Genomic DNA, 102,289 nt, shown 5'->3' on the forward strand with positions numbered 1-102,289 from the left:
TTTAAAAAAAAGGCCTGATCAATTTTCCATGTTAAGAGCATACAAAGAAATTAAAGACTTCTTACCCATGTACAGTGCAATATAATGTTCTAAGGAAAAAAAGTTGGTAAAACCCCTGAAAAAGTTTCCTAATACTGCATTTACTGAAGAGATTTGATATTTCTTGTAGACATCTGTCAATTCACCAGCAACTTAAAGGACCCATGACAAATAAATTCAAAAAATAAACAGGCCTTATATATCAGGGGTCTACATTGACAAACAGGTAGAAAAAAGCATCAAGAGCAAGGCAGAAAGTAAAAGAAAAATCAAGAATGATGACATATTTGCCAGGCCTCTAAGAAGATACTACACATCTTTTCAGCTTTTTCATTAAAGCAAACACAAAAGCATGCATTTGTGTCTAGCAAATCGTGACATTTTCCCCAAAAGATTACTTGCTGAGGAGTTTTTACCATCTGTCCAGGTTGTTAGAAGCTTGCTGTTATTTTAGCACAAATTTAACAAAGCATATTCTGCAGAATTAAAAGGAATTATGAGACTACACCAAATGCTATCAGCAGATTTTATACTACATGCCTATTGTGGAATGAATTTTTCTTTGCTTTTAAATACATAGTTGTTTAGAGTATCTGTGAAAAAGTTACCTGAAAAAATGGAATTCCACCATTTGTGTTACAACTTATGTTTATATCCACTAAGGATTTGTAGCCAGCAATGCTTTCACTGGATTCTTGCATCCCTTCCTCCTCTTCCAGTAAGTCCTAAAACAAGAAGTTTTCAGAAAAGTGCTTTGAACGGCTGAAGTGCCTAGATGAATGTATAAAACATGATCAGATCTATAAAAGACATGTCACTTCTATTCCTGTAGAACAGAAATGAACATCTAAACAAATATTGTCTCCCCTTATTTTCCAAGATAATGGTCTTCTCAAAAGCTCAGCATGTGACTACAAGTCAAGTACCCCACACAAAGGTTGCAACCGCTCTGGGGTTCCAAAATGAGATGAAAAAAACTACTGAATACTTGAAATCTTCATTGCAGTGTCTAATTTATCATTCATATACTTACTTGATCTGCATTCTCCCTTATTTCCTTTGTCACACTATTTAACATAGCATCAAGCTTTGCTTGCTTTTCCCTTAATTGCTCCAGTAGAAGTTCCCTGGGTTCTGTTCGCACCAGCATGACTGGATACAAGTAGTCTCTTCTCTGTGGAGTTGTCCCTTTAATGAAGATGGTATACTAATGAAAGACACTGTTAAACACTTAGAGTAATAGCTTTAATAACAAATGCTCAGTTTTACAATAACTCAACGCAGAAGTCACACTTTCTTCAGTCAATCTTTGCATGATTGATTGAAAAAGATATGACTGCCAGCTGTATTATATTCCCATCAATCTTTGCTTATGAACTCTGCAACTCAACACTTGCTTTCTGCAAGTGCATTCCGTCTCATGCCCTATTTCAAATACCTGTTGGAATATCCACTTTAAGTTCCTCTTGCAGGAAACCATTAACCTGAGTCAGTCCATGCTGTGCTTCCTCATTAAGTGCCAGCTTCTGCTCCAGAAGTATCTCCTGATCAACTTTTATCTGATCAAGAAGGCCATTTAGTACCTTCTCATCAGCACTCTTTCGTCCATCAATACGGTCAACGATTTCAGCTACTGCTCTATCACAGTTTTCTTTGTTTTTCTGAAGAAAAAAAGAAACAGAAACACCAAGTTAACAAGAAAGTTAAGGTTATGGCCTCTTTTCTAAGATGTGGTGCATGATTAATAACATGATCTGAAACGAAACAACTGAGACCTCAAATTGAGAAGTTTCAGTGCCAGTTTTACATTCTCATTTTGGGAACTATCTTCAGAAGATAGTCAGTTTCTTAGAAAGTATGATCATTTTAGAAAGATACTCATAAGAATAAAGGTGATGCCATTTGGTTCAGAAGAGAATTCTCAGGCATCTACACATAACCCTGCACAGAGTTAGGATTTTCGAGTGAAAGTGAAAAAAATTATAGAAGCTTTATGCATTTCCAGAGGACAAGGAGGAAAACATGAATTATTAGTCCTTCCCATTGGAAGGGAACTCCTGAAGTGTTCACATGGCATAACAAATATAAATGTGTTTGCAGTGTCAAGACACTCTTAACTCAAAGCTTTTTTTTCTAAAAGTTAGTAAATGTTCTAATAAGTAGTGAAACAGGAAAATCCAACAATAGAACAAGGGTGAGAAGTGAAACTTGTGATGAAAATTAAAGACGGTAGGTGAAAAAATTTTGGGGTAAGAGCTAGTATATGCCTAAAAAGGAATGCTTTCTCCCATATTAGCACAGCTGACAGAAAAAGTCATTTTTATTCTGCAGAAATTAGTCTATGATCTCTGTGGAAGTTTCCTAGGAACACTACTTGTAGATAAGCTTTAGATTTAGCGCTGCGTACTATCAAAAAGATGTAAAAAGCCCAAGGTACAAATAGAAGTTAACCACACAGGATTGATCAAGATTTTTTTTTTTTTTTTAAGTTATTAGCACTTCAAGTTCAAAATCTTACTCAAATTAAGCTTTTAGATTTCACCAAAATGCATCTGTTTAAGTTAATTAACATGAGTCTGCTGTGATCAAAATGCCACCATTTCATACTGATCATAATTGAGAATGTCCTCCTACAAATTCCACTGTTAAGATTTGTTTCTGAATGTTACATTAGACTACAAACAGCTATGCGTACCTGTTGTGAACACAGAAGCTGTTTCTTCTCATCACTGAAGGACAACAGCTGCTGATCAGTAAAGCTGATTATCCGAGCAGCTGCATGTTCACCCCATTTATCAGTATCCTGAGACACATCTTTGAGACTGCTGAGAAGTTGTTGACAATGGTCTGTGGATTCTTCCAGCATCATCTTGTTTTCAGCATTTATTATCCTGAGCTCTTCAGAGAAGTTATCCATAGATGCAATAAATTTGCTGTGATTTGAAGTTGCACTGCTGACTAGGTCTGTGGTTTTCCTACAAATTTTTAATAATTCAGAAATATTGAAAGATTGAAAGGCAGATTTTAGCCTATTCTATGCATAGAAACAGTTGAGACCAGAAAGAATGAAGTTGTGCAGTTCTATCAATATAATTATGATATTATTGCTCCATTCTGTAAATTTGGAGATGGCAGCACTCAGACTACTAGGTTTGTTCAATCCCCTTAAATCTTTGGGGTGATGTTAGTTATTCATTCTGAAACTGAATAAAGCACGCAAAAAATAATTATGCTCTTACACTTCAAGTTAAGCCTTCTTAGTATAAAGTGTAGCAGTACTGAAGGCCATTCATCACAACACATTGCTCCCCCAAAACACAGTCTCTTATACACAGTATGCTTGGGAGACAAATCTGAGAAAAAGCTCTGTAGGGCTACCATTACTCTAGAGAAAGGTGAATATGATTTATATTCTGTGGCTGAACTCAGCTCTAACAAACGTTTTGCCCAGAATTTATGAACATATAAATATGAAGAACATCTAGTTTTGTAATCTTCTTCACACATAGTTTCATCTTGCATCGCTATACACCATAAGTAATGTGCTCCTTACAGGTGAACGTCTTCTTGCACAGCAGTGATGGTGGTCTTCATACTTTGATTTTTTGCCAGTACATCACTTAAGTTCTTCTGAGTCTCCTGAGCAAACAGGTCAAGCTGGCTTTGCAGTGAGGACACTAGTTCTGCTGTACTCTATTTAAAAAAAACATTGTACATCTCATTAGTATTCTGCACTTTCTTATTAAAGGCATTTACGTACTCTTAAGAAAAAACAAATACTAGAGCTTTATTATAAAATAATAGGGTAGACAGACACGGCCTGTGGAGATTTATGTAAAGGTATATAAACCAGATGTGCTCATAGCAACTGTAAACTTTTGCTAGCTTCTTATGTAAGCTTCTTAAAATAGCACAAAAAAGCTGAAAATAATTATGATCACCAAGCTACTGTGCTAGCATTGTAGCAATAAAACACTGTATTTGCTTCAGAAGCAAAGACTTTAAAATAAAGCAACAATTGGCCTTCAGATTTCTTACTCTAACAATACCTTCATATGTGCCAATCTTGTCGTTTCCACTTCTTCTTTTAAATTCTCACAATCATTCTGAAGCTGAGCAAGAACACTGGTCATTTCTTCTCGTAACTTTTTCAAAGTGAGAGAAAGATCTTCAAAGAAGGTATCCACTTCTTTTTTATGACATTCCATCTTTGAAAACAGAGTTTTATTCAAAGTTAAATACTTATCATTAGATAAGAAATTAGATACTTTTCCCTGACATAACATGGGGGAAATGGGGACACACCACCTGCCTTACACAGAAACAAGGCATTAATAAACTACATCCACTACAGTGGATATAAAAGACAGCAAGTAACACTTGGAGCTATCTGAAGTTACAGAATGGCACTTAATGTGTTCTTTTCCAAATTCAGCATCAAAAGAAGACAAAAAAGGAAGACAGACAACATAGTTGATTAAACTACGGCCCTAGCTGCTGTTTAAGTTTCAAAACCAGTAACGAGCCTCTAGATGAGGGGAGTTGATTTCAAGTGAGTTGCAACTGACAGAAGAGGAAAGCTAACTCCTTCATGAGACACAAAGTTGTGTGTTTTTTTTTTTTTTTTAAAATAGGAGAAAAAATGAAAGAGGATGCAGTTCTATAAAAAAATACAGTATAAGGTAGACTAGAAATAAAAATTCAAGTATAGGGCATATGCTAAGGGCAGTGCTGTCTACACTGTTCACCAGACACAATACTACATTCTCTAGGAATCAAAATAACTAGAGAAAAAGTTGAGTATGACAGCAGAAGGAATTTTAAGTGACAGAATTTGTCTCAATCAGCTCTTTCAGACCTCTGTGATACAGAAGAGACTACTGTAAGAATATTATCAAGTATTTGTTACAGGTAGCTTTGAGAATCTATATTGTATCCTTCTTTTGTGGCATTTAGGTGAGCAGCTGTGCTAGGTAGCAAGTGAATAAACCATACGCAAAAGTGGAGAAGTCTGAATTAAAGAGCTAGAAGGTAGAAAAAAGGACTTAAAAAATCATAGGACAAAGCAGGAGTAAAGGAGAAAAAGCCAGAGAGAGTGGAAACACCTATACACTGCAGAAAAGTCAAATTATTATCTGTAAGTTAAAAGAAATAGCATAAGATAAGAGACAAAAAGCGTGTTACCTTGTCAGCCACAGCAGAATATTTCTTCACATTAGTCTGAAACTGACAACTTAGGCCAAGGACAAATTCTACCATTGGTGTTAAGCTATTTAATGCTTTTCCTAATCCAGATGTATGCTCCTCCTAGGAAAAGAAATAAAAAAAACAAACAGAAGTAGAATAGAATGAGACTGACCTACATTACTAAGAAGCAATCCATATTCATGCAAATAGCCATGGTCCATGGTTAATGTTTGCTGGATAGTATGGGAATGGCTTGCGATGGCATGGGAATGGAAGTGAAAAGGGATATAATCACAGACAACTGCTGAATCAGACTGGTAGAGCATCAGCGAAAAAGAATGTTTACAGCACCTCTTCTGGTTGAGGACAGTTTCATATACTTCAAATATGAAAAGAGGATGAAAATTTACTTACAATTAATCTCAGGAGCTCAGCTTTACAATTAAGTGACAGATTCTCATGTTGTAATATTTTTCCAGACATGGAAGAAACTTCAGTAGACACTAATTCTTTAACAGAGGCAAGAGATGCTGATACAACTGATGCTAGAATATTAGCTGCTGAAGAACTGGTAGACAAGATGTCACCTACAAAAGAAATCCAAAAATGTTACAAAACTTAAAGATTCATTTTAAGAACAAACTATTGCTCATCACTGTATTGCCTCTTACAACATAGGAAGGCAGTATTTTTTCTTAGTTCATAAAACAAAGAAAATAAAGTTGAGGTGTATGGTTGAATGTAACTACTATTTTTAGTTGATCGCCCCAGATATATTGTTATAGGTGCATCTGCAATCATTACATTGGTTAAAATAAAGCTTCATCCATTTACTAAAAATATCAGTTTTAAGAAAAACTTTGGTACTACTTACCAATAAAATTTGTATAAGATGTCAACATCTGTTGCTGCTTCAAACTGTTCTCATTAATTGAATTTTGTATTTTGTTGAACAAATCAGTCATTTGTCCTGCAAATGTATTTTGAACAATAGCATTGTGCTGATCAACAGCCTTCTTACGGTCCAATTTTGCGTGGAGACCAGATACATCTTTTGTAGTTTCTTCAACAGTACTAAGCAACTAAGAAATTTTAAAGTTAGTCAACCTTTAAACCAGAAGTCAGGCATAAATTATAAGAAAAAATGTAGTTTAAGTTCAAGGAGAAGCAGTATCCCTAGAAAGATAGGTATTTCCCTTAACACCAAGTTACAAACATTCTTAGTCTGATGTTAGGATTTGTAGTCTTGAAACACAGGAAAAATTTACCTTCTAGAGGTAAACTTACTCTGACTTTGAAATTAAAGCATTAAAATAGGACATCCTCTCAGTCTTTGAGTATTTAAAATATCATTCATCATAGTGGAGTGACCAAAAAATTCCTGACCACTCCAACTTATTCTGAAAGACTTGACAGTAAATATATATTTGTAATGATACTGGAAGTAAGTGATTTCCAGTATTAGTTCTGTGATAAATGATTTAGAATTTGAAAGCATGGTGAATTCTTAGTTTTGTAGTTAGTGTAAATTACTGCACCCATTTGTCTCACACTGACGCTCCACAACCCACATGCAAATGTAAGCATCCCAACCTTATAAGAATCTGAGTTGAAAGAACTTTTCATGTTCACTGAAGTTAGAGGAATAGTTACTTCACACTTAAAAGAGCAGGACTCTCTATCAAGTCTGTTTTGAGAATTCAGACCAGTTCCCAAACACTTCAAAAATACACCCTAAAATATCGAGGTGACAGGGAAACAGCTTTAGTTATTCACTCAGCGAGTGTAAATTATTACACACATCCCTGTAATGCATCTTGCTATTTTTCCACCCCAGCCATAAATAATTTATTCTATTTTAAGGTCAGGCACAAGCTTCTAGTAAGGTAAACTACATGTACTTATTCTGCAGAACTCCTCACAATAGATACCACAAAGTACTGAAACTCTCATGACAAACTAGACTAAAGGAAAGGTAGTTTTTGTCATTTTTGTCACTCTCACATCATGCTTTAGCAACAATGATTTCATTGAACAGATCCCGAAATTCTTAAACATCAGAAGCTACTCTTGCAATTAGGTACCAGGAAAGTGACAACCTTGCTAGCTGTGCCATGAAGTTTTTGTTCAGTGTCTTCCAAAACTGAAACCACATATTCTTCTTCAGCCAGATGAACCTTGGTTTCTTGCAGATCTCTTTGTGTTTCTTCAAGTTCCTTCTCCTTGATTTGCAGGTCTGTTTTACACTGTTCAAGTTCATTTTTATTAACTGTGAACAGTTCCATGCTCTACAGTGGAAGACAAACATAAGTAGAGCAACAATGTGTTTTAAGAGCAGTCCCTCATGTGTCTCAGATAATGCCATGATACTAGAATGCATGTTGCAATCTACAAAAGGCTCAAAGGTCTTAGACCTGACTAGAGACCTGTAGAGCCTCTGAATTCACTGAAAATATCAGAAACCAACACCATTTTCACTATGATAAGCCTTTGCTTCCCCTCTCAAGCTACAAGACCAGGCACATCACAGTGAAGAAATCCCACTAAAACGTAATCAGATAGAATGGGTAGAGTCAGTAAAGTTGATCAAAAGATAAAGTCTAGTTACACAGATTAGTTATGTGTCCAGCAAATTAATATTTGTATTTCTTTAGAAAAGGAAGCTTCCGTTTTCTGCATATTCTTTATTCATTAATTGAAGCTCATCACCTTCTCTACCCCATCATGCTTTGCTCCTACACCGGTAACTGTCAACTGAGATACCATATTACAAGCAAATTGTAGCTGAAAATCCAGCAAATAAAATTAGGTTTTAAACATTAAAACAGCTTTAAAAATAAATGTGTTGTGTTTTGCAACATCATATATAGTATTTCAAACTTCTAGGATTAGAAAGCTTCCACTCAGCTAATTATAAAGGACCTTTAAGAACAAAACCTCTTCAAATTGTTGTTTGCTCAATCTTTTTTCCTCTTTCCCCAAGGATCCCCTCTCCCCCCCCCTTTTTTTTTTCTCTGGCAGATATAAGCCACAGTTGAGAAATGGCACTTACTCTTTTCAATTCTTCCTCCATGACACTGATTTTGTCAATATACTCTGCAATTTGTTCTTCCTGAACAGTCAGCTTCCCATTAAGGGCTCTGAAGTAAAGATTAATAATAACAGAGTTGATTCCAAGATTACCTATTATTCTCATGCTACACATTTAGCCATTTCAAGAAGTATTGTTCACTTCTGTATTAAGTGAAAATTCTGGTTTTAATACAGAAGGGATTTAAGACGATTTTCTATTATTCGAAATTTTCTGTATAAACAAGCCCTCTTACAAAGTGAAGCAAGCTTTATCAAGGTTGCTCTCCTGTATCAGCTTCTATCTTGAAAAAAATGCATGCTGGCTCTGCATATAGTAAGTTCCACAAATAAAAATGCTCAGTACAAACCTACTTTTTGAGGCTTCTGTCTATGTAATAATTAATTTCTAAAGGAGACATTGACTGGTCAGTTAAGTTCTTCTATCTTCAGCTTTCTATGACTGAAAATAGACCTGAAAATATTTTCTGTATAAGGATCAGTACCAATATTTGAGATTTGTTGTTAGACATTTTATAGATATCCTGAAGACATACTCAAAGTTTTCAAGGGAAATATACACTCCATTTTTTTCTCGTGTAGCAGCCAGGTCTCGTTTCAGACGCTCGATCTCCTCAGTATATTCCTGCATGAAGAAATAAGCATATTTAAACCTGAACGTTCATACCTTGTTTTCAAAAATTTAGCTTAACAGGTACCTCAGAAAGATGGAGTTTAAAGGAAGTTTTGCATAAACACAGGATAACGTTCTAAAACCTAGTGCTTCTTCATTTGCGTGTCCAAATACGTTCAGCGTAGCACTATTTAAAATCATACGACTGCATACATGTCGAGCATCAAAGCTTCCAATTTCAATCATACTTAGTTGTATTTCACAGGTTATAATTGAAATTGCAGCTTCTTTAATACCAGTTAGCTTCTTCATGTCGCCTTTCATTCAAGCTTACTAACAAGTTCACTTCAATTCATGCATTTGCTAGAAGGAAGCAGCTAATACAGCAAGTCCAGAAAAAAAAAGTCATCCAGTGTATTTTGGGATCTCCACTATCTTGTAAATAGCTAGTCCACACACTGAGTCATAGCTAGGGTCAATTGCCTTCTTTCTCCAGTTTTAGTCTTAGCAACAGTTTCAGTAACTGCAAAATGACTAATAAATATTGTACTACTAAAGCAGCTTAATTTGAAAGCATTAGGTCAGTGATTAAAATGACCTCAGAAAAGCACTGTTACTAACTAGTCAGCTTTTCCATGACTTCATAATTCCTACATAGCAGAAATTGTGTCAATACAATCAAATACTAAATTTGTGAAGTTATACATCTAGCTTACCTTAATGAGGGCTTTTTTGGTCAGCTTCTGGTTAACTTCCGGCTTGTTCATTATGTTCTTTGCTCTGTGAGCATATTCCAGCGTACTCAGTGTTTCCTGTGATAAATAGATACAACATTAGGTCAAGCTGAAGATAATCATTTTTTGTATCCTTGGAAAAATATATCTATTAAAGGAACGGATATTCAGACTTAAATTTACCTCAAGATTTATGGATGCAGGAGAAACAGTGGCAATTATTGATGTTTTTGTTCGTCCTCCAAGAGAGTCTTGAAGGATTCTTGTAAGTTTAGATTCCCTGTATGGAATATGTGGGGCTCTTTCTACTAAAGCAGTAATGACTCTTCCTAGTGTCAGGAGAGACTGGTTGATATTTCCAGCTTCACGAGCTCTTTTGTCAACTGCCCCAGATCGACCAATGTTTTCACTTCCTGCAAGATCAACCTGAAAGATAAGAGAAAGGACATGCTTCTATCTCAAATAACTATGAAGAATGTTTGCTCCACAGTGTTGCAGAACAAGACATATGAATTAATTTATGCATATATGTTCAGGAGACATAGGGAGTGAAAAAACAGACAGCTCATATCACTTGAAGATGATGATTTTTGTCCTTATGAAAAAAATATGATTCTCAAGATGATGAAATTAGATTTAATTCGTTACTTCAGGAGTATCACCAAGGAAATTTAGTTCAAATACTCACCAAGTTTAGCTTCCCAATTTTGACAAGTTCTTCTCCATCTACTGTGGTTTCTTTCATATGGATGGTAATCGAAAACACAGAGTGGGAGCGGCTATAAAAGAATTGCATTTCAGACAGACATCTCATTAAAGGCCAATGATCTGTTTGCTACAAGATACTACTTCAGGTTAGCTATCAGTGCTCTTTTTAGGAAATAAATTTGGCCAATTAATTACAACTTACACTTTTTCAATATGCCAAATAATTCTACTATGTATATTTTTGTGTACAGGGGGAATTCCAGGACTTCCATTCCAACTAGACAATATCATCACAAGATATACTCATAACAAAGCATGCAACCTCTAAATAAGAGGGCAAGCTTCTATAATCATGTGTCTTTCAGAGAGCAACAGCTTGCCAATTTTAAGGTGGGAGGCTTCCATATTTTATAACCTTTCATACATGCACTAGAATACATCGTCCCATAGTTCCAAGTTCCAGCTATGGCTTTGGCTTTCTAATCCACATGGAGCAATGTAAACTGTAATACACAACCTCAAGGTTTGGTAAAGTCTACTGCAACTTGTACAGCTTTTGTTTCTTCAGTAAGATCCTGTTTAATAAAGCATCAACAAAAAAAAAAAATCTGAAACAGACAAGATTAATACCTAGAATATGCATTCATGTAAGTAGCTGCAGTTGTTCTCTTTGCTGCACCCCTTTCCAGGATTTGATAGACTTCGTTTTTGTTGTGTACAGTTACTTCTTCCAAGCCTTTAATAATTACACCTCTCTGTCAGAAAAGAACGTGTGATTATTATACATCTTCCAGCAGCCCCTGAAGCCATGTCACAGATTTTGGAAGACAGTACTCACCTTGTTTCGAGGGTCATCAAACATCTGCAGTCTTTCTCCAACATCGGGAGTAGGATTCAGAAGATCAAAAAGCTCCTCATTGTATATTTCCAAAAGAGAGACTTTCACTGAAAATTCCGTGCCATTCTCTGTGAGTTTTTCAAATATTTGATGCAACGTACGGGGTATTATACCTGCTAGCGGATCCTACAGATTGAAAATGCAAAGGAATTCAATGTGTAGATGTACTACAAGAGATAGAGGGGTAGGGAGCGTGCACACCAATTTCAGCTAAGGTCAATTAGGTTTGATAAAAATACATTGAATAAAGATAAATTTCCATAAAATTATTGCTAAATATGCCTGCAGTAATAATGTAAAGTTTGGATTCTCATATAGAGTAATGAGAACATGTATTAATTTGCAAGTGTTTAGAGAAAGTCAGCTTCAGTATTTGAAAGAAATCAACTTTAGGTTTTCTTCAGCTTTCTGCAATATCTAACTTTGGACCACCGTACAGCTTTAAGAGAAACCTCAGGAGTGAAAACATACCTCTTCCCAAGTATACTCCTCGTTGGGTGACCGCTCTCCTTCCATTGTGAAGGTCTTACCAGTACCAGTTTGGCCATAGCTGTGAGAATGAAAAATTAAAATGTAAACAAGAAACTAAAATTAAAATGAAGTTTCCTAATATTGATTAACATACTTACGCAAACACTGTGCAGTTATAGCCCATAATAACTTCATCCAAAATGGGACACACAACACTCCGGTACACATCAATCTGCTTTGCCTGAGCTCCAAAAACCTGTTGGAGCAAAGACAAAACGTCCCATTTACCAGTACAGTAATACATAATGCACCACACAACACAGACATCAGACTGTATTAGAGAAATTTACTGGCTTTTATCTAGAAGTCAAAAACTTGACAAGTAGTTACCATATCAAATGTGTAAGTCTTTCTTGATGTCTTATCTGTGACTCCGCCAGTGCGGACACTAACTTCTTTTCGTGCTTGATCACAGTCTACAACGGCATAGGAGCTTGCTTTACGTTCTGAGGCATTAAAAGGCCTAAAGAAAAAAAACAGTAAACCGAACTAATTAATGCACTTTAACAACATCCTTTCTTTCACTTACACAAACAATACAGACCACAAGTCTCTCATGGATGACATAACTGTCTGAAGCAGCAGCCATACTAACAGAACCTACAACTAGCAGTAGAGTAGACAGCAATACCAGAACCTTTACAATGCTGACACATTTGAGTAGAATCTGAATTGTGAGAATAGTAACAAGACAGAAAAGAAACACCTGATTTTTGGGATAAAAAGTCTATGCACCTCTTTATTTAGCCTTTGAAGTAAGAATTTTAAATAAGCTTAAGAGAAATACAATAAAAGGTTAGAAACATGACGGTGATCATTTTCTTTAAACTCTAATTTAATTCAAACATGGCATACAATTTTCCTTGAAGGGGCATTAGCAATAATTCCTCCCCCAAAACACAGGAACAACCACAGGCTGAAAGCTGACAGCATGAAGTGCTATTTTGTAATTCATTTAGCAGCGTTACTGCACTGAATTCGCATTACCCATGAAGGAGTATTCAACCTGAAAACAGAACTTCCACAACTTTTGCAAACTTTAAATTATTTTGACAGGAGAGGCACTTCAGATGCTATTACACTACAAATAAAAAAAAAAAAAAAAAAAGAAAGTGTGCCACAAGGATATGACAGCTCAGTTTCCTGACTCTTGTGGCTAACGTTTCTTCCTCACCATAGCACAGAGGAAGAAGAGTTAACTCTGTACACACCACTACAGGCTTCAGTGCAAGACTGAGAGCAGCAGCGAAGGCAGTCAGGTCATTGTGGGGACAGCCAATAAGCACAGAGACCTTTTTCACAGGGACAAGCTCTAGCTTTGGTTTTGCAACTTTCAAAATAGTAGGAGGCCAAACAATAAATATAGTCTGCTCTGCAAAGATATAACAGAGAACCAGTCAAATGCAGGAGCCTTGTTGTATGGGCCACAACCATGAAATTAGAAGCAATTCAGTAAAACCTGAGCATACATGCGGTTCGGTACCAAGTGGCACTAGACAAGCAGCAGCTTGGTATGCCATGATGACATCTGATCACAGGTTCATCTCATCAGATAATCCATTCAAAATATATCCTAATACATGCATTTTAAACATCCAAATTCACATTTTATCAAAACACAGTGAACGTGTTGCTTGAAAAGGTTTTTGATAAGCTCAGTGAGACACACCAGGCTTTGGAAACAAACCATGTGTCACTAAGATGACACTATCTACCTGTAAAGTAAGTAGAACTTGACAGCTGAAGTAGAAAAGGGAACCACAGGAGAGTTTACTACCTCAAACAGCAAACCTATATTGAAAAGGAAATACACTACAAAATGCAAGAGAAAGGGTGAGCTACAGAGTTTTTAGGGGATAGAGACTAAAACTTGATATAGACCTTAGACTGAAGGTCAGTCACAGCAAAAGCAAAACATCACAATGCCATTCACATAGAGCACTGTATCTAACTGAAGTATGCACTGACACTTTGTGAGGCTTTTCCAGAACAGTTCAGGACTAATTAAAGAAGAAAAAAAAAGATTGCTAGCAGTGTTTGAAACACAACTGGTTCACAAACATTACTTGTCTTTTGCAACATCCTTGCTTTACATTAACACTTTCACCAATCCCATAGCACTCGTTTCAGCAGCTCGTTCCTTGCGTTGCAAGAGTAGCAGAGAACCACCCTGCCAGTTCTTAGGTTCATGGCACAGCAGCAAAAGTCGAACTTCCAAGCAGGAAGAGGCACCGACTGCAAGAGGCTTCAGTAACAACAGGCAAACTTGCGTTTGTGGTTCTGGTTCAAAACAAACTTCTGAAAGTATTTCTGAACGCAGGTCCTAACCGTTAGCAGTAGGATATGCTTCACAAGCAGTGCTTTAATAACATTTGAGACCCAGTATGAACGAACAGATCTTTAAGTCACCTTAAAGTTATAAGAACTCAATTTTTAGCGCACCAGATCTGCCACACCCTACCGAAAACTTGTTTTTATCTCCCCAGCCAAGGCAGCCGGCGATCCCCACGCCGGAGGCTGCCTCCCCCAGCCTGGGGTCTGAACTCGGGGCGCCTCCCTAGGCGAGCAGGGGCCGGAGGCTCTCCAGGCGCGCTCCCAGCCGGGAGAAAACACCTCAGGGGTTGGGGGCTGGCACACCCCCAGCCCCGTCAGCGCTGCCCCAGCCCCTCACCTCCCCGCGCCGAACCGCCGCAGCCTACCTGCAGCGCACCACCACCTGGATGTTCTTGCCCTTCTCCTCCTTCTTGCCGCCGCCCTGTAAGCTGAGGGAGGCCATGGCGGGACCGGGACCGGGACCGGGACCAGGCGCGAGCGCGGCGCGGCCGAGGAGCGGAGCGCGGCGCAGCTGCCTCGTGCTCGTGCCTGTGGCTCCGCCAACCGCCCGCCGCCCGCCCCGCAGCCGCTGGCCAGCGCGCGCCCCGCCGCCCAGTTTGAAAGATGCGTCACCCCCCCCGGCCCGGCCAATCGGCGGGGAGCGCGCGGAGCACCATGGGACGCGGTTTCAAACAGCGGGAGAGCCCGCGGTGATGATGCAAGAGGCTGGCGGAAGCGGCGCCTTTCACCGCCCAGGAGCGCGGGGCGTGCTGGGGGCTGTAGTGCGCGGGCGGGCTGGAGGAGGCGTCACGTGACCGAGGGCCCCCGGCCGTCACCTCAGCGCTGTCACCGCAACGCCGCCGGCAGCCCCCGGGCCCTTCAGGCGCCCCCGCGGCGGGGAGATCTCTGCTCCCTGCCCGGCTCGGTGCCCTTGCTGAAGGGACAGCCGCGCCGAGGCTGCGCTGCTCTGGTGGGGTTTGCTCTCCAGAAACCCCAGCACGGCCCGGCTTCGGTGCTGCAGAGCCGCCCCCGGTGCCGGCAGCAGCATCGCCCCGCCCCAACCCCGCAAGTTCCCTCCCCACCCCTTTTTTTTCTTCCTTTTGTAAAACGGGTGCTTTGAAACTTACACCTCCTCCGGGAGTTCTGCAGAGTACCGAAGCGAACCCTAGCCTGCAAGGCTCGCAGGAATTTTTCTGACAGGGACACGAAGCAGCGTCACGCTACGCTCCTCTGCCCTTTACCTCAAAAGTTAGAGCAATGTCAGAGCTAATCAACTTCATAACAAGCAAGAACACAGACGTGTTATTTTTACAGGAAAGGACATGAAGTGTTGGTTCCTGGTCTGCCGTGAGCAGACGTTGATTCAGAGAACATGAACATCCAACAAATTTGTCTGATGTTCCAAATATAGGCTGACGGTGAGACAGAACACAAGCTAGAAAATCTTTAGTGATTAATAACAACTTTCATTAACAACCTTTCTGAGCCAGTATTTGCTCTTTGTTCCACCTCATTCCTTATGGCTTGAATGTCACTGAAAACACTAATATATATTTTCTATAATATACAGCAAATATATTACATGAAAATTACTTTGCAAGGATAGGCATTTTTAAGTTCATAACTGCTGGACGAATTACTGCCCTTCAACACCCATTTTTAATTATTTGGGCTCTAACCTAGAAATAAGGCAATGATTCTGTAGAGAAAGCTTGTAGAAGAACGCCTTTAATTTATAAGCATGGAAAACTACAGAATCTATGTTTCCTACATTTTGAAGCTTAACTTTCCAACCAAAATGAGTTTGGTGGGTGAAACACTAATGAATCTCTCTGAACCCCTCTGACCCTCTGGTGAAACACTAAAATCACAATAATACATTTTGTTTCAGTTAAGAAAAGATTTAACAAGGTGGGAAAACTAATGGAATACAAAGCAATATCCATTGCAAATATATTGAGGCCAGAATTATTCTTACTTGCTTTTTGTATTGCGTGGGTACTAGGAGTAAAAATAATTCATACAGACAAGTGTATAGGAGTTACTGCTAGGCTGAAGAAGTTGAATGCAGGTGTGCAAACATACAGAACTACCTTTTTCTCCCTACTCCGTCACACAGATCATACAAAAGAAGGCAACACTGACAGACAATGTCTTTTGATCTCATTTCTGCCTGTTTGTTCATTTCTGGTATGAAAGGATGACCTACTTTAGTCAGATGTGTGCTCAGAATATAAACATGTCTCTCGTAAACATAAAAGAGATTAGGAGATCATACAAACCTGCATTTAAACAACAGGAATCCAATTATTAGGAGTTGAATCTGGCCCACAGATACCTTTGCCACAGCTGTGGTAGGTCCAAACAACTCTTGCCCGTAATCAAGTTAGCTTAAAAAAATCATACAGTTTAATAACTGTGGTTCTGTTTTATGAAGTCAATTTATAGCTTAGGTCATACATTTTCTTAGACTATGTTGAGCCTAAAGATACTAATACATTATAAACACAAACAGTAACAGGGAGCTGGCATTTCACAGGCAATAAAAACAAGTATGAGAAAAAAAGAAACAAGAATACTTAGTCTAAACAGTGGTTAAGAGAACAACCTTTAAGAATACATGTACATTGTTCTGTGACATTTTTTTCCTTTTTTAGAGAAACAAAAAAAGCATTACAGGAGAATAATTTACATAATAATACACAGATACCAATATACTAATTTCATTAGAGATTACTAATCCCTATTTATTGACCAAAAAGGACATTTTTTCACTAAAGTTTGAAAACAAGAAGTCAATGTTTTATAGTTATATTCATGGACAATGCATGTTTCAACAACAAAATCTGTATTTTCATAGGATTAAAATAATATGACCTAGGTAATTATAGGTATTGAGGCTTGACAAACAGAATTGTTGACACCAAACATGATTAGCTAAGAATTAATAAAGGCTATAGTAATGGAGAGATAATAATTAATACAAATTATAAGCTTGGTTGAGAGTTCAAGGCTTCTTCAAGGCTTAATAACACCTACCCTATTTTGATTATCAACACAGTACACAGTATAGAAGCTGAAGTGAGCTAGAGTAGGGTCTCCACATGCAATTACCAGTGAAGAATTATCAGCAAGTCACACTTATTTTTCTTAGTTTCAGCATCTTCCTCTTATCTAACCAAATCAGAGCCCATTTAAATCAGAGCCCATTAAAAATCAATAGCCCATTTAAATTTGTTTACAGCCTCCAGAGTAAGAACCCCTGGAACAGATTCAACTCTTAAAATGAACATGCAAGCACTAAGATGTTTTTGAAGGTAGAGGAAGAAGCCTCGACTACATGCAACTCATGCTTCATGCTGAGGAAAAGCAGGGAGTATAGCAATATAAATTACATTATTAAGAATACCGTTTGTCCATTACTACTATAAAACAGGTTTTAATTCATCTTCATAACACTCTATGGGCACCCTAGCCCTATGGCCCACCAATAATCTATCTCCCACCTAAACTATCTCCCATATCTGTCAAAAAAAAAAAAAAAAAAGAGGAAAGAGGGAAAAAAAAGCAAAGTTCATATTCTTCTTTCAGTTATGCACATTTAACTCTGCATTCAGTTCAGTATTAAGTTCATACTAATGTAACTAGTGAATCTCAAAACATCTGACAGATATGAAACAAAGGCAAAATTATTCAAGCATTTATTTCAGTTGTTTTTTCTTCTGAAACATAAGCACCGACAGATCAATCATATATGCAAATACAAAACATAGAGGGGAAAAATAAATAATACTTACAACAGAACTAACAGAAAAAGCCCAGAAGCCAAACAAGTTGAGAAACAAAAATGTGTCAAGGTGTCAGATGAATACTATTTTAAATAGGAAAACTGTCCTGAAAATACAAATCAACCTCTGGTATATTAAGAAAGATGTTTATATGTACGTTTATTGCTGAAACTGGTGAAGAGCGGTCACTATTAGGCCTCCGTGCAGTTGCTGGCTTGTTTGTTTTTTCCTGGTATAATTACTCTATCTAGCTATGAGTATGGGGGTTTAGGAAAGTTGTAACAGGGAAAATGGAATCGTACTGGCAGAAAAATATCTGACACTACTAAAGAATGTTTTTTTTTTTTCTCAGTACCTAAACACATGAAAAAATGTCTTACAATAGAAGAAGTTATGCCAGTTAAACAATACTGGTATAATTACAGGGGTTAAATGCTTCTGTTAACAAGCCATTGAGGAAGACAGAAACTAAGTTATTTTTGTAGGAAGAGATGGGAGACTTTTCCTAGTAGTTGGTTACTGACTCTATTTTGTAACACAACTGCAGTTTAACATCTCATGTTTTATACATGACTCCTTTAACATATAAAGGTTCAGTTAGGGAAGTCAGATGCACAGTCAGGAGCAAACATATTCTGGCAGTAACCACTAATTTTTTTTTTTCATATATGCCTTGTCATGAAATTGCCACTATTTATTTTGGAGTGGAAATAACTATAATCTATGCTTTTTTCAGCCTGAGGCCAGATTTCTTCAAAGCCCTTTTATATACAATTACAATTTGAATTTAATCCAGAATTTTAGGTAGGCAGAAAAATATGCTTCCATTAGAAGCATGTCACGACTGTACTTGGTGTTTTACACTTTCTGCTTCTTAGTTTTCAAGAAGAATTGAAAATAGTGGGTTTATTCTAAACAGTTTCAAACCTGCCTATTTTAAGGATTGTTTTTCCTGCACTGTACAGCTATGTCACACATCCTGAAGAGGAGTCTGCCACTACTACTCCATAACGTTTCTTCATGGGATTTTTTCAATAATTTCCACAGTTACTTGTTTTTTACACTTGTTTTTCTCTATGGCAGATGAGAAGGCAAGACTGAATACCACAATTGTCTATGAGCAATTAAAGTTTCATATGGAAAATATTTTTGGTTGCTGGGTTACATTAAGAAAGGAATTTTATTGAAAGTTCTGTTAAGTTTTGGTAATGGTGTTATATTAAAAATACTTTAGAAACACGCAAAAGATGTCCAAAGTAGTGGATGAAGGTAATTGTTGGCTACTATAAACTGAAACAGAGAGGGGCTAATTAAAAGAATATGATCTCTAAATAAACATCAGTGCTGTTGCATAGCCTCTAAGCAAACTTAGAGGGAATAAAGTTGGCATAGGTGCAAAGTGCAGTAGGTGTAAACTTTATGGTGTTTGACACAATATGAAGTGTAACCTTTCATCACCGTAGTTAGAGAGGCAGAAGCCCTTGCTCTAGATGCAAGTATTGCCAGAAGACGACAGTTTTGCAGATGACGTCTAATTTGCTTTCCCAGAATTGCCCCGTGTATATCTTAGGTAAGATCTATAAGGAAAGACAGTACTTTTCAGAGCAGGTAACTCACGTGGAAAAGGCAGGGTACATTAGGGCAGCAAATTCTCTTTCAGGACCTGAAAAAGGAAGAAATTGCCTGCACCCTCTCGTAGCTTTCACCCCTACGTGATAACTGATTCAACACATCTACCACTCCTGTAGCCAATAAAGGTAGTGCATTTCTACTATACATCCAATGTAATAGAGCAACCACCCAGCCTCTTAATCCCCTGGTTTACTTTAGAGAGGGCATAGACAGACCACTAAGAGGCAATCACCTGGCAGTGTGCCTTCTGCTAGACTCAACAGTATTACCCTCTCTGATGCAGTGGCAGTGGTGACCAGATGGAATTAAGACCTCACCATTTATCATATCCTGTTTCCCTCCAGCCTCGTCTCATCTTTTACATACACTAGGAAATGGAAAAATCAGATTACTTCAAACTAGAATCCCACGAGGACAAAGATAGCCTTTATTTTCACAGGAGTTAACATGTTGTGTTAGAACCAGGCTCCCACGCAGTTCTATATCCAACCAGTTAATTTAGGTGAAAACTACCAGCAGCCTTGCTCTAACCAGGATTAGTTAACTTGTGAGACAGTTCTGTGTCTAAACTGAGGCCTGAGCGTGGGTGTGCTTGATGTAGACGCGACTGTTTTAAATCGGGTAGCGCAGGTACCAATAAGAGCGTCTCTATAGCAGCAGAGGCCTCAGTGGAAACCAGCAGCTGAACGTCTACCCCAAATACCCCGACAGATTTTGTTGACCATATGGAGCAGTGTGCTGCCATTTTGAATAGCTAATTTAACCAAAGCCAACAAGTTTGAAGCTACCTTACATACACCTTCAGTCCCATCTTTGGATACGGGAATGGCCTGAGCTATCTCCTCAGGTCACATCTTTCTTTTTGACGACAGGAGTGGGGTTCTCTGAAGTCAACTTCCAGCTGTGAGACGCCAGCTGTAATGAAGGCAGGCAGTGGAAAAGTTGACAGTATCACCCTGGACTAAAACTGGGCACTAAATATAGCCAAGTACTGTTTTCTTCAGTATTTTTAAATCTTGAGAAATAAGACAGAGGAAGACAGACACATCGGAGGAAAGCACGTTATTAGAACTACAAATGTGTGGGTGGTGGGTTTTTTTGTTTGTTTTTGTTTTCCCCAAAAGGAATTAAAGTAGCCGGCCACTACCACGACTTCCCCACAGGCATCTCTACCAACAGATGAAAAAACTGTTTCCCCAAATGCCAAACCCATGGGGTTTTACCGCAGGTTCAACCTAAAGGAGCATTCACACCCCTGAAGCCGTCTCGCAGGCAGCCTGAGGCGGCAGGGACCTGCTGCTGCAGACCTCTCTCGGCAGCCGGCTGGAGGCGAGCGGGCTCCTGCCGAGGAGCTCCCAGGGCGGAATTTCTCTCCCTGAGGGCAGCGAAGCCTCAGCCGGCCGCTCCACCACGAGATCTGCAATCTCAGCCGCTCAGGGCGGCGCGGCGCGGACTCCACTCAAATTACGAGGCGCCTAATTACCTTTTGTCTCCGCTTTCGCCGCCGGGAGCCGGGCGGGCTGCCCCGCGGCAGGGCGGGCAGGCAGCGCCCGCCGTCCCCTCACGACCCGGCCCCGCCGCCCTTCGCCCCGCTGTCCCGGCCGCCTCCACCGGGCGCGGCCCGTGCCGGCCGCCCACCCGCGGCGCCGAGAGTCGCCCCGGCTCCCCGCCCAGCCACCCACCCCCTCCGCCGCCTCCGCCTACCTCCCAGAGGCCCCCCGCCCCCTCCCCAGCCGCAGCCCTCGCCCTGCCGGCAGCAGAGGCGGCCTCGCGCACCCCCAGGTACGGGCCCCGCTAGGCCCGGCACCGCGGCCCCGCCGGGCGAGGAGGGCGGACGGGACCCCGAGGGCGCCGGGGAGGGGTTGGCCGGGCCGGGCGGGCGGGGAGGGGAGGGGAGGCGGGCGGAGAAGATGGCGCCGCCGCCGGCCGCCGCGCTGAGGAGCGGCGTGTGCTGAGCGCGGCCGGGCGGCCGGGCCGGGCTATGCGGCGGCTTCCCGGGCTGAGGCGGGCTCTGCTCGGCTTGGTGCGCCCCTGCGCCGCCCCGGCCTCCCGCTTGGCCTCTCAGAGCCGGCGGCGCAGCTTCCTCGGGTACGGTGTGTGTGTGCGTGCGGCGGGAGGGGGAGCGGGGCACGGGCCGGGTCCCGGCGCTGCGTGAGGGGCCGCGGGGTCTCTCCCGGGTCCCCCCCGTCGTGTGCGGGCCGGGGGCACCTCGTGCGGCCAGGGCAGCCGGCGGGGGGCGGCTTCGACCCCGGCTCTGTGGGGAGAGAGGGGAGCCCGGGCCGCGGAAACAGCGAGGGGAAGGCGGGGGGCGGTGGGGCACGGGAGGCCCGCGTCCTGCCCGCCCTGCCCGGCCGCGGCTGGGCTCGGGTTTCCCGGGGCGCCCTCCGTGCACAACGCGCGGCCGCTCGCTGCCGTCCTGCCGCGGCGCTGCGCTGCCCGGCCTGCCTTCATGCCCCCTTTTGTTTTCCTGACACACAGCCGGAGAGTTCTCACGTTGCTGAGCTCCTCCGCCTTTCTACGGCGTAAATACCCAGATGGGTTAAAAACAAGCGGCTCGCGGAGTTACCAAAGTTGATGGGAGCGGCCTCCGCAGTTCGTGACGGGCCGCCTGCCGCGGGCAGGGAGCGGGCGCCGCTTTGTGCCCTCCGGGGCTGCCAGGCGAAGTTTGGGGGCTGCTTAAATAACTGGGAGCTGTTTAAGTAATTGGGGGCTCCAACCTGGGGGCCGGTGGGCTTGGGGGCTGGTTGAAGTGCGGGGCACCTCAGCACGGCTGTTCCGGGAAGGGAACGGGGGGGAGGGAAGGGGGTGAAGTTGTTTTCCTCCTTCTGTAGCTGCTGGCTCTACTAGCTTAATCGCCAAACCTATATTTAACGCTGCAGAAGTAAGAGATGTCAAAAGTAGCGCGTTTGTTTTTTTTTAATAAGGAAAAGAAGTGAGTTATGATGACTCATGCTGTCAAATGCTCATGTGTCCAAATTCAGACGCACCGTTATTGTTTTTAATTGCGGTGCACACAATGCTGTGAACGCACAGTGTGTGTTTCGCTGTTGTAGAGGCAATCCGCAATCCACGGGCTGAGCCAACGCTTTCCTGAAGCTGTAGTTTCTTCTACTAGGCTGCTGCTCTTTAAGCATATGAATATATGCACTATTGGGACTTAACTGTGTGTATGTGGGTAGGCCTGTTGTGTTTTCATACTGCCTACAACCATGAATTAATCATCCGTTTAATTGTGAATTAGGATCTACATAAATACTGAAATGAGAGGAGGCAGAGTAGGCATGGCACTTACACATTTTTCTTTAAGATGGAGAACATGTAATTGAGAGAGATTCTTAATTCTTACAAGTTACCTGTTTCCATTTCTGGATTTTGTCCGTATTTTGGCCTTTCTCAGCTTTAAATTTTGCTCCTCTTATTTTTTAACCTTCAACTGCACATCAAGTAACAAAGATTATTTCTCTGTTAAACCTTCTTATCTCCTGCTTCTCATCTCACATACAACATTATTCTATTTCAAATTATTATATTTTCAACAGAAAATCAAATGATGCTGATGTTGGGGATTCCCCAAAAGAGTTCCTATTTACATGTTTGAATGCTTTTTTTTTTCTCCTTCCTTTTACCTTTCTGTATTTAGTTGAATGTAAGGCTGTGGCTGAGTCCCTTGGAGGTACCTTCAGGCCTTTATCAAAGCATCAGGGATATAACTCATTTTGCAGACGAATACAAAGGTAGCTCCCTGCCCTGCTAGATCCAGAAAAAGAAAGGGGGAAGGAGAAAAAAGTCTTACCTCTAATATTTCACTGAGCTGGAAGGTGTTAGGCTTGTAGCTAGGGGTCATTGCAGGTTGTTTACTGAAGTCATTTACTAAAAATACTGTCGGAGCTTTTGGGAAGTCACGTTGGTTTGATATTTCTGATGTATTTTATTGTATTAGATGCTTTCATAGTTTTGAGATATCAGTCTTACAAGATAGTTATCAAAAGGACGTAGTAATAAAAATGTCTGGATAGGAATGGATTTAACTGGTATTGTGCCTCTGGTTATGTACTTGCACACATGTGGTCTGTCAGTGAGTATCTTCATGTTCTCAGTTCTTACATTTTATCAACTCATTGATTTATGAGCTAGGGCTGTATATACGCAATAAGGTGATTTTTGATGGAGCTTGTCCAAAAGTTGATTCAGTGTAGCTCTGTGTTTAGAAGATTTGACATTCTGCAACTTGTTTTTAGAATGAGTCAGAATTATAGCTTGCCCAAATGACTGAAATGGAAAAAATTGCTCTAAGTTAAAAGTTTACTCGCGGTGTTAATAGTAGAATTTGAACTGAGTTGTCCAAAATGATAAGAAGTAGAGCAAAAATAGGTAAATAGTCAGGACTTCTGTGGCTGAAACACATTGCTGAGTTCTGTAAACTGCTCACTGTTACGGGTCTGTTGGTTCTCTCAGATCCACTATGAAATAAGAACTTGTATTTGATGGGGGATTAAAGTACTTTTCATGACCAGAAGTCCTAAAGTTCTTTGTGTTTTTGTTGCTAACTTAGATTTTCTCCTATCTTCTTTGTATGTTCTCTGTATGTTTCTATGCATTTCTGTTGTTGTGCACTACACCTGAAGTTTCAGTCTCATCTTGTTTTTTTACATCAGGCCTCACAAGTTTCTCTTCTTGAGTGTTTGAGACAGATGGCAGCATAAAGTGTTAGGTGAGTTGGCTTTACAGAGAGTCTTGGACAATCTGATGTGCTACTTGCTGACAAAATGTATGAAAGACACATCCAAAACCATTCTAGAAGAAAGCACAGAGGTCTCTTGTGTTGTATCCGGTTCTACACATCTCCTGACATGTGCAAGGCTGTGTGCTAGACACCACTGATGCTCTGTTGTGCACCGAGCCCTGCAGCTGTAGGGTGGTGGGAGAAAAACATCAGGGAGGGAGAAAGAGTGAAGGAGAACCCCACTGGCTTCAAAACATTTGATGCATAAAGCAATTAAATGAATTCATGAGAATGCTTCTGAAGAAAATACGCTTTCAAGCAGCATATAAGACTATTCTTATCAGTCTTGTTCATAGCACATGATTTGAGACTGTGATGCAAATACTGATGCAATCTAAAATACTGTGCCAGATTTGGGAAATCATTCTGCAGATCTTGTATCATCACATTGTCTAAAGAACAAAAACAGATGGTTTTGCTTAAATTTAAAATGACCCAATCTTTTAAATAATGAAAGGCTTCAAAACTCTTTTGGAATTTGCCTAATTCTTAGCAATCTTCTTAAAAGTAATAATAATAAAAAAGAAGCAATGAAGAGCTGGGAGAAGGTTCATTCCACTTGTTCTAGTGAACCTGGATAAAACTTGTCTACTCTGGAGAATGTGTTTGGTGATTTTTTGAGACAGTTTTTAGAGAATGAAAGTATTATGAAGTGGTTTAGAATTTTTTAAAAACTTGATATCCTTCGTTGAGATGTCTAAAATTAAATCATATAAAATCCTGCATTTTTGTTTGAAGTTTTTAGCCAGTGCTTTGGAATCTGTGAAATGTTCGAGCAGAGGTATATAATTTTAGGACACTGAGTTAGCTTTATGGTGTCTCACTGGTACATCCCATCCTGTTTGACCAACCCAGGGCAGCTGAAACCACATCATTTTGCCGCTCTGGCCAGATACTTTGCTGGGGCCTTATCTTACAAATACAACTACTGTGGCCCTTGTTCTTGCCAAGTTCACACGTACTATCATCTCATTAATGCTATTGGTAATGCTTGTACAGTCTCCACACATGCATTGACAGTGAAACGTGCATCAGACCAAGTTTTATGGCAGTGATCTAGAAGCTGCAGGAGCTGGACCCTTCTGGGAACAAGAGTGAAGAAGGCGGCATCTGCTCGTCCACGGTCATTAGGAGGGAATTTTCTGACTCTATTCCAGACTTGGCAAAAAGCTGCAGACTGAGGTTCAGAAAATGCTTTCATTGTAGTGAGACTTCAGACTTTACTCAAAATGAACTGCATAACAAAACCTTATAAATATTCATCATCCTTAAACTTGCCTGATTTTGCATGATTAGTTCTTAATAACTTGGTAGCACTGATTAAATCATTGTGGGTAGCTGGAGCTTTTGTTTATGAAGTAACATGCTGAATTCCTGATGAGTTTGTAAGTGTTAAACTTCTCAAAATGTTAACATTTTTATCTACTTATGCAGTCTATCTGCTTGTGTATGCAATCAGATTTATTTAGATCAGCATCACGAATGTGTTGGAATCTTAAAGGCATTCTCTAGCTTCTTGACAAGTAAATTCACAGAAGACTTGTGCTATGGATTATGGATGTTGAATCACATCAACTGTTTTATTCTCAAAATGTATAAAAGAAGGCTTATTGGGTTTGTCTACTTATGAACCTGTAGCCTAAGAGAGTTATGATTCATGTCTTGAGGCATCCTTTATGGTAATGGTCACCTGAGCTGATTTAGTTTGGTGAGATTACTCACTCTCTGCTCCTTTTTTTTTTTTTTTTTTTTTTTTTTTTAGATATTCATGATAGCAGACCTTAGTAAAAACAAGTGTCTGATTTTTTTAAGGGGGAAAAAAAATGAAACTGTACTGGCCACATAGTACAGTTTAAAAAATAAATTTAAATTGTGGCGTAAAAGTGATTCATGAGGTTAAGAGAGCAGGTAGATTACTGGCTGATTTGCTGATAACGTCACTGTTATGCATGTAAGGATGTCACAATGCCATCAAATGCTGCTATTGTGAGTGGTGGTAGAGGCTAAAGGAAAACAGGAGCGGTAAAGGCATGTGGGAGAATGGGGATTCATTTTATTATTGCAAAGCCACCAGCTTGTAACTGAAGAAGTTCATGGAATCCTCCGCAGTGCTTGGTTCAGTAGCAAGAATTCACTGCGAGAGAGGTGAGAAAACTGCCTGTGGTTGCCACTGGCTGGCAGTTCTGCAGCCCTAGGCTCCTGCTGAAGCACACAGCTCTTCTTTTGCTCCAGGTATTGGCAGCTGAAGAAGGCTTCGTGTAAGTTACTAAGAACTGTAAACCAAGATGGATTAGTTAATAATACAGAGAGCATGTATCACTGGTCGATCCCTTACAGGGCAGAGCTGAGTGGTTTTGGGTCAAGAGAGGTTTCGATCTGTAAGTAGTAGGCAAGGAAGTTTGGAATTAAAATAAAAACAAACAAACAAAACAAAAAAAAAATACAAGTGGATATGAGTAAAACACAGTTTGGAACAGGTGCAAAATATGAGATTGAACATTAATGTGGTCTCTGTATAGTTTCAAAGACAGAATTTGAATAACTATTTTATAGTAGTCAGCTTATCAAGTGCATTTAAAAGATATGAAGCACGAACTGGAAACTAGGAAAAATATAGGTTCTGGTGTATGCAAGTGTAAACATACAGTGAGCATGTTGAAATCCCCACAGGCACATACATGAAAGTAATTTGGGTTCAGTTGTATCAAAGCTTCAAGGAAAACTCCAAATTTTAAGACAACAGGCGTACATGAAACTAAGTATCAAAAGCTGCTGAGCTGGTAACTGTTTGCTGCCATTGGGTTACTTTAAGCTGATTAGTGTTTAGTGCCATTCATGTGGCTCAGACCTGTATATCAGCATTTGCCTTAAATACATGCAGCTTGTTACGGCAACAGATCTTGAAAACCACTTTGGAGTTTGTGCTTTGAGGGTCCTATTTTTGTTAGCTAGTTACATTCTTGCATTGAAGGCAGCCCTGAGGAGTTTCTGTTAATTGGTTTTCAAATATGGTCATTTAATTGTTCAAACTTAAGCTTGACTGCGGTGGTTAATTCTTAATTAACTTAAGTTTACTAAAATAACTTAGAGTAGTTCAGCAGAATCCTGTATCACTTAATCCCCATCCCACTCTGTAATAGTCTATTTGCAGGTGGAACCTGGCATCCCTAGAGAGCCTCACTGGTCCCAAGGGACTGCCTGCCTGGAACTCATTACCAAAACGGGGCCTCAAAGAATAGAATATAATTTTACTCAAAGGGTTATAGTGTAAAATGCAGTGTCTGTTTGACTAATATCTTTCCTGTACAAGTGAAGTAGTTTTGACGGTAAGGAAGAATGTTTAATATTTCCTAATCATTGAAACGGGACGCTGCTCTTGATTCAAACATCCCCGTTCTTTTCTCTTTTCTCTTTTCTTTCTATCTCAGTCATCTTGCCACCTGTAGTTTTTGAGACACAGGAGAATTCCCAGTGCCTCAGTAATGCTTTGTATTTGTCCCTACTGCCTCTGCTTTATTGGGTCTTCCTCTGTTGCTTCTCATTTGTTAAAGTAGTATGACAATATTTCTTTGAATGATACTTCTGTTAGGATATTAGCACTGTAATAAACAGAGCATTTAGTTTGTGGATGAATTTCTTTCCCACTAAACATCAGCATCCAGCAGTGACTGTGATGATAGTGAGTAGATACAGCAACTTCAGGACGAGGTCTCAGCGTGACTTTAGGAATTAAGCCACTTATTTAAAAAACAAAAAAAAAGTGTACATGAAATACCTAATTATTTTTTTTCTTTTTGTTTCTCCTATTGTCAAAAAGTGGTTTGAAGTGTTTTAGGGTTTGTAATGTTTCAGAACTCTTGTGCAAAAGAAAGGAACATGTAACTGTTACAAAGCAGTTGCACTTCAGCAGAGAACTTCAAAGCCTCACAGAAAAGCAGTCCTGTGAGGGAGTGGTTAATATTGCAGTTTACAGTTTACTCATTAAGAAAGTATTATTGTAGAAATCATCTATCTTAAATGATTTTTTTTAGCTATTATGTTACAGTAACATAGCACCAGGAGGAATGGTGATTTAGCTGGAAGATACTGGACTTGAACATTGAATTTTTCTTCTTTTGGCACATTGCCTTCCAAGTGTATTTCATACATGTAGTTGGTCTGCTCTTGCCTTTGTGTGAGCAGCAGAATTCAGTTTGCAGGGGAGTAATTCTGGGTTAGTCACGAGAACCCGTCTGAAGCTGAAAAAAATGTTGCATTACAGTTCTCAGAAATAACAATCAAGAAAGAGACATCAGATTAAGTCCTTGGTTTGAAGGCTTAATTACTGATTTTGACCTTCTGAGAAGTGTAGTTTCTGTTGTACTGAAATTTGACTAGCAAGGTGGAGGTAGCCTACAAGGGAGGCAGAAGAAGGGAATGATAACAAAACGAGATGGAGGTGTGCAGCTTCACAAGACAGCAATTGAAATCTCATAAGATTTCACAGGAGCCGTGTAATTTGATGAATCACATTGGAAAGATGAGTCATTTGGACAAACAATGTTCTGTGACTTAATGAGGTGGTAGAGAAATAAGGAGATACCAGATGACAAGGAAATTGTGTAGAATTTTTCCCTCTCCCCTGAAATTTTATAGTATACATGTATGTTATGATAAGCAAGTGGTATATTAAGTGAATATTTTAACTGATAATTGTTAGCAGAGCTGAAATCAGAAGATACAGAAACAACCTGGTGCTCCTACATACGTACATCTGACAACGCAATAGAGTTGTGTGGAAGAGACAGTGAAATGTAATTAAGAACAGTTTAATTAGGCACTTTCATCTCTGAAAAAGAGTACCCATTCTCACTTGATACATTTTGCCTGGTATCTAAGTGTAATAGAGTATTTCTGTTTAGTACCCTGACCCTTGAACAAGGAGGCATTTCTGTGATAAACACGCATTATATACATGCTGCTGATACCGAGAAGCCAAGAAGTTGCCATGCTTGGAGTGTGCTCCATTTTTGAATGATACCTTCAAGTCTTCAGAAGGAGGAAGCCTGTACATATTCCAGGCAGGTTTAGCCTGAGTACATGGTTAGTTAAACTAGTAGATGAATGACATTCAAATAAGAGTGTAGGTGTTTAATTCAGCACCTAAGTTATGGATCAGTTATTACATTTGACCGCACTTCTTAAAGAAATACATGGTGTGAGAAGCGTGCTTTACTGGTGGAAGTGTTTGCTTCTCAAATGCAGTAGCAGCATGTTCAGAAGTGTCATTTTGTATTGTTTATGACTGGTTTGGCAGCATTCAGATTCTTCTTATTTCTTGCTGCTTTCTGTACTCAGTGCTTGTCTTCTTTACTTGGATTATAATTCCTGTTTGTAATTGTGCTTTTTTCACATAGGGGTGTTTTATAACTTCAGTCTATTTGTAAATTACCAAGTAATCTTTTTACTTCTTCCAAATGTTTTCAAAGATCTAATGCCTACCTTACTACTTTTGTTTACAATTACATATTTTTAGTATACATATGTATCTCATTTCCTTAGCATAAATCCTGCTCCATACATACTTTCCCCCAGTAAAGGTAAAATATTGATTTTCTGTTTGTGAAACACTGTTTTCCACCTGTTCTATTGTAGACATTATGTTCAGAGACATTCTTTCCTTAACCTGCAGTTAATAATCAACTATTTATCAGCTACATTATAGCATATTACACCAACACTGATGATTGTGCATCCCTGGTTTCAAGCTGGATGCTGTTTTTACACCACCAGTAAACAGGAGGGGAATAATCCAAAGGGACAGCAGCTGATAGAACTTCTCCCGTTCAAAGAATGTTACTCTGTTGTAGGAAGGTGATTTTACCTGACTCTTTTTTTTTTTTTCCCATTTGCAATTCTAAACCATTAATGCACTGCGTAATTTAGATTTTCTTTTCCAGAGTTGTTATTTGTGTATTGGGTAACATTGAGTGTTCAGTTAATTTGATTGCTAAAGAGTTAGTTATAATGTCATGGTTGAAGACTTGAAACAGTATGTTGACAACTATGCTCCTTCTTGTACCACATCCTATACAGTCTTAAAGCTTGGATGCAGCATTAAAACTTGGATGAAGTTCCTTGAATCATATAACCTTGAAAATTTTAATAAATACTGTGTAATTCCTCATTCTACATACAGTATGGCCAGACCCATACAAAATGTCTCATGCCTCTGCACGTGTTGTGGTGGGGTGCTAAACTTGGGTCTGGTTTTGTTTGTAAGTGCAATTAGTTCAGCAGCTACTAGTTAAACTGATGTAGTAATTTAGTTGGCAGTAGAGCAGCAACATTTCACCACAGAAGATTAAGTTTGGCTGACAGTGTACATTTATAGCAGGCCCCTTTCTAAAACCCTTCCTGTAAAATAGGGTTAGAATTCATTCACTGTTACATACAGGAATATACCACATGATTTTTTTCTGCTTGTGTCAAAGCATTACTCTCTCGTTTACCACTTCAGAGATTTGCTTATTGGTGGGTGGATGGTTTTTCTGTTTGGTTGCTTTAGCATGCAGTCAAGCAGTTCCCCTCGATCTCCCAAAATATACGAGTCTGAATGTCACCTTTTCACTTCACACTTAAAAAACGGAATAGACGGGGATTATCATTTTAGAATCACACTTTGTTTATTAACATTTCAAAATGTGCCATTAAACAGTCCTGTAGTATATCTGTTAAATAGTAGAAGCTGAAACCTGTGAAGCTGTCTCCTCTTTGATCATGGCGATTATGCTCTGTAACTGTGTTTTTATGGTAATATTGTAAATGATGTCACCCTTTTGTGCAAGAGTGTACAAACCCAGTTGTAATATTAATATTTTAATCTAAGACAACTGTAAAGTTACAACTTCCAGAATGCAACTGCCAGTTAAGAATCGTGAAGTACTTTCCTGAAGGGTGAAAATGTACTCGAGATAGCAACATAGGACTCATTTCATTTTTATCACAATTTCAGTTGTATCAATTAAGGGGATGTTACTTCTTTGGTAAGTTACTTTTTAATTACTGCTAGGATGAAACTTATTTAATCCTTCAATTATGTGATCTGCTTTTTTTTTTTTTTGATGTTACTTATTTTGACAGAATTACCTCCGGATCTGAACTACAGTTTTAGACCAGGTCTATGACTTCTGTGTGGATTGAAGTTTCTTGCTGTCTGTATCACCTGCAGCTTATTCTCTTACATAATTTTTCACTTATTGTTTTTATTTAAGCCCTGCTAATAAGTGAAATTTTTTATTTTTTTTAAGGCTTCAGAAGGAGACAAAAAACAAAATGAACAATCCAGCTATTAAGAGAATAACAAATGAAATTATCAAATCACCTGAGGATAAACGAGAATATCGTGGACTGGAACTGGCAAATGGCATTAAAGCGCTTCTCATTAGTGACCCCACCACAGATAAGTCTTCGGCAGCACTAGATGTGCACATAGGTATTTAAAGCATTTTGTGTTCATTATAGACTTTTAGTGTTATTAAAATGCTTTAACTTTTGGTACCTTAATTGCAAATAAAATGGTAGGAGTAGTATCTAGCTGGTAGTCTAGCCTTTTACCGTAATTTAGATTTTAATTCTTTGACATATCTAGTTGAAAATTAAGAGCTAATTAAACTCTTATTATACGGTGTTTACTCAAGTGTAGCTCAGTCTGTAGAAAGACTTCTAATGAGTAAGTTTCATGTTATGAAAGCTCTTCTGTAAGCAGAAAAGGGGCGGATGTGAGTACAATTATTTCAGATGGCTCCATCTGTCACGTCAAACTTTTTTTCCACGTTAAGTTGTTGATGTGTTGAGGTGAGAAGATGCTATAGTGCAGGAGGAGATGGGGAGGCACACCCTAAATGCAGTGATGCTTAAGATGCAAACAAATGCTGCTTATAGAAGTAGAAGACAGTATCTTTGGAGCAGTAGAAGCCTTTTCTTTTATGTGAGGTATCTCTCAAACTGACAGAGTTTCCCACTTGCTTTTGAAGTGTGATGTATGCACACGTTACCAAAGCATTTTTATCCTCTTGCTGTATTTGTGGTTGGGAGCTCTTTCTGTTGTTGATATTAGGACACAGATAGTAATTTTGTAAACTTCTGTCCTGTTTTTTAGTGCCATAAAATCCTTGTCTCGTTCAGAGGATCCCAAATACAGTTTTCTTGGATGCTGTGACAATAATAACCAACTGCAGTGTCCAGTTTGTGCATGTGGAGATGTCTGTTGCCTTCACCTCCGTTCTCCCATTGTACACTGTTGCACACTCCAAAGCAGGCCTTCCAGATGCAAACTTCCACGCTTCTGGCTTCCATTCCTGCACGCACGCTGTTGTTTTCTAAAGTGTCACGCTTCACACCTACGAGCTGGTCTGCAATAGCTGCTTGTGTCCCGGCAATTAATTACAGGTTATCACTCATCCCATAAGCCACAGGAGAAACACCTCCATAATTGTGGTTGTGAATTGCTGCCTTTTAACGCTGTGCAGTTATTAAAATCAAGCTATAGAAGTCAGAACATTGTGATCTGCCAGATCTATACAGATTATGAATCATGGACTTCAGTTTAGATCTTGTGTCTCTGTAAAGCAATGCAAGCTGATCTGGAGAGGTAATTTGAGACACTAATTGGTTCAGTTACTCATTTTAAATTTCCTTTTTATTTTATTATTTTAAGATTGAGTTTAGTTGAATAAAGCTGCCAAATATCTACTTAAAACTAGAGAATTGGTATGATTGACATACAGTAATATAAAGCACATTAAAAGACTTAAAAGTTTTATTACTTTTCCTGAATGGTTGTTTGAATTCTTTCCTCCTGTAGGGTCCTTGTCTGATCCCCCTAACATTGCTGGGCTTAGTCATTTTTGTGAGCATATGCTGTTCCTGGGAACCAAGAAATACCCGAAAGAGAACGAGTATAGTCAATTTCTTAGTGAGCATGCAGGGAGCTCCAACGCCTTTACCAGTGGAGAGCATACCAACTATTACTTTGATGTGTCACACGAACATCTAGAAGGTGCACTGGACAGGTAAACACACTTTTATTTGCAAGCAATCTTTTAATGTAATGCTATAATTGCATAAGAGTTCTTCCTCGTGCTTTGTTTATTATCCTATTAAAGGAGGGGCTGAGAGCACTGCCTTGTATTACAACTGGTATTAGATGATTTTTCCTTCCAAAAGTTTTGCTCAGAATTTTTTTGGCTAACAGTATTTTTAAAGTCCAAGGGTTGTGTTTACACCAAATATTTTTGAAAATGCGGGATACAGAATGAGATCGTGAACATACGCATTGTGCAAATATTCTGCTTATATCATCAAATACAGTGCTTGTCACAGCATTCTTACTTCTTTGATAGCATAAGAAGGATGAACTCCAGAAATAAATTGGGATGCCTTTACTCAAGGGAAATGACTGAAACTTCTGTGGTTTGTGGGAGGGGACAGAAAGTAGAATTGTAGTTGATGAGATAAAGAAAATAGATTTTTTTCCCCTTGGTAAGAAATGTCCTAGGAAACTTTTTTCCTCCCCCCTTGCTTATGCCATAGAATCTCTGTGTTGATGACCAAATTATTCCCATTTACACAAGGAGTGAGCTCTTACTAACATTTGTTCCTTGTTTCCTGGATGTGCAAGATTAAGAACCTCTTGCAATTAAACTTCATCACAGTAGAAGTTTTGTATGCAAGATTTATGATGTAAAGTTGATATTTGTAATACCTTGTATGATGAATATGTTGTAATCCGCATTTATAGATTAAAATGAGAAACAAAATAGTGAATCAGTGTCAAAACTTAAGGAATTTGGAAATTCTCTATTGAGAAGTAATACATAAAGCTATTTTCAGAAGGGATTAAGCTTTCTGTTACCATTTATGTACAGTACTCTTGACTTGAATTGAAAATTTTCTGTTTAGATTTGCCCAGTTTTTCCTGTGCCCTTTGTTTGATGAAAGCTGCAAAGATAGGGAAGTGAATGCTGTTGATTCTGAGCATGAAAAGAATCTGATGAATGATGCCTGGAGGCTGTTTCAGTTGGAGAAGGCTACTGGAAACCCTAATCATCCCTTCAGTAAATTTGGAACAGGTTTGTCAGAATATTATTATTTGTCCACTGGAGTTCTGTGTCCACTGTGTGATGTATGTAGTGTTATTGTTTAGATAAAATTGGTTAAGATCAGACTGAAACAATTCCCCCTCTTTTCCCCCCCATACATGTTTATTGTGGTACATTATTTGCATTTTCTATATGGTAGACCAAACAAAGCTAGACAAAAAAATATTAAACAGTGATACAAAACTTGGAAGGACAGAGGCATCCTTTATGATTTGATAATTACCACAGTGGATGCTGTTTTCCAAAGACTGGATTTCATAATTTGGTACTGTAAGTCTTAGTGCATGGTGAAGTGAATGGACTGTGTTTAAATTATTGTTAGCTGCACTCTCTCTTTTTTGCTAACTAGTATTCCATTAAGACTAGGTGGCAGTGACTAGGTCAAATGAGAAGGATTAGCAAAGTAATGTGACAGTTACTGAAGAAGAATATAAAAGCAAAATCTGAAAGCATAAAATGCAGCAGCAGATGGCTAGGTAAACTAGTCTTGGACAAATCCCAATCCCATTGCTGTAGGGTTTTTTTTTCAGGCTTTATTAATCACAGAGTGCTCAGTAACCATGTAAAATAAACAACCTAAAACCTAAACTTAAAAAGTATTAAAGTAACATATGGTGGTTATAGTTAAAACCACAACTGTTTGGCAGGAGTTGTTACAAAGTTACTTTCTACATTAATTGCAAGTTTATTTTTGAAACTGTCAGACTAATAGGGCCATTAATTCAGACACTGCACTGTTTAATCCTTGATTGTGAATATTTTTTTGTCTGGGTCAGTTTGCTGGGTCAGTCGGTACAAATGTTGGGATCTGTAGGGTGATGGGGGGGCAGGTAATGGACTTTAAAGACTGGCTTCTTCCTCTGTCCCAAGGAAAGAGAAGAACATTTCTGCACCTGATGATGAAGGACAAAGTTGAGGGGCTGGTAGTCAGCTGCTACAAGTGTGTGTGTTTTTCTGTTTTCCAGTGAAGAGAGGCTGTCTGAAACCAGGGGAAATATAAGTATTGCTCAAAGAGGTGAATTTGAAAGCAAGTCTTGAAAATTACAGGCAACCATCTGAAGTACATTCTATAGTCTCAGAGGGGTGGAATCTGGCCTTCCTGAATCAGCAAATAAATTTTTTGCTGTTACTGAAGAGATTATTTCTGCAATTTCTACTAATGTTATCTGCGTGCTACACAGAAATTAAAAAATAGTTTTCTACGGTTTAGGAAGGTTTGAGAGTTGACACACGTGAAATTTTAAAGGTAGAATACCTGAGACATGCTCAAATTCAGTAATAGTAGTCATATTCATCTGTCCTTAATTTGGGCTCTGATTCTGAAATTAAATTACAGTACATTGCTAAATCAGATGTACTGGAAAGCTAAGCTAGAGCCCAGCTTTGATTTTTTTTTTTTTTTTTTGTATTTACTCAGAGTTGTTAGCTGTGATATGTTTTTGTGACAATTTCAGTCGGCATTCTTATCTTTTCCTTTTGACCAGATGAGATGTTACACAGAATGACTCCATTTAGGTCACATTGCTTATTGCTGTGGAGCCTGTTTTGCCAGCAGAAACAAATGCACATTATTCTTCAATTTTCTTGTTCATATGTGCATCTTGTCCTCAAATAACCTTCACCCATCACTGAGTAACTGTCTGTGGCAGTAATTCTTCATCAGTATCCTCAACCGTGTCCAGTACTTCCCCAGCACTTTTGCACCGTCCAGTGTCCATTTTCCTACCTCTACAAGGTGTCTTCTGATTGTTGCCTCCTAATGTACGTCAGTACTCTTAACAGAAGTTACCAAGCTGAAGTTTTAGCTCTTTTATTTTATTTTAATTTGCCCTGTCTATTGATTCTGTTGCTATCTAAAACTTACGCGTTTCTGTTGTCTTTATGCTTAAATCTGTAAGATCTGACAAGCTGATGCAGCTTAAAGATGGGAAGGAACATTGACAAACTATTTAAATCATAATACCCTAAATATTCATTCTAGGTTTTGCTAGGGATCATTGCTTTTACTAACAAATGTGTGAAATTAGAAAATCAAAGTAAAATTTTGATTCAGGCAGCCTCTCTGTATGATGTATTGTTGGCTGTTGCAGTTGTAATTACACTTCTATCTAATCACCAGATATCTGGACAATATACTTGTCTTATTTTTTGTGTAGCTAGTTTTGCCTCACTGGTCTGTTTTAATGCATATCTGTAATAGTAGCATTTGTGCACTAGGCATATTTGAGTACCAGAAACATTTTCCCAGTGTTTTCTCTTACTCTTGCTGTTTTTCCTGTAAATGCAAGGAAATTTTGTTGCTATGTTTCCTTGTTTTAATCTTGTTCCTTATCCTCTGCTTTTTCTGTAAATGATCTGGTTTTGGCTTCAGGGAGTTCCTGATCTCATAGTTAGCAGATAGAGTATTAGAGTTCTGGTCTGGAGATTCTGTTGACCATTTCATGTGCCTGTGTAGTAATGGAGTGGAGTTGATTATAATCAAGCATACTCGTTGTAGACTGATTTTTTTTCTGTTGTTTCCAGTTCTTGCATTTTACTAAATAAGAATTTTGCTCTGCTCGAGTGTGGAGTATTTCTTCACAGTAAATTATTGAAAGCTTGGTGTAAAGATTGCACTGATTAATGGGATAATAACTTAATGGAGAAAGTTTGGTATGTGCTGCAAATATGGCTTATTTAGGGAACAATTGCAGTAGTTCTCTTCCTCTTTAATCCTGTTCCCATACTTCAGGAACAGCTCAGCTGTTTGTGAAGCAGAAGCTGAGCAGTCACAATTTACAAACTGCATTTTGAAATTAGTAACTACTTCACTTTGTCTTAGCGTTCTAGGCTATAATTTGTGGCGTGCAGTGCCACAGATAATTTCATACAGTGATTCCTATGTGTTGTGGTTTAACCCGGCTGGCAACTAAACACCACACAGCCGTTCACTTACCCTCCCCCTCTGGGACCGGGGAGAGAAATGGGAGAATGAAGCCTGTGGGTTGAGATAAAGACAGTTTATTAAGACAGGAAAATAATAATAGTGATAATGGTAATAGTACTACTACTAATAATGTGTACGAAACAAGTGATGCACAGTGCAATTGCTCACCACCTGCTGACTGATGCCCAGCCTAACCCCAAGCAGTCCGCTCCCCCTCCCCCTGGCTAGCCACCCTTATGTATTGTTTAGCATGATGTCAGATGGGATAGAAACTTTGGCCAGTTTGGGTCAGGCGTCCTGGGTCTGTCCCTTCCTAGCTCCTGCTGCACCCCTAGTCTGCCTGCTGGCAGGACGGAGTGAGAAGCTGGAAAGTCCTTGGCTTAGTCTAAGCACTGCTCTGCAACAATTAAAACATCATCATGTTATCAACACTCTTCTCATCCTAATCCAAAACGTAACACCCTACAAAGAGAAAAGCTTTCCTTTTTCTGAATTAAAGTCTAGGCTTACTTGCATTGCTTTGAAATAGCCATTCAAATAAAAAAAATATATATATATAATTTGGAAGGCTGAAACATCCTGGATTCTTGAAGAAGGTGCAGATTGAGAAAGGAAATATTTATTGTTTCTGATGAAAACAGACAATATTGACCCACTTTTCCTGTTATTATGTGTAGTAGTTCTTTTTAAAAAGAGCAGATGCATATACGTATAAATAATTTGTAAATTCACAAACCGTAAGTATATATGTAATCAACAAGCTATATTGTTAACTCTTATTTTATGTTACAGGGAACAAACTCACTCTGGAAACTAGACCAACCAAGGAAGGAATAGATGTAAGACAAGAGTTATTGAAGTTCCATTCTACTTATTATTCATCAAATTTAATGGCTATTTGTGTCTTAGGAAGAGGTGAGAGCTCAGAGTTTTTCTGTTAATTTGTTAAGAATTTAAGTATATTTATGTTCACAGAGAAGAAAACAAAGTGTATGCAAATCTGAAGATCTATAAAGGGGAAAAAAGCAAAGCTTGTACAGGCTGACCAAACATTGTTTCGTTTAGTGAAGTCTCCAAACCAACTTGCAGTGTGTAAACTTAAAAGTTATAAGCTTACAATACTTAGCTGAAAACTTTAAATTCGTTATCAAGTCCTCAGTTGCACTCATTGTGTGTTTCTTATGAAGACTGACACCTCTGTTTTCAGTTTTTGAGGGCTTTTGATATTGTTCTCATATTTAAGACTTGCACATACTTCCACTACAAAAACTAACGTGTTACAAAGGATGAATGTAATGTAACACTGAGATAAGCCTTTACTTCGGTTTACTCCTGAAGTAATGTAACAGACATTCCAATTGCTTAAAACCTTCCTCAGTCAAGATTGTATAAGGGTTTGCCAAAACCTTAATGACAGTGTGTTGAAAACGGCTTCTTGAAAGCATGTTGATAGATGAGTGTTTTACAATAATGCTCGGATGGTGAGGATGAATAGAATACCATTTACTAGCAAAGCGGAAAGCTTTCTTTACAGCCCCCTGTTCACAGGGCGCTGCATTTGAAGCACATTGACAAAGCGTATCTATATCATTTTAATCGTAGTGCATAAGTGATTTCTTTTCTTGTAGATTCTAAGATGGGCAGACATCATGAGGCTTATAGTTCTTAACCAATTCCAACTATCCAACTTTTGTGTGTATATTCCTTGTCAAATCAGTACCAGGCTCCCTAATTCCTATCAAGTTGTTTTATTATTAGAACTCATCTGCTTTAGTATCATATATTGATGAGAATACCATAGAATTTTTTGTTGTTTTACTGTGCAGGCTGCACAGTAAAATGTATTAGAATTTTATTTAAGGAGTAGGGTCAGGTATGTTGTTAGTAGATACTTATGTAATACAACAAGGGTTAGATATATTTTATGTGTGAGAATGCCTTGCTTATTCTCCTAACAGCAATGGAAACTTTATGCAATTAAGCACTGTGATATTAATGAAGACAGCCTATAAATATTTGTAAATAGTTTTTATTTATGTTTGAAGGAGGAATTTCCCTCTACTCCTCTTTTTTTCTTCTGCATATTCTACCTGAGGAAAAAAAAACTACTTTTGTTCTAGAGAGCTTTATGAGCTTAGAAGTATGTATACAAATTTGTTTCCTCATTGAGGAAGCAAGGTTGTTTTCTAAGGAGCTGCTTATTTTCTTTGAAGTATTGATTTATTAATTGAAGATAAGTAGGTATCGATCAGAGTTGATAACAATTGAATTAATTCTCTTCCTCTTCCTGTCCAGGAAGACTGTACAGGCAGTCTTCAGGACAGACAAAATCTGCATTTCAGATACCAATAAAATGCAGAAAATAATTTTGCTTTCAAACGTTTCTTCAGTTTATATATATATATATATATATTTATTTATATATATATATATATATTTAATATATTTATATTATTTATATATATATTATATATATATTATATATGTATATATATATAATATATATATAATGTGTATGTGTATATATACATATATGTTTGGGATTCTTTCTATCCATTTTGTAAAATAAATAAAATTTTGAAAGTAACTTTTTGTTACTTGTTTGAAGCAGGCTTATTGTCAGTCTGCTTGTTTACAAGAGGATATGTAACTATACATTTTCATCGTAATTAAGTAGTTGTCACAGTAAGTGTGAAGTGTTATTTGGGAAAAAGTTGCATCTTTCTTTGCATCTTACTTTCCCTGAAAAGAGACATAGCGTTTCTCACTCTTATTATTTGTTCAAGCAGCAGAATTATGCAAACGCTTTTTTTTTTTTTTTTTTTTTGACGGGGCTGGGGGGGAAACGACAACTTCTGAAATAAGCTTTGTGCAGCCTCATAATTGTCTGTTTTTCCCACCACTTATATATAAGTAAAATGAATATACAATGTACATCTGTGGAAAATGGTGAGAGAATCAGAATATCTCTGCTAATTACCTATAAATATTCAAAATAAAACTGTACTGAAATTGAATCATGAAATTCAATTTAAAACGTCTTAAGATTTTTATTTTTTTTTTAAATCACCCAGCAAAAACAAAACCTAATCAAAATCAAAATTCACTGAATGATCACGGAACAACTTCAGTACAGCAGTTCCCGTGTAGACTCTTAAATTCTTACTTTTTCAGTAAGAATCACCCTGGCAACTGGAAATTAGTCCTAAAGAAAACCTTCACAACAGTTCTGAAACTTAAATGATTGTGTTCTTTGATGCCCATTTTGGGGTGGCTTTTTTGGTTAGCTTCACAGAGACTTGAGTAGGAAAACTTGAATTCAGATTTCTTGTATTTCAATGTAGCTGAACACTGTACTTATTGATTTATAAGGAAGCTATATCTGGTAACTAGAAATATTATTGTGAAGCTGTTTGTTGCTTAAAGAGGAAAATTTTGTTTGATGTTTAGAATTATTATCCTCACGACGTAATTCTGGCATAATTGTTATTGAGGATTTGCCAGAGAGGTGGCAGTAATGCATTGTATGCCTTCCTTAAACTAAGAAGCCAACTTTGGAGGGAAAAATAAGTGTCAAAGTAATTCTTTGAAAATAATATTTTTTTGTCTTCTGTAGCCAAATTAAACAGGGTAACAGGTTGATAGATGGCAGCTGGTTTTCATTTTAGCATAGAAAAATGCAAACTTGAGCCTCAGATGGCTTCTAACGAAGTAAGCCTGTATCTTTCTGCAGTTATTTTAGTGTTACAGGCTAGGGTTAAGCCTGAAAAGGCATTAACAATACCTATTAAATGTAATGTCCAATACTATCTCATACTGTAGATGCAGTCTTCAACACTTTTTTCTGATGGGGATTGAAAAAATATGAATCTTTAACAGAATTAGGTGCAGTTCACAAAATCTTAGTGTACAGTGATCCATCTTGGCTTATGCTGGGTTTTTTCCTCTGCAGCACTCTGTCAGGAGTAACTCATGTAGGAGCAAATTTATGTCAGACAGGAAAGATTCCCCTTTCTAAATCTAACTGGGATTGTTTTGAGGAACAAGGCGACCACTTTTTGAAATCTTTCAAGGGTTGAAGTTGTACTTTGAGACATTCCAGAAACCCCAAATTTTCCTTCAAAGATGTGTGCTAAAAAATCTGAAGGATGAATCTCTTATCTTATTGTTACTGTGAGAAGTGCTCCAAAGTGCATGTTTTAGCAGATGGCTAGTCTGAAGGTAGTATATCAGCTGTATAGATGCACTCAGGTGAATTCATGCACAACAGCAAGTACTTTCCACAAATGGTCTTCCTATCATATTTGGAGAGTATTAGTCAAGGCCTGCAACTAGAATGGATGTAAAGTGCAAATGCTTAAACAGGTCACAGATATGTGCATGAAATTATGAGGCACTGAGCACAGATGATACTGGCTCTCAGTGTGTGTAAAGCATTGGAGGTTAGCTGAGATCAAAGAACATCTTTTGACAAATATGCTTTTCCTCTGGAAAATTAGCAACTGTAATTCCATCTCCCTTGGGCTTTTTGTGAAATGTTTATTTTTGTAATGTTCAACATCTGACATGTCTCTTCTTCAGTTCCACCTTGAATTCATCAGTACACTTCAAGGATATTTTTTCCTGTTAACAGGATTTATTTTAATCATGGTTGAAGCCTGCCTTTAATAACCATGATGCTTATAGCATGTTATTATTTAAAACCTTAGCATTATATATATTTCCTTTTTGAAAATAACAATCATTGTATCATTAAAACTACTTCTCTATATAATCCACATGTTTTCCAGATAATATCCAAAATCCAAATTAGCTAGAAATTTCAGATAATGATTGTTTTTTTCTAATGTTTCTTTATTGTAGAATCCTTGGATGAGCTAACTTCCTTAGTGGTGAAGTTATTTTCAGAAGTAGAGAATAAAAATGTCCCTATACCAGAGTTTCCTGAACATCCTTTCCAAGAAGAACATCTCCGGGTAGGTATAGAGATGTATCTTCTGTCAGGAATGTATACCTTAAGTGATAGTTTCTATATTACAGCGATACATTGTGCACTTCACTACTTTTGTGTCAGTGTTCTCATGAATGATGTAGTTTGTACAGCTTACGATAAAGTTTGTACGTTTCGTTGTTCCTTTAAGCAACTGTGAGATAATTAGTTCTATGTTTAAGCATCATGAATGCCTCAAGTGTTCCCCTATTTATCATTTACCTTTCAATCTGATTTAGATGTTATGTAATAAAATGTGTACGCGTGAAGGGGATATGATACGTGCTCCTGAAACGTATAAATGAGATTGGGTGAGTGTCTGCTTGTTTATGGATCTCCTTTTTTGTTTTCACCTTCAGCAACTTTACAAAGTGGTGCCTATTAAGGACATCAGAAATCTTTATGTCACATTTCCTATACCAGACCTTCAGAAGTACTATAAATCAAATCCTGGCCATTATCTTGGTCATCTGATTGGGCATGAAGGCCCAGGGAGTCTTTTGTCAGAGCTTAAAGCCAAAGGTAAGTCCTTTGAAAATAAAGAATGAAAAATTAGTTAATTGTACAACTCTTGAAAACTTAAATGTTTAATTTATAATTTATCTCTGTAAGTTAAATTTGAAGTTCCCAGCAATATGAGTAATTTGAGTTGTAAATCATTTCCCACTTTATTCTTGTTTCTGTGGTGGGTACAAATAAATAACTAACAAACACCCTAACCATTGATGCTACTATTTTTTGTGTGCTCCTCTTTGTCCACCCCTGCTTAGAGAGACATGCAGTTTTGCTGTACTGATCTTGTCTCTGTTCTGTCACTGAGCTAGATTACTGTCAGCTCTCTTGATGTCTGGAAGAGTACCAGAGTGTACCTTTCACTGTTGTTCATTATATTACTGTGTACCAAATAGAAATAAATTACCTGGTGACCTAGTGATACTGAGTTTGTTCTAGTACCATGAGCACAAAATCAGATAGGTCAGATGTTTATCTTGCCCTGTTGCTATAGATGCTAAGGAAGAGAAGGGGAACATGTAATGTTATTAAAATGCCCAAAAAAAGAAGGGGGGGTGGGGGGGGAGGGGCGGGGGTAATGTTGCTAAAGCATACTAAGAAAGTAGTATAAACCTTTACAGGTTTGTTTATACAAAATATTTTCTTTAATTTTATAGGATGGGTATATACTCTTGTTGGAGGACAGAAAGAAGGTGCTAGAGGTTTCATGTTTTTCATCATTAATGTGGATTTGACAGAGGAAGGACTTTGTAAGTGAAGCATTGTTTCTGCATTCCATGTTAGTCCTGATCTTGATGGGCTTGTGTTTGTATCCAGAGAGAGTAATTGTCCTAATAACTTGACAAACTGTATATTTTAATTCACTTATTCTGGTTTTGGATCCCAGTATGTTAACACATTTCATCTAACACAATAAATGAATTTATTTGAGATAGTATTGAAGTATTTCATTAAATGAGTATTTTAAAGTAAACTACTTTAGAAGAAAAGTTGTTAATACCTTTGTGTGCTACTTATTCATAGGATTTAGATCCGAGTTAAATTATACTGTAAATCAATATCTTACTGTATGACATGTTCAAAGCAGTTCTTGGAATTAGCTGGGGACCTAAGCACTTTTATTCATGTCTATGAATAATCGTATTAACTTTTTCAGTGGGATTGTAAATATACTTAAATACCTCGATGTATCAGAATGTAATTCAAAATACAAAGTTTCTTACTTGTTATCATCAGAATTATTTCTTTGTGTAGGATTAAGCAAGCATTTTTTTTCTTTTCAGTGCATGTTGAAGATATTATTTTGCACATGTTTCAGTATATTCAAAAACTACGTACAGAAGGACCTCAAGAATGGGTTTTCCAAGAGTGCAAGGTACAGTGATTGGTACACGAAATATGCAGTAATAGTGTTTTTACAAATTTTTGAATTATAACTAGGAGCTTTTTCCATGGCCGTGGACATAGTCTTTAACAATTGTATGGTAACCGAGTTTCTTAACTTTAAAGGTGTGTTTTCTGTGGTGTGACTCAAATAATGAGTACATTGAGAATATGTCTTAATGTAAATGTGAAATGCTCTTACAGAGCCATGAGTTGACATTGCATTACAGCATAACGAAGGTACAGGAAGAAGTTTCTTACCCTGTCCTTAAGGATTTGACACTGGAACATTACTGTTTTTCTTAAAGTAGAGGTGTTCTCAAATTATCAGGAAATTCAAATACATAGAATCATAGAATCATTCAGGTCAGAAAAGGCCTCCAACAACTCCAGCTCCCTCAGCCACTCCTCAAAAGACTTGTTTTCTACACCCTTCACCAGCTTCGTTGCCCGTCTTTGGATATATGTGTGAGTTCTGGGACAGATCTCCTATGATGAACGTGACTTACAAGACATTAATTTTTGTTCAGCACAGAGCTTTTTGCTAATAAGGTGTTAATAATAACACTTCATGTTGTGAGATGGTCACATGTTGCTCATGAATTTTGTGCAACTTGAATATTACTGAAACCTCTTGTGTTAGGTATTTGTCTCAGATTGAATGGTACTATAAAATGGATATAACAAAAGTAGCCATTAATTATTCTTAAAACAGTTTTTGATATATGCTTTTCAACCCTTCTTAAATTGTTTCCTAGGATCTAAATGCTGTGGCATTCAGATTTAAAGATAAAGAACGACCACGAGGTTATACATCGAAGCTTGGAGGAATGTTGCATGTAAGTGATACTTTGTTTTATTTTGTTTTGGATAATATGTTTTAGCATTTAAAATTTTGCAGTATGTTTAACCATACACTGAATAAATATGGGTATGTGCAAAGTTCCTTTGCACTTCTTGAACTTAAGAAGTTACTATCATGCTGCATAGCTCTTACCATTGGTGGTTGCTAAATTGCATTTCCTTCACACTACCATTTTTTATTTCTGCACTTGATAGAACGGATTTTACAGTAACTGGAGTTGGCTATTTGATTTGTTTCAGTATTTCTTAATGTATCATGTAGCTTTCAAGCTGGGCATGGAATTACATGTTTTCTACTGAAATAACGTTCTATCATAAGTCCAAGTACTATGTTTCTAAGTGCTTCTCTAATTAACAATATTGGAATAAAACTAGCATTTCTGCTTACTGCAGTAAGATAGCAGATCAGAAATGGTTTAGTCTTCTAATGTGGATTACATATTGGTAGTGAAAGTATCATGTAGCTTACACTTGGTCTTTATACTTCCAAAATCCAGTTCCCTCATTTTGCACTGAAGGAAGATTTTGCCTGTTTTCTTTTCGTTTTGTGGCACTCGTGCAACATCTGTAAATTGCAGCCACTTCCTATTGCACAGCTAATTGTTTTGTTAGATATTTTTTTTGTTTTTTTTTTCTTCTTTGCAGGAATTCCTGTATATGCTCCTACAGTTTTGATTTGTAAAGTCTAAAATAACAGTCTTTTATTTCAGAATTGACTTTCTGTTTACTAACAGACAACTGACAGCATTTAAATGAATATTTAATGGAGCTCCTATTTTGGTTGCTATTTTTGTTTTTGCTCTAAAAAATGCATAAAATTTCTTTGGGAACTGTACTATGTCTGTCTTCTAAAGCGGTCTTTCAGTGGTCTGTATTCGTTGGATCAGTCCTGATTACAATTACTGGCTCCAAAAATTGCATCAGGAAGTTGTCAGCAGGGTATCAATTCAGGATAGTGTTTTTTCCTTTGATATTCTTTGCAGCATAAATGGTAATTTTGACTCTTTCATTAGTTGCTTAAACATTAATAGAAAACTAACTGTTCTGGTTCTCTTTGCTTTCCTCTGAGTCATACTAAGTTTATGCTCTGAAGCTTCTTCAAGCTGGAACTATAGTTTGATGATTTCTTATGAGTACAGAATGTTTTTAATAATTGGAGGAGAACCTACATGTAAATTAGCACTAGCAAATGTAATGTCATAAGTTGTTACATATTTGTCAAAAGGAAAAAAAAAAAAAGACAAACTTCTATTCATCAGAAGTTCCTATGTAAAGCACGTTTCTGGTGGTGTAATGAGTCACCACTAAAGTCTCACTGACAAATTACATTCACTATTTGTCATGTGTAGGCTTGATATTTTAAAGACAGTTGTTCCCTAGTTTGCTATGCCCTTTTTGTTTTGTTCTGTTTTCTTAGTTGTATCATTTTTTAAACTTTCATTTTAATTTGATTGTTGTATGTAGATAAATTTAGGTCATACCACAATGTAACTAAAATAAAACAGATTTTCAAAAAGACAGATTTTCAAAACAGAATGATTGAAGCTAGAAAGGACCTGTGGAGGCCAGTCTTGTTCAACCCTCTGCTCAAACAAACAAACAAAAGTGATAAATTTTGTTATGTTTAATTCCAGTTGGTGAGTAGAGTATGGCTTGTATTTTGTACAGGTAATAATGCCATAGACTTCTGGTCACTAAATCTGTATTACCTTGGTCATTTCAGATTAGAAGTACATAGGTTTCTTTAAATCTCCACTTCAAATTGCATGGTCTGCTTAGCCTTTCATGCAGAATTCAGTTAATTGAGCATTCTTTGGTCTACTACAGATGTTTTGAACAAGACCTTTCCAATCTTGTTCTTGTCTGATACATTTGACAGCATTAACATTTGAATGCTTTATAACACAGGTTTGGTTTATTGTACTTTTTTTTTTTTTTTTTTTTTTTCCTGTTACTCCTTTTCCCTCACCTTAGTCCTTCTCTTTTCCAAAATGCTTAGTATCAGTTACTCTGTTCTGGAAGTCATTCCACTGTAGTCTTGTGTATAATGTATATAATTCAGAAAACCGTCTTAAGGTAATTCTGGTCAAAAAGCTGTATAGCTGTATGGCAAAATGCTAAGGATGCTTGGTGCTTCTTGTTTAGGCTACCTCATATTTTTTTTACTGCAGAAGGTTTTGAAAGTTTTCCTGTATTCCCCACTAATCACTTTCAGAGGAGTGAAAGTTGTTTTTTTTTTTTTCTTATATAATGAAACTCTGAGACAAGGTACATATTAATTTTTTTCAAACGTATTGTAACTTGTTCAGTAACAGTTGGGCACACACATAATTCACTGTAAATAGTTCAGCTACTCTGTAGTCAAATGTACATAACTAGATGAAAAAGAAAAGGCAGCATATTCTATGCATTTGAAATGAAATCTGATTTGATATATTTTTTTTAAAATCGTCTGCTTTTCTAGAAATGGGGCTTAACTTCTGTTGTCTTAAAATTTGATGAAATGTACAGTTTGGGTCCCTTGCAAGTGAAGTGCACAAAAAATAAGGGAAAGGTATGAGTCATTTCAAGGAAAAGCTGTAAGGAAGGTTCAGAGCTGCCTGGCACAGTGAGACAGTGGAAGCATCTCTTTTGGGAGGCAAGAAGTCAGTTGCCTAGGCTCCACTGACACTTCGTCCAAGAAGTTCTTGTTATTGGTGTACTTGTTGTTATTGGAAGTTCTTGGTGATAACAGCAAAAATGTGTAGTTGAATCAATCTGAGGGATTTCACACAAAGAACTGTTTTTCCTATGTTGGATCCTAGCATGTCTGTCTGCTGCTTCTTCCCAAAACACACTATGTGTACACCTGGAAGGTTTTGTAGAAAGTCTTAGAGACTTTCACTTTAAGCCTAAACAAAAAACGTTAGAATAAAAATTGTGTAAATCGGCATTATGCTTTTAAATAATTGAAAGACACTTTCAATTAGTGTTTGAATTATTAGGGAATCCTAAAAAAAAAAAAAAAAAAAAAAAAACACACAAAACAAAGCAAACAAACAAAACAACAACAACAACAAAAAAAACCAACTTGTTCACTTGTTTTGTTATATTTAGTTTTTCCCAAATGCACTCTTAATGATCACTTGGTATTCTGCCTTCAAAGATATCCTCCAGGGGTCAGCATTTGCCGTGTTATTTTTATGTCAGTTCAGAACAGTATTTAAAGATCAGTGACTTTTTATATTGAAGCATACAATATTTCGAAATAAAAGTATAGTAATGTGCAGTATATAAATGCACCTGGTATAGGGAACAATATTATCTGCATAATTAGAGTGCTACTCTGTCTTGTTTCTTTTCGAGAGAGAGACCTGAAGTGATCTATGCACTTCTAATCTGAAAGTATGAAGTTGGTACAGATTTAGTGACCAGAAGTCTCCGCTTTTTCTTTTGCAAAACCATTTTTTTCACGCTTAGTTTTTGTTTAATTCATTTACACGTGTCTGGGCTTTGTCTTTTAGTATTATCCTATAGAAGAAGTATTGGCTGCTGAGTATTTGCTTGAAGAATTCAGGCCTGATTTAATAGAGATGGTACTGGATAAATTGAGACCAGAAAACATTCGGTAAGTTGAACTACAGTAACTTGTATTTTAACACAAATATTATAAGAGAGCAGACGAACTAATGGAAACACAAATTCTTAGGTGGTTCTTGGAGCTCCAAAGTAAATGTTACTATAAAAGAGAGAGTAGTTTTGCATTAATAAGATTTATTTCTGCTCCTCATTGAAAAGAAGTATTCTAAGTGTATGCAACTTTTCCTGCTTATACAAAAATACCCTCTCAATCTTTCCTGTGTGGGATGTCTTCCTCAGACTGAAATAGTTTTTAGGAAAATGAGTATTTGAATAGCTCAACTGCAATAGCTCAACGTAAATTCTTGGGGCATTTCTAATGGAATGCTCTAGTACTCATAATTTTGAGCTAAGTCTGGAAATTAAGAGGAAAGTTTTTATCTGCTGTCTATATGTTCCCTATGAAAAGCTGCCAGACTTGATGCAGATTAGCAGACCCACTTAAAAAAAAAATCGTCTTCAAGTGGATAGAAATAGCTGCATCTGTAGCTGCTAAAATCATAGTATGGTTTGGGTTGGAAGGGACCTTAAAAATCATCTAGTTCTACCTCCCTGCCATGGGTGGGGGTACCTTCAACTAGATGTAGTTGCTCAAAGCTCCATCCAGCCTGGACTTGAACACTTCCAGGGATCAGGCATCCACAATCACAGAATCACAGAATTTCTAGGTTGGAAGAGACCTCAAGATCATAGAGTCCAACCTCTGACCTAACGCTAACAGTCCCCACTAAACCATATCGCTAAGCTCTACATCTAAACGTCTTTTGAAGACTTCCAGGGATAGTGACTCCACCACCTCCCTGGGCAGCCTGTTCCAGTGCCTTGCTATTTTTTCCCATACTTTCTGCAAATGTACATTTTATTTTATTTACTTATTTTCACCTTTTTCCCCATACAACTTCTCTTTAAGTTCCTAAAGAATAGAAATGTTCTGGAATTATATAATAAGAGGCCATTACTATGCTTTACTTTGCCTGACCTACCATGTAGTTGGAAGGTGTGTAATGAATTTATGAGGTGCCATACAATGCAAAGGATTTTTTTTTTAATATCTTAAAATAAGCATATAAAATTAATGTGGGTTACTTTATGTGGGTTTCTTTATGCCTCAGCTTGCTTTCTATGAAAATAATGTCTTCTGGGGTATTTTAAAATATGAAATTAGTCACTGTAACACTGAATGCTGTGGAAATGACATTTTAGTAATTCTGCTCATTTAGAAAAGGAGGTGACTATTGGAAAGAGAATTCAGCTCATGCATTGAGGAAAACAAAAAGACAATATCAAATAACTGCTTCTTGGTTGTCTGTTGTGTAATATTTAAATGTGTGTATCTATGTATGTTTATGATTTAATACAAGCTAATTACTAGAAAGGGAGAGAGCAAATTAAGGTTGCATGGTCAACAATTAAACTAGCACTTTACAGCCTGAATTTTCTTTTTTGCAGTTTATCAGTTCTAATACAGCTTTTGTGTATATCATAACAAATTGCAATATTAAATTTAAGTTGTGTAGAGATACTAAAATATATAGAAACAGAAACAAGGTGTTGATTATGATTCTGTATATCAGTCTTAGTGTATTTGAACATCTGTTTGTCAGACTGCTTTAGAAGCCAGGTATGTTACCAAGATACTGAATTTTTTTGCTCTCTTTCTGAACATATTCTGTATACATTTTTTGGACAGTGTTGTATACAAAAGGACAGTGAGCAAGTATTCGTATATTTTTAGAGCATTTCAACTTTCTGAATTTAGTGTGAGCAACTTAAAATTTGGGGTATGAATCTTCACTGTATTTTTTTTGTATGACAAAATTTCTTCAGTGATTTCATTTAGTTTATGCCGTGTTTTACTTTATTTTCAAAAAAATCTGTATGTTTCAAATAGTTATTGGATAAAGGATAAAATTGGATTATGATCTGTATTTGCAAATGTCATGGAGCCCTGCTGTTTCAAGGGGTATATTGGTAATGATAAAATAACTGGAGCTGCCTATGTCAGTGACAGTAGTTGCCATAGTAATTAATGCCCTTTAAAGAAGGGCCTGTATCCTTGTATGTGGGTGTGCATCTACGTGTAATGTGTGTGGGATACTGAACTGAAGCTGGAATGGTTGGAGAGATCATATTAGGAATGAGCAAAACTTTAAAGGAAATTTTCCTGGTTCTCTTTCCTGTTTTCATGTTTACTGCCTAAGTTCTTGAAAATTAGATACAAAAGCTTACTTGTAATATAAAGATGTATTTTAGTAATTAACAGGGAGAACACACAAATACTTATCTTAAAGCTTACCAAGAAATTCCACTCAAGTTTGAACTTCTCACAGGTTTTAGAATTGTTCACAAGTAATTTTTTTTCTTCTACCTTGCATAAATTGTGTCTTGCAGTATTTAGCTTTTCTTGACTTGAGGTACTGCTTTTTATAATAGACTTATTTGTTATTTGCTTTTCCTAATCTTATTGGAATTCACCTGCACCAAGGGCTTTTCTTGGCATGTTTATATTGGGTAGCTGTATTCACAGTTGAGACCACTGTTAAGTGTCTTTAAAAAAAAAAAAAAAAAAAAAGGAAAAAAAAAAGCTTAACTTTTTGACCATGTTATTTTCTTAACAAATTGTGTTTTTAAGAAGTATGGAAAAATATCCATACTCACAGATGGTAGCAAGTATCCATATGCTCTTCTATTTGATTGAGCCATAACAGGAAATTTTTATATTCTCCTCCTGCCCCCGCGTGCTATTTGTTGCATTTATTAGCTTAATTTCCCCAAGAGAGAAACCTCCTTAAGATATAAGCATCATTTTTGCTTGTTCAAACTGCATCGGGTTTTGCCAGCCATCTGTGAAGATAAGGTATTTGTTGCAATTTTAGCTGAAAAATATATTTTTCGTGTTATTTCCAATACATCTTTTTCCTCATCATCTGCAGTATAAATGCTCTTATTAAAATTTAAGAAGTTAGTGACTCATTAGATTAAGCAACTAAAGAATGTTTTTTACTGGATCTTAAATGGATCCTTTTCCTTTGTTTTCTATATCTGAAGTGAAGCATTAGTAGAATCCTAGATGGAAAATTTCTAAGGACCTGAATTTGACAGATAGTGAACAGTTATTTAGTGTAGTTGTTGATGCTTATCCCTGATGATAAACATGTTACAAGTATAGTATGCTTACTTTTTTTTCTTGCATTGTATTTGATGAAACATTTTTAAAATCACAATTTGTTCACATATTTCCCATCACAAGCCATTGCTTTTTGTAGGAACATTGAACATAACTGAGTAACTGAGAACTACAACCACTTGTATGTACAAGAATGTACATATAGAAGTAAATTGCATTTATATTTCCTTTCTTTTTTTTTCATGAATGGCTCAGAATTCTGTTTGTGCTTGTTTAGTTTAAGTATGTTATAGGAAGGCCATAATGCCTATTTTGCATTTCCAGTGCATTTCAATGCTGTCTTAAACCATGTGGATGTTCATAGTTCCAAAGAGTACAGCGCAGGAGTGAAAAAGAACAATTAGGAGCTTTAAAGATGCATCATGATGTATTTAAATAACTGCACAGCACTGTGTTTCAACGTGTGGTACTGCTTTTTCCCTTTCCCTATTTTGTCCTGCTGTTCATTGCTGTAGGTGCTTGGTTTTGGTTGAGTTGCAGGCAGATGAAATACCTTTTAATTTGTGTCATGTGGTCGTAAGCATTTTTTTTTGAGAGAGCTCAACATGTAACTAATTATTCCAGTGGTAACTTGGGGTATAGGGAAGGCAGGAGGATACCATGAAACAGAACTTCTTAAAAAGCTAATTTCCACAGTTCAATTTTCTGTACGTTGAGCGAATAGAATAATTCTTACCTCTTTAATTCTTCTTTTTAATTCTACGTGTTTAATTCTGTTCCTACAAGAAATGTATGGGTGCCCATATTGTCACTACATTCCCTTCTCCAGGGTACTGATGCTCAAGCAGCAGAATAAGACATTTGTGTGTTACACCACACCTTTGTCTTGCTGTTCAGTCCATATGATGGAATTCTATCAGGATAATCTCTTAGTTTAAGACTTTATCTCTTTTGTTGTTTGTGTTTTAGGATGGGAAGAAAGACCTGGTAGGTTGCTCTGAAATTCTAATAGACTTTGTTTTTCTACAGTCTCTTAGCAACTTCATCTGTACACGGTAGAGTTTTTGCTCACCAGCTGTCCGAGTTAAAATGCAAAACATAGAATATTCCTATGGCTCATTTTTATGAAAACAACAGTCTCTGTAGTAGATGTCATCCTGTTGACTGAGCTAGTGTCTGCTGTATTGCAAGAAAAAATATTCTCTAGGACTGAAATGCTTAGCTCTTTTATTTACGTAGTGTTATATTGTTTCTTTTGTGTAAAAACAAACGACAAAACAATACAATAGATGCAACATGCGAACAGACATGAAACCATTTTATAGGAAGTCATGATGAAAAGGTTAACTGTTTCTGCTGCCATTTACAATGACAGATGAAATACATCTCTGAGATGAACATTCTCATTCTGGTTTAGACATTTTCTAACTTTTGCAGAGAGGCATGGGCTATTGTGTATTTGTATGTGTGTACATGCTCATGCTAATCATGTGGTTACTCAGAGGAAATCATCTGCATTCCTGAAACATGAGGTTTGATTACCTTGTTTAGTGTGTCTGATTTAAAATATTGTCTCAAAATTAGACTCTGGTACAAGTCCTGCTTCCATTTTGAATTTATTGCTAGAGAATGTCTTTGCAATTCCATGTGGCTCTTAGATGTATTTCTCATTTAAATGCATCTACTGCTAGCTGCATGTCTAGTGATCTTTTACCCCACTGTTGTCCTGCTGTTTGAAATGCAAGGCCCAGCTTAAATTACAGTAATTTGAAAATTCTGGTAATAGGGGAATCTTGAACTTAATACGGCAGAATCCTTTTTTCTTCAATTTTATTGGATCGTTTAGTCATTTACATGTATACATTAGATGGAAAAGGAGGTATGAGGACATAGACATTCACAATATTAGTATTCTGTGTATTTAAGCTTTTCTTGTATTGTAAAAATCACCCTAAGGGTATTCTCCAGTAGTGTATTTCTGAAGTAAAATACTATATTTTGAGGCACATCCATATGCCTGTTTTGATTCCTGCCCCTATTTGTTGTACACATGAAAAATATACAACAGAATGTTCTTAGCCTGAAGATACTGTGCTATAAAAGAGCACTTGCATTGTATATATTTTGATGCTTTAATGTGCATTTTAGCCATCTGCACAAGATTTGACAAAGTTTGTTTCTGTTCTATCCAGCATCTAGCAGTCATTAAATGTACGTAGGAGATAATTCTGCTACCTTTTTTAAACAATTTCAGAATTCTTATAAATTCTTTGTTTTCATTTTTTACTTCTTTACATTTATTTTTAAAGCTAGCTCCTTATTTCTATTGAATACTATTTCATGTTGTTGGCTGTTAAAAAAATCCAAGGGATTTTCTTGATATCTGTTCTGAAGACTACTGAATAAATATAAGTTTGTAATTTTCTTTATTCTGGATTTCTCCTCTTGGGTGGATTCTCTGGGTTTCTAACTGAGTGCAATTCTCTAGTATTGACTATAGAATATATTAATCCTCCTGCTTTTTTATCCTCGAAAAAGAATAAATAAACAAAAAGGTGTAAATCTGAAATAAGAATGATACGAGATGAAGAAACATGAATCAGGTTATGAATAGGAAGAGTGCAATTGCAATACTGTAATCTAAAACCCTAGGTCTGGAATAACATTTCTGTAGTCAGTATTTCCATTTCTCTGAATTTTGATATAAGTGGTATGAAAAATTGAATTAGTTGATTCATTCTTTCTGAAGATCTCAAGTACTGCTGCTTGTGTCTTCTGGAACAAGGACAAAGCTTATAAAATCTACATGTATATTGAATACAACAGTTATATATAGCTCTAGGTTGTAACACTTCAGAAAAAATGGTAAAATTAAATTATGCTGATAGCAAGTATATGGATACTTAACTAACCACTAAGATTAACCATGAAATCAGGCTATCTAAATGTACTCTGTAATTATCCAAGGGAAATAAATGCATTATCATAATGGAACAGAAATAGCGCTCTAAATAATTTCTCACTGTTTTCTTAAACATATTCATGCAAAAGTGCTATGTCTCTTTGTTTTCAGAGTTGCAATAGTGTCCAAGTCTTTTGAAGGAAAAACTGACCGAACAGAAGACTGGTATGGAACACAGTACAAGCAAGAAGCAATTTCTGATGAAGTTATTAAGGCATGTTAAAACATTTAATATATTCCCATACCTACAAGTGAAAAGCAGTGGTAAATTTCTAGTCTAATTTCACATTTAGAGGAAGGGAAAACATAAACTTGCTGTACATAGTACAAAAGTATACATTGAGTTCATTTAATATTATGAGGACCAAGGATCTTTGAATTTCAAATTTATTACATAGAACGTTTATTACATAGAACATACACGTTTTAATGGCTTTAAGCTATATAATGTTTAGTAGAGAGAATGTTATTCTCTATATTAAAAACTGTATGCAGCTTTTCTATAAAAGTTCCATAATATGCAGTAGCTACTTTTAAATTTTAAAAAGTCGATATATTTTTGAGTTTCTGTTAAGAATAGGATGGCTCATTAACATTTAAGAAAGGAATGTTTTTACAACTGCTGTATGTATCTGTGTTTCTGAAATGTATTTTTACAACTTATAAAATGAGAACATTAAATGAGTTTCTAAAAATCAAAACAACACCAGCGAAGGTGGGTAAGTCCTTACTGAATCTCATTATTCACTACTTCTTTTAGGAAGAGATGGCTAAATACACTCTAAAGCTATATTGGACCTGCCCAACATGCTTTGGACAGACATCGCATAGGATCACCTCACTTCCTTTAGCTTTTCCATACCTATGTTCTTTGCTGATGTATTTAGTGTAATGCCTTCACTTAGAGTTCTCATTAGCAAAAAAAAAGTGAGGCACAGAACCACTTCCACTCTACTGTCAACTTTAAAAATTTTCTTTTTATCTTTTCTCATTCTCCTTCTGAGCACTTCATCCTCCTAATAGCGTACTTCAATTTGGTCTCAGATGTTTCTCTCTTTTCCTGTTACTTTGCTAGCAATTACACATAAGATAGTGGAACATATTATTGAATCTTCTATTACAGTAGAAAGACAATGAGTATATATAGTAATATGTATAAGTAGAAATTTTATTTTGCATCGTTTTCCCTATTTATCTAGAAATGGCAAAATGCTGACCTGAATGGGAAATTCAAGCTTCCAATGAAGAATGAGTTCATTCCTACTAACTTTGAGATTTTGCCATTGGAAAAAGATGCGACACAGTACCCTGCCCTTGTCAAGGTAAGGTATCTATCTGTTCTGTTTGCTGTTTAACTTTCTGGGAAGTTAGCAGTGTGTTTTTAAAATACAGAATTTAGAATATTCCAGAACGTAATAAACAACAAAAATAAAAAATAGGCCTTAGAGGTATTGCTAGATAATGGAAAGTCCATCCATGCAAACCTTTGGATTGTTACTACTTGGGTTCCTATGAAAACGAATCCACAAACAACTTGAACTCTTTTGACATTTTGAAAGTGTGTTAACAGCTTCTATAAATAGTATTAAACCTGTTTTATCCAGCAGAAGGGTGACTGCCTGTCTTGTAGTTTTTGAACACTATTCGGTAAATCAAGTGTGTAGACAAGGCCTTCTTTTTTTTTTTTTTTTTTAACTATGAGTAAAGAAAGCTTGCAATTGCATGGAGAGAAAGAAAGATGTAAACACATAAACATCACTTTCCGGTCTTCTGGAAGCATCATTTAATGATCTCAGTATTTTTAGCAAATCTTATTATCTGTGTAGTTAAAAATTACTTCACACTACTTACACATATTTGTCTTTTCTAATAATGTTCATCTCTATTCCAGGAGATGGACATTATATTCTCTATTAGCTGGAGTATAAATAGGATAAGTCTTCTGCAATTAGACGTTGTGCTTCAGATTGAATACTAAATTAATTCAGGAACACTTGTTTGCACACTAGATTAATATGTCTAGTTTAGTGCAAAGACATCCTTCAGGAAAAGTATTTATTCTGCACAAGGCACTTTAGGCATATACTTGAAGCAGTTTTATTAACAGAGGAGGACTTTTAGCATGTGTTTAGGTTCATCCTTCACTGAAACACTAAACCTCAGCAGGGACAACTACTACAGCTTTAGTAAGTAACGCTAATTGGTTTGCTACAGAAACTTGATGATCCTTCAGTGTCTCTGTAGCAACTAGGCAATTGATCTACACAAAAGCCTTGCTTTATGGCATCATTACTTTAGAAATGTATCTGCTGTTAGTTTTTCCTTTGCCTTTAAAATATTTTCTGAGGGGAAATGTTTTTAATCTTCTGTACTTGATGAATTATAGCTATTACATATTTTGCCCACATCTTTCATATGTTCTCCCCAGCTCTATGTCTGTGCTGTTTTGCTGTTGTGTGCCCTGGCATTTGACTGACCCCATAGCAAACCATTACAAGAACCAGTTCAGCAGAGATAAGATGTACAAAAAAAGCACATTTTTTTGGTCATTTTATATACATAAGTGAGCTTATTGTGTGGACTGGACCAGTGTTGTGGAGAAAGGGAACTTAAATATGAGCAAGGATGGCCTTGTTTCACTGGCAGCATGTCACTAGGTCAGTTCTGTTCTAATGGTACGTGTTCTTGGAAAAAAGCATCACGAAGGAGAGCAATTAGGGTGTAGGTTTAGGCCTGAGAGCATAATTGTTATCGTATAGTCCTAGGGCTGGAGATTTCCAGCTACTGGGTCAGGTTTCAAGCGCTATGAACTGGCTGTGTGCATTATCATTGTGTTTCTGATACAATATGTATTCTAAACTATGTAGTAGCAATTTAATAGAAAAAAAATGTCAAAATAAATGCTCAGATCCTTTCCTATGCTGGGAGGTTACTCTGAACTTTTGGTGATGGATCTTTTAATTAATTTCCAACTAGTTTAACTGCTCGTTCTAAACATGAATTTTTTAGTGTTAATGCTTTAAAGCAATGTGCTATGAATTTCTTCTAACAAAAGCCTTAAATACACAATTATTTTCTTAGTCTAAAACATGTCTATATGCTGCTGTAATCTCAGTGCTGTCCCTATAGCAACACATCTTTTATGTCCACAATAGCAGGGAATTCTGTGAAGCTAACTTTATTAGTTGTCTTTGACCATTCCTGCTGTAGAGTTGTTCCCATTATGATCATAAGCTGATTTACAAGTTTGCAGCCATTTAACTTTATGTTAAGATGCTGTACGGTGAGAAGAGAGTCTCAATAAGAATAGATCATATATAAATTTATATAGCGAGAATGTGAATTTAAGGGGACAACACTTAACTAAGATTTGAAGTGATTAATATATTTTTTAATAGTTTAATATATCACAGTTAAAAGTTAGGTGACTTAATCTCTTTTCTTGACACAGGACACTGCTATGAGCAAACTGTGGTTCAAGCAAGATGACAAATTTTTTTTGCCAAAAGCTTGTCTCAACTTTGAGTTTTTCAGGTATGGTATGTTAAATATAAAACAGAGATTGCTCTCTGAAAGTTTCTTGATTGTTGGGAATCTGTGTTTCTGTGACAAAACCTTGCACGTATTGCAGCTTTAAAACAGTTGTCCTTGGTGGAATATGCACTAAGAATGAAATAGCAGGAAGGCTCATATAAATTATACAGTAGATGAGTTGCAAGCAGTTGGAGGTACTCCATCTATATATTAACAGGAAAGGTTTACCTAAAAAGGTTTTTAAAATTAATTTACTTTTATTTTCTGTATCTAGTACATCTGATAGTAATATCTACTGCAAATTGCAGTACAACTTTTTTAAAATAGGAGTGTATTTTTTCATTAATAACTAAATGACAACTGTTTTGAAATTATCTTTCTTTACCAGATACTATTCTGATATTCTTTTCCATTCAAATTCTGCTTAATTTGCATAATGCTTGCCAGTATACAGTTCTAACTGTTTAAAATTGTAAGATTTTATTTGACACCAGTATCTCATTTTTTTAGATGAGCATCTTCTGCATTATCTATCAATGAAAGTGTGATTCTTACCTCAGGATGCATGACAGAGTGCTGTAACATTAATTCGGATTTTGCATTATTTTAATCATAGGATGATTTATTTATTTACTTTTTAAAAATTAGCATGAAAATTGTGTCGTCTTAGTGTTCCAGATGCTTTCTTTGGAGTAATAATATTTAACTTCAGAATTTAATTAAAAAAAAAAAAAAGTACTGCTGTCTTCAGTTATTTCTGTGCTGGATTTCAGAAGGTGGAAATAATTTCAGGATCTCTCCTCCTTTGGCCTAATAAAATGTTTAAGTGATACTGCTGGAAATTGCTGTTAGATGGCCTTGGATAGTTGCTCATAGATGGGCAGTTGAGTCCTTGTTCTGAATAAGCACTGAACTTCTTTTCTGGGTGACCTTGGCAGAGCTTTAGATGGAGGTTTTTTTCCGAGTGTGTCAGAACTACTGTTGGCCACTAGTTGGGGAAAATAGGTTGTGTAGGCATTTCTTCTTTCATTTTGCATCTACAGGGCAAATGTTGTAACTGTTTTAACTTTGTCAGTAAAGGGAAGGTCAAAATGGTTCCTTCTTGTCTATTACTCAGAAAACAACAAATACAAAACTTTGAAGCCTTGGTTCTCACCCAATGGATTACCACGGGACTCTGTGTGGCCAGAATACCAAATGGGATTTTATTCTTGGGGACTGACTTTGTTAACAGTTGTTTGCTTGTTTGTTTTTTAATTCCAAATGAGGTGTGAGGAATCTGTAATACAGTTTATGAAAGATTAAAAAATAGTAACGAATAGTTATGTGGAGCACGCAAGGGTATAGGTACGTGCATATACGCCTGATATGGTGACAGTTTTTCCCAGTTAGATTTGTTCTTTGGTCTCAATGAACCATTTAAAAAAGCTAGGAGTACCTCAGCTTTGCTGGCTAATTTTATTTATTAAATTTAATGTTTTGCCTCATTCCTCCTAGGAATGGTCACGGGTGGAAAGATGGCTTGGTTCATAGGGTTGGGGGTGAAAGTTGTTTTGTTTGGTTTTGTTTTTTAATAATTAAAAAAAGAAAAGATATGAATGGATGTGAAGATATTTTGACAATATTGGTTACATCACTTCCAAGAGAAGGGATAATCACATTTGTCTGGTTTTGATACTTTAAAAGGATTCTTAGTGAATTTTGCTGAAACTGGTCTTGCAGGTGGTCATTAGAAGAAAGAGTGACATGTATAGTATTTTAATAGTGAGACAGGATTAAAACACCCAAGGTTCTTATGGCCAAGTGAATTGGTGAATAATGCCATCTTAATAACTTGGTTTTCATAAAATGTTTTTGACTTATTCTAGATCAGAATGACAGTTATGCTGTAGTAGGTCACAAGAATCAGTTCACACAGCAGACTGCTTCAATAGGATAGGAAAAAAATGAGGCAGATTTTTACTACCTGCAGCCCTAATCATCATGGATCATTGGAAGAATTCCTGACCCAGATGTTCTAGCAGCACAACTACTTTGTAGATGAATTAATACAAAGTTGCTGAGAGTGGTTTCTCCCTCAAACATATAAATCCAATAGGAACAGTTTGACTATATGAATCTTTTGAAGTCACCATTTTCAAAAACTGAAAATCCTAAGATTCACTTACCGTAAGGTAAGTGGCATGATCCAAGGCTGGTATAAAGACACACCACAGTACAAATCTCTGACACAGAACTTCAACCTCCTTTGAAGCTGGATGGTTAAGAGCTTCTGCTTTTATATGAATAATGACTTGAGAACTTAAGAAGTATCCTTTTCTAAAAGGATGCAAAATGCCAATGTAATGTGCTATTGCTTTGAAAACTCTATGAAGGTAATTATAAACTCAGCATATTGTTTCTCAAGTTTCAGAGACTGATGTTAAAATAAAGTGCTAATTATATTTAACCTATATAAGGATATATGCTACCTCCTAGTTTAAGAACTATTTCAAGCAATTTGAGAGCCTTTGATTAAAAACACGAGCTCTTAAGGTAACCTACTATCAACACTTCAGTGTTGACTCCAGCTATGTCACTTGCAGATCATGTTTGAAATGAGGAAAAGACCAAGCTAAGATTGTTTCAATACATGAAATTGAATTGAATTGAAATTGAATTGAAGCAATGGAGTTGTTTTGCTTCCTCAAGTCCAGTAAAAAGAATAAAATGTAGACTAGAAATAAGCATTTACTTACCAAGTTGTCATTAATAGAAGACAACTCCCAGAACATTGTTATTGTAATCATTTTTTGTTATTTTTCACTCAATGACTAATGATTTAATAGTCTTCATTAGTTTTGAAATTCCCTGTTGGCCTTTGCCAGCTAATGGGAAAGAATATGAGTTTGGAGGAAGATAGAAGATAACAAAGGATTGACCTACACCTTTCTTTTAGCTCAGTTTTAATTTAAAAAGTTCAATATTAATAGGACTTGCATCACAGGGCTTAGAAAAATTGTTCATTGTGGAAAATTCGTATTGTAGAGGGAAATGCAAATAGCTGAGTCCTGTTTTTCTACTGACCTGTTTGCTTAAGTTATACAAGCCCAAGCCCTGAATAGTTAGCAGAGTGGTAGTAAAACAGCATGTCCTAAGCTGTGATTTCTGTCTAGAAGGCACAGATATATTCCCTAATAGAATTATATTTTTTTGTAATCTCTTCCTATGCTTTTTTCCTTAGTCCCTTAATTTAAAATAAAGAAGTCAAAGCCTCACTTAAAATTATTAGGAACCTTCTTAAAAATACCTTTTCAATGTATACAAAAGTTGTTGGCATGTGTGTGTTGGTGATGAGATCTGTCTTCATTGTACTTCATAAATACTGGTGTACATCATCAAATACCACACTATATGAGCCTAAACATATCTAATAACATGTCTCTGAATTTGATGATTGGTGGCTGCTTAGGGAAAATGAATGAAATTGGCATGTTTTTTTAATTGCAAGCCCAGTCCTGACAGCAATTTGTCTTAGATACTGTACGTTATTTCTGCAAAATTGATAATAAATTTATATGTATTTCAAAAGCTTTAGAAATAATTTTTCAACAAATAACTTGTCTTGAATTTGCAAATTGTTAAATTACAGAACTATTTAACAAATAGCAGTACTGTTGAAACATGGCTCGAGTCTTTGAGTTGCATTTCTTTTTGAGAAATTTGTGACAGTAGCATATGTGATCAGATGCTAATAATACAAAATTAGAGCTTTTATGGTTGTTTCCATTAAAAAGATATTGGAAAGAATTACTGTGCTATGAAAGTGAGTATGTGAAAACTCTTTCCAGAGCTGACTTTGGTATGTACTGCGTGTTTTTCATACCAGAAGTTGCTAATGTCTTGATTTTTATAACTACTTGATTTTCTCATAGAAGTATTAATCAAATTGTTCAATACACGGGTTGTCATTTTAGTCTGTTAAATAATGCTGTTTATCCAGGATGTATTTATTTTATCCTTGGTGAGTTCTGACCTGTGCAGCAAAGTAAATGTAACGTGTCTTGATTTATCAGCACAAGTAAAGGATTATCTCGGAATCTTCAGTGTATTTAGCATCACTCAAACCATAAGCAAGTTAAATAAATCTTTTCATGTACGTTCGTATTTAGCTTCAAGACCTTCATAACGGGATCCGTCAGCATATTTGCAGTAAATATTGCTTCCTTCAGATCACAGTTAAAAGGCCAAAAGAAACTGAGAAATAATTTTAAACTGCATATTTTACTTTCAACACTTTCTTCCAGCCCATTTGCTTACGTGGATCCCTTGCATTGTAACATGGCCTATTTGTACCTTGAACTACTCAAAGACTCCCTCAACGAGTATGCATATGCAGCAGAACTAGCTGGCTTGAACTATGATCTCCAAAATACCATCTATGGGATGTATGTAAGTACCCAAATCAAGGAAGAGCTTAGAGCCTTAAAATTACTTCCAGTCATCAACATTTTTATATTGATTTGATGGAAGGACTTTTATTTAAAAAACAGCTTTTTCCATTGTGGGTCTAAGGCTGTTACTCCTTTTGATCTTGATTATTAACCATCCTTTCTTTAATTTGAATTTTAAGTTGAATTTTGTTCAAAGTCTTCAACAAATCTTTCCATTCATACTAAGCAAATTTTCTTCTTTCTTTTTATGTCATACATGAAATGAATTAGTTGTAAGATTTCTTCCTTCATTTAAAAGAAAGAAAAAAGCAACCTAATTCAAGCTTACAGTTCTATTTCAGTTTGTCGGATACCTACTAAAAACTTTCCGACTGATGGGGTAGAAGACCCTTTTTTACGCTATTAAACAGCACCCTTCAGCTTTCCTATTCAAGGACTACTGATCATGAGGCTGCATATACATACTCTTCAGTCATGTTTCTTCATCCATTACTTTGTCACTGCTTGAGGTATCAAAGCATTTCTTTTGTTTTTCTTTTTGTTAGTCGCTACATTTATGCTGATCCTCTCCATTGCAACATGACATACCTGTTTATCAGGTTATTGAAGGATGATTTAAAAGAGTATACATATGCAGCACGCCTCTCAGGTTTGGTCTATGGCATTGCATCAGGAATGAATGCAATACTTGTAAGTAAGAAAAAAAACACAGGAGGAAATTAAACAGCTTGGGAACTGTTGAGCTTGGAGAAAACATTTGACTTCTGCATTTCTAAATGAGATGGTTAACGTTTTTTCCCTTGCATATATGTCATGAACTAAAGACAAAGCAAAGCAGTGCATTTTAATTAGAACTAAATGACCTCTTTGAGATTGCAGTGTCTTGTGAACACGTGTGCAGTGCAGCTGTTGCATTCTAGTTCACATTTTCACTTGCTTGCATGGTAATCTTGAAAGTATTATTACTAGTTTCTATATGAAAAGATTGAACTTTATGTTGAATGAGCTCTAGCTTAACATATTCTGTCATAATCCTCTAATTCTACTGTAGTAAGCTATGGAAATGGATTGTGCATGTGCTCGTTAGAAGGCATCGCTGGATATATGTCTTTTCCTTCGTGTGTGTTTTTATTGTGTGTTTTATCATGCATTGTAAAGTGACAATATTTCACTGAGAAATACTGATGATATGATGAATGGTTATTTTTTATTTACCTTCATGTATGAGGTTTTAATAATCTCTCGATAGTCCACAAAAGCTTTTAACAGGACTTCATTATATAACAACTTATTTGGAAATTTCCTGTGTTATTTTCAAGTCATCTTACTAAGAGAACATACTATATATTGTCCTTGTATTTTATGTATGAAAAAGTGCTGTCTCTTTATCCTTGGATTTTTCTTATTTATCCAATACACATCCAGTATCTCATTTCCTGAATGAACTACATTCATTTACTCTGGACTAGAATCCATTACCTGCCACTGAGAATGAAAGTTCATTATAAACTTCAAAATTCCACTAATCCTAAAAATAGATCAGTATTCAATAACATTCCTCCCCATCGCCCTGTTTGTAACATGATCTATCCTACAATTCGCCATGTGATACATAGCCTCTGAGCTGCACGTAACAAATTTTTTTACCTACCTACTACCATTCCTAATTGCCATACTACTTCTAACAAGTGCAAATAGCATGTTCCTCCTATTCATCGGCTGAGAAGGAGTGGGGATCATATTCTTTCTCCTCATCGGCTGATGACAAGGCTGAGCAGAAGCTAATACTGCCGCCCTACAGGCCGTAATCTACAACCGAATTGGAGACAGAGGCCTAATCCTGAGTATAGCATGACTAGAATCAACCTCCAGCACCAGAGAGATCCAACAAGCCGTACATGCCCACCAAACTCCTATCCTCCCCCTCATGGGACTAAGCCTCGCAGCCGCAGGAAAATGGCCTACACCCATGACTGCCCACAGCGATAGAAGGCCCCACCCCCCTATCAGCCCTATTACACTCCAGCACCATAGTAGGAGCTGGAATCTTCCTACTCATCCACATACACCCACTACTAGCCACCAACCAAATAGGCCTAACCACATGCCTATGCTTGGGCGCCCTATCAATCCTATTCGCCGTCACATGCGCCCTAACCCAAAATGACATCAAAAAAATCATTGCTTTCTCAACATCCAGCCAGCTTGGACTGATGATAGTCACCATCAGACTAAACCTCCCACAACTAGCGTTCTTACACATCTCAACCCACGCCTTCTTCAAAGCCATGCTATTCCTGTGCTCTGGATCCATTATCCACAGCCTAAACAGAGGACAAGACATCCGAAAAATGGGCGGCCTACAAAAAATGCTCCCAGTCACTACCTCCTGCCTAACCATCGACAACCTAGCACTTATAGGAACCCCATTTCTGGCCAGATTCTACTCAAAAGATCTTATCATCGAAAGCCTAAATACATCCTACCTAAACACTTAGCTCTATCACTAACTCTCTTAGCCACAGCATTCACTGCAACCTACAGCATCCGCATAACCCTTCTAGTCCAAGCCGGACAAACCCGCATCCCCCCAATAATGCCAATAAACGAAAACAACCCACTAATCACTGCCCCCCTAACTCGACTTGCCCTGGGCAGCATTATGGCAGGAATACTAATCACCTCCTTCATCACACCAACCAAAACGCCCCCAATAACTATACCCCTCATCACCAAGACTGCTGCCATCCTAGTAACAATCCTGGGAGTCATCCTAGCCCTTGAACTCTCAAACATAACACACACCCTCACCCACCCCAAACCAAACCACCTCATAAACTTCTCCCCTTATTAGGGTACTTTAACCCCCTGGTCCACCGATTCTGCTCCAAAACCCTACTAGAAAAAGGGCAAAACATCACCCTATACCTAATCAAACTCTCCTGTCTCAAAAAAATGGGGCCAGAGGGTCTCGCCGAACTGCAGGTAGCTGCAAGCAATGTTCATTCACTTAACTGACTGAGGACTTGGTTATCTGTTCTCAGTCTGAAAGCTTGCTGAAGTTTCCATGGTTAGTGGTGTGAGGTGGGGGTAATTCTTCCTCATTTCTAGTCACAGTTCAAAATTTTAGAGTTATTTTAAATATTAGCTGTTTCTTCCAGGAAGTTCATATTCCTCTATTGTAAAGATTATATTTTCATGTAAAATCAGGTTACTCTGTTTTGATATCTGGGCAATTCTAATACTCTTTACTACATTGTAGATTTTTTTTTTATGTTTAATAACTGTATAGTGCTGATACTTTAAGCAAGGATAGTAACTAGCTTTACTAAGAATATTCACCTACATGTTTAAAAAACTGGGTTCTTCTGCTAATCTGTTCTGCTAATCTAGGGTGTCAACCTTTTGCCATAAATCCATTTAATATATCTCCTTCTTTAAATTCATTGTTTAGATATGTTTCAGTAACTGTAGAAGAAAAAACTTCTTCCTAGGGTAAAGCAAAAATTGATCTACATATTGTTTTGTGCCCTAAAATTTAGTTTTATCCTGATAAAGAAACTGCACTAATCCTATTGTTTCACCTACATACCAAGTTTTCAAGATTTTTTTTCCCCCTGAAAGGCCTTTGGATGCTATTTTTCATTGGGCAAAACGTTCTATGCCTATGATGCAATCATATAGCATATGTATTGTTGTTTTATGGTTTGTTTTGTGTTTTAATGATCTAGCTTACTTGATGTATGCGTTCCATAAAATCTGCGTGATCAGATTGGTGTCTCTAAGATTGTAGACTAACTAGCTGGGTGTTTCAGTGCAGCACCATCCTCTATTATAAATTGTGTAGAAGTTGGCAGTACCCCTTTTCTCATACTATTGCTTACTTACACTTGCATAAAATATATTTTTATTCAACAAGATAAGTATGAAACAGTTAAAAGTAAATTGGAGGTAATATTTAAGAGGACTGTGACTTTAGTTCCATTATTAAAATGTGAAACCTAGAGTAAAACCATTTCAGTACTCCAAACATATTGTTTACTGAATGAACTCAATACTTAAAAATGTTAAGAATCTGTGCTCTGAGTACAACTTAGTTAAACTAGTATGAATTTACATTAATTCTCTGCGTTCATTACTCTTGGGTAAATACGCAATATTTTATTCATCAATTGGTTATCTTTCGGTAGAGGAATTTTAATGTAGTATAAATTAATGTTGAGTAACACTGAATTTAGATTGAAAAATTTATTGTTCATTGAATTATGTGAATTATGGTAATTGTTTTGTTCTTACTTCATCTTCTGTACTTAAAGCAAATTATGCACTTTTTCCATAGCTTTCTGTAAAAGGTTATAATGACAAGCAACATATCTTGCTCAAGAAGATCATAGAGAAAATGGCTACTTTTGAGATTGATGAAAAAAGATTTGAAATTATCAAGGAAGCGGTAAGCTATGTGAAAAGTTGAAATTTTAAAGTAATTTAAAATTGACTTGAAGTGAAATCTTGAGAGCTAATTATCCATGCAACTTCAGAGTGACATTCTGCCTCACTGGGGCTGTGAACATTTTTTTTTTTTGTGGCTGAGTTCCCCAGAGTGTCAATATGAAATTCTTTGGTTAAAATAATTGGCCCTGGAATCTTCTCTCAGTTGGTCAGTCTTAATGATTGACTAAGGGATTGCAACTTGCTTTGATGTGAGTAGAAATCAAGAAGGGGAAAAGGAAAAATCTTATATCCTGTCTTACAATTTGGAAAGGCCCTAGTGGGATCTAGGCACATAGGATGAAGGGGGAAAGCAACATTTCTTCTCCCCAGAGGTGAAGGGGACCTCTGTTCCTGGGCCAAGATCATTTGGTGCAGAAGTAACCAGTTGTTTATGTACATAATGAGTTCTACATATCTAATTCTTAAATGTAGTGATTTATCTGTATATATGGAATATAAGTTAGAAAGTTTTACCTAGGTGTGACAAATATAAAGGTAAAACAAAGCAACCCACTAAATGACAACAAACAAAAGCAAAAACAAATGGAAAAAAAAAAAAGCACAAGTCTGTGAGTGATCTGTTTGGGGTAATTTTCATTTGAGATGTTTTCCCCTCTTTGTCTTTACAGTTCGCTTAAGCTTTGCCTCTGTGAAATGACAAAGCATGCATAATACAGTATGCATGCTATGTAATCATACATATCTACGTAATAATTTTATTACATAGACCATTTCTGTATATAAAATAATGACAAAATTAGAAAAAAAAAATCAAATCAGTTGTGGAAATAGCAAGTTTTCCCCACGTATTTACGCCTGCAGATTAGGGAAGTAACTGAGTGCTTCTGTTTGAAACAGAGGGATGCATCCTGAGCAACTTCATGCTGCTTATTTCTTACCCATAGGATCTTAAATGAGTTACTTTTGTCTTGTAGTGGATATGATGTGCTAATTAGCATATCTGTAGATCCAGGAGATTCCAACTTAATGAAACTACTAGTTCGCACTTCCAATTCTTCCTGTAGAGAAAAAAGGGTTTCTTTATTTTGGAAAGGTGCATCTGGACTAGGAAGGGGTTCCTTCTCTCCAAAGAGAGCTCATACTCTCATACTTCCTTTATTCAAGCTAAGAACGCAAAAAATTTCTCAGATGATTCTGTATTTTCCCTAGGCTGAAATAGTTAGAAATTAACTGGGAGAAAAACATATTTTCTATTAGCCAAGTTCTACTTTTCCGTGGACAGTCGTCATAGTATGCATGTTTTCTGGTTACTGCCACTTGATCTATCATACTTTAATTAGGCTCTGTCTACAATCACTTAACGTTCAGCCATTAATTTTATGGAGAAATTTGGTTTCATTCTCATTTAAACAACCTTAATGGTAATTACTTAATCCATAGCCTCGCAAGCCCACGTTACTACTAAGATGATTTGGCTTAACATGGCTTTTGAATTGATCTAGGAGAACGTTCTTGGCATTTGTAACGGACCTTTTTGATGGTACACAAAGTTGAGAGTAGAGGGTTAATATTTCATGTTCAGTTATGGAGGTTTATAATTTGAACTCAATTTTGTTTCAGTACATGAGATCGCTTAACAACTTCAGGGCTGAACAGCCTCACCAGCATGCGATGTATTATCTCAGACTCCTGATGACAGAAGTTGCTTGGACCAAAGATGAATTAAAAGAAGCTCTTGATGGTAATGTTTTGCTAATTTTAAAGTTTATTCTTTTTCATTTTTTTTTAATGGAAAATGTCTTATAACTAATGAAGGTACCTATTTTGAACTCTGCCCACTATTTAAGTGAGCTTCTGCAGTGCCAGACCTGTGCTGACTCTTCTGGGTGTTGATGCCTCTACACTTGTCCTCCAGTTTCTAGAAAGTTGAATAGTTCAGACAAAGGGCTGTACAAAGGTATAGACTCAACTTGATCTGGCCCTGCCATCAATCTAATGCAACTTCCTGCCAGTGCTAGGGAAGCAAGTTGCTGAAAACTTTAATGGCTTTGTGGACGTGAAGCCTGGGTATAGTGACACCAGTGCTTAAACCAAAACTAAATTTTCCAGGACTCCAGCTGACGTTTGCAGACACTTTGAAGTGTATCTGCATTGTACTTTGCAACATGCATACTGTTTTGTGTTTTGCATTGTCCACGGATCCTAAGTTCAGTTTCTGTAGAAAATAAAGATTATAAAGAAGACTGGTTCTTAAGAAAGAGGTGCCCTGTGGTTTGGGGATTTTAAATTAAGAGATTTAATTGATTTTGGTATTTGCTGAAGAACTCTTCCCTATCTCTATCTTACTGTGTTATAACTAAAGGCTGTTACTGGGATAGGTTGCAAAATATTTTGTAATATCTCCTTAGAATACACTGAAACGTTCTTTTCAAGAAGAATATCTGACTTTGGTTTTTATTTGAGGGGGTGGATTCAGAATACACATACTTAATTGTCTGACTGACATGTATCATAGTGTGTTTAAAGTTCTGATGCTGAGCATTGCTTCATCAGATGCCCGAAGCCAGCTGCACAGAGGTGTATGAGTTTTTCCACAGGAGTGCTCCAGGACAAAAATATAAATGTTTAGCTGTATGGTCTCCTGAATGATTGCAGATATCTTAAAGATTAGCAGTTGTGCCAGTGCTGCCAGTCAGCGACAAAACTAATGCTGAGTTTCATGGCAGTAGATTCATCTTAATAACAGCCCCATTTCAAAAACAAATGTTCTGTTCCTTGTGTAAGTTGTCTTTATAAAATTAATTTTATTCTACTTAGCATCAGAATGGTTTAAAACGGAATGCTGGAATGGAATGCTGTCTACTTAGCATTGCTGGAAATCTGCTTGAAATACAAGGAGTTGAAGCATGAATTATTTTCCTCTCATCTTCTCTCAGTGCAACTGTCGTGGTTCCGCTCGAGTGGGCAACCGAGCTCCACCACAGCCGCTCTCTCACTCCCCCTCCTCAAAGAGGAATGGGGAGAAAATATGTGAAAAGGGCTCAAAGGTTGAGATAAGGATGAGAAAATCACGCAGTAATTATTGTAACGGGCAAAACAGACTCAGTATAAGGAGATAGTAAGATTTATTGCTTATTACTAACAAGCTACAGAAGTGAGAAACAAAGGAGAGAAACCAAAAGCACCTTCTCCCCCCATCCACCCTCTTCCACCTCCTCCCCCCGAGTGGCGCGGGGGAATGGGGGTTATGGTCAGTCTACAGCACTTCTTCTCTGCCGCTCCTTCTCGGTCACTCTCGTCCCCTGTGCTGTGGGGTCCCACCCACGGGATGCAGTCCTTGATGAACTGATCCGGCGTGGGCTTCCCACAGGCAGCAGTTGTTCCAGAACTGCTCCAGATATGGGTCCGTACCACGGGGTCCATCCCTCAGGAGCAAACTGCTCCAACCTGGCTCCCCTACGGGCAGCAGCTCCTGCCAGGTCACCTGCTCCTGCGTGGTCTCCTCTCCACGGGCTACAGGTCTGGCCCAGAATCTGCTTGGGCAGGGGTTTTCCACAGGTGGCAGCCTCCGTTGGTGCAGGGCCACCTGCTCCACCATGCTTTCCTCCACGGGCTGCAGCGTGGAACCCTGCTCCACCGTGGTACTCCATGGGCTGCAGGGGGACATCCTGCTTCACCATGGTCCTCACCACAGGCTGCAGGGGACTTCTGCTCCGGTGCCTGGAGCACCTCTCCCCCTCCTTCTGCACTGACCTGGGCGCCTGCAAGGCCGTTCCTCACTCCTCTTGCTCTCCCAGCTGCTATGTGGCGCAGCATTTTTTTCCCTGTCTTAAATATGCTCTCACTGAGGTGCAAAACAACATTGCTTATTGGCTCAGCTCAGGTCAACAATGGGGCCCTCACCAAATATGGGGCAGCTTCTAGATCCTTCTCACAGAAACCATCCCTATGGCCCCCTGTTACCAAAACCTTGCCAGGTAAACCCACTACAGCAGCCCCAATCTTTTGCACTATTAATAAGCAGTTTTAGAAACAAAAATTAAGATGAGGATTACGCAGCAGTAAAAGGACCATTTTCTTTTCCGAAGGTCTTGTAATGTTTAAAATCAAAAAGAAGTAGGAATTCATGTGGAATCAGGGAATTAACAATGAATCTATTGACTTCAGGATGAACACCCCTGTCCATTTAACCATCCCTCATTTATTATTCTGTTGATTCTGTATTTTAAACTATGCTTTATATATGAAAACTGCTTTACAAAGGTAGGCTAACCTAGAATGTGTGTATGTGCTCTGAGAAATATTGCAAAAATGTTTTTCGTGTATATTGTTTGTTGCAAGGATATTGTCAAAACACCATATTTCAGTTGAGTTTTTTTAATTCAAGGTGATAGATGTAAAATGTGTTTATTGAGCATGATAAACTGCATGCTTCTTGTTTAGTTAATATCTAAGGCTTTATCTTGGAACACCATTTGAATGACTGCAACTATTCCCTCTGGAGAGGGAATGTTTGCTCAGAATAATTGGAAAGAAGGCTTAAGAAGCCTTTTTTTCCTTCTCTTTTTGGAATCTGGGTCAGACGATATTTGAATTCTAAGCAAAGCAAGCTATATGATGAGTGTTGCTGTTTAGACCTGGAAACTTTCAAATGTTGCATTTTTAAGTAGAGATTCACTTTTTTTATGATGATGACTTTCTCTTCTTCCAAGAAGTATACCTTACCTAATAATGACTTAGATACTTCCTAATGTAAAAATGTATATCATCGATTTAACTGTGTTAATATCTATTCTAGATGTCACTCTTCCCCGCCTGAAGGCCTTTATATCTCAGTTGTTGTCACGGTTACACATCGAAGCTCTTCTCCATGGCAATATAACAAAACAGGTTGGTGTGATACTTTCTATAATAACACAGTTTTTAGTTAAAAGCAGTGTTAAAAATTGAAGGCTAGTTTAACTTTCTTAGATCTTAATGCAGCTTTTCCAAATGTAATTTCATAATTTGACTTTATTATTATCTTTTTTTATCTTTACTATCACAGTGTCATTTTTTCCACTTTAGATTTATTAGGCTAAGTACTGCCCTTGTGTTGCTCTTGGAAATTTAATAAAAAACAGCTTATGATCTAAATATTTTGAAGTCTCTGTTGCATGTCTTTGCTGTAATGTGATCAAGCTGTGTAAGGAATGATGTGCTACAGATCCTGCTATTCTATTTAAAAGAATCAGGCTAACTAACAAAGCTTTAACAATCCAAGATCCTGCAAAATGATTTGCTTTGGACAAAGCCGAACAGGAATGGTGGTCCATAAAAAAACAATCCTCAACTTTCACTTGTTTCTTTGGGAGTAAAAAACAGAAAATGTTAGTTCTGTCTTCAGTTAAAGTAGTTATAGCATGTACTTGTGTAGGAAATTTAATAAAATATTTGAATATATGTATAAAAACAAAATTCAATACCTTTCTTGTATTTAAAACATGATGTTTTTGCATTCTGTCTTTGGAAAGCTGGTATAGCAGTATTCCTGTCAAAATATTATATTAGCTCTGGGACATTTTACTGGCAGGAGATGTTATAAAACACTGCTCGTGACTGCTGAATGTATAGAGCATGTAGTATAATAAGGAAAGTGGAGGGGGTAGTGAAGCTTGTATTCCTTCTTAATTTCTTATACACCTGTATATGAAAGTCAGTTCTTACGTTTTTTTCTTCCAGGCTGCATTAGGAATTATGCAGATGGTTGAGGACACTCTCATAGAGCACGCTCATACAAAGCCACTCCTTCCCAGTCAGCTAGTGAGATACAGGGAAGTGCAACTTCCTGACAGTAAGTTAAATGTTTTACTTATAAATCTTTAATGCACGTTAAACCAAGATTTTCTGTCTGCTAATGGCATTTTAAGATCAATAGTACTCTGTTTCTTGGAGTTCGTTTCAAAGTCAGATTTACTTCAAATTACTTTAAACTGCAAATTTAGCAAATTGTGGTTTTGTTATGTAAAATTACACATGAATTTATGACTTTTTCCTGTCATACTTGAAAATGAATTTGATGTCATTTTTAATGTATGTGCATAAGTTGGCCTTCATTCCTTATTCACTCTGTATGATTTATGGAGACAGGAACCCTGTCCCGTTCTTTGCTACACGTAGTATACATATTTGAATAAGTGTCACTCTTTGAGCAGTTCTGAGTATTAATTGAATATTCAGTGGAGGATTGTCCAAAAACCTCTTGTTAATTGAGGGGGAAAAAGCGATTACTCAGAAAACTTTTTGTGATATAATTTCTTTTGGTTTCATAGTGCTTTTATGATTTTATTTTTATTGTGCAAAAAATCTTATGTCTTAGAAGTCAGATTCAAAGAATCCTGGGAGTTATAAAGGACTGATGACATTTTGGGCTACACAGCCAGGCCCAATTACTGTAGCTGATCAGCAGCCTCTGGAAACTACTATATGCCAAAGAAGCTATTGGTGTTAAGTGCTATTTTTTTTTATGTTCAGAAATGCTTCTGACAAATTGTCTTTAGAAACTGTATACATGTGATGTCATACAGAATTTACAGAATTCCATTCCAGTTCCAACAGTATTTGCTTGAGGAGAATGGAGACAAGTTTCAATTCACTTGCTGATACGCTTAGGCTACGACATTTTGATATGTTAAAATAATCATTTTTTTGTCTGTTTCATAAAAAGCTTGCTTGATCTGTTAATGGTTGATCACTCATGAAATGGAATTTTAACAAAACGATTAAGACTTTTAAAGTGGAATTTCCACTACCTTTTTAATTCTGGACAATAAGAATGTATGCCTTTGTGAACTTAACTGTTTTAACTTTGTCTTTTAGGAGGGTGGTTTGTATATCAACAGAGAAATGAAGTTCATAACAATTGTGGCATTGAAATATATTACCAGACAGATATGCAGAGCACTTCTGAGAATATGTTTTTGGAGCTCTTTTGTCAGATTATCTCAGAACCATGCTTCAATACTCTGCGCACCAAGGAACAATTAGGTAAGTTTTCTCATAGTGATTATTTGTCTGTATAGACACATACGCACACGTTCACACAATTACATGAGTCATGATGAGGTGTTCTTTCCCTGCTTAGTGAATGCCATTTAAAGGACACATAGTAAATGCAAATCATTTTAACTGCTGATGATTCAAAGGAATGTCACTGTGCACATATTCTTAATTGAGGAGAAGTAAGCCAAATTTTTAAAGTCTGAAATAATCTTTAGTTAAAAAAAAAATCGATGTGCAGAAATGTGTTTTGTTGTTGTGTTGTTTTGTTTTACACCAAATAGAGGTTTAGGAGAATTTTTACCAAGAAGAAATCAGATCAGTTTTGTAAATTTTATGTCTTCTTAGAGAATCAGCAGCAATTTGGTCTTTTCTGCTCATGATCTCACTTCCAGACTTGATTGAGGATTCATGAGCTTTAGTTGAGGAGTCGTAAGCCTTAGCTTAGGAATACTACTGCATTGGTAATGTTAAGCTGCAATACTGATGAAATCCTGAATGCATTGTAAGAATACAGCTATTTACTAGTAAGTACAAATAATCATTACCTGAACCAGTAAGACTGAAAACTGCTAAGTTTATTCCAGTTAGGATAACAAGGGGAGACAAGCATTTTACATAAGTTTGCATGATTGAAATACATGTAAGTAGTACAGTTGCTTTTTTATTATTATCATTATTTTATTTTTCCAAAGATGAGAGGCAGAGGAATGTCTCAGTATGATGACTGAATGGAAAAATAACATCAGTATCATTACAGCATTCTGAATTACCGGGGAGATCAGGCAAGATTAGACTTCTTGTAAGCAGAACCAGACACATCACATTGATCTAGTTAGATACCTGTTGAAAATAGTGCAGGACCCAGGTTGCTTAGCTGGTTTTTGGAATGTGTTGGTGGCAGGTTTCTCACAGAACCTGGAGGTAACTGCTAAAGAGGAGGTGGGGAAAACCAGTGAGGAAAAGCAGTGAGGAAGAACTGTGTGATTATGTCAATACGGCAACCTGTATGGTGTGACTACCAAATAGTAGAGTTCACAAGACTCAGGAGGGAAGATAGCCAAAATGCCAGCAAAATTCAGTAAGCTCAATGGAATTGTTAGTAAGATCTCTGAGAAAGCTAGGGGGAAAAGAATTTCAAGAGTTAGCAGTCTGTTAAACAATAGAAGTAGTAACAAGGACTCATTCAATGAATACTTGAGAAATACAAGAAAGACAAAGGGAAAAGGAGTAAATTTTAAAGAGATCAGGCATGAAGAACTCTACATTTCAAAAGCAAAATGCTGGGAAACTGGAACTAGAAATCTTACAACGGAGAATTTTCAGATGGTAGGTGTGGTACTGGAAAAATCAGAAGGGTAAGTGCTATGCCATTCTTTTTAAAACAAAAGAGAGAAGAGAATGGAAATTGTAGATCAATTAACTTCATTCTAATTCCTGGGGAAGAAAGTCGTATGTTACCAAAGCAGTTATAAACTCATAGGAGACAACTGAGAAACAATTACTAGGCAAACTCATGTCAAAGTAACCTTTTTTTTATATGGTATGTCGCTGGCTGGATGAAAATGGCGATGTCACGGGTCTCATCTTGATAGTATGAAAGGCACGTAACATTCTCAAACAAGCTACAGAGAGAGCCTAAATGTAAATGCTACACATTTGGATGGAAAGTTATGACTGGAGAACAAATAAGAATAGTTCATTAGAAAAATGTCATTCTCTATTCTCATCCAATGCTATTTAGTATTTTCTTCAACTCTCTAGATGATAGAAGACTGAATATACTTCCTAAATCTTCAGATAATACTAAGCTGGGAGAGGCTGCAAGTGTGTGGGAAGACAGAATTAGAATTCAAAATTAGTTTGACATTCTGGAAACATGACTTGAATACAGATAAGATGCTATTTGGTAGGAACGATTTGGCAGGAATAATCAACGGCACAGACACAAGATTGAAGCAATTGGCTAGGTAGCAGTTCTGTAGAAAACAATCACTAGATTACTGTGGGTCAGAAGTAGAACATAAATGAACATTGTCAAGTTGCTGTCTAAAAGAAACACTGGGATATATAAAGGGAAGCTTCCAAGATGAACACGCAATAATATTTCTGTGTTGTTCAAGAATTTTAAAATACTATGTCCAGTTCTGACACAAAGAACAGCATCAAGGAACAATTAGGAAGCCATAAAATGACATTTAAAAGACTGAAATGTGACAGGTTTATTATAAAAAGGGGAAGAAGACGGAAGAAAATCTTAGGTATTTAGATAATCAAAAGCTGCAAAAAATGAAGGGAAAATATTTCCTTTGTATCTAATTGATAAGATAAGAAATAAATCTCTTACATTGCAGCAAAGTGAATTCACATTAGTCTTTATGGAAAAATACTAAGTTCCTGTTGTTGAGTCTGATCAAGTGCTAAAGTACAGCCTGATTTCTGCTTACCTAATCCTAATGACAGTTGCTTTTGTTTTTTCTTGGTCTGCCTCATCTCCTTCTCACCCCTCCCCTGAACTGATAGCTCAGTGAAATAAAGATGTTTTAAAAAGTACAGTGACATATTTTGAAAACCGGTATTCATGATACAGAATTAGATGTAGCATTAAATTGCAACCCTTTCAAATTTGCCATGTTTATCAAACTTAATGCTGGAACAGAGGATTTCTTTAAATTTGTCACTGTTTGTTTTTCCAAGGTTACATTGTGTTCAGTGGTCCGCGTAGGGCAAATGGCATACAAGGACTGCGATTTATTATCCAATCTGAAAAGCCACCACACTATTTAGAAAGCAGAGTGGAAGCATTCTTAAAGACTATGGAGAAATGCATAGAAGATATGTCAGAAGAGGCCTTCCAAAAACACATCCAAGCTTTAGCAATTCGTCGTCTAGACAAACCAAAGAAGCTGTCTGCAGAATGTGCTAAATATTGGGGAGAAATAATTTCTCAGCAGTATAACTTCGACAGAGGTAAGAAAAACTATAATTCCTTTAAAGATGAATGCTATACTCTGGCTACGTTTGTAACTGTTGAATGTGAGCATGTTCATTTGGGAACAGCTTAAACTTTTACATAGCTGGTGTTTAATTTCATACACTTCTTGTGGTTTCAGTCCTATAAATTGCATTTCTTCATTCTGCCCTGAGAAAAGACCTCATTTTTGCAGCCCATGGTCTCTCTGCTGTAGGTGTTGTTACTAATAGAGGATAAACCTGTTCACTGATGTTCCCCACATGACAGGGGGTGGTGAGTGCTTCATTGTCCTTGCGTCCTTTCCTTTAAGGCTCAGTGAGACGTAGAATAGGTCAAACACTGGAAGTGGTTTGGATGTAAGTGTTGGTGTTGTCTAAGCTTAAATCTTGGTCTGTGCAGTTCAGACAGATGTCTTTTTTACATGTGTGCCTAATACTTGACTGAGATGCATTCAAATGCTCTTTGACGTTCCTGACAGCACAGGCATTACCATGAATCCAATTCCTGTTTCCATTGTGCTGTTGTGTTGTGGGAGCGAAATGAAAACAATGGCAGAGGCAACAGCAGGCATCTTAACTAACACATGACCTGTCTCAGCTTAAAGTAGGCCTAAAAGAAATGTGAGTTTTGAAATATTTTTAAGCCACGATGCTTTGAAGATGATAAGCTTGTAGAAGACTGAGATCCAACTTCTACTGATATTACTGAAAATGGACAGTTAGGCTGATAGCCTAAAATTGTGCTCCTTCATACTATTGAAGCTTTATTTTCCCCTTTTCATCTGTGTTGGAAAGATTTAAAATCCAAAATACTGAGGTATGTAAATAAGATTCTGAGTTAGCTTTTATTTCATATCACTAAATAATACCTTTTGAAACAAAACTAACTTGATTTTAACGATAAAGGTAGGCTCTTTTTTTCCCTAAAAGGTAAGGGTAAGAATTTTAAGACTAGTTTTTATTGTGTTCATTATTTACTTCTTAAAAATAGACTTCTTTGAAGAAAGAGAATGTAATACTTAAATATGTTTTAGTTTCTAACAAAAAAAAGGTGTAGATCAGCTTTTCATCACATTTTCATGTCTCAACTCTTAAAGCTGTAATTTTCAATCTCCCATGCATAATGCTAACTACGTAAAAGTCACTGTGTATGCTTTGATTTTGATTTTGCTTTACATGCAGAATATCAGGTTTTTGTAGTAAATACAGTTTTTTTGTAGAGCTACTGAACTGTTTTAATAATGAAGAATTTTGAATTGTCACCTAGCTTGGTCTTGAGAGTATGAGGGCTATTGACAAGATTTCATGCCTGAGTATGAGGAGTGGTGTGAAAATTTTAACACCTGAAGTACTTGTTTCTGATAAGTTTGTGTTTTCTCTGCCTTAAGTCTCTCTGTATTTATCATACTTGTATCGTTCGTCTCTCTCTAGAATTTCTTACTGCTTAGCTGTAGCCATAGCTTTCATAACTAACTCCCACTGAACTTACTATTTCCCTTGAGTTTCATATCTTTAATTCCCTTCTACCCACTAGTAATTCTGTTCCATTAAATTATTCTAATGTGACTAGATTTGTCAAATCAGAAATTTATATTCCAGCCCTAAGAAGTAAAGTGCTTTTTTCAGGTTTTTACATTTTTGTTATTATTACTTCTACTGTTTTACATCACACATCTAAAAATTTACTCTCAAATATCATGTGATTTTTCTGAACTTTTTTGTTGATTTTTGAATTCCCTCCCTGTGGAATTTAATATGAACTATTTTTAGTTGCATATTTGTACTTTTGCACACATTTTTCTTGATCTCCCTTCTAACCCTAAGAAAAGCAAGCATACCTACAATAAAAACATTCATACTTATCAATGATACTACGTTATGAGTTTATTATAATTTAATTTATGTAAAGTGACATAGTTACTGAGACACGGCCCAAATATATGAAAGGTGATTTTTCCTTAATGGGTATGATGTAAGCAGTTAGCGTTCCTTACATTTATGTTAAAATATTTGTCATCTTTCCTAACTGTGTATAAAGGCTTTCTATAATCAATCTGCATTAGAAATATGTAACATTTTTGAAGATGATGGTGGGAAGTACACATATCTTTTTAGCTACTGAGTAGCATACAGTGCAATCAGCATTCTTCGAATGTGCATTTTTTTATTAAGTCCAATCAAATGGACTTACTGAAGTGTAATTTTGTTCCAGGCTTTCAATGACACTTTTAGTGGTACAAGTGTTGGCTTGTAAGTTAAGAATGAAAAGCATATCACTTGCAGTCAATTGCAGCATCTGAATTTGAAAGAAAAATACTTTGAATAAATAGTGTGTTAATAACCAGCTATGATTTGCAGACTTACTCTAATTTTTACTATTGTTGTGCAGATAACATTGAAGTGGCTTATCTAAAGACCCTGACCAAGGATGATATCATACAGTTCTACAAGGTAAGTTAGTCATGTAGTTGAAACGTTATTTGGAAAGAGATGTCTTTGAAAATTGTTTCTCTTTTGTAATCTTTGTTTATCCTTTTCACTAGCCAGGGTTGTTCTTATGATATCTTCTATTTGTATTGGAGTTTCAATCTTATTGCTTAAAACTGATCATTTCTTAAATGGCACAGTGAACCCTAACGTTGTTTTTTACGTAGTGTGGTAGCATGGGTGAAGATACACAACAAATAAACTTAGAGAATGGAATTTCAATGGCTGTTGTGTAGTAAGTAATAACTTGAACAAATATGCACACTTTGTAGAAATCTATGCTTAAAAATAAAAATTGTATACTCTAGTGCTCAATACACGATCATCCAGTATTCCAGAGTAAAAGTAACTGGCTAGATTAGTGAGCTAGTCCAAGTGAGTTTAATAATCAGGTTCATGGTGCTGTACTTCTAGGAAGTTGCTAGGGTTTTAGGTTGTATTTCTGCTACTATGATAGCTAATCTAATAGCTGAATTTCTATTACTTCTTTTTTTGTTTGTTTTGCTTTGTTTTTGTTTGGTTATTTTTTGTTTTGTTTTGTTTTTGAGTCCCTGGGTAGGACGTGAAGTTTGTAAACAGCTTGGTTCTAAAATTATTCAAGGCACTCTGTGCATAACTTTTCATTATATTTTAAGGAACATCTCAAAATTCACCATCATTTGAAAACTTAGAATACACATGGTGTCATTTTATAAATACAATCTCTGAGTGATAGTTTCCACACCTGAAAGAATTGATGTTGTTTACTACAGGTGCTGTTGGCAGTAGATGCTCCCAGAAGACACAAGGTATCAGTACACGTCCTTGCAAGGGAAATGGATTCCTGTAAGTATTGTGCTGAAAATAGTATTTAATCAATTATTGTTTGAGAAAGTCATAGTTAAAGACGACCTTGTTGTATGAAATAGAAACACAACAGGAAAAATCCAGTTCTGGAGAGCATATACCTTGCAGAGAATCATACGTTTTCTTCTATAGATTTTCTTCACAGGGGTTCTTCAAATTTTGTAATTGACATTTGTGGCCAAGTTCTTCAGCCATTCTGAAGTATGTTGATACAAAACAGTATATCATTAAATAGCACTTCTTTACAAAGCAGAATATTTTAATATAAGTATAAAACTCCATGATACTTCTACTGGGAACAAAACAAAAAATCCTAAAACAAAATTAGGATTTACAATTATCAGTAGAATGCTTTCTTTACAAGCAATGGATATCCGCAACTTACTATTCAAGTACCCTCAAAAAAAAAAAAAAAAAAAAAAAAAAAAAAAAAAAAGAGAGAGAGAAACACAGTGGGAACATAAAATGTTATATTTGATATAACTTGAGAATATATAAGTGTAGGTTTTATTTTCAAATAGTCTAGATTAGTTATGCATTGTAGACTGTCATTAAATTTTAGAATTCAAGGAGGAAAAGGTTAGAAGTGTTTCTAGTTAATAAATAAATAAACTGAGAGGAAAAGCTTATGTTGTTTTCTGTGTATTCTTCACCAGTTTATACTTCCAGCATGTAACTGGTTGCAAACCAAAGACATTAAAAGTTTGTCTGTAGAACAGAAGGAAGCAGATGGCTGTGTTCATGTTACGTAACTCCCTCCAGTCTCACAATGATTTTTGTGATACCATGAAATCATATTTCTATAGCTAAGGAAGACTTGCTTCAAAGTATCTTTCCAATTTTCATGGTTAATCATTACTAAATAGAATTGGCTCTAATACTTTGATGGACTAAAGACTCTGAAGTTTTTTAAAAGAAAGTAACTATATTGCCAAAAGGTTTTTTATTTGCTTGGAACAGTACCTTCCCAAGCCAAGGGAAGCATGGGAGCAGCCTAACATCTGGTAACTCTTTCAGTGATTATAGCAAGGTATTCTTGCTTCTGTCCATGTATTCCTCTACTCCTAAAACATTTAAACTGTCAAGTGACCTCTTTTCTGCCATGAAAAAGAAATTGGGATTGTGATGGATTTCCTGCAAGTCCAAATGTGCATTCTTGAAAAAAGCACAACAGCCCAAGAGAGTAATGCACTGGAGGCCAAAAATCTTCCGAAGGAGAACCCTGCATGGAGACAGACACACCGTTTCCCCTGGCAGAGGAAAACAACTGGAAGCATAGTGCAGAGATCTGGGATTTTAGGGGGAAGTATTTCCCCCTAAAATCTCTTCTGGGGAAAGCACTTGAACTATGAGGGTAAAAGTTGGGGTTGAAACTTGAGTATGGGGATAGTGCAAGGGAGGCTTGAGGAATTTAAGACCATGTGTTCGTGGGACAGATAGTTTGGATGCAAGAAGTTCAAGGGGGGGAGTGGAGTTACGGCATGTATGGGGACAGACAAGGAAGACTTCAGGTTGTTAAAGAGGGTTTGGTACACAGAGTAATCCCCAAGCCTCCAGAAGTATGTCTTACTGGAATATTCTGTCGTTGGAATACCAATGTGCTGTTGTTGCATATACAGCTGGCATTTACAGTATTGCATGTACTGCTTGCATTCACAATTTTTACTGAAAAAGAGTTTAAAGTATTCATTGTTCAGTAGATAAGCAGTTTTTATTTCTATATTCTCTGTATTTTTAAGCAAAATGGAAAAAAGGCACTGCCTGAGCACATGTTCTCAAGTCAAGTCATGGATTAATCTGCTTGTATTTCTAAAGGTGGTTGTGGACTATAAAAGCAAAATCTTCAGGAAGTCTTACACTAGAGATACCTGAAAATTATTAACTTGTGCTTTTTATCTATGTAGGTCTTATAACAGAAATCACTTTGCTATTTAAAAGGTACTGGTTGAATTATGTTCCTAAAATAATTTTGATGATGTTAAATAGGCCCTGTTGTTGGAGAGTTTCCATGCCAAAATGATGTGAACCTGGCACCAGCACCACCACTACCACAGGTAAAAAGAAACCACACCAAAAAAATCCCAGGATGTATTTTAAAGTGTAGCATTACAGTTTAAGGTTACAGGGAGGAATTACAAACTTGATATTTATACTGTAGCAAGTTGATGGTTTAGCTCTTCTACACATGCATTGTCATAACTACAGTTATTTTTTTTTTCTGAGAGTCTCTGCTGTTCTTTGCTCATTCTATTCCGTTGAAATGAAAGCTAATAGAAGTAGGTAATTCTACTGAGTATCTACCCGGTGGAATGAAATACAGATTATTATTGTTATTGTTATTATCTGAAAATACTAGGATGTATCAACTACCAGGAGAAGGATGAATATGCATCAAAAAAATTATGTTCTGTTTAAAAAACAAACAAACAAACAAACAAAACCACACACCCAACTATCTGGTCACTTTCTTAAAGGCTGGAATTTTAATTCCAGCATTCCCATTCCACATTCCCATCAGTGTGTACCCTGTGAATGGAACAATTTGACAAATTCTATCCATATAAGTATTACAGGTTTCATGGTGCTGTTTGTGTGAGTAGATGTGATAACACTGGGCCATTACTGGACTCAAATGAATTTGCTTGAAGAAGGATGGTAATGTTTGTCCCAGTAGGTAATTGTCGTTTTGCAATGCAGTAGTAGATCTTATTCAGTGCTTATAAAAGGTGAAATAAGGAAATAATCACCACGGGTGGAAATTTCTATATGAATTAAATGTGGTTATATTCACCATTATGACTGAAATATTAAAAAGTGACTTTATTGCAGCAACTACAAATAATAGCTCATTGAATTGCTATTGTTTTTATGGTCTTAACTGTGACTTTCAACAGAGAGCTGGGATGGTTTTAAGTAGAGGTCATAAATGAAAAGACAAGCTCTGCATTTCCTAAAATACCTGCCATTATTAACAATGCAATTACTGCATTATAGCTATTGTTTTAAATTACCCAGAGTAAATATGAAACCATATATTTCATAAGTAATAACACTTTATTTGGGAAGATCCTGTAATAATGAACCGTGAATCATTAAAATTGCAGAAAAGAGAACAAGAAAGATGTGTATATATATGTAGCTGTAGAAAATGTTGTGAGGAATTTCTCAGTCTTCTGATTAAAGATAATTGAGCAGAATTTTTTTGCATACGCTTCTTTGCAGCCAAGTGTGATTGAAAATATGACAGAGTTCAAGCGCAGTCTGCCACTCTTTCCCCTGGTGAAACCACATATCAATTTCATGGCTGCAAAACTGTGAAGAACCCCAGTGGATGAAGAAATGCAAATGATCAGTACTGACATGGTTTCAGGGGACTTCATGATGAACAAAATTATCAAAGACTATTAGAACAAATGGTTTTGTGCATTATGGAAGTCCCAAATTCCTTCTTGGTTCATTTGACATTAGATGTGTGTTAGGGATAGAGAGTATAGAAAAATCAGTTGTGGTCATGTGTCATTTATATTACAGACAACCTGTTGGAAACCAAAATCAACGGAATCAATAACAATAAAAAAAAATCTTGTAGATGCAGTATATTTTTGAAATAGAATACCCCTTCAAATTTTAATTTTGGTAAAATTAGACTCTGGAGCAAACAATTGCTTGAAATACCCTTATTGTTCCTGAAAAAAAAAACATTTAATAGCCCAATAATAATCTTATTGGGGATTGGAGGGGGGTGAGAAGGAGCTGCTTTTTTTGGGATGGGGTCAACAATTTTTCTTAGAAGTTGAAAGTGTCACATTTTTTTGAAGTGTTGAATGAGACTTTTTAAATTGATCCTTAATGCAACCAACATATTTTCTATTTAATTTTTCTGAAAACTGGTGGAAAAAAAAGGGGGGGGGATTTGACAACACAGTAATAAATGAACGAATTGTCTCAATGAGAATAACTGAAGATATGAGCATGATTTTAATCTTTCTATACAAATTTGGGGACGTTTTATATTCAAAGTTGTGAAATGCTGGAAACACTTTAATAGTGCAACTTTTTTTAACAAAAGTGTTGTCCTAGTCTCGGTACTGTCAACATCCTGTTTAATTCTTTAGTGTTATTCTGAATTGTTTCCATATGGTATATGAAATACTTCGTTGTCATTTTTTTGTTTTCAGTTGCACATAGACTACATGAGTTCTCTGTCAGTATGTTTTGCCTTACTTGTTATACTAGGTCTCAGTCCAGCAAAGTATTACTAATGCAAATAACTTTAAGCATGCATTAATCAGTTCTTGACTCAAGAACAGATGAATATCAAAGATAGGCCCTGTAATGAACCAGATGCCTCGCTTTTATGATACATCTGTGTGAGCCCTTTTTGCCCTTTCAAAAAGGCATTGAAGAGCACGGTGCTGACTTAACTTAAAAACGTAAAACGTTTAACTTAACTTAAAAACATAAAAGTATGGTGTTAGCAGTACTGCTGCACCACAGAGTGTGGTTCAGGTTACATCACAAAATGTTCCTTCCTACTTTAAAGAAGGCTGTGCAAAACCCAGAAGGATCAAGAATTGTGCTGAGATTGTTGTATATATACCCCATAACTTAGTGAAATGTCAAAACAATACATAGTGTCTAATCTTCACCAAGTCTACTGAATTGCAGAGTGGTCTGCCACTTGAGACAGCATATCAGGATAAACTCCCCAAATTGAAAAAGATGAGGTAGCATTTTGCTAAGTTCTCTAACATGTTTAATGCATAAAATTGATTGTAGCTATTCAGACAGGATGGAGTGTGCAAAGCACTGAAGACAGAAAATCTGCTCATATAAACCCTTGCTGTTGGGTGTTACTGAGAGTTGCTTCCTATTAGAAGTACCTAAAACTAAGGCACTGATGTGAAATGTATGTCATGTATGTGTGCATCAGAACCTGGTGTGTTCAGTAGGGGTGTTCTTGTCACCAAGTTAATGTTCGTATTAACACTGGCTCTGGAGGCAGTTAAATGCATGCTTGCCAGGATAAAGGCTTCAAGTTGTGTTTATTTGAGTCTGCATTAACTGAGTAAATGCAGTGTATTTAAGTTGTTTCAAAGGTCAACAGGACATATTTCAACATCCCTTTAATAAATCCGATGATAGTTTGTGATGTAACCTGTTGCCAGGAATGTCTGCTAACAAGGATTTTTTGTAGCCTGAGGGGAAAAAAATCAGACATGGTATCAGCAAAAATAGTACAGGTGTCTTTGTTCACCATGTTTTTCATGGCTCCTTCATGTAAAATGGACTTTTTAACCCTCCTGCATTTTGCTTTTGTTTATAGTTTTCTCTTAGTAAAAATATTTGTATTATATATATTAAAAGTTTTGACAACATATTATTAAAAAATATATATATTTTGGGATTTAGTGGTATTTAAACAGACCGCTCTTACGGTGAATAAAATCAAATTGCTTCTATCGAGTGTAAAAAAAAAATAAAATATATATATTCATGGAAGTACTATGAACTCTAATTTTAACAAATTCTATAAATAAATTGGAATGGCAGTGTATTTATCACAAACAACAAATCATGTTTTTCAGAGGAAAAAACGTAAAATTGTAAAGTTCTGTGACTGGATGTGGAAGCACATGTGGTTTTGCAACAACTTCTAATTGCTTTTAAGTGTTCTCCAGCATTTTACAGTTTCTGAGTTTGATATAGCAGTAAATTTTGATAAACTCAGGCATACTAATGGATTCATTTTAATGGATCCAAAGCTGCAGTGTCTACAAGCAATAAAAAACTACCTAGAATACACTGTAATTCAATTTTAGTGCTTGTTAATTAGTTTATGTAAGAAACCATAAGTTATTATTACATAACTGTAATTTTTGCAAGTGCTATTTTAAGCAGTTGATGTGGAATTGGGTGCATGTGACACAGCCAGTATGACAGAGTTCTAGCGTTATTCTGTTTACAATAAACAATCTGAATTTAATGTTTGGAGTTATTAATTTGTTTCATTTTAATATATTGTTTTCATACTGGTAATGTTACATCTGTCAGTCTTGCATGTGTTTTTTACTACATATTAATAGTGATTTTCTGTGATGCAGTTCTTGGACTGGTTAGGCAGAATAGCCTTGGTGGAGAAGTGTTCCTGTTCACTTCCAAGGAGCTTTGAGGGACTTCCCATGTGTCATCCCACACTGTTTAGGTAGATCACCTATGCTGCTCTCTGAGTGTATTAAAACTTTATATTATAAAGGTAGAAATATTTGCGCAAGACAGGATTTTAATAATCAGATTTGAAATTGTAAATTCAGAGCATTGCTGCAGACACACTTAATTTTGGCTGGTGCAGCTTTACACTAGTGTTGCTTTTGAGAAATTAAACTCTCTGATCATTTTGTTCTATGCACACCACAGGATTGCTTTCAGAAAGCTTAGAAAGAAGTGTGATTGTTAGAGCAGTAAATAATCTGAATTGTGACAGCATAAAAATACAAGTCAGCATGCCCTTCTGCTGTTCTGATGGGGCTCCTTAACCTAACGTCTGATAACTAGCAGGGTAAAGAGGTTTTGTCCTCAGCCTTGGGAAGAGTGAATGGCAATCTCAGCTGAGGAATAAAATGCTTTCAGCCCATCCAAAAAATTACTTAGACCCAAATATTAGGATTCTCCACTCTTATTGTCAGGAATTTGTACGAATCTTGAATCATGGGCTCTTTTATCTTTTCAAAAACTAAAAAACAACAAAAGAACTGTCCAGATATACCTAGACCATCACTTTTAGCCATAATAAATCATTTTTTCAGACTGTTGTTTTAAGTGGGTGGGTATGAAGAGCCCCTATTGATAATGTGTTCATTATATCATTCAAGAGTGTAACCATAATGTATGGAGAAACCATTGCATACCTTCTTAATTTCATTTATTATTTTCTAGCTTTTGTTTTAACACAAGATCAGAATTCTAGCCCATCTTCTCCCTACTGTATAACTGGTTAGTATGCTTTTGCTGTATCTCCACTGTAAAGTAAAAAATCTTTATCTTCTATGCCTTTCTTCATATGTGTTTCCATGTTTTTTCAATATTTGACCATTGAACTGATATTGTTGACTAAAATGATGCTTGGATCCTTTCCTTGAGCTGATGGCTAATTTGATATTCAAATTCAACTCTGAAATACTTTATTTCTAATTTTTTTTTCTTCTGATTTTCATTTTTGTTAATATTATTGCTGCAAGCTACACAATACAGGCCACCTCTGAACTATTTTAAAGGGAGAAGAGCTCAGAGACTCGGGCACCTTTCTTACCTTTCATATAATTTAAAAAGAAGCCTCGCATACGTAGATTGTGCTGAAGCATTTCAGAGTCTACTTACTATTCAAAAAATGTAAGTTGTAGTGTAGTGCTGTTGGTGGAATATAATGTCAATAGGATCTGAAACCCAAATTGTGAATCAATAGAAGCAAGAGTGTTTAAGGCCAAAGACCCAGTGGAATGGGAATGGTTATAATTAAACCGACTTAATTGAGCTCAAGCATCTAAACAGAATTTAAGGTTTAAAATACTTATAGCTGCTTAAATTAATATTTTTAAGCCACCTTAATGCCGTTAACTGTTTCTACAATTGAAACATTATGGGATGTAGGCACCACCGTGCTGCACATTTGCTGCTGTTAACTTTCAGGACGCCCTCTTTTATGATGCAATGCAAAATTCTGAATTGGATTTTTGGACTGTTGATGCAATGCATGGGGAGAGAGATGCACGCCTCTAGGTGGACCCCAGGTTACTGCTGCCTTGAGCAAGGACCTGACCGGACTAGTTAGGGGGAAACTCCTGTGGGAGGGATCCAAGTTGCCATGCTCACCACCTTACTGTGTGTTAGACATGCCTCCTTCTCCTTCAGATTTCCATTGCAGCTTTTCACTGCCTGCTCGGCTTCTCTTTGAAGAAGGGGAGCAAAGAACTGTACTTTTCTAGTGGCCACCACTGTATGTAATGTAGTACATTACAGATAAGTAAACTTTTTACTGGAGCAGCAGCTGGAACTCAGGACTTCCACCCCTCCCCTTTACCTGCACGCAGAAGTGGGCATCCCATGGTACCTGTGGGCTCATGCATGCACATGTTCTCACTCTACAAAGAACTGTTTCAACAGAAGGGAATAAGGGGGTTCCCAGCCTGCACTAGCCTCCTGGGAGGTGAGAAAAATTGACGTTTCTAAGGCTGAGTCATCTCAGGGCATGTACAAAAATGGTATTCTGGGAAATCTGAGACAGAAAATTTGGGTGTGCGCAGTTGTTAGTGACACCTGAATGTGGGCACTGAAGATGGAAATGTTGGATGTGATGCCTTTTAGTGGACACAGCTCATAAGTGTGTTGTATAGCTATTAAAGTGATGCATTTGACAAGATAGTGTTGGAGCTGATTTTAAACGTCAGAAACATATGAGCAGTAGTGCTCAAAAATGGCTCACTTGGTATTTCCAGACTTTCCAAATTGCTCTAGAATGTAGTAATTCTAGCAGGACAGGTTTTGACCCAAAGGTTGAGCACCAGGATTTGACAGGTTTTGATTTGTGCATGTGTGTAAAAGCAAGGGAGGTTCATGGTAGGTTAGTGCCTGTCAGTGCCCTGGAGCCAGTAAGCTGTCAAATAGTTCAGTGTTTTCCCATCTCTTATCATTTTGTCATTCCAGTAACTTTAAGCCTGCTCGTATTTGTGTTCCTAGCGTTCTGCAGTACTGGAAAGAAGGCATTTCTTATGAATGCTTACTGTGAAAGTTCTGTGTTTCAGCTGAAATATCACCATCATTCACTGATACCTATCTGGTAAGGGTGAAACTTCAGGAATCTGAAAACATCACTGTAGATGATTCCCCAGTTCACAGATTTGATTGATATTTCCAGATGAAATTGTCTGCAGCATTAAATATATTTTAGAAACACAGGAATCTGTACTTATAACTGGATCTAGCATCTCCACAAGCTGAGTGTGTAGTTCCTTGTGTCATCTCCAAAGGCAGAGAGATCTGCTGTTCATCGTGCTTTGTCAGGTCTCTGACCAGGGTGAGTTGATCAGGTTATTCCCATTGTCATATCAGCCAAAAGCATCATCAGTGTCCCTTTAGCACTGGCATCCACTGGTTGTGGGCTGCATGCATATTCTAGGCTATTTTTCATTATTAGAATGCATCTTCTATTCATGGCAAGCTTTTATCCATAAGATAAAAAGACAAAGCTGGCATCTGCAGGATGTCTCCGCCTGGAGAGCCACGCTGGCCTGCTATTGAAGCTCAGCGAAGTGGGAGATTTAACCAAGTCAAACTAGTTCAGAAATAAATTGAAAACAGGTGCTACTCAACCACAACAGGAGACTGATCTGCTGTTGTATGCACAACGTGATTTTAGTACTGTGAGCAATCTAATAAAAATGTACCTTATATGCAGCCTTTTCCTGGAAGTAGGCATAACTGAGTGGAATACTTTGTATACTTGGTGTAACTTGAAGAATGCATATACAAAGATTGCTTGTAGTTTTGATTTTCTACTTGAATTTAAATGTCAATAATCATTAGTTTAAAGATGTTTATGAATGTTAAAATATGGAAGATTGTATTAAGCTCAGTGTATACAAAATGTAAGAGTGAGCTTGGGTGCTTTCCCGCACTGTGAGCCACTTAATAAAAATAATGTTGAAATGGAAGATATCGCATATAAGTTGAAAGCAGCTAGTTGCATGCCATTTTGCTTTTCGTGTCTAATAGTCATGTCTATCTGTTATGTCACTGTGTGTAATTATAAATTCATGTAAAAAGGAGTTGTGCTCTGTCTGTGAACTACCAATGCACAAGTGTGGCACTGTATAGCTAATAATTTTTATTTGGCTTTTTAAATGTTGAGTTGAATAATTAAGAGTCAATGCAGGACCTTTTTTCAGGACAACTTGCAGTGTCTGAACAGCCTAAGTTTCTTTGAGCTTTGAAAGCAACAGAGTAATAGGTAGCAGAATCTCTGATTAAATTTATTAACTCTACATTGTCTACCAAACAGACAAAACAAACAAAAAACAAAAAAAGGGAGGGGAGGGCAGTTCAGTTAACTTGGAGATTAGAGATTAAACCCGAAATATATACTCAAGCTGACCTGACAACTGAGGTAAATGTGATGCCCTGTAGCATGTTTAAGAGTCCTAAATTATAAAATATATATGTGTATATATATATATATATATATTACAATGGTTTTGGCATAAACTCTGACTAGCCATTTGAAGTAGTCTTAAATACTGTTTGGAAAGCTTAACTGTCCTGGAATTCTTTTTGACATTCATTTTTTTCTTTAATTTGAGATCTAGATTACCAGTCTTGTATAGAAAGGGCATTAAATAGTCCTTAATTTCATACTTTAATTTAGCAATGAAGTTACAGAGCTCTTTTGTGACAGATCAGTTAAAAGATGCCAGAGGAGCTGCCCTGCTATTCTCCAGGAATACATGCACCATGAAGATCCCAAGATAATGTTTACTTAAATTTGTTAAAATCTTTATTAGTTACGTTTGGAGTGTTACTATTCCAACACTTTCTCTTAGGCTAAAGTAAATAATATGCTGTGTTAAAAGATGTAATATGTCTGATAGTCCAGTAGCTCAGGAAGAGGTAATTGTTCAAAAAATGAACTGCAACATAAAATCAAAACTGGGTGTAGATTTATATTTATGATTAAGACTGTAAGGGATAGTGCAGTCAGTATGCTTAAAATGTCTTGCATATTCTGTTGGTAATTTCTGGTTCATTGAACGTGCTGAGATGCCCTCATATACAATACCAGAAATATACTGGCACCAATGTGCACAGTTCTGACAGACTGGGATTGTGGGAGAGAGATTGCACAATTAGGAGACATAATGAGAATGAATAGCACTGCAGTATCCACAGGCCAACAGCAGCTCTTTGATATAAAGAGCTGCATTTGTAACGTTTCTTCTTGGTTCTGAAAGCAGGTGAATGGCAGAAGGTATCAGGATGGAGACTGGTCCCATCTTTGTTGGCCCTTTGCAATCTCAGATGCATCTGGCAGATATTAAAGTTCTGTTCCTGAGCAGCAGCTGCATCAAAGCAAGTCTCCTTAGTCCACAGGTTGTTCGTTTTGTGTGACTTAACGTTAAATGTTACTACCTTTTGCTTGTTAGAAAGGAAGTTCAATTATATCTCACATTTTACAGTATTTATAATGCGCTAATAAGTGCCATTTCCAACTAGATACCAGTGCCCTCAGATAAAAGGTATATGTGTATGTATTTGAAAATTACATGTTACATCTACACCTGAATCTTTGGGCTGAACAAGCAAAGTGAATGGCTTGGTTTATTTATGGACACGCAGATGATGAAAGATGATAATTTTTATTTTTTGGTTCCTTGCTGAGTCTTTAGAATTGGCACTTACCAAAATATATTTAGCCTGGAAAGCAAAGTAGAAGTGATATAAATGACGGTAAATATTGAACTCCATAGTGCTATCTTTACAGAAATTAAGAGTAGGATTGTATGTTTAATTTGCAGAGGAATGTCCAGATTCATGATGTAGTCATTGCCTATTAAATAATTACTTCCTACTGTTTGACCAGGTTGGGGATAAAGGAAGACCAGGAGAGGAAAAATTCATTTTTTAAGTTTTAACCATTTCAAAGTTTAAAGAAAATTTGCTATGCAAGAGAAGAAATCAAATTTAATAGCTTAATTTATAGAAGGTGTCAAGGGTTTTAAACAGCTACATTGTATTTCCAATGTGAAGTTTAATTTTCATTGCTTGGAAGAGTGTGTAGTTCTGAATACAAATATCAGTGTAAAAAGATTCACCATGAAACAAGGAGCTTTCGTGGTATCTTTTCTTCACACTGTAATTGAAATTCTTGGTGCTATACGATACAACATTTGCTGTTACTCCCTATAATAATGTGAAGAGTTGTGCATCTCATCTTTATGCATGAAAACGATTCTCTTCATTTGGATGAGGAAAATCATATTTGTTTGACTCTTAGGGATAAAAACGTAGAGAACTCCAACTGCTTAAACTGAAAAAAAATAAATCACTTTTAAATCTCAAAAATCGTCCAGATGTGTTTTTATAAGTAGCAAGACTGCATGAAATCTTTTATCTTCACAAGTTCCGCATCTTGTTTTGTGTTGCGTCCTAAACTGATTGCTTTTGTCTTATCTGTCCTAACGTTCAACTACATAAGCAATTAGTTTCATGAAAATGTAAAATATTAAATAAAAATACTGTTTGTTGAAACATATTGTTACATATAGCTACTCCCGCTTTTCATGAATATATTTCTTTATTTCTGATTTGGCACGCAAGGTGGGGTTATGGCTGGGATTTTGATTGTAGACTCCCTCTGTGGAATACGGTGAGGTGCAGTGGCTGAAGTGGCAGCTTCCATGTTGGAGCTTCAGCTTCTCTGGGTGGGGTCAGGGGCGTATTTTGTGTAGAACTCCCAAGAGTAAGAAAATCTGAATCACTGAATAGACAATTTATAGAAAATAAAATAATTGTAGGCTGATAACAGCTTCTTGAAATATTTCGTATTTTCTTGGATCCCTTAAACGAGCACTTTGGTGCATGCTTTGTCACTTTAGTTAATCCAGGCACTGCTTTTTGTAAGGTTCATTGGCAGCAGATCCACTGTCTCAGATTTTATGTGCACAAGGTGCCGTTTTTAAAGCAGAACACTATGCCCACGTGCGGGTGCACAGGTTCAGCAAAGCCTCGGTGGCCGGGGAATGCTGCAGCGGCCGAGGGAAGGAAGGGCTGGGCCAGGGCAGCTCCGGCGGGAACAGCGGCGCTGGCCGGGCTGGTGCCAGGCAGCGCCGGCCCCGGGCCCCCTCCTCTCCGCCGCCCTCCCGCGGAGGGGCCCAGGCCGGCGGCGCCGCCTCAGGCCCCGCAGCGATCGCCGCGGCCGCGGTGAGGCGCTACCGAGAGCGACAACCCGCGGGGAGCTCCGTGAGTCGGGGAGCGGGGCCCGGCCGGCGGCCGGCAGCGGAGGGGGTTCGCTGAGGGAAAGCCGATGAGGAAATGGCGGGCGCGGGGGGCCAGGGGCCGGCGCCCGCCCTGTGGCCGCGGGGCGAGATGGCGGCGGAAGATGCCGTGGCCTCGCTTTCCTCGCACCGTCGCAGCCCGCATTTCTGAGGGAAACGGTGAGATACCGGCGCTGACACGGGGCAGCCCGTGAAAACAGCCGTCGTTCTGCCCTGGGAGCGAGGCTCCAAGAGAGCGGGGTGCAGGGGGGCTGTGCGCGGTCGCCTAAGGCACGGAGCCGTGCCTGGAGGGAGTTGTGAGGCCGCCAATTTCTGGTGGGTTTGACGTAACGGGGCTCTTCGCGATATGCTGCTGATGGCATGGATGTCAGGGTGTAATCGCCAAGTGTTCAAGCTCCAAAAAAAAAAAAAAAGAAAAAAGAAAAAAGAAAAGAAACCGAAGGAAAGCAGAGTGCAGCTTCCCTGCTGTACTCCGTTGCTGATCAGGACCCACATTATCTCGTGAGCGGGAGCCATGAGTTCATCACATGCCGTGCGTGTGCCCGTGCGATAAGCCCCTATCAGTGGCATTTGCAGGTGCTGAGGAGCTGCAGCGCGTGCTCTGCTCCAGCCTCACGGTGACAGGCCTCCCCGTCCCCTTCCCAACCATCTCTTCTGTTTCTGGCTCCCCATCCTTCTCCCGTCCATCTGCCCTGGCCATTCTCAGTCCTCACCTCCTCACCCATTTGTCACCCGCCTCCTTCAGCTGCCTGTGATCCCCTGCTCCCTGCTCCAGCCTTTCTGTGGCTCGTGGGCACTGTGGAACAGCTTAATGCCCACAATCGCGCTCCTACACAGTTTTCTTAACCACCCCTCACTCCCCAAACAGGCTCCTTGTCCACTACCTGTGCTGCTGAATCTGTATTTTATCTTGTGCCTTTGAATAAGACAGGCAAAGCAGGGGGAATCTTGCTGCTTTCAAGTCCAGCTATACAAGACTACAAGTAGAGTATAAAGTGCTAAGAAAAGAACCATTTCTCCTCTTAATGTGCCCTTTACAGAAAGAAAGAACGAAAAAAAAAAACAACACCACACAACACACACACAAACAAACAGCCTCGGGACATTTCACCTCAGTTTCAGCAATCTGAAGAAGATTCAAACTTCAAATTGTCAAGGAATTTGGGTAGAATTTCGTAAAACTCACAAAAGCCACCACCTCAGCCACCAACCTGAAGCCCTCCCTACTACCTAATTTTCAATTTGCTGCTTCAAACGTTGAGTCTGTCAGAGACCTGCTGCAATTCCTTATTAAACAGCTAAACCATCACAGAAAAAATCTCCCATAGTTATTCACCACAGGCCACATAGTCAGCATGCCAGCATGGTGTTTAAAGTTTGACAAGCATCTTAGCAATTAGTAACATAGTCTTATTAAAGGAAATGTCAGGCAAGCTGGTGGTGGTGGCAGCCTCCATGTGTCGTGTGTCGGGTGGGAGTGGAGGAGGAACCTTTCCTCACAGAGCTCTGTAACGTAAGGCCAACTTAACCCTGAACAGAAAGGATCCTGCACAGTCACCTGCCAAGTCTGTGCTACTGAGTGACTCTTTTATTTAATCTTCCTAGTCTGGGAGAACTGTGTGTGTGCGTCTCCAATGCCTAGCTATGCCCCTGTTCCTTGTGGGGGTACAGGCATATGAATGCTGGGGAAGGAGAGGGGCAGTGTGAGTCTTCACCACAGAGCACAAGAGGAAAAACTACCTTGGCAGTAATATGTAACTCATATTAGCTGCATACTTTGCACCATGAATAAAGATTGGAATTACACAGCAGTATGCGAATGTCTGCCCTTTTGTCTTTGTCTGCCATGCGGTGGGAGCTTCCTTTTCCCAAGTCACACACACCGCCAGGCATGTGTCCCTGAGCTGCACCTGGCTCCGGTGGCCCTCTAATACAGCTGCCTGGAGGAGATGCCTGGTTTGCACAGGGCAAGGATAAACTGCTTATACCGTTGTCGGTAATTCTGTCACAGAGAGCAAAAGCTCATATGACCGGTTTAACTCAAAGGCAATGTGGTGGAAGGAGATAGAAAATGGAGAAGGGATTCAGAATCAGCTGATTTGTATTTAAGAGCTTTATTCTGCTTGCTCTCTCTTTCTAAAAATACATTTTTTTTTTCTGGTTTGGAGAAATAAGATATAAATGGTACACTGGCAAGAAGTGCATAAAATCTGACAGATGAATAAACTGTACTCTTCAAGCTGTAAGCCTGAAAAGAACACTGCAGAGATAATGCATGTTCTTGGCTTGAGAGAAGTCCTCTGCATTAGAAATGTACCCTCTGGACTGATCTGAACTTCTGAGCTTTCAATTGAGTAACTGCCGTGAGATTTGAAATATTTTGAATTATTTAAATTTCTATTCACCGCATTTGAATAACATTGCAGTTGGTGATTTACAATGTTGTTGAATTAATTATGACATTTTGTTAAGTTCCCTTTTGTCTTCCCTTTGTCAGTTTTTTTATTTCAAAGGCATCAGCTAATGCAGAAAGCATATCGCCCCAATACAGAGGGGAGATGAGTCAGAACTTGACTGGCCCTAGACCTACTTATGCCTATTAACCACCGTGATGTTCCTTGCATATCAAAGAGCAAGACTAGGAAAGCTGAGCTTCCTTTCCAAGTTCTGTTCTTCTGACCCTCTCCGTCAGATTCACATACACACATCTGTAATAAATTATCTAAATCAAGCAACAGAGGCAAAGCTGAATTCTTGTAGACAAATAGGGGCAAGCCTGAAGGTGAGCTTTAGGAGGTGGCTGCCTTGAAGTGGGTAGGAGCACGTCTCCATGCTCCTTCACAGCCACCTGCCTCACGCTGTCGGGCCACCAGCAGGAGCTGGGCCGGGGAACTGGAACCCCCCAGCCAGGGTGGGCAGTGCCAGCTGCTCCGTGGCTTGCTGGCCTAAGGAGACTTAACAGCAAGTCCGATCTTAGTGTTACACGTGGTACGATGGATGAAGCTGTTGTTCAGCACTTTTCCTCATTCACTTTTAGTTTCAGCCTTGTAAATCTGAAGTCTCCTTACATGTTGATAATAGCAGTTAGTTAAATAAGAGCAATGTTTGAATAATGGCGTTAGCCCTGCATTTACATCCCACGGATGACTTAGAAATGTCTGAGTGAAATCTGCACCCAAACAGCTAGTTTGAAACCATACTACAGGGCTGCTGGAGTTGGGGTGCAGATGGACAGACTGTGCTCCTCCTACCAGACACACACAGGCTGCAAGTGAATGGTGCCACCAGCCCCTGCCCCTTCCAGCAAGACCCAATGCCTGAGCTCAGGCACAGCATTTTTTGGTCAAAGCTGTTTCAAATATTGGTGCCTTGGACCACAGGTGATACAAAAGCCTAAGAGCTGTCTCATCTCCAGAAAGCAAACCAAACATGCTGCCCATATTAAAAGAAGAAAGGACTGCAGCCATGAGAATATATGATGGGAAAGGAAATTACACCCTTTCAGATGATAGGCCTGTCAAAGCCTTTTAGGTTGCTGCATGTTGGTCTGTAACATTTCAAATTTCAGCTGAAGGCAACTTCCTCCCTTGCCTGTATCCTATAGCTTATTTTTATGTCATCCCTCCAACTTTATTTTTCTCTGGCATACCTTATAGCAAGCTATATGTAGGAATAGCGTACCTGTCAGCTTGGAAAAGGTACTCAGCTCCTTCTGTATACAATGTGGGTTAGAAGGTTGCTGGCCTAAAACTGATAGTGGTACACCTACACATAAAGGAGAGAAAATAGGTGCGTGTCTTCCAGATTCTTTAAATCTCCTGTTCTTGTAGTGAAGTCAAATATCAGGATTTCATATTCACTTTCTGTTTTAAGCATGACGTATACTAACATCATCAATACACTAAACAGATGTTCTTTTTTAACTTGGACTTTCAATGTGAAATGTTGTAATTGATGATTAAATTTAGATTGTGAGAAAATTATTGTTCCAGTGTAAATCCCCCTGAGACACCAGTTTTCATTTAGAAGGGCAAGAGCATTTGTTGTTACTCCATTCCTGTCTGCACTTTACTGCATTGAACTGAATTTATTTCTAAATGGATCGGACAAATGGTTCTTGCATATTTTCATATATCCTTTTATATGCTTTTCATTAACTTGAAACATCTTTTAATGAGACAGCAAATCATAGGCTAAACAGTAATTATCTCCTACAAATCTCCTGGCCTTGACAGAATCAGGCATGCTTGCAGTTTATTCAGCAGTGTTTGGTGGCAACCACTTCGTGGTAAAGCAGAATGCCAGTTTTATGAGGTACTGTCCAAAGATAAGCAGCTATTTAGACAGGACTCCCAAGAGCACGATATGAAAGTTTTAAACAAAAAAAGAAGCAAGTTTACATTTTGGGCTTAGAAAAAAGGCTAAGGCTGGAACTGAGCACAAAAGCAAACCTCTTCTGAAAAAAATCAGTGCGTGCTCACCACCTTGATGCTAGCAAGCAGCTCCAGAAAAATCTCAGCTCAGCAGCAGGTGCCCACCCAAGGGAAAAAAACAACCTTCCCCTAGGAGTGTGTCCCCAGACTAAGCACTGCCTGCTGGGTTCTGAGAGGAGCTCTCCTTGGAACACCACATTTGCATTGTATCTGCTAACGTCAGGGCTTAGCACAGGACAAAAACATCCTGAATTTAGCAGAAGTACCAATTCAGATAAGTACAGGCTCAGCTGTTGCTAAATTGGCAGTTATAACTCGATAGGCTCTGCTCCCCCACCATCGTCATTGTTGGCGCTGGAAGTTTTGTCTCAGTTGAGCGAGTATTCTGTTTTGTAAGCTCTCATTTGTCTTCTGTTTGACAGCTTACAGTGAATTTGTTTAGCCGTACTGATGAACTGCTGTCAATGGAAAGAGCTCCAACCACCAGAGGCATACCAGGAACATTAGCCAAAATCTACAATTCATATAGGGTTGGAGAATGGGGAGATTAACTATAAAAGGACTGAACCGGAATATGAGATCAGATCATCTCAGATACTACATGTGGTCAGGATTGCAAATCCATGCCCAACTATCTTTATCTCTGACCTTTAAAAGTACATTTTCGGCACAACCGTAACTACTGGCAGGAGCAGCAGGAGCAGCAGCAGGAGCAAGAACACCAAGTGCTGGCAGGTACTGGTGCTTCACCTGCTGCAGGGCCTAGATCCACTTTCAGATAATTGTGAATTTTACAATTCCAACATCTGCTCTAGGCTTATATTGCAACCACATCTGTGATAGGGAGGAATGATCTTGTTCTAGACATGATATTAAATATGTTTGCTGCCAGGCAGTTGGTATGCGTTCAGAACTCTGCCCCAGTGCAGATCTTTGCAGAAGTATGGGGAGAGCATACAATGAAGTTAAATTCTGGTATTCTTAACTCCCCATTCTTATGCTTCCTTACGTTTTGGACACAAAAATACTATCATTTTGATGGTGATACTGTTCCTCAAATCAATTAGTAAAGAGACTTGATGTTCAAAAAGGGTTGTTACAGAGGAGATATTTTGAGGCCATCTAATTACATCTCAACAGTACAATAAGAAAAGGCTCTGCTTTGGGAATACAGGAAATGTTAGGATGCAAAAATACACCACTTGCTTTTGGAGCCTGCTACCGTGTGCTATATATATAATCGTGGTGCATATTTGATTTATCCTAACTACATTTCAGTGGCTTTATTTGCTTTCTGACTAGAGCAGAACTGCCACATAGGGAGTCCAGCATGCCTTTTGTGCCCTTCGTGTGGTGCACACTCATGAGCCTTGCTCTTCCAAAACCAGAACATAACCAAAACAAAACTCTAAGCCCCCCTCCAAGCTGCACGTCACGGCTGATGATTATACTCAGTTTTGCTTGATTGTGTTCATGTGTATGCAAACAGATTTTAAAATTGGCTCACTGACTGCCACTCATAAGAATATATTTTAGGTGCAAGAAAAGGATTGCATGCCTTCTGAGGCGATGATTATGCAGCTGCCAAAAGGGATGAATTCAAGTCTTATGCTCTGCTTTTTAAAACATTTTCATAATATGTTCCTGAGGAATATCCAGATGCAACTAATTATCCTCTAATGAGGCTCCTAAAGCTGACTGTCTAACAGGCTTTTGAAGGTGTCCAGCTCGTTATACAGAAATGATTTGTTTTGACTTTCTTTAAACTCTTCATATGTGGATGCCATACATGGTTGTATTCATCAGTGAAGAGACAGGAGGGAAAACACTAAGGTTTATACAATTTAATTGTGGTAACAAGAACAAATAGGGAAAGCAGGGCACATGCATTTTGTTTGTGGATTGCAAGCTTGCAAATCATTACTTCCTCCTCTAACACCTGAGTGCCACCATTTTGAAAATAAGAAGCTAGTAAAGTTATTTCATACACGTAACCTCTTGCACTTCAGGAGGTGTCAGCAGTATCACTTCCCATTCTAACAACTTCCTACAGCCATACTGTCTGTAACTGCACTTCTCTGCACAAGGATTTTCCCCTATCTTTGTACTGAAATAAGACTGAGGCACAGGGAGCTGGGTGCTATAAGGCATGCAGTGTTAATCTTTGCAAAAGATGTACTCAAGGTTCTCATGGGGTCAAGAAATACCCCATGATGCTCAGATTTTTAAGGAGACAAGATGATCCCTTACATCTGGGGCAAACTACAGGTTGTGTTGGGGCAGGTTTTTGTAATATCCACAAATCCTACTAGTAAAGCTAGTTTTTGTTTTATCTCATCTGTAGATTAGGACAAAATACATCTTCTGTGGGCTGCTAACAACTCTATCTGTAAGTGTTATGTAAAGGGTTTCCAACACATAGCACATGCTTTAGCTCAGCAAGGCAGAAGTGCTTGGAGTAGGAGTTGCTGAGAGGAACGCTACGCACTGTTTGTGATCACCTACTCTGACTCTATCTGAAATAACTTAAGGCCTGAAAGCACAAGAAATACATTTTTTTCCCTGTCATTGGGCATACAACTAGCTACATTTAGATGTCATAAATGCATTAATAAAATCATGATGAGTTATACCACCTATTAACCAGAGGTTAATTTTGAGCCCCTTTAGAAATGGAAAACTTTGTTCTTATAGAATCTAGAGCTGAACAAAGAAATGCAAGCATCCACTTTCAGAATTAATGCTATAAGGATTAAATTCATGAGCAGTTTGCATTTTCATTCATCTTTGAAAAGAGATGGGCAAAGAAACCCTGTTACCAGTGTGTCTGCTGCAGGAAACTGGACATGGTAATTGGGGAAGGCCAGTTGCATGCATGGTGTTTAATTTATGATGTATTTAATTTATGGTAAGTGGAAAACGCTTTAATAGTATCTTGAAATTTAACAGCATCCTAGAGGTAGAGAACCCTGCAGTTAAAAGATGCTATTTTTTTTCAAAAGAAACCACTAAAAGAATGAAAAAGCATAGCTTCACGTTTAAAAGGCACCAAAGAATTTAAGAAAAATCTGAAAGCTTTGTTTAATGAAGTTCAGAACCTTACAGGTTAGCAGCAGTTTTTTATGCCCCTCTCCACCATCAAAAGAATTGCTGGTGTGTTGGTTATGAGGAATTCCACTAGTCACTCATAGCTCAGTACAGAAGTACTCAGGTACTGTCAAAAGGGTATTTTTTCTTACCACTAGGAATGACCCTCAAGGTTTCATTCCATCATTGCCCCCTCTCCGAAAGGCTTTCATCGTGAAACTTGTGTTCCATAAAGCTTCTGCAACAGTACTCATCCAGAGGGAGTTGTTATAATGTTATATATATTTAACCAACATCTGTCTTAAATTAGGAAAAAAAAATTCCTGAAGTTGAAATGAAAATATAGTGGAGAAGCAGGACTGTCCTCCTGCACTGCAGTCTTGATGCTTGAAATAGAATAACATGCAACTTGTGCATAAGTAACACTGCAGGCTACCACTGGCAACACACAGAACTATCCATAGGAACCATGCAAGAGAAAGAAGGTGGTAAAGATTTTCTTCTATCGAATGCATCTGAACCAGCTACAATTTTAAAGGAGGAAAAAAAATAATTTTGGTAAAAATCAGAAAGCTTTTGATTCTGTACTATCCTAGATCTTCTATCTTCTGTGCATCAAAAGTGTCTGGAAAACCAATACCAAAAGTCTCTTCCAGAGGTACGCTAAAAAAAAATATTAGCTTATTTTAACGAATATAGCAAAGAAACGGCAACTACTCACAAAATAGTCATCGTGGGATGGTTTGGGTTGGAAGGGACATCAGAGATTATCTAATTCCAACCCCCTGCCATGGGCAGAGACACCTCCCACTAGTCCTTACACATACAGTAACTAGATCAGTGTGTTCTTTCATCAGCTCCTCTTAGCTGCAGCAAAATTTTACCCAATTGCAGCAAGAGTGGAAAAATAACACCAAAAACATCTCTAGTTGTGCATGCTGCATCAATGACAGTGCCCTGAAACTGCAAATAACTTGCATAATAATTTTGATTTTTAGTTTTTAAATAAACATAGTACTTCCTATTGAGGCCCGCTGCTTAGGCAATCGCTTTTCCATGGCTTAGTCATCCAGCATTAAACGAGGTGCCTGCAAGATATGTTTTGACAGGTGCTGCTGAGCT

At 37.5% G+C, this 102,289-nt stretch overlaps 2 protein-coding genes across 5 annotated transcripts in view; one reads left to right on the forward strand and one right to left on the reverse strand.

Moving 5' to 3' along the window:
* KIF11 (kinesin family member 11) overlaps window positions 1-15,147 on the reverse strand; it is a 17,617-nt gene extending 2,470 nt beyond the window's left edge. The window contains exons 1-21 of the mRNA XM_068688088.1: window positions 14,500-15,147; window positions 12,131-12,263; window positions 11,899-11,996; window positions 11,741-11,819; window positions 11,210-11,395; window positions 11,002-11,126; window positions 10,352-10,442; window positions 9,847-10,089; window positions 9,646-9,741; window positions 8,853-8,941; window positions 8,279-8,366; window positions 7,326-7,514; window positions 6,101-6,308; window positions 5,641-5,813; window positions 5,224-5,346; window positions 4,089-4,247; window positions 3,593-3,732; window positions 2,735-3,014; window positions 1,478-1,700; window positions 1,073-1,227; window positions 648-764 (exon numbers count right to left, since the gene is read on the reverse strand). Coding sequence (XP_068544189.1) covers window positions 648-764; window positions 1,073-1,227; window positions 1,478-1,700; window positions 2,735-3,014; window positions 3,593-3,732; window positions 4,089-4,247; window positions 5,224-5,346; window positions 5,641-5,813; window positions 6,101-6,308; window positions 7,326-7,514; window positions 8,279-8,366; window positions 8,853-8,941; window positions 9,646-9,741; window positions 9,847-10,089; window positions 10,352-10,442; window positions 11,002-11,126; window positions 11,210-11,395; window positions 11,741-11,819; window positions 11,899-11,996; window positions 12,131-12,263; window positions 14,500-14,576 — 3,072 coding nt within the window. The 5' untranslated portion in view covers window positions 14,577-15,147. The remainder of the gene's footprint in view (window positions 1-647; window positions 765-1,072; window positions 1,228-1,477; window positions 1,701-2,734; window positions 3,015-3,592; window positions 3,733-4,088; window positions 4,248-5,223; window positions 5,347-5,640; window positions 5,814-6,100; window positions 6,309-7,325; window positions 7,515-8,278; window positions 8,367-8,852; window positions 8,942-9,645; window positions 9,742-9,846; window positions 10,090-10,351; window positions 10,443-11,001; window positions 11,127-11,209; window positions 11,396-11,740; window positions 11,820-11,898; window positions 11,997-12,130; window positions 12,264-14,499) is intronic.
* A 6,015-nt stretch (window positions 15,148-21,162) lies between these two features.
* IDE (insulin degrading enzyme) lies at window positions 21,163-86,590 on the forward strand. Of its 4 annotated transcripts, none has more exons than XM_068688093.1 (25): window positions 21,163-21,315; window positions 31,606-31,790; window positions 33,162-33,369; window positions 34,259-34,428; window positions 38,177-38,299; window positions 42,248-42,360; window positions 42,734-42,896; window positions 43,544-43,636; window positions 44,171-44,262; window positions 45,029-45,109; window positions 48,638-48,741; window positions 54,953-55,055; window positions 56,041-56,163; window positions 58,293-58,375; window positions 62,662-62,806; window positions 67,148-67,258; window positions 68,881-69,001; window positions 72,059-72,150; window positions 72,982-73,093; window positions 74,119-74,286; window positions 76,996-77,268; window positions 79,661-79,722; window positions 80,511-80,583; window positions 82,591-82,658; window positions 83,827-86,590. In XM_068688093.1, the coding sequence occupies exons 2-25, from the start codon at window positions 31,631-31,633 to the stop codon at window positions 83,920-83,922; spliced, it is 2,937 nt and encodes a 978-aa protein (XP_068544194.1). In that variant the 5' UTR covers window positions 21,163-21,315; window positions 31,606-31,630; the 3' UTR covers window positions 83,923-86,590. The 4 variants fall into 4 exon arrangements, with proteins under 4 accessions (XP_068544194.1, XP_068544191.1, XP_068544192.1 ...); XM_068688090.1 differs by lacking the exon at window positions 21,163-21,315 and adding an exon at window positions 21,408-21,621; XM_068688091.1 differs by lacking the exons at window positions 21,163-21,315; window positions 62,662-62,806 and adding exons at window positions 21,408-21,621; window positions 63,354-63,498.
* Window positions 86,591-102,289: the final 15,699 nt, after the last annotated feature.

Source organism: Anas acuta, chromosome 7 (assembly GCF_963932015.1).
Source record: "Anas acuta chromosome 7, bAnaAcu1.1, whole genome shotgun sequence".
Taxonomy (NCBI): domain Eukaryota; kingdom Metazoa; phylum Chordata; class Aves; order Anseriformes; family Anatidae; genus Anas; species Anas acuta.

Bases quoted from the DNA above. Each gene is read 5' to 3' on its own strand.
- IDE (XM_068688090.1), top strand. From the start codon at position 21,515: ATGCGGCGGCTTCCCGGGCTGAGGCGGGCTCTGCTCGGCTTGGTGCGC. The intron at 42,361-42,733 runs GTAGGTATAGAG...TTTCACCTTCAG, and splicing joins TCCAAGAAGAACATCTCCGG to CAACTTTACAAAGTGGTGCC. The intron at 73,094-74,118 runs GTAAGTTAAATG...TTTGTCTTTTAG, and splicing joins GGAAGTGCAACTTCCTGACA to GAGGGTGGTTTGTATATCAA.